At 38.9% G+C, this 144,179-nt stretch overlaps 2 protein-coding genes across 3 annotated transcripts; one reads left to right on the top strand and one right to left on the bottom strand.

Annotated features, from left to right (window-relative positions):
- The first annotated feature begins 17,156 nt into the window (after window positions 1–17,156).
- On the top strand, window positions 17,157–32,473 carry AGT (angiotensinogen). The gene is made up of 5 exons (XM_036758143.1): window positions 17,157–17,302; window positions 21,323–22,174; window positions 27,235–27,499; window positions 30,172–30,316; window positions 31,186–32,473. Exons 2-5 carry the CDS (start codon window positions 21,364–21,366, stop codon window positions 31,372–31,374), a joined length of 1,410 nt encoding a protein of 469 aa, XP_036614038.1. The 5' UTR covers window positions 17,157–17,302; window positions 21,323–21,363; the 3' UTR covers window positions 31,375–32,473.
- Window positions 32,474–40,415: 7,942 nt separating this feature from the next.
- Window positions 40,416–111,728, bottom strand: COG2 (component of oligomeric golgi complex 2). 2 transcript variants are annotated; one of them, XM_036756553.1, is made up of 18 exons: window positions 111,471–111,728; window positions 101,279–101,440; window positions 99,809–99,874; window positions 94,665–94,745; window positions 92,726–92,829; window positions 79,950–80,058; window positions 78,968–79,147; window positions 71,219–71,343; window positions 67,827–67,953; window positions 60,027–60,166; window positions 54,683–54,744; window positions 53,068–53,219; window positions 50,957–51,157; window positions 49,886–49,958; window positions 49,398–49,540; window positions 46,559–46,698; window positions 44,215–44,395; window positions 40,416–41,844 (listed from the first exon to the last, which is right to left on the bottom strand). In XM_036756553.1, exons 1-18 carry the CDS (start codon window positions 111,540–111,542, stop codon window positions 41,743–41,745), a joined length of 2,220 nt encoding a protein of 739 aa, XP_036612448.1. In that variant the 5' UTR covers window positions 111,543–111,728; the 3' UTR covers window positions 40,416–41,742. The 2 variants fall into 2 exon arrangements, with proteins under 2 accessions (XP_036612448.1, XP_036612449.1); XM_036756554.1 differs by having other exon boundaries at window positions 101,279–101,402; window positions 111,471–111,681.
- Between the last annotated feature and the right edge of the window lie 32,451 nt (window positions 111,729–144,179).

The raw sequence follows: 144,179 nt of genomic DNA, 5'->3' as shown, positions 1-144,179 counted from the left end.
AGAAGATTATTATCATAAAGTTGGCCACTGGGAGGGATCTATTGAGATGTGGGGGGTTTGCACTGGTACTAAGGGTGCCTACACTGATGAAATCACCAATATTTGTTTTTCTATTTCACAGAAACAGACACCACCAACAAAAGACACAGAACAGTTATCATTTACATCATTTACAAAACATGTCACAAGACTGAGCCAGTAAAAGGACTGGACTAGATGGTCCTTTAAAGTTCCTTCCAACTCAAACATTCTGTAGTTTTGATTCTAAACTATGGCATCCTTGCTTTCTAGTCCAATTCTTTCTCGGTGATGTAGTGAGGAAAATCCATCCAACCTCGGAGGACATTGTGAAGGATGGATGAGACCAAAGTGCTTCTAGTTTGGGGGAAAAAGCTTTGGAAAATCTGTAAAAATCTCTTTCCTAACTGCCCAAACTTGCCTGTTTTGTGCTCCAGCCTGTTAAGGAACTCATTTCTACTAGGTGACAGCTAACTAATCTGATCATCTAATCAATTTCTAAGTAATACTTGCCAACTTTAAAAGAGTCTTGCTGGAGAAAAATTACTTAATTCAAAAGAGCGACTGTAGGGTAGGATTTTCAGGTAACATGGAGGATTAGAGAAGGAAATGTTTTGAGTGGGTGGGGCTCTTATAGTACACCTCTAGTCCCATATACATGAGCAGATCTCTAGTCCCATCTTCAGGAAAAAGACAGCCTTGCTTCCCAGACATCCTTATTTTGAACTCTGGAGCATCTTCTTATTTCTATAATTATACTGGACTATCCTGAGACTCTTTAAAATGGGCAGGGCTTGGGAAAAAAACAGAGAAATGCAGTGCTGGTTCAGAAATCAGGTGTCTCCACTCAGTGTTCCTTAATTTTATGCTAATATCACATGCTTGAAACAATTTGTCATTGACCTCTACTCATTGTATTTACTTTGGCTCTTTTGAGTGGGAAAAGTCTACAAAGAGAGAGTGTGCTCACTATTTAATAAGCCCAGATAAGAGATAGCTGACTAAATGGAAAATTCTACCTTCCTTCTGTTCCCTAATCCCAATGGTTTCTGATTATTTAACTAGTGCCCTTGTTGGTTAGAGATGTCGCTCTCACTGTTCTCCTGATCCTCTATACACCTGGAGGATCTTTCCAACTTCCACAGGAAACATTGAAAGAAAAATGTTAGTCTAAGTATCCCCATTGGCCAGAGCCTCTTGTTTGTAAACAGTGGAGGAGAGAGAATCCTGAGTAGAACCAAATGGTCTTATTTGTTCTAAGACAAGTATGTGTGTGGAATACCAGTCACGTGTCCTGTCCCATAGAGGAAAACATCCATCCAAAAGGTTTGAGAGTGTGGTATCCAAATTAACCACCAGGTGGCACTCAGCTTGAGCTACCAGCACCAGACCCGGGCTTTCAGGCTCATTGGCCAATCCATATTAGACTATACGTTTCGTGAGGGCAACAATCTGAGTCACATCTGAATTTTCTATCTCTTAATTCCCCAGTAGATTTTTTTCCTATACACAATCAGTTTTCTAAATATTTATGTAGCTGAATTGAATTGAGTTGACAGTGAGCTTTCTCCAACCCTCTCTTCCCACTGGGGAAAGAGAAGGAAGAAATGAAAAAAGATGAGCTAGAGTTTTTCCCAGGCAGAGCTCCAGCAAAGTAGGGGGCATGTACTGCGGCTTGGACTCTGGTAATAGCTCTGCAAGCTTCTCTTCTTATTTTCCTGCGTGGTCTGTTATGTCACAAGGTCTCAGTCCCATTTTATTTGACTTCTGTGCTTTCTGTCAGAGAGCAGTGCCCAATCTTCTTGTTCTCTACTGACTATGTAGGAAAAACATAGGGGACCAGCCCAGCTCACAGTCTTCTCTCCCAAACATCTCTCTGATTATCTTTTCCGTTTTACCTACGTTACTTTTTATACAAGAGGCATTTCTTTCCAAAATCTAAAGGTCCAGAAACTTGGGGAACTCTGGGTAATGCCTCCACGTGCTGATATTCCCACTCCTCCAAACTCGCAATGTCCCTGTGAGAGGGGTTGCATTCATATACAGGCATACATCCAATTTAAGCATATGTGAATGTAGGGGGGAGAGAGATTATATGAGCTGTGTCTATCCCCAAACTTACATGTCATATGGAGTAGCTTCAAAAGAGGAAAAGGATAGCATCTAAGACACCTGAAAGGGATCCAGTTATAAAAACTCATAGCCTCAAGCGTCTATATACAAATTCCCGAAGTTTAAGCAATAAACAAGAGGAGCTAGAGGTCCTTTATATAAGGGATGGTGGCAAATTGACATGCTAGGTATCACTGAGGTTTGATGAGATAAAACCTAGGAACAAACTATGACTCTCAATAGGTATACTATATCATAAAGAAACAGGATAGGTAAGAGACAGTAGGTGGGTAGGTGGGGGTAGCATTCTATATTAGGAAACCTCAGAACCCAAGGGAGAAAGCGTGGCAGAGAATATTTTGGTAAAGATCAAAGAAGAGAGAAGTAGGAGTAATTTTATCACTAGAGTATATTATGACATGATATGATACAAACTCTAGTCAATATAATGATTATGATTCAAGAAGATCAATGAAAAATGCTACTTACTTCTTGACGTCTGATGGGCTGATGAATATGTAGAATGAAACACATTTTAAAACATGGCCAGTATGGGAATTTATTTCACTCGATTATTTTCAAATTTTGTAAAAATTTTCATCAGTAGCTGCTCAATGACTAAAATGATTGCTTTTGTAGTCCTACGCTTAAGGTTATCCAAAGAATAAGGTTTTGATGCACATATGACAGCTTTGACATGACCACACAAGAAGAAATTTAATGGAGCTAGATCAGGGCACCGAGGCGGCCAAGAAATAGGACCTCTTCCGCTGATCCATCAGTCTGAGAAAATGTCATCCAGAAACTCTTGCACATGTAATACACAATAACAGGGTGCCTAGTTTTGTTAAAATGAAAATTTGTTATTCAAAATTTACAAAACTAAATAAGTATAAAGAAATTTAAATAGTTAAACATTCAAATGGTGGGGTTTTTTTTGCTACAAATGTGTAGCATTTATAATTCTGAAGTTCTTAAAGCTTAAAACTGCACTAATATTTTTGGAGCATACTCTATTTCAAAAATCAAATCAAGGCCTGAGGAATGAACATTTATGCTAATCTGAGAGAGATTTAGTGCCTCAGACGCTTGACACACTTTACTAGCTGTGTGACCTTGGGCAAGTCACTTAATCCCAATTGCCCTGCCCCTCCCCCCCACAAATATCTTCTCTCCAATTATACAGATCAGAAGATCTGTATGTCCTCTTGAAAATGAAGACCACTGTTACTAGAAATGTAGTCTGAGGTTCCCCATATTATTTAATTTATAGGGCTAAACATCCCATTCCTCAACTATACATGCTTATATACATACATATATATACATATATATGTGTGTTGTTTGTTTAATGAGTGTCAAAATGACACCACAATATCAGGGTTTATGTTTATTGTGTGTGATCAGACCCAATATGAGCTCAGAAGGTGCCACCACAGGTTGGGCACAAATAGGCCCTGTGATTATTTGGGGCGAGATGTCTCTAAATTTGCACATCTCACATTTCTTTTGAGCTACCACAATTCTACTTTGCTCATAGAGCACAGCACCTTCTCTGACGTGGGCACACCATGCTGGATGATCCTGTGCCAGTGTCTCCTATGTCTCACAATCAATACCAAAGTTCATCAGAGAGACTTTGAGAATGTCCTTGTATTGCTTCTTCTGATCTGTGAGTCCTTGTCTTCTGTGAGTTCCCTGTAAAATAGTCATTTAGACAAACATGTTTGGCACTTGAACAACGTGGCCCGCCCATTGGAGTTGCACTCTCCATAGCAGAGTTTGAATGCTTGGCATTTCGGCTCAAGAAAGGACTTGTGTCCAGTATCTTATCCTTGCCAGGTGATCTTCGGAATCTTCCTGAGACAATTCAGACGGAAGTGATTCAGTATCCTGGCATGGTATGTATAGACTGTCCAGGTTTCACAGGCATATGACAATGAGGTCAGCACAATGGCTCTGTAGACTCAGCTTGGTAGGCAGCCTAATACCGCTTCTCTCCACACTTTCTTTCTGAGCCTCCCAAATGCTGAGCTAGCTTTGGCAGTGCATTTGTCAACTGCATCCTCTATGTGTACATCCTTGGAAAGCATATTGCCAAGGTAAGTGAACTTGTCCAAAGCATTCCAAATTTCTCTATTTGCTGTGTGTATGTACTATTTTTCATTTTGTCTTTGTATTCTTAGTGCCTAGAATAAAACTAGGATTAGATTGAATGGTATACGTTATGATGACTTAAAAAAAAACCAGAACTTAGTAAGACCTAGCATAATTTCAAAGTGGTACTACTTGACCTAGGCCTTAAAATATGGTTAGAATTTGGGTTGGACTGAGGGGAGGAGACTGAAATGAGCAAAGAAATAAGCATGTTGTGTTCTAGGAAGAATGAAAAGGTCAACTTATGTTACAGGCTCCCGAAGCCTCGCAACTATACTCGGGGTTCCCCCCAAGCCCCAGGCCTTTGCCTAAGCAAAGGACCTGATCTCGTGGACAATGAATGGGGCGGGAGCCGAAAAGATGGTGAAGGACTCTGTTTATTAGTTCAGCAAGCAGCATTTTATATCTTTAGTGATGTAGGTTAAATAACTTGCCTGAGCACATGGAACTTCCGGTTCTCTGCCTGGCTTGCCAGAGCACATGGAGTTTCCGGTTCTTTGCCTGGACTGCCTGACCGCAGGGAGCTTCGGGTTAGCATGGGAAGAGAAGGGGAGGAGAGTAGGTGGAGTCAGGGTGGTCCTAGTACCCAGGTGTATTGAATTTTACCTGTCCTTCACCCACGTAACCAAAGAATGTACCTAGTAGGAGCTTAAAGTTGCTATAGAATTGAATTGTCCCAATTTTACAGATGAGAAAACAGTCCCAGAAATATTCAATTACTTGCCCCCAATCACAGATCTAGTAAGTGACAGAAAGATGTGAAGCCACATCTTCTGACTCCAAACCTAGTGTAGGTGTAGCTTTAGGTGTATGTGTATATATACTAACATGACACATACAGTATACTATATATACCATATATGTAGTATATGTACACATATAGTATACTATATATACATGTATAGTATATATAATAACTATATTACAACATAGTTACTATATATTATATAATATAGTTAGTAACTATATAGTAACTATGCCATACATATAGTATAGTTTATTTATTATATAATATAGTTAGTAACTATGTATAGTAACTAAAATATACATCTTACTGTATAGTTACTATTTACTATAGTTACTATATATTATATAATATAGCTAGCAATTAAATATAGTAACTATACTATATACTTTATATTATATATTTATTTATATATAATATTTATTTCTATATTATATATGGTAACTATACTATGTATATAGAATAGTTACTATGTATGTATACTGTATAATACAGTTAGTGACTAAACTCTCCCGGGAGATTTGACTGGATAATCTGAGATGGAGGTTCCCTAACCAGTAGACCAAGAACGCGCCCTCATTCCCCAAGTCAATGCAGCCATATGCATACAAAGCTCTGTCATCTTTGCCTTTATTTAGCTCCAACAAAAAATGCAGTGTGACTCATTATAATAGATCAGCAAACATTCCTTCTGGAGGACAGCTGACAATTATGTGGTGATTTAAGGTTTGCAAGACAGTTTAACTACATTACCTATTCTACCCTTACAGCAGTCCTATGGAGGAGGTAATATAAATATTATCATTCCCATTTTGCAGAATAGAACACTCAGGGTTAGAGAGGTTAATTGACTTCTTCAGGGTCAGGCAGCTAGTTAGTGCTGGGAGGTTTGATTCTGTTCTGACTTCGAGCCCAGCGTTCATCCCAGGATGAATGCACATAAATGTGTATTGCCATCTCTCGAATGTATGCAGATGCTGTTGTGATGAATAGAATACAAAAGCTTTCATGAGAGCATAGTGGCTTTTTGTCTTCATTTCCTTTATCAGCCAGTGGATGTTAACAACGCATCTATCATGTAGGGGTCCTAAACTGTTTTTTCACATAAAAAGGTCTTCACATTTGTAAAGGTTTGAAGCCATTGTCCTAATTTCCCTTCCAACTCTACAAAAGGTCCTAATTTCCCAGTGAGGTTATAGAGAATAGTTCTACAAAGTGTGAAACGATAATAAATGTGGACAATAGCAACTTTTGGCTGAAAAAACTACGAGTCTGCTTCCCAGCTGGGATTAGGTTTGGGAACAAACTACATTTGAAAGAACTTGGAAAGAAAAGAAATAGGGCATTTGTTTACTTGGAAAGAGGCACCCTTGTAGCCACTTTGAAACATTCAGAGATTCTAGGAATCTGAACAGCAGGGACACCAAGTCACAAAGAAATGAGTGTGAGTGGACAGAATTTGCATTGAGGCCACTGATGGCTCTTCTTTTCTGAGAAAAGAGGCAGTGTTGGTTACTGATGTTGAGGGACAAGCCCAGAGACTGAGAGCATTTAAGACTGCATTCCTGTCAGTGCTTAATTCTGTAACCAGCTCCTGGATGAGGACAAGAAAAGCAGCTTTTTCTTGCAGTCAGAAGTGAGAAGTAAAGGGTGGGGCAGTACAGTGAGTGGTATACAGTGTGACCTGAGCTGGCTCTGGAGTGAGGACCCGTATTCAAATCCTCTCTGATATTTACTACTGTTGTGACTTTGGGTAAGTCATTTAGCCTCCTGGGGTCTTGGTTTCCTCATCTGTAAATTGAAGGGCTTGGACAAGATGGCCTCTGAGTTCCTTTCTACCTCATAATCTGGCTTTGGACTTTTGCCAAGGTTGATCTGAAAGGTGGCAGTAGGATGGGGAGAGATCTCAAGGGGTGGGTGGGATGGCAAATGGCCTGGATTTGGCTGTATTCATTTACAGAGTGGCCTTTCTCAGCAATTCCTCTTCCCCTTTTTGACTTGAAAATAGTTTGGGGTTTGTCATTTCCACTTCTTGTGCCATTTCCACTTGACTTGTGAAGTACAACTAGGTGCTTCACAGACTATTATCAGGAATGAAATTCTATGGATGTTATATGCTATTATAGCCTAGATTTCTACTTCTTCCATGGGCTTTAGTAGGTCCTAAAGGATTGATGTTCTCTGAGTCCCCCAGATAAAGAGCTCAGGTTCTGAGATGATGTATTTTGTTTCTTCCTAAAGGGTGTATAGCACTTACTGTTGTCATTAATTTATTTGTTTAAATTGATGTGGTTTGAAATGAATTTTGTTTTAAGAAGTTTGAAAGAGCTTTGTGACAGAAAGCTGAAGATACTAGCGATGTCACAAAACCAGGGTAGGTAACCCAGCTGCCACCCTCAGTTTCCACCCTTTCTTTCTTGTCATTCCATAGGATCATCGATTTAGAGCTAGCCCGGGATCTTAGAGGTCATCTCATCCAAGTAAGCAAGCTTTTATTAATTTGGCAGCAAGCATTAATTAAGTGCCAGGCACTGTGCTCATCAGTCTCCTTGTCTTCTGGATGATGAAGCCTAGGACCAGTGTGGTCCTGTAACTCTAGGTGATCTGATCTAGGTCACCTAGGTAGTAAGCAGAAAAGTTGGGGTATGAGCTCATGTCTCTATTCCTCTAAGCTCAGCATTCTTTTCACCGCACCACACCAAGTCCCTTTTATTTTTCATACTCAACACCTCAACTCCCTCAATTGCCTCTCTCCTCTCATTGGAGGGCTAGAGGATGGAGCAATAAACTCCTCTCAAAGCCTTCCTTTATAGAGGCTCAGATCATTTTCCAACAGTAGCTCTGCTTCTTTTCCACTTCATGGCATATCACCTCCCCAGTCCCCGTGGATCTCCCCACACCCTGCTTTTCACCCTTTGTGTGCTATCTGTCCCCATTAGATCACAAGATCCTTGAAGGTGGGGACTATTTTTTTTTCTTATTTGTATCCCCTGCCCTTAGCACTGTGCCTGGGATGTAGTAATATGGAATAAATGTTTATTGAAGTCATTTGGATTGGATTCAGTGAAAAATCATCAGTGATTGAGGAGGCCTCATCTCCCTACCACTCCCCTCCTTTCCCCAGCCCTTGTTATATTTCAAAGGAAGAGTTGCACAGTTGACTAGAAAGCTGGCTTCGGAGTCTGCATCATGAGGCTTACAGCCTCATGTTTGACACATACTGGCTCTGCAACCCTGGACAAGTCACACACCCTCTCAGTGTCCCCAGATAACTCTCTAAGACTATGCATTACAGGATAACCGAAGATCTCATCGGTAGAGGAGATTTCCTAACCGGAGAGCTCCTGTGTTACATCAGTGAAGTCACAGGTCTGGCCCCAAAATAATTGTATGTTACATCCTATGTAGCAGGCCTGTGTCACTCTATTTTGGTCTTCTATTGTCAGTGATCACAGCTCTGGGTAGGCCAGAGCTATGTATGGCTTTGTCTCTAGGATGATCTTTTATTGGCAGTGAGCACAGTTCTAGATAGGCCAGAGCTATGTATGGCCCTGTCTCTAAGAGCATAGGGTCTGAGGGTTTGGGAAAGTGCCTGATATTAAGCTCATTCTGTAGTTGTCTTTTTCTGAGCTTGCTATGGGTGTTACAATTAGTAGAAAAGTAGGTGTATTCCAGGGGTCTTATCTGTAGAATGAGCTGGAGAAGGAAATGGCAAACCACTCCAGTACTTTGCCAAGAAAACCCCAAATGGGGTCACAAAGAGTCAGACATGACTGAACAACAACAAGATGTCTTCCAAGAGTGTCTGCTAACCCAGGTTTTTGCCCTACTTAACCCTTCGGAGTAAGCAGCTGAATATTTTCATCATGTTCTTCTTAGGGACCTTCATTCAGTACCAAGCACCTAAAAGATAGGGATCAGGTCTTACCTGGCAGGGCACCTGTGGCTAATGTTGAGCAAGAGTTAATACCGGCCAACTATACAGTAACTTAATCTATTGTAAAACCATAGGTTTGTCAGGTTGGGCCAGTGATAACAAAACCACTCAAGATGCAGTGAAAGGTAGACACTTTCCTTTAGTATTTCCTGATTGGTTAACGAGGGGGAATGTAGGGTACAGAATAGAGCGCTGCACTTGGAGATTGGGAGACTTGGAAGTAGCTTCCCTCAAAACACTTTCTAGTTACGTGACCCTAGACAAGAGGGTTTATGTCTCGGGGACTATATAATAACTAGTAAATAGCTGTATAGCACTATAAAGTTTGCAAGACAATTTATAAATATTTCATCCTTTATTGTTATCTCCACTTTACAGATGGGGAAACTAAGGCCAATAGAGGTTAAATCACATGTGGAGAACCTGTGGCCTTCAGGCTACATGTGGCTTTTTAGATCCTTAAGTGCGGCCTTTTGACTAAATCCACAAAATTTTGATTCAGTCAAAAGGCTGCACTTGAGGATCTAGAAGGAAGGCTGCAGGTCCCTTCCACCCAGTTGAGCTATTTGCCAAGATTCATGCAGCTAGCAAGTATCTGAGGTCACACTTGAACTCAGGTCTTCTGACACCAGGACGTGTGACACCTAGCTGTCTAATAACAACATTTTACATTGCACATTAACATCTGCAAAGCACTTGACAAATATAATTTTATTTCATCTTCATAACAACTCTGAGAGGTAAGGGCTGTTTTTATCCCTATTTTACAGATGAGGAAACTAAGGCAGATAGAGTCTCAATGACTTTCCCAGGGTCACACAACTGGTAAGTGTCTGAGGTCACATTTGAACTCAGGTCTTGTCAACTCTAGGTCTAGTGCTCTATCTACTTCCCCATTCAAAGGGCTCTTCTTGCTGTAAATCTAATCGTGGTTATGAAATAATAAAAAGAGTGAGATTTAGAGTACTGCTGGATTACAGAAATTCTTACTGACAAAAGAATTTCAGGGACTGTATGCAGAGATTGGAGAGGGGTCTGGAACAACAGATATACATACTATCCCCTGGAGGCTTTGAGCCTTTCCCGTGTGAAGTCCTGACCCCTTGTTATACAGACATTTTGGCTGTATAAAGGGGTAGAAAAAGAACATTCCTGGGGGAAACACAAAATCAGCTTGAGAAGAAACACAGTCCATCAGATAAAAGCACTTCAGGAGAGACATGGTCTATACTGTGAGGACCAGCGAGAAAACACTTTCTCAGAGATGAAAATCCTTATTGCAAGCAATGATGGACAAATAACCTGAACTTCTTGGTACTCACAGTCCTATTCATAGGCTCACCAGAGTTAGTTAGAGTTGGATGGGATTTTAGAGACCATCTATTTCACCCCTACCCCTTCTCATTTTATAGAGAAATAGGAAAGCCCACCTTGCCCAGTGACTTGTCCAAGGTCACCCAGGTAGATGGTCATAGTAAAAGAAATAGCCTTCTTCCCTTCTCTTGACTTAAAATGGACGCCTGTGAATGGCCTCTATTCTTTGAGAAGATCTTATTTTTATCATTGTAATATTGTTTGTTTTTCATATTACTTTCATTTCTAAATATATCCCTCCCAACATCCTTACCCAATGAGCCATTTCTTGTAATAAAAATTTAAAAAGAAAGAGGGGAAAAGCAGTTCAGCCATATCAGTCAACACATCAGTCATGCTTGATGGCACATGCAATATTCCTCAATCATATCCTCCTGGCTCCCTCTGCAAAAGTTGTTGGATGGATTGTGGTACATTTCCTCAATTCTTCTTTAGGACAGCTGTCATTCAGTGTTGCCCACTTATCTCTAGCTGAATCTTCTGTTTTAGTTTCAGGGTAGTCTGATGATCAGGCCACAGCCTGAGAGGCTGAAGGGTTAGGAGACTGGGAATTTAGACCAACCCACAAAGTCCCCAGACCCTATAAGAAGGGCTCTTACCTTTCCATTCTAATAGTGGAGACACAGAAGCACAGATATTGATGAGTTTCATAAGTGGGAAAATACGAGTTTCAGTGATGGTAATCTTCTAGTTAGCCCAAACCAGCTTCCCTAAAAAAATATTCCCTACTCCAGCTGCTGTTAACTATCACCTCCCCTCTTTGCCCCTATCTCATTTATTCTAAGTTATATTCAGCTACCCCTTTCACATTGCGACTTTCCCATAGCGGGTTTTGATACATCGTGGGTCAGCATAAGATTGGGAATTTGGGGGAAGTTTTGCAGAAGCCACAGATGACACACAAGGGGCAGCAGACAACAGAAAAGTTTAGAACCTCAGATATGCATAAAATATTTGTATGATAATATAAATATCAATATATTTTGTTTTTTAATATTGTAAACACTCCATAAAGGAAAAAGAAAGAATTTAGACTTCTTCTCTGGTATAAAGGGAGAGCCAAAAATTTTTATGCAGATTTTTCAGAATGTGGGGGTGGGATGGGGGAGCGGTGCTATGCCCCTGACCCCCGTGACGTGGAAGGAATAACTGTATTACTGTCTGATTTCCCTCTGGAACAGAGATGAGCTCAGTCCAAGTCTGCTCTCTTTTTCAGAAGACAGCTTTCTCTGGACTCTACTGACAACCACAAACCTTACTAACTACGGCCTAGACTAGACATCAGAATCCGGTGTCACCAAAAGATGAACTCCCTCCCTCTCTTCCTATAAAATTAGAAATATCTGCAAGCCTATCTTTCTTGAAGTGGGTGATTTGTGGAAACAGGCTTCTATTTTAAACTTGGAATAATATAGACAGCTTTCCCAAGAGTCTGTTATGTTAGTCAAACTTGACGATTTTAATTGAAACTAAATATAACCTTATCTATAATCTATCACATAAGACTATCTGATTATCTATGAAACCAGTTATCTGTAGTCTAAATGGCACAATTGCAGTCATTGTATCCTATTCAATGCTTAGCATTTTTAAAGGCACTTATAGAACTACTTAATTAAGCAGGTAGCTAGGTAGTGCAATGGTTAGAGTGCTGTTCCTAGCATCAGGAAGATTTTTCTTTTTGTGTTCAAATCTGGCCTCAGACACTTATTAGCTGTGTGACCCTGGGCAAGTCACTTAACTCTGGCTCAATCTGTAAATGACCTGGAGAAGGAAATGGCAAACCACTCTAGTATCTTTGCCAAGCAAACCTTAAAATGGGGTCACAAAGAGTCAGGCACAATTGAAAAACCTATTGATTACTTTTTTAGGTTACACAAGAGGTAGCTTTGCTATTTATGTCTTCTGAACTTAGTTCAGGATCAGAATTAATATTTCCCAGCTACCTACTTCCAAAGTTTTAACACAGCAATATGAAAACTAGCTGCTAGAACCCAATGGTCATCTTTGCTCTTAATAAGAGTTTTTGCCTCTTAGAAAGAATTCTCTCTCCCTCCCTCCCTTCCTCCCCCTCTCTCTTCTCTCTCTCTCTCTCTCTCTCTCTCTCTCTCTCTCTCTCTCTCTCTCTCTCTCTCTCTCTCTCTCTCTCTCTCTCTCTCTCTCTCAATTTAGTCTATGTCTCTACCCAGGCACTTTCTATCTGATGGGCTGTGTTTCTTCTCAAGCTGATTTTGTGTTTTACATGGAAATGTTCTTTTTCTGTCTTTTTCCCCAATCAAAATGTCCACATAACAAAGGGTCAGGAACTTACATAGTAAAAGTTCAAAGTCTCCAGTGGACAGTAATACAAGAGAGCCTCAGTTTTTAAACTTTGCTCAGGGCACACAAACAACTTTTCGCAAGGACTCCTCCCCACCTTTTTTTTCTTTTTAATTATGATCTTAAGTGTTAGTCAACATGAATTTTTCAAAATGCAAAGAAAATAAAAGGATTATATATATATATATATATATATATTTATATAAAGCTAAACATATTTTGCATCCAGTTTTTCAAGAGTACATTTTACATTTTAACGTGATAGTAACAAAACTGACCTGCTCCTCTGTATCCCTTTCTGAACACCCTTCCTTTCATTTCTATGTATTTTAAGAAAATGCTTCATTGAGTGTGTTCCCATTAAATGTAATTTTAATAGTGTTTCTCTGTAAAATAATACAATTTGATTTGACTTTTTAGAATAAGTTTTTATTGGTTTTTTGTTTTTTATATCATCCTAGTTCTCCCCAGTATCCCTCTGCTTCCTCTTCCCAGAAAGTCATCTCATATAATAAATAATATTTTCTGAAGACAAAAGAAAAAGAGGGAAAAAACAGCACAACCAATCAATATGTTGAAAAAAGTCCAAAAACATGTGCTACAAGCAACCTCTGTGGACCTCTCACCTCCACAAAGAGGTAGGGTAAGAGCATTGTTAGCTCTCTCTCTTTGAGTCATGGTTGCTCTTTATAATTTTGCAAAATTCACTCTTGATTTTGTGTTTACATTTGGTTGTTCTTTCCATTTACATTGTTATAGTCATTGTGTATATTGTTTCTTGGCTCTACTTCTCTCTTCATTAGTTCACTTGGGTCTTTCCATACTTCTCTGTTTTCATCAGATTCATCATTTCTTACAGCACACTAATGTTTCATGACATTAATGTACTACAATTTATTTAGTCATTCTCTAATCAATGGACATCTACTTTGTTTCCAATTCTTTATTATAAAAAGTGTACCATGTATGTTTTGGTGTATATGGGAACTTTCTTTTTAGCAAGAGCCTCCTTGGAGTATAGACGCATCAATGGAATCTCTAGGTCAAAGAGAATGGACATTTTAGTCACTTTATTTGCATAATTGCAAATTGCTTTCCAAAATAGTTTCATCAATTTACAACTCCACTAACAATGGGTTATTGAGTTCCATTGTTTCTGATTCTCCATAGTCTGTTCAACTGTTCTACATTTATTTTTTAGTGGCTGCTGCTTTATAACATAGTTTATTCCCTTTTTGTTCCTAATTTTTTTTCATCATTTCCCTTGATATTCTATATCAGTGGTGTCAAGTTCAAATAGAAATAGGTCCCTATTGGTTCACATTTTGACTTAGAAAGCTACAAATTAACATTATCTGTGTTGTAATGTATTTAACAGTTTCCGATTACCTTTTAAATTGATTCAAGCCCATAAGGGAGTTTCGTGTGATGTAGGTTTGACCCCTCTGTTCTTTTATTTTTCCAAATTAATGTTATTACTATTTTAGCAATTTTTATAAAATATTCCTCTGATTGATTGGTGTAGTATGGAAAGTATAAATTAACTTTGGCAATATTGTCGTTTTTGTTATATGGGCAGGACCTAGCAATGAATACGGAATATTCCTACAATTATTTGTTGTTCTTTTGTGTACTTTGGAATATTAATAATTTTGCGATTATTTAGAGTGGAAGTTCCCTTTCTGCTATTGGCTCTTGAATTTTGTTTTTATTATATAGAAGTGCAGTTGATTTTTGAGGATTTATTTTGTAGTCTACTGCTTTGCTGAAGCTATTAATTACCTCAATGTATCTTTGCTGGTTCCCTAGGATTTTCTAAGCATACAATCATATCATAAACAAATAAAGACAGTTTAATCTCTCTACCTGTCTTTATGCCTTTAATTTCTTTCTCTTGGCTTACTGCTATTTCTAGCATTTCCAAAATTACCTTAAATAATAGTTTGAGAGTAAGCTTCCTTACTTTGCCCCCATATTTGCTGGAAAAGGCTCTAGTGTTTCCCAATTGCTTATGATGCTCACTTTTGGTTTTAGAAAGGTACTTTTTAAGATACTTAAAAAATGGTCCCTCTATATTGGTACTTTGTGGGTTTTTTTTCCACTCATTGCAGGGCTTTTAGCATAAAAAAGTGTTGTACTTTGTCAAAGGCTTTTTTTTGCATCTATAATAATCATATGGTTTTAGATGTTTTTGTTTTTAACATGAGTAATTATGTTGATTGTTTTCCTAATGCAGAACCAACAATCCTTCCATTCCTAGCATATATTCAACTTGATCAAAATGAATGATTTCTTGGATAGTAATTTAATCTTTAAAAAATAAATCATCAGTACAATATTATTTAAGATCAGAGCCACTTGTTCAGAGGAACTGGGATTATTGGAGAATAAGTGGAGGACATAGCTTCAAAAAGTGACTAATACTTTTTATTTTTAAAAAATGACAGTCATTTCCTGATATAATCACTACCCTTCACACTGAACCCTCCCTTGTAATCAAGATATTGTTAAAACCCACTGACTGACAGCATATGTAGCATTTCTCACCTATAGTTGCCCATCTCTCTAATGAGAGGAAATAAATATCACCTCATCTTAGGGACTAAGATTGGTTATTGAAATTAATATGAATTCAATTGCCTTTTAGTACAGTTTTCATTTGCATCGTGTTGGCCACTGTGTATATTGCTTCTCTAGTTTCGCACACTTTTGTCTGCGTTGTTTCATACAAGTCTTCCCAAGGACATAACTGACTGACTTACTAAATGAATGAAAAGGCATTTATTAAGTGCTTAATACGTGCAAGGCACTATGCAAAGTGTTGGGAATATAAATATAAGTATACAGAATATATAAATATAAATATGAATAATATAAAATATAAGTCTAATCTGCATTAACATTTTCTCCAACACTTTCTTGTCTAGACAATCAACAAAACAATATATCAAACTCTGGTTTTTAGTGTTTGCTGATTTCTGCTCAGTAAATGCCCACATTGAAAATTTAGCAAGAGTAAGCTGGCTCCAGCATACCCATACATAAAGGGGAGCTGCAGTTGGAAAATGGGGCATGGGCATGGGCTGAAGGTACTTGTGTAGCTGAAGCAGTCAAGGAGCTGTTGTGATAGCCTGGTTCCAGGAATGATAAGGTCAAAACTCACTTGTTAGAGCCCAGAGTTCCAGGGGTGGGAATATGAGTTCTGGAGAGAAGGAGAGTGCAGGCTGCATGGTTTGGAGATGACTATATGAGCACAGTCTTACAGTTTACTTTTGTTGTTGAGTCATTTCAGTCATGTCTGACTCTTCATGACTCCATTTGGGGTTTTCTTGGCAAAGATACTGGAGCGCTTCGCCATTTCTTTCTCCAGATCATTTTACAGATGAAGAAACTGAGGCAAACAGGGTTAAGAGACCTGCATGGAGTCACACAATTAGTAGGTATCTGAAGCCACATTTGAACTCAGTTCTTTTTGACTTCAGTACCTGCACTTTATTTACTGCGCCACCCAGATGTCCAGCGTAAGGATCCTCCATATGCGAAGTTGCCTCTTTCTTTTAGCTATGACCACGTTTTTACTATGGCTTCCCCTCTCCTCAGATGTAAAATCATAAGATTATAGCATGTGAAAGGATTATAGGGCAGCTAGGTGATACAGTGTAAAAACTACAGGACCTGGAGTCAGGAAGGCCTGGGTTCAAATCTGGTCTTAGACATTTAATAGCTGTGCGACCCTGGACAAGTCATTTAACCTCTGTTTACCTCAGTTTCCTTATCTGTAAAATAGGGATAATAAGAGCACCTACTTCCCAGGATGGTTATGAGGTTCAAATGAGATCACTGTAAAGTACTTAGCACATATAAATGTTAGCTCTTGTTTAGTTCAATTTCCTTATTTACAGGTAAAGAAATTTGAGTTGTAGAGAGCTAAAATGACTCTCCTAAGGTTGATTAACACAGAATGGTTCAGTGGATAGAGCCCTGGACCTAGATTCAGGAAGACCTTAGTTCAGATCTCACCTCAGACACTGACTTGCTGCATGACCCTCAACAATTTCCTGGCCTGTAAGATGTGGAGTTTGGACTTCATTGCCTTTAAGTTTCCTTTTTGCTCTTAAGTCTATGTATGAGGAGTCAGATCCCAGGGGCTTTCCCCTCAGACCGCTGTCCCTGTGAACTGATAGTCTTAGACCCCTGTAGTATGAATCTTTCAAAAGCATTGCCAGGAGAGGCTGGGAAAGGGGTCACACAGGAGAGCTGCTTTCAGTCACACATACATACACAGACGCTGTCATGTGTCAGTGAGTGGTTGGGGCCCTGGTTCTGGTCTACTTGAGTAAATACGTAACTTGAGCCTGTACCACGCCACAGAGTTCACTGGACTAAGTGCATTGATTTGGAAGCTTTTCTGATAAAAGACGCTTGTATCCACATGTTTGGCTTCGATCTAGTCAGCCCTGGCCCTCCTGGTCTGAGTGATGTCACCCCTCCTGCCAGTCAGAACACAGGGAGGCTTGGGAACGGCTCTCGTCCTTTGTCCTCCAGTATAAATATAGCTGGAATACCCTCAGGCTGGAGAAAGGTGTCCTAGGGCCTTTGGTGGAAGAGGCAGCCTGAGTCTCTGAGTTCTGGAGTAAGAGGTAAGCCTGGAGTGGCTGGGGACCCTTCCTCTCTTTTCCCTCTCAGCTTTCTGTAGGTGATCTTGGCAGCAGGCTGGGGCCAGAAAGATTAAGAGAGAGGGGGACAGAGCTGAAAAAGAACAAAAACTTTGAATGGTGGTAGAGGGCAGCTTGTCTGAGAAAAACCAAATTGGGAACACAATGAGCCAGGAACAAGCTGCTTTGTAGGGAACTTTTGCCAGCAGGAGGCTGCGGCAACAGAAAGGAACTATCCAACATGTCATTAATTCCCTTTGCCTGCACTTTTCCCACTCTGTCCCCAAAAGAGGTTTTTGTTTTTGTTTTGTTTTGTTTTTCTTTTTTTTTTTGTTTTGTTTTATAAAAAGTTCCTTCTTCCTCATAAAGTCACAAGAATGACACCATAATGGCTCCGTAATAAACTTGTCCTCTCTACTTCTGGACCCAAGACTCGAGATGGAGAGGAGGCAGGCTTGTGTTATGCAGCCAGGATGACCTTGAGTCAAAGAGGAGAAAGCAGCCAGTATTATGACTGATGGTAGGCAACAGCGTGGGCATGTGAGGAAGGAGACGTGGAGAACTAGCCAGATCCTCCATCTCCATAGCTGATGAGCCTTTTTGAGAAAGGACAAAGGAGCTTCAGTCTCCCTGGGAACTGAAGGTGGAACTCCACCAGAGAAGCTGAGTTCTCTATAATGGAGGAAGGAAAGGTTGTCAACATGGACAACATGGCTTGGCACCCTTCTTTCTCCTCCAAGATCATTTCTGTAAGCTCCCTCCAGGGAGCATTTTGAAGCCAATTTGTGTTTGCTTTATCCTGGCTGCAAGACCTTGGAGCCCCAAGCAGAAGAGGGTGAAAAAAAGGGAGAGAGGGGCAGCTGAAGAAGGAGGGTTAAAAAGGAGGGACAAAGAGCCAAATGGGAAAGAAGAGAAGGGGAAATATGAGGGAAGGACTGCGAGATCTGCAACAGATGGAACCATTTTTCATTTTCAAAACACCAGCTGCATCCTACCTAGAAACATAGGCTTGTTGGGGATGGGGTGAGAGTGGGGGAAGGGGAGCAAAGCTAAAGACTACAAGTGAAGGGGAAAGACAATCTCTAGCTTGAAAATGATCCGTGAAATTGCTTAGTCTGAGAGGGTGGCTATAAACTGCAGAAAGGGAGCCTGGGCTGAGACGGGGAGGAGGGAGTGCATTTCTGTCTTATCTGGATTGAGCAGACCACGTTGTATCCACAACACAGAGAACTTGTGGAGCAATTGATTCCCAAAGGTTTTAATGCTGACTCATTTAGATGAGAAATCATTTGGCAAATTAGGCTTTGCCTGGAGTGGTTCAGAGGATGTTTCCTATTTCCCTTCTTCATTATGTTTGTTTGTTTGTTTGAAATCTAAATCTATAATTTCATGGTGCAGAGAACTTCTGGTGTGGAAACCTTCTAATGATGGAGTTCTTTTTTTTTTTTTGGATGTGGTTCTTTAATATAAATTTAGAATATTGTCCTGGGCAGAGAGAGTAAGTGATTTTGCCTAGTGTCAGTGTTTATCAGAGGGAGTTCTTCACTTCATGACCAATCTCTCCATTAAGTCAGGATGCCTCCCCAGTTATGCCTCCCCAATCATTTATGCTTAGTAAAAATTGTATGTAAAATCAGAATGTATAAGCTGGGGCAGGGGTTGGGGGATGGTGAAGAAAAATCTTCAGGCTTTTGATTATGTCCAGATGAATAGGATCAAGATTTGAAGAGACTTTGGAAGTTGGAGACATGATCAGAAACAGGTAAAATTCTTCTCAATGACAAAGGTAGGTTGCTGTGTGCCTAGCACTGTGGTAGGCAAGACGAAGGAAAAGTAATACAGGACATTCAATTGTATAAATACAAGATAGGAATCACTGGCCATGTGCAAGGGCAGTAGAAAAAATAATCTAAGGATCACAGTGGACCACAAAATGATGTTGTAAGCAGTGGTGTAGTTAAAATTAAAGAATTTTAATTAAAGAATTTAAGCATATTGAAATCATACATGAGGCTGAAGCAGTCCACCCAACTTTATAGTATGGTAGTTTTTTTTAGATGATGGGCAGCTGTTAGCCTCCCTGAGGACAGAGTAAGGGGAGATGAATTTTTGATCAGCATTGTATAGTGCAAAGAGAACTGGACTTACAGCAGAAAGTGTTGCTTTTGGAATCAGAGGACCTCGGTTCAAATCCTGTCTCTGATGTTTATCTGCCTCTGTTGTATGACCTTGGACAAGTCCCTTAACCATCCTGGGTCTCCTTTTCTTCATTCATAAAATGAAAGGGTTGAACTAGATGGTATCTGAGGTTCTTTCCAGCTCTGGATAAGGATCCTGGGATCCTATGACCAATGGAGAGGATAGGGAGCTGGGCCTGGGGTCAGGAAGACCTGAATTCCAATGTGACTTCAGCCACTTAGTAGCTGTGTGATCTTGGACAAACCTCTTAACCTCTGTTTACCTCAGTTTCTTCAACTGTAAAACGGGGACAATGATAGCATTAACCACAGGGTTATTATAAGGCTCAGATGAGATAATTTGCAAAAAAAAAATTATGCACTTAGCACAGTGCCTGGCACATAGTATTACATAGTATTACTGGCTTTATATAAATGCTTATACCCCTCTGTTTTAATACTTACTAGTTGTTTGACCTTAAGCAAGTCACTTAATTTTTCTGATCCTGTTTCCTCAGGTGCAAAATGAAGATAATAAAGCTTGCATTGCCTACTGTGCCGGGCTCTTGAAAGTGCTTTGTAAAAGTTCTATATAAATGGGAATTGTTGCCATTTTATAGGCTGAGATGGTAGAAGGCATTTTTATACCATAAGCTTGGTTTGAAAATTGCTCCATCTCCTGCGGGTTACTGTCTGTTATAGGCTTCAAGCCACCACCCTAGTCAGTACAGATGATGATATCCCCAAATAAATACCAATGTGCTATAGACAGGGAAATTCTCTGAACATTAAGATGCTCACTTTTATTAAAACAAAAAGTGTGGTCCTTTTTGCTGACTTCCTCTTGGACATCTCCCTTCTCTTCTTTTTCTCCTTGTTCTCATCCCCACCCCCTGACATTTAATATTGTGCCCTAGGTAGGTACATCTACCTTTCCCACTCCTAATTCCAGATCTCGCTATCAACGTAAGCGTTTCTTCACCGGAAGGGTTGTTAAGTATTAGAAGCAGTTACCAGGTGGAGGGAATGGAATTTCCTCTCTGGCAATCCAAGATGGATAAATTCTCCTATCTGGGATGGTTCGGTATAGTTCTATCCATTCATGGGAAGGATGCAAAGATTTCTCAAAGTCCTTTTGATCCTACAGGGACCACCCTTGCTATGGTAACCCATCAGCATTTACATTCCATGCAGCAGTGTAGGGAGGCTCAACATGGATTGAGTCTTTACATCATTTGTGGGATTTGAGAAATGAGATCTAGACCCTCATCACAGAACTCCATAGCTGTCTTCTTTTCCAAGCAATCTTTTAGTGACTGTCTTCTCTACTTGGTTATAAGCGCTTGAAGACAGGGATTGGGTTTTCACATTCTTCCACTATATACTGGACATATAATAGTACTCAGTAAATATTGATCTCATAGATTGATACTTGGCTACTCTGTGAGGAAGCTCTCCAAGGTCTAGTCTTAGCTCTACCAATGACATGTGGTTCAATCTTGGGCTACCCACTTCCTTTTTTCTGTATTCCTGTAATATAGGACAATTATCCACAGAGGCAAGGGGTTAAACTATAGGATTTAGAGCTGCAAGGGATCTAGAAGTCTAGATTTATTTGCATATGGGGAAAGTGAGACCTCAAGAAATCAAATGGCTTGCCTGAGGCCACGTACATAGTAAATAGCACAGCCAGGATTTGAACGCAGTTCTTTTGACTCCTAATTCACTTTGTCCACTATGCTACACTGGGCAACTCTCAAAGGACCTGGTCTATTACAGACACATGATAATCAGTCTTCTTTATCCCTTTACAAAAATGTCATTTCAGGAAAAGCAGGAGTTCTACTTGTTAGTAGTACCTGCTCCAGGATGTTACTGAGAGTCATTGTCATCCTGTTGGGCTGGAATGCCCTGGTGGTCAGTGACCGGGTGTACGTGCACCCTTTCTACCTCATTAACTATAACCAAAGTAGCTGCAATGAGCTGAAGATAATGGAGGCAGAGACCACCAAGGAGCAGACCTTCACCCTTGTCCCAATTCAGGCCAAGACATCACCTTTGGATGAGGTGGCCCTGAAAGACCAGCTAGTATCTTCTGCCCAGAAACTAGATGCAGAGAACAAGAAGAGGTTAACTGGTGTGGGGACGCTGCTGAACATTGTGGGCTTCCAAATGTATAAGATGCTGAGGGAGACGGCAACCCCAGCCAATGGGGCAATTCTCTTATCCCCTCTTGGCCTCTTTGGGACTCTCACTTCATTCTTCTTGGGTTCTGTGGACCCCACAGCAACTAAACTCCAGACATTTCTGGGTGTCTCTGAAGAAGACCAGAACTGTCCCTCCCGATTAGATGGGCACAAGGTTCTCTCTGCCTTGAAGGATATCCAGGGCCTCCTTTTAGCCAAAGAAGAGAAGGGCAGCTCCAGTCTGCTCCTGACCACAGTGGTGGGCCTATTCACCTCCCCTAACCTACGTCTGAAGCAGGCATTTGAACAGGGCTTGGATTCCTTTGCCAGCATCACCTATCTCCGCTCCCTGGATTTGGCCACAAACCCAGACCTTGCTGCAGAGAAAATCAACAGGTTCGTTGGGGCTGTCACAGGATGGTCAAGGAAGATGCAGCTGACTGGAATCAGCCCAGATACCACACTGCTCTTCACTACTTACATGCACTTCCAAGGTAAGGACAGCTCCGTGATGACTGTTGTGCAGAAGCAATAGGTGATTTGAAGGCTTTTGCTTGTTTGTTTCCAATCGCTGCTTTAAACAAGCTGAATGGAATCAGGTCTAGAGACAACTGGAGGCCAAGCAAGGGTCAGCTTCAAAGATGGCAGTAAAGACTCTTTCCCACCCACTCCATTGCCTCCTTAACTCCGTGCTTGGCAGGGAGGAGTTTATATCACGCTAGAAAATCCATGCCAATTTCTCTTTTTCCTCCCTTGTCTGTGGATTGCTTTTTTTTTAAATTATTGATTCTTTTGTTTGTATGTCACCTTGATTTCCAGATATATCCTCCCCACTGCCACCCCTAGGATGCCAGGGCTCTGAACAAAGAATAAAAAATAAAGGAAATTCAGGAAATCTAAACATCAATCCTATCTGACAGTATGAGCAACAAAGAAAGGGTAGCACATTTTCTCATCTCTTCTCTGGGGCCAAGCTTGGTTATTCTAATTGTATACCACTGTTTCTTTTGTTTTGTTTTATTCTTTCCATTAACATTGCTACAGTCACTGTAAATATGGTTTTCCTGGTTTAGCTTACTTCCCTCTGGGTCAGTCATATAAATCTTCCCAGCCTTCTCTAAATTCATCATACTCATTATGCTCATCATTTCTTACAAAGCCCACCCATAACATTCCTTTACATTCATAAACTCAATTTGTTTAGCAATTCCAAAATCAATGGGCATCTACTTTGTTTCCAGTTCTTCACCATCACAAAAAAGCCATATCCCTGATCTTAATTACTGTAGATTCATTTGTCCTCCAGTTCCTCACTGAATTCCAAACTGGGTCATAAAGCAAGACGTATATCTGCTGGTTTACATAATTCTCTGGTTCAGAGGTGCTAAGAAAACCAAACAACAAAAACCCACTTAGATCATCCTATAATACTATAAATATTGTATAGTATTTATACAGCATATAGTATATAATATAGTAAATACTATATAGACCCAGACTGGTCAAATAGAAGATTGTTATTTTAATGACCATGGCAATGCCTGGATCTTATGAGAAAATAGCTCAGGAACTGGAGCTTTGGTACTGCCCTTTGGACATTGGTAAATAATCCCCAGGTATCATTCATTTCATGGCATTGGAAGGTAGGCTTCTAAATAACCAGAGCAGGGGACACCTCATATGCTCTTGGGGAAGCTGTCTACCATGTTAGGGGCAAGAGGATTCATGTGAAGAGTCTGTGAACACCTCCAGATCTATCTTATGGGCTCTGCCTGATGAGTCAAAGAATACATGATGATGCCTGAATGTAGGAACTTAATGGGAAAGTCAAGGCCTATTATAAGAGAGAGCCAGGACAGGAGATCATTCTCAGAACTAGGGTCCCGTTAAACCAGGACTCTTGTATGATCTAGATGGTTCATCTGAGAGAGAAAAAATAAAAATAAAATCCAACCACATGCAAACATCCCTTCAAAAGGATTGAAGGTTTCCAATCACCAGAGGCTTGAGTTTCAGGACCTGGTGAGATTCATCCTGCCCTTTGATCAGCTTTTCCAGCTAGTTCTGGGGCACAGGTTAATGACCACAGCAGTTTCCATGACATCAGTTGACTTAACCTTGTACGATTTACCCAACTTTGTTCCCTGGAACCGCAGTGGTCTTGATCCTAGTGGAGGGGGAGGGGAAGGATAGGTAAAGAAGTCAGAGAGGGTGACAGCCCTCCTGTCAGATGCCAGCATCTTTCTGAAAGCAGCTATTATCATCATCATTATTATTAGTGGGTACAGAGACAAGGAAGAGACTGAACAGAGTTGTGTTGTCAGGGCAAGAAATCTAGTTAATCAAAAACCCTTGAATGGTCATTGTCATACACTCTTTCCTCTCAGAGGTGAGTTGCTGTAAATTCATGCTGTTCTCTCTGGACATTCTATCTCCTACCTTCATGTCTTTGCACACGCAGGCTGCCATCCATAATGCCTGGAATGCACTCTTTTTTTACCTCCATCTCTTAGAATTCCTAGCTTCCTTCAAGAATCATTTCCTCTACCTTTCCTGATTGCCCCAGCTTCTGGTGGTTTCCATTCCCGAAATGGATCTTGGACTTCATATTCACATTGTATATGCTTAAATGTATATTTATATTCTCACTTTGGGCAAATCACAACATTTCAAGACCTCAGCTTCCCCGCCTGTAAGATGAAGAGGTGGGGAGGGTGGCTTAGCTGATCTCTAAGGGTTTCTTCCAGCTCTAAGTCTTATGATCCCGTGAATCAGCTTCGATCCACATTGGCCATCTAGGTTCACTAATGGTTCATGGCTACGTTCTCGTTTTTTTCTGAAGGATTTTCATTTTGAAGACTGAGGCCTCCATAACGGGTTAGGGCAGACTTAAAATCTTAGACAGGAGCTAGAAGGGACTTCCAAAGCCATCTAGTCAAATCCATCATTTTACAATGATGGAAACTGATATATAGGTATTAAACATCAGAGGCAGGATTTGAACCCTGGTCCTAGTCCTCTTCCTCTAAACCACACTACATCAAGATAATTGATCTAGAGCTGTAAGAAACCTCAAAACCACCTAGTCCAAGCCCGAGAAAACTGAGGCCTAAGGAAATTAAGTGATTTGCTCAAGGTCGTACACAGTATTATTCAAGGACAGAGTTAGGGTCTCAACTAGGTTCCTACAACTCTCAGTTTAGCAATCTTTGTATCATATAAAACCAGTTCTGTTCGTAGTCCTCAGCTCCCTCATCCCCAAATCCAGGTTGACTATTTCTCAGGCCTATCTTCCTTTCTTAGAAACTATCATGGAACTTCTCTCTCTGCTTCACTGCCAGGGATAGACATTGGAGATCAGAGATCAGGGAAGGCTTCCTGGAGGAGGCAGGTCTTGAGGTGGGCCTGGAAAGATAATATGGTAACCGGTTCTCCCAGCAATTAACCTATATGTAAAGGCCTCTTCCACCACCTTGCCTACTTCTTTAAGGTTCAGTTAGTCAGTCAATCAAGAAACACTTATTAAGCACTGACATAGTGGCAGGCAGGTTGGGGATACAAAGGCAAAAAACAGTTTTTGCCCTCAAGGAGCTTATACTCTTATGGTGGAAGATCCCACAAAATGAAGCTGAAAAGGTGGAAGGGGAGGAAGCTAACTGTCGCTGGGGCATGATGGAAAAGTTCAAAGACGGGCAGCCACCTGGGAAATGAAGAGAGAGCTAGCCTGGGTGCCCTCCTTCAATGGAGGTTTGGGGAGGGTCTCTTCCCTTCAACCACCAATCAAAGGGATCTGGAAGCAGAGGCTCACCATCTAAATGTTGATTAGCTAAAGCTTGAAGAATAGGAGGAGAAAAACAGAGAAAGAGGTTCTGGAATCCCCTTTCCCCCTTCCTACCCAAGATCATATTTCCTAAACCCTTCCTCCCTTTGACTATCTGATGAAGGACCAGGGTAAGGCTTCCTGTTCTTCAAAGAGCAATGAAGGCAGTTTTCCAATGAAATCAAAACACTTTATAGTCATATGAAAAAAATGTTCTAAATCATCATTGATTAGAAAAATGCAAAGTAAAACAACTTTAAGATATCATTTGACACCTATCAGATTGGCTAAAATGATTGAAAGGGAAAGTGACAAACGTAGGAGGGGATGTGAAAAAACTGGAACACTAATTGACTGTTGGTGGAACTGTGGACTGATCCAAACATTTGGGAGAGTGACTTGGAATTATGCCCAAAGAGTTATTAAACTGCCGATGCCCTTTGACCCAGTAATACCACTACTAGGTTTGCTTCCCAGAATGATCAGGGAAAAAGGAAAAGAACCTATATGTTCTAAAATATTTATAGTATCTCTCTTTGTGGTGGCAAAGAACTAGAAATTGTGGGGATGCTTGTCAATTAGGGAATGGCTGAACAAGTTGTAGTATATGATTGTGATGGATACTACTGTGCTATAAGAAATGATGAGCTCTATGACCTTAGAAAAACATGGAAAGACTTGCCTAAAATAATGAAGAGTGAAATGAGCAGTACCAAGAGAACATTATATACAGTAACAGCAAGATTGTTTTAAGAACAACTTTGAACAAATAAGTAATTTTGACTATTATAAATACCCAAATTAACTACAAAGGACCTATGAAAGAAGACACTGTGTGCATCCAGAGAAAGAACTGATAAACAGAAGTATGCATAGAATGAATTTACATACACACATGCACCACACACACACATACACACACACATATTTGTGTCTAATGGTAGCCATCTTTATGGTAGGGAGAGGGAAAAACAAGAAAATTAAATGATAACTTTATTACATATCCAAAAGGAATAGCAAGCTGTACATAATCATCTTTTTTTTCTATTCTACTATGTTATGGAAACTTAAGTTCAGAATAAAATCAGTAAATTAAAAAAATAAAAGAGTAATGAAAGGACTCCCACCCTTCCTGAATCAGGATTAGAGGACATTATTATAGATAGAATTTGCCACAAGCTAGATCTCTTGCTCTTTGGTAGTGAAGAGACTTTTCAAACTTGTAAAGAAATCTGAGTCTAGTGCTTTAAACATATAACTACCAAAAAACAACTTGGTCTCCAAAGGTAAGTGTGTCTTAGAACAAGGATTAAGAGGGGCAGGGAAAGCCTAGCACTTCAGAATGGGGAAAATGGAGCGTGTGATATTAGGAGAGATGGCTTGATGTTTTTGATGGTTGCCATTCTTCCCTGGCCACCACATCCCTATGTGGATTGTCTCCCTCTATTAGAAGTAAGGTTCTTGAGGACAGGATTGACTTAATTTTGTACTTTTATCTCTTCTTCCCTCCTCTCCTTGCCCCCATCCCCTCTTTCCTTACTCTCTTCTGCTCTCTCCCATCTTCTCTTTTTTCCTCCCTTTCCCCAGTTTTCTTCTATTGTCAACTCTTCCTTGACAGAAGTAGAATTGTCAGTGTTTGGGGTTTTTTTTTTTTTTTTTGCTGTATCCTTTCCAAGAGCTACTTCAGCCTATTGTTGACCCCTTTCTTCTCATTTACTCTTTGGATTTTTTCAGGAGCAATAAAGGGAATCTCTCAGCTGGCAGAGCCCCAGGTGTTCTGGATAAACAACACCACCAGGATATCTGTGCCAATGCTTTCAGGGACGGGCATCTTCCTATACTGTAATGACATCAAAAACAACTTCTCTGTGATTCAAGTGCCATTTAATGAAAATGCCTTCCTCCTTCTGATTAAGCCTCAAAATGATGACCTAGAGAAAATTGAGGATGTTGCTTTTGACTATGAATATTCCAGTTGGATGAAAAATCTGTCCCCTCGGTATGACCTGGGGCTGGGTCTTTGGTAATATCTTGTATGACTTACCATGAGCCTAGGCTCTCCATCTATCACATGAGGGTGGGAGGCAGCACCATAACCCTAGGATAGGGGTTTGTTAGGACAATGATGATGTTGTTGCATTGGACCAATTTCTGAATTCCCTGGAGGTAGGCATAGCAACTTCTCCCCACAGATTGAGGTGGAGAGGAATAGGAAATAGCAGTCCAGATCTTCATTCATATAGGTTTATTCTTCCAATTCTGCTACCCATTCCGGGGTGACCTATCATTGAAAGTGCTTCCTGCTTTGTATCTCTATTTTGAGGTGAGAAGGTGGGAAGCAATTCCTATTCCCTTTGTCCCTAGACCACAAGCCCTGCTCCTTTTTATCGTATGGCTCCAATGTCCATAGTGACGTGATGGGAGTCTTTCTGCCCACATTCTAGGATATTCATAGGGCCACCCCAAAGTTAGAGTCAGTTGCTCTGAGGAAGTACATGTTGGTAGGGTGTTTTCCAAAGGCAGTGGAGGTGGGAGTGTGAGTATAGTGTCTGCTTCCAGGCTAGGCCAGTTCCCAGTCTAAAAGACCATGAGAGAAATCAGGGTGGTGCAGGATCCCAGAAAACTTCACTTCACTCTAGGAGGAGAGGAGGTTTGGTGTAGGACTCCTCTGGAGCATTGTAGAATTCTCCAGAGCCCTGAATCAGAGAGTAGCTGACTTTTACCTAGACCACTGGATGGCTTTGCTTGTGTTTGGCCTTTTAGCTATTGTGATGATAATTCATTACCTTCTATTATGGTAGAAGGACATTAGTTCAGCCTCAGTAAGAACATATTGCTGGTTCATTCTGTCTTGGTTCCTGACTCAGCTTACCAGTCTGATTTGAGACAGCTTCACATCAGTTGATCTAACAATGGAGTTTTCGATAGTATATGAACAGCTCTAGTGGACAAAGGATATCAAGGGATGCGTGCACCCTGACTGTTTCACTACTCCCAGGGTCTAGATATTGGTTCTGGTTCTGAGAGACAAAGAAGCTCATGTTAGAATCCCCAGTCTTGTCCAGAGCTTTTCAGTGTGATTCTGAGTAGACTGGGGCAGATGGGGTCTATGGGGTTTTATCCTGAGATAGACAAATAAAGTTGCAGCCTTTACCTAGTGTGCCAATCTATGTAAAGCAGAGACCAGCCACCGCTGAATATGCCAGTCATGAGTAAATGAGGTCAGGGTGCGCACAGAGGTGGGCAGAATGCTGCAGGTGTCAGGAACTCATGTTTCCCTTCCTCCCTCTGGGAAGCAGGGGCTTACTATGATCAGACTCCATCCCTCTAACAAAGGCACTAAAAGGACATTTTAGCAGATGGACATGTTTGTCCTCCTTAAAGTCAAATTCACAGGTTAGAGGTATACACTGAACATCTTAGTTTCCATTAATAGAGCTATCAGCCATATCTTACAGGTTTTCTGTTTTTGTTTTTGGTATAGAGTCTTCATGTTCTTCTTCTTCTCTGCTCTCCTCCTTTTTAACATCATGGTTCTTTTTTAAGTCAACTTGTTTAGTTATTTATATATAATCAGTACATTTTACTTTTATCACCTACATAATCTCATTTTTACTCAACTTTCTTCATATACAATTTAAGTTTTAACTTGTATATGGGATGGCCTCATCTTACTATGTTTTTAAGTGAAAGTCTGAGATTTTGAGAGAGAATTTTTTAAAAAACCCTCATTTATTGTCAACTCTGGTGCTAATATCTCTCCATGCTGATGGTTAACATGAAAATCATGGTCCAAATACATCTATCCTTTCTATGAGAGGAATTTCTTATAAAAGAAGCAAACTCATCAGTCTGTCATCATTACAGTGGGCAGTGAAACTATCAGCAAGAAAAATACTGATGACCTTGAAAAATCATCAAGACATAAACAATAACCCTTACTTATGCTAATACTGATATGAAATGAGTATACTGGGTTCATCTTTTTCTTTGCACAAAACATTGATTTTTTTTCTAGTGATATTTAATTTTAATAAAGGTTTTAAGGGTTCTTTAACCTTTGGAGCACAGCTATTTTAAGACTGCCAACCAAAAGTATAACTAAGAGAATGTGTCTTAATTCCCAGTCTCCTGAGGGTTAACATGTGTAACATCCGATTTCCTCCTACTCCCCCCAACATAACTCCTGAAACAGACACAAATAAATCAACTCATCTGTCTAGCCTAAGAATGTATGCCTCATTTTGCACCTGTAAGTCACCACTTCTACTCATCATTAGTCCTCTAAGGACACATGTGGTCACTGTATTTATCAGAGTTCCCTTGCGGTGTTCTTTATGCCTCATTCCTTCCCCTCTCCCTTGTCTCTCAGACCAGCCTTTTGATACTATGGGACATGAGGATACAGTGAATGGGCAACTAGTAAAAACTTAATGATTTCATTTGCTTCTAAGATAGTGGAAGGGTAATGTAGATTATACTGGAATATATTCTGCTGCTCAGAAATAGAAAACTTCAACTGTCCTGAAGTGTTCTGTAGGTCCACGGGGGCTCACTAACCATCAGCTTCAGTGTCCTTGGGCTCTCTGGGTCCTTCTTCATGTCTTGAGCATTAGATTGATCTTGGAAGCAAGACTTTACAATTCCTTTATCTTTTTAATGTCCTTCTAGGAAGATCCACTTGACTATGCCAAAGCTGGTACAAGAGAGTACCTATGACGTACAGCACCTGCTTACCTACAACAAACTGCCTGAATTGCTTGGAAAGGAGGCAAAACTGAGCAAAATAAGTGATACAAACCTTAAAGTTGGAAAGGTATGGCATTTGAAAGTCTCTTCAGGCCACCCTCCTTGCCCATACTGCCCTTAGTCATCAGCAAATGGGCTCATGAAGATGTATAGTGAGAACGAAGTATGGAAACAGAGCAATGCCAAGGGGCCAAGGGAAAGAAAGGGGAGGGAAGAGAAGAGAAAAGAGGGTAAGGATGGGTGTGCGGAAGGGAAGAAAGTGATTAGCCCCTGCCTGGAGCATGGCACGGAAAGGGTAGTCAGGGTCAAACTATTCTATCTGCTACTCTGATTCCTGTTGCGGCTACTTCCCACTGCCCTGCCCAGCCTGCCTTAGCCTCTGTTGAGCCTTTCTGGACATACTATCTCCTACTCTGCATGTTTACAGACATTCACATCAACACAGAATTTGAGGGGTAGCAGAGAACTCAGCATTTAGTTAAACCCATACACAAAAGGAACTCTATTATATCCACTTTCAGAAAGATTCATGCACATGCATATGCACAAGCGCGCACACGCGCGCACACACACACACACCCCAACAAATAATCCATGTAAACACATTCTATGGGCAGCACTATACTGGAAGTGTAAAGAAAATGTGCCTCTGAGAAAACATGCCTTCTATACACAAGGTACTTAGTGCCTGAAACACTGAATGAATGACAAAGCATTTATTAAACACCTACTATGTGCCAGACACTGGGCTTATATTCTAATGGGGTAGGCAACACATGAGGCAGAGTGGTGATTAATTACATAAGTGTTTACATGTACCTCTACTTTCCAATTCTTCTGTTAATTGGGATGGGTTCTACCCCTAAGAACACAACCTAAAGTGGTAAATCTTCTTTATCTCTTGAGTAAAATGAAATGTATGTTGCTGTCTTATAGGTGATGAATACAGTTCTTTTTGAACTGAAAGAGAGTCAGAGACCTCAAGAAGATCTTTTGCAAAAGCACAGTCAAGCCGTTCCCCTGGAAATGAAACTGGACAGTCCGTTCCTGTTTGCTGTCTATGAGCAAGAAACAAAAGCCTTCTTTTTCTTAAGTCGTGTGACAAACCCACTGAGTGGTGTTTGAGACCCCAGGACCCCACGGTCCCCATGACAGAGAAGGGTAAATTAGAGAATAACCCTAAGCTTCTGTAAGATTTAAAACTGTTATTCCCCTGCCTTCTTCAGGGCTCTGTCAAGCTACTGCCAATAACTCAGAACAGAAGCAGATGGCACAAACACTAAATTGTCACCAATTTCCACTTTTTCTTCTAATTATTCAACTGTGAGATAGTGGGAAAACCTTTCTCCTTAGTAAATAGGATAATTAGTAGCATGAACTTGTGATGGCATAAATAAGCTTCAACGAGATTCCTTTTTAAAATCCAGCGAGTGCCATGGAGCTGTTGGTTTTAGTGAGAATTTGAGAATTGTGTTAGGAAACTGAAAAAAAAAAGATTCATTTTTAGTAGAGAAGAAAATTTTGGTCTTAGAATTAAAATAGAATTGCTTGCTGCCTGTATTCAGACCCATCTCATTTAACATTTGTGAAAGTTACTAATATGTGGTCTGAACAAAAGGCTCTTTATTTTAAAATAAAAGTTGGGATAGGTATTTGTGCTAGAAAATCAGGGGGAAATCCATGAATGCATGCATGCATGCAAACACAATGCCACTGGTGATTTTATTTTATGCTACTAATAAATAAGCTTTGCTTTATTCAAAATAAAAGCTTCACCTTTCACTTAATAGCAGCCCAGATAAACAATGGGCTAGCAGGGTGTCTTGTTACATATGTATGCATAAACAAAGGTGCTCTATAGACTATGAAACATATTTTGTATGGAATATCTGTGGATGGCCTGTCTCTGGTACCTAACCAGTCTCCAGGAACCATTTTCAGGATTGTATGACTTAATCCCCTTCCATGTTTAGACAGTAATGGCTGACATAAAGCTGAGTTTGTGTTTGTGGGAAGTATTTCGTTTCACATTGTACTGGAAAAACGAAAAAGGAATGAGATTTCAGGAGCCATGACGGAGCAAGGTCTATTTATTGGACAGTCAGGTGGTGGGAGCATTGACATTTAAAGACTGTTACCTGTATTTCATATGGGAGATGTTACTACCGATACATAGCACAAGATGGGAGGACAAAGCATTCACAAATAAATATTTACAAGATGCTTTCTAGATGTTCTGTCTCTGTTTAAGCTGTGGGGACAGGTGTGGCTGTTCTCTAAGCCCCGATCCAGCTTCAGGAGCCCAGCAGGTTCTAAGAATTATTGTAACTAAGCAAATGATGCATATACCATTGTTGGTACCAGAATTTTCTGGATCTTTTATAGCCACCCCTCGTAACCGACTGAGTTTGCAAATGGCCACGTTAGAGATCCTTGGACCTTATACCTTATACATTTTAAGAAGGAAAGGTGTGCATTCCCACTGTTGCCATCAGAGGACATATACGCTATAGATTCTGTTGCATCCATAGGACTGAAAATCTTGAAGCAACTTAAGTTCAGGATTTATAAAAAGAAATTAAATCATCCCCCTTTCACATGAAAATACATTTTTCTTCCTCTAGCCACCTATAAAAGTTTGCTTTTAAAATTCTGAACACACACTTTGCTAAGCTTTGAGATGAACATCAAAGAAGTCATGTAATTCCTTTCCCCTACGGAGCTGATGCAAAATACTGTCACACTCTCAATGTGTGCAATGAAATAACTTCCATTTCTATAAGATTTAAAAAGCTTTTTACTTAAATTATCTCATTTGATCCTTTCAACAACAGTGGGAGGCAGGTAATATACATTTTACAGATAAGAAATCTAAGGTTCAGAAAGGTTGTGACTCATTCATGGTCACACACCAATTCTAGTGTCCTTTCCACTCTACTCTGCTTGGAGAAATTCATTTTCCTTCACTGAGATAATAGAAACTATGACTTTAAATATCATCACCATCTATCTGACCTATGGGATGGGATGGGATCAGAAGTTCAATTGATAGAGGGAACTCCCAGTGAGGAAACACTTTATGAAAGCTGATCAATGCTTTCATGATAATTTATAGTTTTAGAGAGTTGACTGGGGAAACCAAGAGGTTAACTAATGTGCTGAAGGTCAGACAGCCAGCATGTGTCAGGGGCTGGACTTGACAATCTTCCTGACTATGAAACTGACTCCCTTTTCAATAGGCTGCAATACCTTTCTGACCTATGTTATTCAGTCATTTTTCAGTGGTATCCAACTCTTCATGACCCCATTTTGGGTTTTCTTGGCAAAGATACTGGACTGGTTTGAGATTTCCTTCTCCAGCTCATTTTACAGATGAGGAAACTGAGGCAAATAGGGTTAAGTGACTTGCCCAGGGTCACACAGCTTGTGTCTGAAGCCAGATTTGAGCTCGGGTCTTCCTGACTCCTGGCCATGCTCCACCTAGCTCCCCTTCACATCCTCCACTGTACCACCTAGCTGCCCCTTCTCTGAGTTGATATATTTTCATGGTTATCTTACATTTTAAAGGCTAATAATGCAATGGGATTGCTGCGTTCTTTTAATTCAGTGTTAGCAATGACACTTGAGAGGCCCCCCAGAGCCCTAGGAAATATCTCCTCCATCTCCAATTTTCTTCAGGAGATTAAGGCAGTGTGAATCCTGAGAGCCAATCACTGCTTGGTGGAGAATACAATAAAAATGACAATAGCTAACATTTATATCATCCTTTAGGGTTTGCAAAATGTAAGAGCAGGCCTCCCTCAGGCCAGGTCATTGTTAGTTCAAGTTCTATTTTGGGGACAAATGAGGCGCTTGTTGCTCATTCAACGGGGACTAAAACAAGGTTTACTTAAAACCGCAAAGGGCAGATATTTAACAAAGGTACTGCAGAACTTTGTTTAGGAAGACACTGGAAGTGAATCCCTCACCTCCATGTGGTCAACAAGGTAAAGTGTGGAAAGCCAGGCATACCTGCAAAGTTTGAAGGGCCCCCACTCCACACAAATGTATCTTTTAATGACTTTAGGTGACCAGAGATGAAGAGGTAGCTGTGTCAATCAGTTAAGGTAGGCAGGCTTGAGCCATGGGTTCCTGGGCCTGATAATCAATCTCCAGAGACATCTTGGATCACCTTTGAGGGGAAAACGAGTCTAACCTACGTTGTGGAGAAGTGGGGAACCCTGGTAAATAATGGTCCTTTTGCACAAAGCACCTTACGTTGAACTCATTTATCTTCATAGGAACCCTGTGAGATAGGTGCTATTATCACCTTCATTTTGCAGATGAGGAAACTGAGGCAGGCAGAGAGGTTAAATGACTTTCCCAGGGTCACATCATCAGTAAGTGTGTGAGCCAGTACTAGAACTCAGTTCCTAATGACTCCAAGTCTAATATCCTCACCCAATCACCTACCTGTCCCTAATTTTCAGGAGGAGAGAAAAGAACAGAGATTTTTTTTTTAAAGAAACAATCCCCATAGAACCATTCTGAGGCCTATAAGCATCTAGCAATGACTGCAAGGATAACCCATAAGGTGAAGAATTAAGAACCTCTCTCTTTTCCCGTTTCTATCCTCCCCACTTTCAAAGACCTGACTAGGGAGGGAGACAGGGAGGCAAAACAAAAACTAAGGTCATGAAACAGCACTGCAGCTTCTTGAGTCCTGGGGATTTTCCTGGAGATATCATTCTGATACTGGGCCTGCAGTGCAGACTAGTTTACTGAAAAACTCCCAAGGAAAAAGAAAAAAATTTCCTAGGCTTTCTTGTGAGGATCAAGACAATACTAGGTAATCATCCTCATGCGAGTTCCGGCAGCTAGGGAAAGGGTTGAGTGGTGAAGCTGGAGGGACAACATGATAGCCATGTAAAAGGATAAGGGTAGAGACAGGACAGGGAGGAACTTACCTTGGATTCAGGAAGGCCTTGGGATCCCATTTTTGAGGGACACCAGCCTTCTCCATCATCGTGCCGTGGGGGCTTTCCTGTGAATTGTTCATGATTGGGTATAGTCTTTCCGGAGGAAGAGGTGCTCTTCCCTGAGGGAGTCTAGTCTGTACCCCTTATTGCTCAGCCAATGTTTCTCCACTCCCAGCCCTATCTCTTCATACCTGTTTTCCCCCTTCTCCCTTAAGGGGACAGGGGTTGGAAGAGGTGTGGTAGTGATCTCCATTGCCTCTGAGATGCCTAGGACATGCAGGGCGGTAAGCTACCAGCCAGGGGAGAGGATCCTGCCTTGCCACTGGAGATGACTGGGTCTCATCAAGGAAGCAAGAGTCATTTGCTTTCTCGTTGGGGACCAGTGCTGCCATGGTGGGAAAGAGCCTCCAGTAGGTGAGAGGATGAGTTCCTTAGTTTGCGTGCCAAGTCCTCAGCTTCCCCTCCCTGTGCTCTGTACTCTGATTCCCTTTTCTCTGAGTTGCTATGGTACTGAGTTACTATGGTAAACCTCTCTTGCCAAGGTATCTTAAGGAGATGGACGATAAGGCTTTTGAGCTATTCAAAAGCTGAGACTTTTGAAGCTATTCTGGACATCCTCCCCTCTGCTGGCTTTGGATGTTCAGAGCTGGGTGGCCAAAAGGAATTTTTTTGGTTTTGTTTTGTTCTTTTGAGTAGACATCTGTGCCTTGTCTAAGGTTTCTGGAAGCCAAGGCAAAGAGTACATTATAGTGAAAATGGGTTTTACAACTTAAGATGGTTCCCCTTTTTGTAACTGTTCTTTTGCAAAAATGTCAAGGTGAATAGGGCTGTAAATGCTGAAGAAGAATCTTTATGGAAGCTATCTTTAATACAGACACCAACTGCTGTACTTTTTGAAAGGCGTTGTATCCAAAAAGCTTTGTTGTCAGATTTGTGTAAATAGGAATACCTTTTGAAAATGGAAATGCTTTGCTTGAACAGGTGAGTAGGGTGCCAGGCAATTCTCTGGCATGAGGTGGTTGTGAGCAAAAAATTCTTTAAGATGCCAGTTAGTGGTATGGGATGAGATGTAGAGTGACAGGCTCTATTCCAAGCAGTAAAAAGCAATCCAATTCAATTAAACTTAATTCAACAAAGGTTAACCACCCTGGATACAAACCCAGCCGAAGCCTATGCAAACACACAAAAAACAAAACAGAACATTAACAGCAAATAGAAATAGGGCAAGGTAAATTGATGATTGAGGAGGCATTAACTGAGGGAATCAAGGAAGACTTTGTAGAGCAGGAGACATCTGAGGTGAGACTACAAAGATCCTGAGAAGAAAACAGAAGGGAGTGAGTGTATTCCAGGCATGGGGAACTTACTACTTAAACACAAGTAGGTTTAGATTTGTTGTGTTTGTCCTTCATTTTCAAAGAGGACAATGACATCAGGGAGATGATGGTATGACTTACAGTTGACTTTGATTTGAATGAGGGAGGGCTGTGTAAGGTCACCAGCCTCACTTTCTCCTCAGAGCCATCTGGGTCCAGTGGCCAGATGTTCACCAGGATGACTGGAGATGGCCCAGGATGCATTGGGAGATCCTGGTGCTTTCAGGCTAAGACCTTTTCAGGTTCTCACTGAGTGAGGTAACGCCCATTCAGTGAATAGGCCTCTTTAAGATGTTGTATTAGCAATTTTGATTTGAAGATTTTTCTCACCCATTAATAGGCCATGTGACCTGCTTACATCACAGGAAGCCTAAGACATGTGGTGGGAGGAGCTTCCTGACAGGAAAAGGAAGTTATGTCACAGAAATGCTGAGAGAGAGAGAGATGTTACGGCTGTTAATGGCCACCCTCGTGATTGTTAGAACTGAACAGGCTGACTTGGCTGTACTGTGTGTCTTTGGGGAGACCCCAGCAGGGGGTCAGAGAGGTTTTGGGGTGGCCAGGCTCCATATTGTGATATTCTATATTGAATGTTTTGGGTTCCTTGCTGTTATTGATGAAGTGGACTGACCAGGTAGATGGCTCATGGGATATGGTTCTCTGGTGTCTGATTAAACGGTTTACTTCTATCTTCTATGTGGAGAGTCTGGTATACTTTGTGACACAGAACTACATAGGCATTTTGACAATGATCATCTACATTGCTATTACTGCCTTACTGTTTCAGATGTTGACGAATCAAGGGATGGCCCCTTTAAACAAAACTCTCTGTCTCTGTCTCCCTCTCCCTCCCTCTGCCTCTGCCCAAAGAAAGGTACATTTTGAAGGCTGAAGGCTGCCTCCTTAACTTCGGGTTTATTGGAGGGATTTCTTTCTCAAAAACCAAGGCTTAAACCCAATGCACTCTGGAGCTCATAGATTGGACAGCAAGTCCCTGCCCTCCTAGCAGAGAGTGAACATCAAGACTAAATAGTAACTGTTTCTCTTTTGGCCAGGAGCCCTGAGGGTCTCCCCCTCCCAGTGCGAGGTTTAGATGCAGCAGTCAGAGGGAATGACTTACCCACTTTGGAAGTCAGCATTTGGAAAAACGGGTGATCAAACAAGCCAAGGAGCATTAATTAAGTGTCTACAATGTGCTGGACATTGTGCTAAGTTCTACCCTCGAAGAGCTCACAGTCTAAGGGAGACAACATGCAATTAACTGTGTGTAATCAATATATTCACTGGGAAATAATTTCAATTGAGAAAGGTTTCTTGTAGAAGATGGTATTTCCACTGAGAGTTAAAGAAAGCCAGGGAAGCCAGGAGGAGGAGAGGAGGAAAGAGAGAATTCTAGGCATGGAGAACAGACAGTGAAAACGGAGAGTTGGGAGATAAGAATAAATTGTCTGAAGAAAAGTTAAGGTGGCCAGTGTCACAGAATTATGGTGAAAGGAATAGGCAGTTATATAGTACCTGCAAAGTGCCAGGCACTGTGCTAAGCATTTTTAATAAGTCTATCATTTGATTCTCACCACAACTCTGCAAGGTAGGTGCATCCTCATTATTCCCATTTTACAGTTGAAGAAACTGAGGTAAACAGAGATTTGTGTAGAATTAATACATTCAATATCAATGGACAGGGTAAAAAGAAAGTATCTTCCTGTGAAAAGTGGGTAAATAAGGAACTAGCACTCAGGAGGGTGGCCAGTAACTCAAAGTCTTCCAGAGGAAGCAAATTTCCTGTAAGAATAAGAGGGAGAATGAAAAGAAATAGAGAATAATGAGAAATTTATTAAGGACCAAATGGGATTTCTCATGGGACACAATGCAAAAGGAGGGAACAGAGGAATGGGGGGGTGGTATGATTGGGCTGAAGAGTATGCAGAGAGGGGATTTCACACTAGGAGATGCCGACTCTGAATCACGGGGATTAAGGGAGAAGCGTATCTGCTAGCCTAAGTAACATTTGGTTGGAACCTCTGCTTTCCTACAACGATGGAGTGGTATTCCTTCTCTAAACACTGGGGATCTGGGGGATGGTAGTGGTGGGAGGGAATGCAGGCCAAAGGTCTGGGCATTATGGACTATACTGAAATCACATATGGTAGTCATATTCTAAGATGGTAGGGGATGAGGAATACCAATGACATACTCCATGTGGAGCTCATACTTATGTCAAGTCTGATCACTGGGACTTTGGTCAGGGTAGGACTAAACCTTTGAGAAACCTACGCATTCGAGCTCCAGTATTGCCCCTACAACTCTAAGTGTATCATTTTTCGCTGGTGCAGTGGCAAAGGTCTCTTGATCATCCTTCATCCACACCTAAACATCTTTGTCTTAAAATATAAAGGATGACACTAATACATAGACTGTCCAAAACTGACTTTGATAAAGGAAATAGTATTGTGGCATTTTTAAAAACGGTAAAATATGACCTGGGGATACTGTGCTTACCAATATTCACTTTTATCTAGCAGACTCGGCACCTGGCAAGAGTTTAGGCCCATGATGCTGCAAACATATAGATGTACTCAATTTATTCCTCATTTTAGAAAAAAAAAGAATATGAATATTTTTCATAGCTTGGAGATTAAAGTCTATTTAAGAATGGCCTCTAACAAAACCCACTCTTCAGGTTTTCTTTGTTTAACATTTATTAAGCAGCTACTCTGTATAAGGCTCTGTGTTAGAAGGCAATATGGTATAGAGACAAGAACAGTGGACCTAGGACTTAAGTAGCTCAATTGCTAGTCATCACTCTGCCTCTGTGTGGCTGTACGATCAGCTGGAAAAGTCACTTAACCTGTCTGGGCCTCAGTTTCCTCATTTGTAAAACAAGAGATTTGTATTAAGTTGGGTGTTCTTAACCTGGGGTTTGTAAACTTGCTTTTTTGAAATTTTGGTAACTGTACATAACTGATATAATTGGTTTCCTTAGAAATCCCTCATATTTTATTTTATGCCTTTAAAAACATTATTCTGGGAAGGGGTCCATAAGCTTTACTTTACCTCACTGTCAAAAGACTCCATGATGCACACAAAAAAGGTTATGCACCCATGGTCTAAATCTAAACTTTGGTCCCTTCAATGTGTAAGATACAACAGTGTAGAATACAATTCCTGACTTTGCAGATCTTATCTAACTGTCTGTTAAAAAGACTGAAGAATTAAGTTACTTTACTTTCCTCCATCTTGATAGTGATCTTGCTTCCTGGACTAGAGACCATGCCCTGGAAGATTTCTTCTTTTCAGATCTGAAACTCATCTTTTGGGGCCTGAGGTCCTGACTGGTAAGAGATTCCTGTGTGTCCTTCCACAGCAGGCTGGCTGCTCTAACTCATGGTTCACTTGACCTGGCCACTAATTTCTTACCAGCTGTTTTGCTGTCTCAGATGCACATTCTATACCTCCCCTCTAATAACTTCTTCTACTTCTGGAATTATATTCAAATCAGTAATATTATAACTATGGGAAAATGTGTGTCAATCTACTCTTCTATGGTTTCATTCACCATTCCTGTAATATTGTAGCCCAAAATACCTCCCTCCCTGAGCACTATTCCCCTATTATGTGTTTTCCCCCCTCATTAGAATGTAATCTTCTTGAGGACAGGGATTGTCTCCACTTATGTTTTTATGTCACTAGTGCATGGCTTATAGTAAGACTTAATAAACGTTTATTAATCCAATCATTCATTCAAAAGACATTAATTACTAAAGTTACTACTATGTGCCAACCACTGGCTAAATGCTGTGGAAAATATAAAGCTTAAATAAGACACAGTTACTATTTACACAGTGCTTTTAATCCAATTTCACATCTACCATCAACTCAATTATCTGTACTGATGGAAAAATAGAAGAATAGACTGACACATTCATTCTACTCTCCTTCATGATCCAGCCACACTGGCTCATGCACTATTCCTTGCACATCTCCTTTCTGCATATCTTTGTAGTAGGGAAATTATCTACAGAAGGGATAAGCAATTCTGCACTAAAAATGAGTGTTATCGTATCACAGCTATCCCTGTAGACTTGGGAAGGGGGTTAAGTACAACAAAGATTTGAAAGTATGAGAGTAGGGCCATCAAGAATGGTAGGCATATAAAAAAAAAGAATGGTAGGTATATAGTTGCTGTGGCACACCCTCTCCCACCCCCCACATTGTTACCCTTCTCTTCTTTTAGGATAAGACTGTTACTGAAATGAAGAAAGTTCGTTAACTCTGGGAGGGTCAGCAGCTCAGCTCCAATGTGCTGCACCTTCACCATCCCTTCTGCCCTGTTACCATTCTCCCCTTCTTTTTCTCTCAAAATTAGGATGGCCCGCTTTTGTTGCCTTTCTACAACATTCTGCCAAAATATATCTTGGTTATTTTGATTCCTCATATTCTTGATACTCAAGCTTTTTCATGTATTGAGGAAAACAAGAGCAGTAGTGATGTACAGTGAACAGAGAACGGGCTTTGGAGTTCTTTAGGAAATAAAAATAAGTTCACATCCACTGGTACTGACTCCTAACTGATGTCAGAATAATGTGCAGCCCCATCAGAAGCACAGCTCATAAATAATGAGTGTATATAATGAGAACCACCACTTTAATGTTTGTTCTTTTAAAGTCACAATAATTTATAGTCATTTAATTTCATGGGAAGTGGAGAAAGGAACTCTCCATGCCATCAACTGTGACATCTTCACTGCAACATCCTTTTTCTTCTAACTGTAGAGTCAGGAAGACAACTTTTTGTATACATACATATGGATATGTAGATATATTTGCTTTAATCATATTTTAGAAATCAGTCCTTCCACACTAAGACTTACAATAAAAATAATTTGCTTTATAACCCAGAGTAGAAAGTTTCAAACAAACAACTTCTCCGCCCCACCTCCCCCCACAACAGTCTTCCATACAATGGAAGAAAAACTTCTGTGATTATTTTGCTTGTGAAATAAGCCCCCACCATGCAGACAGGAGATGCACTGACTTGTTGCTGGAGAAGCATTCAGAAGCACTTCATTGCTCCAAAGGGATCAGTAAGGGAGCAGTGCCACTTTTCCGGTTTAAGAGGCCCGACAATCTGTTTCCCTTTGCAAGGGTATTCCAATGTGTTTATGGCTGTTCTGCTATTGCCTGGTCCTTGGCAGCTACAACAAGCTCTATAAGAGCTGTAAAGCTTTTTATGCTGCTTGTTTGCAGGCCCATCTTTTGCATCTGAAAATGTTAAAAAAAAAAACAACCTGATTATGTTCTCATTCTTTATGTTAACAGAGGAAAAGAGAGACCTCTAATGTTCTTGTAAATCTGAAAATATAGCTCCCTCAAGCCCTGGATAACAACTCTCTCTTCCACCCTCACTACCTTCAGAGCAAATAACATCTATATGGAAACATTTTATTTACTTGATGAGTAAAATACTTAATATTCTAAGCAGTCACACCAACTGGTACTCAGTATTTAGGTACAGCTCACCATCAATGAAGCCAGTCACTTGGGAGAATAAGTCCCTTTCCGCATCTTTTATGTGAGGAGCATTTTCATGCCAAGGGAAACATGGAAATAAAAAATTCTAAAGTGAAAGACTTTAAAAACAGTCCTTAGGATGCACTAAACTTTTTAATTTCTTGCCAACCTGAGAATTTACCTAAAAACAACTGGGCATAGTAACCATCATTTCATAAGCTGATGTGTTGAATTGAATTAAAAGTGGCATAGGAAATTTAAGGTTTTAGGAGAAAATGTTTTTGAATCTGCTTTGATGTATTTTTAAACTAAAAGCCTCTTTTTAGACAGTGTTCGATTGTGTAAAGGCTACCTTTATGTTCTATGTGAGGCGTCTATTTCCTCAGTCAGATGCAGCACCAAATATCAAGATGAAAATCCATTCACCTTTAGTTTGGAGTGAAAGCTTTGCATCAGTATGTGTGACTTATTTTCGAGGACTCACAAATAGATAAATGCACATCCCTATAAATCATACATAAACACTTTTCTTTCTAACTTATGTTAGAGATGTGGTCAATACTTATGATTAAGAACTTTTATAGTACCGTATATAGCAAAAGCTCAGCTATCGGGAACCCTGAGCTGTTCTGGAAATTTTCTAGGTACCTGGAGGTTAAGCTGAAGCACTAAAACTTTATATTTTAACTTTATGGACAGTAATTTGTCAAATATAGAACTCATTATCTTTCCCCTTAAACTTAGCCCTCCTTGTCCTCCACTCCTCACTTACCTCTCTCTGTCAAAGGTTCCATCCTAGTTACTCTCAGGGTAGCAACCCTGGAATAGTTTTCGACTCTTCATTTTACTTAATCTCTCTTATCAGATCTATTTCTAGATCTTGTTAATGCTCTCTCCCCTTCTCTACACTCCCAAGGCCACCACCCTAGTGGCTCTAATCCCTGGGACTATGAAAAGAGTCTCCTAAATGATCTGCTTGCTTCCCACCTATATCTTCAACCTCCACACAGATGCTAACCTGATATTCCTAAAGCACAGAACTGACAATATCACTGCCCGCATCGAAAACCTTCAGTAGCTCCCTACTGCTTCTAGGAAGGGTAATAGGGAATAAGCACTTATTTGGCACCTATTACGTGCCAGACACTGTGTTAGGCCCTTTAAAATATTATCTTACCTGATCCTTACAATAACCTTGCAAAGTAAGTGCTGTTATTGTCTTCATTTTACAGATGAGGGAACTGAGGCAAACAGGGTTAAGTGACTTGCCCAGGGTCACACAGCTAATAAGTGTCTGAGGCTGGATTTGAACTAGTCTCTTTCTAACTATATGCACAGTGCTGTCTGTTGTGCCACGCTGATGTCCCTAGGCATAAAATACAAACTGCTCTGGCATTTAAAGCCTTTCATAATATGGTTACAGACTGATTCCATAAGACATCTCCTCAGCCATTCTAACCAAAGTGGCACACTTGCTATTTCTCATATATGGTATTCTATCTCCCACCTCGAATCCTTTTCCCAGTTTGTCACCCTCACCTCTGGCTCCTAGCTCCTTCATCTTTCCTGACTGTCCCAGTTGTCAGAATCCCTCCTCTCTCCCCAGTGATACTATTGTACATAATCTGTATTTACTCATCTGTGTATGTGCTGCTCCCTGAATAAAACGAAAAGTTCTGTTGATTTTTGTCTTAACACAGTGCCTGGGACTTAATACTTGTTGAACTGAAATGCTTTCCCGACCCCAGCCTTCTGCTACATGCCCCTCTCCGTCCCCACTCCCAGCATGCTTTGTCTCCGCTGTCAGTAGCTGCATTTCTCTGCTTATAATTTACTGCACTACCATCTCTTCTCTATCCCTTTTCAGTCTCCCCACGTTTCTTGGCTATCCCATTTAAAAGACACCCTAAGCCAACTTCGTTCCATGTAGCATACTCATCACCTCAGCCCAGCATTTAGGTTATAATTCTCAAGTCATCAGGTCTTAGGGGCTGACTGTGCTGATTTGCTGCCACATGTTCAAAGTGCTGTGTTTTGGCCCCTATGAATGACAATGACTCTTTTAAGACCTCCTGGCTCAGTTTAAGAAACACAGGAATTGGTAGCAGTTTATCACCATACCTGTTCTCCTAAAGACTCGACATCCAAGGCCAGCTGGAGCCTAATCTTGTTGTCATCACTCATGCCGCCATTAGCACCAACGGGGTTGGATGTGGCAGTTTTTCTGGCTTGCTTTAGTCTTTTCAAACTCTCTTCCATCTTCTTCACAGAACTCAGAACATCAGATACAGTTTCATAATACCTAAATGAAATGAGAAATGTACTGGAGGATGAGAAAGAAGTCTAAGGTGCATGAGGCAAACACAACATTGTGACATGCAAAACAAGGTTTAGGGGAAAACATCGGAGACAGAATAACTAATCTTCCAATGAAATGTGCATCCTTGGTAGATATTTAATGTATGTTAAAGCTGAGAGAGGAAGATGGTCTCAAATATGGGAAGCTACCTTAAGGCTCCCCTTCGAAGTCAGAGAATACAAGAATGGATTACAGCATTTGCTTGGACTCTCAACATTAACATTAACAACCATTCACTTTTATATAGAGTCTTTAAAGATTTGCAAACCACTATGTTCACAATGATCCTGTGAGGTAAGCAGTCTAAGTATTATTGTTATTTCCATTTCACAAGTGAGAAAACTAAGGCTCTGAGAGGTTACGGGGTTTGCCAGTTATTGAGAACGAGGAATGGTACTGGAGCATGCTCAGATGCAAGTCTCATGATTCCAAGTACAGCTCTCACCCATGAGGCCACTTGGGGTCTGACCAAGTCAGATAATTAAGATCCAGATGGGATGGAAAAAAATTAATCACACTCAGATATACATGATTAAAATTCATTTTACTAAATAGTATTTTCAATAAAACTTATTCATATCCCAATCATTCAGCTCTAAGTACAGGCACTTGCCAGCTTCTAAATAGGCTGTTTCCAAAGGTGATCTGTAAGGAGGCTGTTTGGAACTTGGAATACTATATATAAATGGAGGTCTGGTACTCAAGCTGAGACTGTAGACTGGCAATAAAAAGTAAGTGAACCCTAAAAACCTTCAATAGTAGTAATGAAACAGTAAACCTGAACAAGGATAATTTTTTATTTTATGAATTGTGATGCTTTTAAAAAATAAACAGAAGGATGAAGATAGACGGACAGCATAAACTGTGTAGAAAACTTTCTGGGTCTTTTTAAGAGCCTTGGAAACTAATGGTACTGTTTCTTTATTATGTTTAACTTAAATATTTCCTTGGTATAGAAGAGATACTTAATAAATGCTTGTGGATCAACTGGTACCTATGCGTCACTGTTACTATTTTCATGCTTATATGTCAGATTGGGTCATATTTTGACTCAAATAGAATGGAAAAGGTAAAGAAAGTAGAGGACAAGAAAAGGGATAGAAAGGAAAGATGGAAGATGGGACAAGAAGAGAGAAAGAAAGGTGAGGGAGGGAAAAAAAGAAGGGAGAGGAAGAAAAAAGATCATGGAAGAGAAGAGGAAGGATAAGTCAGCTAGTCAGTCAACAAGTATTTTTATTCAGTTCTTACTATGTGCCAGGTACTGTGCTAAGCAGTAGGGATACAAAGAAAGATGATAAACACAATCCCTACCTTCAAGGAACTTACATTTTAATGTAAGAGACATCATGTACAAGAGATATACAGTGTAAATGGAAAGCAATCTCAAAGAGAAAGTACTATAGCAGTGGGAGAGATAGGAAAGGCCTCATCTAAAGAGTGAGATTTGAGTTGAGTCGTGAAGGAAGCCAGGAGGCAGAGGTCAAAAGAAAACCAAGAGCATTCTAAGCACCGGGAACAGGCAATGAAAAGGCAAGGAGTCAGGAAATGCGCATGCTGTGTAAGGAACAACAAAACCAATGTCACATGACTGGTGAGCATGTGAAAGGAGGTGAAAAGTACAAAGACTGGAAAGGTAGGAAAGGGTCAAATTGTGAAGGACTTTTGAGAGCTTAAAAGAGAAGTGAAGAGATTTTTCTGAGGATCTTAGTCAACAGTTAGAAAAGACGAAGCAAGCGGGCTTAAGAGCCTGCCTTAGATAGAACTGAGTTGTGAGCAGTGGAAAAATGGAGGGGAGTGCAGCCTCTGCGCAATCCAAAAGGAAAGAAGAGGTTTGGGGGGTGGGTGGGTACAGAAATGTTTGGAAAGTTGTTTTTTATAGGGGTTCCAGAAACTTGGCTGTCATCCAAAAATATGAGAGCTGAAAGATTTGAGGTGATGGGGAGGAATGGAGTCTGTGTTCCATACTTTGAAATATCAAAAGAAATGCTCTGACCTTTTCAGCTATTTTACCTTTATATGATCCTGATTTTCTAACGTGTCTCTGGCTTGGGACTTTTTTTTTTGAAACAGAGTATTTCATATATTTCTACTGCCAATATTACTTACTTGTGAGTACTTTCTGAAAGAGCACCTTCTAACCACTGATGAACTATGGACTGCTTGAGTTTATCCTTGTGCTCACTCTGAAGCTGGTAGAATGGCTTCAGAGCACTGTCCACGTAGGGCGAAGCTTTGGTCGGGGCCTCCTGTAATTTTGTTGGCACAGGGGTGGGGATGGGAAAATTGGGGTAGGAAGAAAAATGGAAGAGAATCACAACTCATTCAAAAATCTTAATGTCAAATTCATGCTGCAGGTAGACCTTCATTTGGAGAAAGGCACGGAGCGTTTTAAAGTAAGACACGTAGCTATATAATAAGCTGCCGAATGGCAAGGAAACAATTGTGCTATGAAAGTTACGAAAAATGGAAAGCAATCATTCCAAAAAATAGCTCCCCCCCCTTCCCCAATCTCCAAATGGTTACCACAAATGAGAACAGAAGAGGCAAAATGCAGCGTTCTGAATGATAAAACTGAGCACTTTAGGAAAGTGTTCACAGTGTTTCTTTGTATCTGAGATGTAAGAAATAAAAAGATGAAATATAGGCACTGGCTAAACCTCTAACCAGAGGAGCCGAGAGCCTTTCTACTTGTACTCTGTAACAATGGTAATAGAAAGAAGGAAATTGTAGAATTCTTGTGTCCTTACAAAGCTGACCAAATAACGGACTTGCTAAATAAGAAATTGATTTTTATAACAACTCCAAAGAGATTTAGAATAAGTATACTTAGCATTTCCTATCTGTTAACAGCAAATGAAGTGAAAATTAACTATACCAAAGGGAAAAAGAATTGAGAGGGAAAAAAAATAGATTTCTTGGATACTCTAGAAGAAGAATAGGTTGAGGAGAAAATAATAGGTCAAACAGGTATTAACAGTGACAATAAATTCTCTAAATCAAGTTTGCATAGAATGTAAAAGTAGGATTGCCCTTTTCTTTTTTTTTTAATTGTTTTTGAGGGGGAAAATAGGGCATTTGGGGTTAAGTGACTTGCCCCAGGTCACACAACTAGTAAGTGTGTCAAGTGTTTGAGGCTGGATTTGAACTCCGATCCTCCTGACTCCAAGGCCAGTGCACCACTCACTGCACCACCTAGCTGCCCCACAATTGCCCTTTTCAAACAAATGTGAAGGAAAAAGGGAATCTTGTGCAGTTTTTCAACTTTTAAAACCTTGTAATATTCCTTGAAAAGAAGGTAAGGTTATTCATCTTTTCTGGTTCTTAACTCACTAAATAACTGTAGTAGTTTACATGATACCGTTTAGAAAGTACTTTCCTCATAACCATCTTGTAAAACAGGTAATGCAAGTATTAGCATCCCATTTTAAATAAGGGAAAACTAAGGATCAGGAAGTTTAATAACTTGTTTAATCAGTCACTGACTATTAAGAGACACATATAGACTGTCTCATTTTTTTAAAAATTTCAAATGCAGGTTTCTATTGCCTCTAATGGGGTCACACCAGAGCAGATGCCCTGTCAGGAAAAAAAGCCAACAGTATTCAAGAATCTGTGATTTTAAATTACCGAGAAAGACTTCAATCCATTGTCCTATCTCTCCTTCACTGCCAAACTCCTAGAAAGGTATTCTACACTTGCTGTCTCCACTTACTTATAACTTCTTCAACTCACTTCTCAATGTGGTTTCTATCCCCACAACTCTACTGAAAATATTCTTTTCAAGGTCACCAATGACTTTATTACTAAATTTGTTTTTTCTCTCCTTAGCCTTCTTCACACCTCTGTGGTATCTGATGCTTCTGGTCACCTTCTTGATACCCTCTCCTTTGGCTTCTGGAACTCTTCTACTTAACTCTGACCACTCCATTTTGGTCTCCTTTGCTGGTTCATCATGCTCCTTCCTTTTTAAGTGTAGGTGGCCCTCAAGTCTATGTTTGTTTCTTTCTTCTCTCTCATGGCAACCTCATCCTCTTCCATGACTTCATTTACTGCTTCAGTCATATCTCCTCATCATCAATAATTATCCTCGTGGATAACTCGTAAATCTAGATGTCTACCTCTAATCTCTCATCAGAGCTTTAGTCTTGTATTTCCAGCTATCTGTTGGGCATAATTACCAGCATTTCAAACTCTGCATGACTAAAGGTGAACTCATAATCTTAACTTCCAAGCCTATTCCTCACCTTAGCTTCTCTATTTCTATTCATGGTAGCACCATTTATCCTGTCACTCAGAAAGAAAAACCCTGGATCGTCTCTGACTTCTCTCACCACTTTTACCCCGTTAGTTGCCATGTACTATATTACTTTTACCTCTCTAACAGATTTCTGATATATCTTTTTTTTTCTTGCTTCCACTGCAACAATCACAGTGAGACTTGGAGTCAGATGACCTGAGTCTTAGTCTTAGCTCTACTATCCCCTCTGTGACCCTGGACGAGGTCATTCTTTCTGAGCTGCAGTTTAGTCATCTATGCAAAGATGCATTTGGACAAGTTCATCTTTAAAGGGGCTTCCAGCTCTCATGTTTATAATTTTAGTAAACCAAGCAATACCCTAATTAATTATCTTGCCTCTAGTGTATCCTTTTCTAACCAACCTATCACATTCTCTCATGAGCAATCTTCCTAATGCACATCTCTGATCATATAGCTAGACTCAAAAACTATCAGTGGGTCCCAACTGTCTACTGAATAAACCTACAGGGTCCAGGCATTTAAGACCCTCAACAATCTGGTGACAACCTACTTTCTCAGTCTCATTTCACATTATTCACCACTCACATACTCTGTTCCAATCAAACTGGACTACTCTGGGGCTCTGTGTTATATTACTCAACTGCTATATCTTTGGAAAAGAAATAGTTTTTGTTCAATCGGACTGACCTTATTGGTTCTTCGGTAAAGTCTGGGAACTTCCAGGGCACTTTTCAGATAACTGAAGCAGGACTCACTCAAGTCTTGGATGATCCTGTTACTCAGGGAAGGCATGCAGGAAGATAAAGAAATTCGAGAATCCTCAAGGGCTGCTGTTGAGGTATAAATATTCAAATTTAAACCCCTCTCCATGATAAAAATACAAGTTTTATTTTAAATACAATATACTCTGTTATAATATCACATGAGCTGAAGTCTCTAAATCAAGAGTTAACACAAGAATTCTGACTAAAATAATTAAATGGGATATTAAAATAAACAAAGTATTGCATTTGAGAAGACTTATTGAGAGGACTTATTGAGAGGACTTATTTCAAGAGATCAAAAGATTTCAAAAGAGAAAAATAAAAATGTTCATATATTATTAAGTTTTCAAAAATTCATTTTAAATTATTTATTGGTTAAAGAATGTTAAGAGGTAGCAGACTCATTTTTACCTGAGATAGAGGAAAAGTTCTTGAAACCAATTACTTCAAGTTTGGGCTTGATTATTTCCAAGAGTTCTGGAAGCTGAAACAAACAAATAATGTATTCCACAGCTTTTTAAAAATATGTGCATCTTTAGCTCCACAATGATTACACTATTATCAACATTATAAACCTATAACTGGCATGTCTAATAATCTTCATCAGAGGAAAGTAACACTCTTAATGCTTTCCTAATAAATGTATTTAATAGTAAACGTAGTAAAAAAATCTAATTAGTGGTTGTTATATGGGAATTTGAAAAGCAGAAACAATATTTTCTATTCTGTGATCCTCTTATAAAAAAGCCTGTGGAAATCAATGCTGAAAACTAAAAAATATTAAATAATAAAACATAGAATTAAAAAAAAAGATATAAAAAAGCCTACAAAAACATATACTGACCAAATAAGACAATCTTATTCATTTATATACCACAAAATATTATGTTTCAGGTGGGGGGGAGGCAGAGAACAAAACTGTATATCAGAAGGCTTTATGAACATGCACACCACATACACTCTTTTAACAATGAAAGCAAAACTGTGGCAGTTACATGCATGCCGCAAAGAAAAAAAACTGTTAAGATCTGAACAGTTAATAAAGCTTAGCTGCAGACTAAATGTTACAGCAAATATTTCCTTAGGTAACCAAAATAAAAATTCACCACACACAAAGATTATGCTCATAGAAGTTATGTCAGGCTGCTATGATAAAGTAAGCATGAAAAAGCAATGGGAGTCTAGTAAATATATATTTAAAAACTTCACTTCATATATTTTCAAAAACAAATACATAGAAAGAGGCATAATTTTTGGCACTATTCAAAAAACATGAGTTACTCAAGAAGAGGACAGACTACTATCTGTCCTGCATAGTTTGACTTTCATCCAGACAGGTTAGGAAAAAAAATCTCTCCAAGCCCCTGCTACCTCTATATTATAAGCCCCATCATGCCCAGTTGTGCAAAACTTAACAGTGATAATTATAATGCAAATTGATTAATATTGACATTTATAAACAACACTGGAATGTATGCCTACTTGTTCCTGAAGTTTGTCAAGGTCTGCAACCACATGTATAAGCTGCGTATTGGAAATGCAAACTACAGCTTGTGTTTCAGAAACACCATTTCCTTGGTCCTCACTGGTTCCTTGAGTAATGGAGGAAGACTCCTTGTTACTAGTTATGGAGGATTTTTTACTATCCTTGGCACTTTCGTTGGAGATAGGCCTGAGTAATAACTGAAAAATAATTTAATGATTAAAATTCCATTCAGGACAAATACTCTGCCATAAAAAGACTTGTTGAACATGTTAAATTATACTTAACTTTACGCAAGGATTCATAAAGGGTACTCAGTAAACATATACTGATAGGCTGGTAAGTAATTGCTCACCAGCAGCAAGCATCATATGGTGACAAGTAGCCCCTGTAACTTATTTTTTTCACTTTTGTAACCAATCTTAGATTAGCAAGAAAGAAACATCTTTATATTTTCCTGTTCACCACCTTGATGAATCTTAGATGAGTCTCAAATCATATAATAAACTACAGAGGTCCCTTCTCCACCTCAACACTCAAGCATGTAACTTTTGGCCCACAATGTAGTTCTATCAAATAAAGTGCAGAACTAATTAAAAAAAAAAACAACAAAAATAAACCTCAAATTGTGTTTTGAAACAAACAGAAACAAGAACAAAGCATTCTTTGCACAGCTACAGTTATATAAAAAAGAGATCTGTTAACAGCATAATGGCAAAAAGACAAGAAAGTGTCATCTGCTTTTCAGATCAAGGGGATGGACTAAGAGGAAGAGCAGCACAGGAGGACTCCAGGCAGTAAGAATCTGTGTAATTTATCAGGCACAACATCCTTTTGAATGTATCTCATTATTCTTCTGTCCCTGATGTGATGTAGGAAGTCTCAAACACTTCTTTGTGGCTTTGAGCAGAGGAGAGGGTTAGACAAGAGCAAGTAATGAGTAGGAGCATTAAGGTAGAAGCCAAAAGATTCAGGTTTTGTTTTTGGCTCTGCTACTGATGATCAATGTGACCTGGGCAATTCACTTGACATTTCTGGGCCTCAGCTTCCTTGCCTGAGATGATGGGATGACAGTATTAGGCCCCTTTTAGCTCTAACATTCCAGGGTCAATGAGGATAAGAGAAACTAGACTAAATTCTGTGGCACTAAAGACCTCTATATCGAGGGGCATAGAAAGAATAAAGGTTAAAACTGCATTAAGACTTTTGAGACACCCTGTAACAAGTTCCTGGGTTTTCATAGAAGGTGACCACCCTAGACTCTACAGGATCCTCCCCTAGTCCAGCTGGTTTCCAGGTTCTTCACTTATTTAATCTCTTCCCTTCTTCCCAGTATTCTTCTCAACCATTAGAGGGGTGGGCAAAGGGGAAAAAATAATATAGATATAGTCTCCTATGTTTTCTTTTCTTTCATTTTTCTTTCTTTTGAATTTAAGTTCTGCCTGGGCTGAGGATCTGACTCTATGGTACACATTTCAGGCTCCATTAAGTCAAGAACTGCACCTCTCTCATCCTTCTACCCTCCACAGTACCTAGTATAGAGTAAGAATACACTAGTATTTGATAAATGAATACTTAACAGAGCCTAATGGACCATTACAGAACATGTGACTACTTAATAAAGATATAATTTTTTGAAATGGGAATGAATTTAGTAAAGTTTACAAAAACTGGAAAGGAAACCAACTATTTTTATTTATTTTCATCTCAAATAGTTTTAATAATGAGCATCTTGTTCTAATTCAAGGATAATATTAAGAAAGTATCAGAAGACAATATATCATACTATGTAATTATGAAATTACAAATGAAAAAAGAACTTTTCAGTAGATGATGTTTTCAAGAAACATGAAACAGTGAAGATGTGCCAGCGAATGAATCTTAAATAATACTTAAAGAGAAAACCAAGAGCTTGATATATAGCCTTGAACAAGTGGTAGCCCACTACAGTTTTTAAAAAATAGTTACTTTTCATAATAGAAATCTGCCCTCTTGAACTTTCTGAAGAACAGTTTTAAGACAGGCTTAAATCTCATCACAGTATTTAACTTATATTTATCTTTGTCTTTTATTAGCATTGATGATTAACACTGAAACACCCAGCCCTTACCTCGTTAACAAACATGGAGTACCGTGCTAAAATCTGTAAAGTGAGTTTCCACAGACGGTGTGCTAGCAATGGTAAATACATCTGATCTGACCAACACTTCATAAGACTGACCCATGCCATATGAGAGGCCAAAAGGCAAAATGAGCTCCCAGCTAGGGGGGAAAAAACATACATTTAAGGGATCCCAATCACCTTAAGTCAATTATGATCTATAAATCTTCTGTAAGTCTTACGTAACAGTCTAATCTTTTCATTCCATACTATTTAAGAACCAAAAAAGTGATATTTTAAACCATTTGATTGCTGTGAAGAAACTCGGTTTATTCCCAAGTTATATGGATAGCTATATAGTCTGCCAGCACTATTAAGATGTCCCCTAAGCTAATAATGCATACAATTCTTTTATCAGAGATGTCTTTTCTCTACCGACTAAATGAAACAACCATAATGAAAATAAATACCTTATATTCAGACAATTTATTAAATTTATTAAATCAAAATCTTTGCTAGTTTGTTGATGACCAAATGTTCTTCCTGTACCCCTTCTTTAAATGTTACCTACTGAATATTTGGACAGCCACCAAAATCACTTAGAGCATTGAAAAATGAATTTTTTTGGGGTGGGGAGGGTGGAGGATAATGATGAAAGAAGGTATGCACCAAATCAACCAAATAAAGTTTAAGGACTTCTGTTTCCTCTTTGCCATTATTTCTTTCGCTTTTACCTTAATATACTCTATACTCATACTATGGAAATTAAAAGCTACCTGACTAGGTGTTCTCTGAGGTTCCTTCCACCTCTAGGTGTACAGCCTATGCTAAATAACACCTTATTTCTGGCCTGGGCAATAGCTAGCCACTAATTTTTCTCCTTAACTCTAAAATTGTTACTGTGCTTAAAGAGAAACTGGTATTGTTAAAAAGAAATGGAATGCATGGTTTCTTGTTTTGTTTGTTTTCTCACAAAGAAACCCTATAGAAATATTCAAAGAATAAATAATATGGTGGTTCCTAGGTAGAATCAAAATATCCTCACTAAGTGATTATAATATACAGAAATAAGAAGTGATAGGGTTTAATGGATATATGTCGGCTATGGGACATTCAGCAGAGCAACTGCAGTCCGGTCAATTTCTGAGGGAAGAAAATGTCTATTCTGACCCTAAACCTTCTATATTAGTCCCATTTTTAGAATACTAGCCAAGGGCTCTTACTGTATTAGAAAACAGAGACCAACACAGAGGATCAATTGACATTCATGTCTAGTTGTGATGGTCCAATAACTTTTTCCTATGAAAAATGGACATTTACACACTCTTTGAGATGCCACATTTTTATGTGGGAAATTCAGGACACAAATTCTGTTAGACTTAAAGATGATATTTGTTTCAATATTCCTATATTAGCAAGCAGCAATGAAATGGATCCTCCTGGCTTCTATATTGCTAGGTTGATTTTTTTTAAGTATTAAAGTTTAAAAAAAAAAACAACCTGAGTGTCTTAAGAATCTAGTTCTTAAAAGGATAAGGATATTAAGGTCTACATGACTTGTTTACCTTAACCAACATTTAACATTCAGCAACATTCTGTTAATTACACATTATAAACAAGTTACCTGGAGCTTCTTCCAGCCCATCTATAAGTGCTGCTTCTAAAGATCCTGCTATTTCTCTAAATCTGATATGAAGAACAAGAATAAGATTGTCATAATATGCATTTAAAACATATTAATCTTTAAATTACATATAATGTACCTATATGGTAATATAGCTCCATGAAGATGAAAAACAAGCTTCATCTGGGACTACCAATTATTCCATTCAAATCTGTAGGTTTTATTCTTTCAATTCCCTAAATGTATAGATCATAGTGACAAAAACAGTCCAATTCCTCTTGTCTTCACTGACTCTAGGATGATAGAACTGAAAGGGGCCTCATAGACACAATTTCATCCCATCGTCTTACAGGTAAGCTCAGGAACATGAAGTGACCTACTCAGGCCACATTATCAGTAGTAGAGCCAGAAACAGAAACCTGACTTAGCTTAATACAATTTGCAGTTGGCCATCTGAAAACTAATGTAGAGGAGGAGCAGGACCTCCCTACTGGAAGGCTATTCAACATTCTGAGCCAGGGACTACTTGGGGGGAAAGTTACAGAACGGAGGACTGACATAACCTGAGGGATTAGTACTTAATAATAGTTTAGAAAGACATCAAAATGAGTTTAAAATGAATATATCAAAAGTCTCACAAAGTGCTAAAAATAGTTTCTTGGAACACACTAGTATTTAAAATAACTCTTTTATTGTGGTCTTTGGATTATATTCCTTTTGTTATTAGTTATACTGCCATAGTTGCTAAAGCTTGTTTTGCACACATTTATGTGTATTTTATCTACTTCAAAGGAATGTAAACTCCTTGAAGGCAAGCAATGAACTATTAACTTGTACTTTAAGACCTTAAGAAATTTAATTGATTACTTTGAAAAAAACAGGTGCTCTAAAGTACTAGCTTAAGGAAAAGGGATGAAGTTATCTTATTTTCTCCTAAAATGGAAGCTTAAGGTCCTAGAATTTAATGTGAGTGAAGGCAACCAGAATCATAAAATTTTAAAGCTGGAATGGACTTTGGCAGCCATCTGAGTCCAGTTCATAATTGAGAGAATCACTACTAAAACATCTCTGTTATGCAGTCATCTAGCCTCTGTCAAAAGACATCTCAGGGGGAGGGAGTAGAGAAATTTCCTCCCCTTTCAAGGTAGCCTATTACAATTTTGGACAGCTCTAATTGTTAGGAAGTTTTCCAGAAGCCAAAGATGATCTGCCTCCAAATGATGGGCCTTCAAATACTTGAAGATAATTAGCATATTCTCTGGAGTCTTCTCTTCTTGAGGTTCAACATTCCCAATTCCTTCGACCAATTCTAATGACACAGACTCAAGGTCCTGAACCATGCCGTTGGCCTCCTCTGGATAATCTTTAGCTTTATCAATGTCAGTCTTAAATTGTGGTGCTCAGAACTGACTACAATAATCTGGGGTATGACAAGTGTAAAGAGGGACCACCACCTTCCTATTCATAAAAGTATGTTCACTCTCATGCTCTACTTCCCTTCCCTCCTTCCCTTTCTCTTTCTCTCTACATACACACACCTCTCAATGACACTCCAAATTGTATCAGCTTTTTTGGCTACCTTATCAGACTGCTGGCTCATACTTCCAGGTGGAAAGGAGAAATTAAATTTTAATTCAAGTAACCCTAAGAGGAAAAGGACACCATGCAAAGATAGTATACACCTATAATTTAACTGCAAAGAACATTTAAGGCAGAGAAAAAAAACACAAAACGTGCCATACTGGCATCAATATTTCCACACAAAAAAAATTCAACAAAATGCCTTCAATCTCAATCTTAGGTTTACTTTAAATCACCTTAAAGTACATCACATGGCACAGTGACTACGATCTGAACCACGTTTGCAGGCCTTTTTGTCGCACTTCATTAATAAACAAGCCAATGTCTGATAAAAATCAATAGCAATGTGCCACAATGTCCTATTTGAAATTTATTTTAAATGGATAAACCACTCTATTGAAAAATGTAACAAAAATAAAAATCTTTGTGAACTTTGAATAGTGTTAAGTGGAAAAATCAATCAACTATTTCTAGCTGTGCAGGTAATGTTTAATTAAACCAGGGATTTGGGGAAAGCAAAAGCCTTTTGGGTGAAAGTGTTGTTGTACAACTACAATTCAGGGTTTCAATAACAGCTCTGAGAGAAGTCAGGACATCACAATGAGATCGACCCAGTCTGGCACACATCATCGGTATTCTAGGGTTGAGAAAAGCCTACTAGCCTAAAATAGGTAAATCTCAGGAAGGTTATCAGCAGAAGAAAGAGCTTTGAAGAAATAGTTTATGAAGGAACAATTTAGATTTGAGGCTGTGCAGGGAATGGAAAGGAGAATGAACACAAGAGAAACAGAAATGACAGAGAATGCATTTAGTCTGATTAGCTGCTGTGACTATGATGAGCGAATAACTAGCTGTTCTTCTTTTACAACACTAAAATATTACAGAATATTCCTTTAATATATTTAAAAATTTGCCCATGAAATAAAAGGACAATTTGCCCTAAATTCACCTCATACAATTTTCATATGACACAACTGTTTCCAATTCAATACATTAATTTTTAAAACAAATGAATAACTCCTTGACCTCTCACTGAAAGACAAACGTATGTTCTGGGCCAACTTAATGGGGAAGACATACTTCTGTGTCTGATAAGACACATTTCACCTTAATAAATGGGATTCAATTATTAAGAATAAAATTACATTTGCAATCATGACAGGCAATTATAATGCAAGTTTCCCCACAGCTAACATATTCCTCTTTCTGTGATTTTTTTTCTTCTCTACCTGGCAGAAGGATACTAACAAAGACATCAAAGCCCTCTTAAAAAGATAAAATTCTCAGAGTATTTCTACTAAAATGTTAGCTAAACTTTACCATGTGATAAAAACTATAATTATCTAATTAGTTTTCTAAGTGTATCTTAATTACTATTATTACTACCTAATTGTATTTATAATTTTTCTAATGGCACTTATATAGTCTTTTTATCCCAAATTTCTCCCTTTTATTTAATTAGTCAAGACAGTGTCATCATATTGGTAAAGTGGCTCAGTGCCATTGGTTTGTAGGAGAAATAGATGAAAAGGGAAAGCAAGATATGTTCAAAATTAATAGTAGGGATTTAAAATGTTGGCCAACTGGACAATAAAGAGCATTATCTAGAATGACATTCAACTTAGGAAAAAGTGCTAAAGATTCAAAACAGGGCTTTTTTATGTTTGGAACAAGAATAGCAATAAGGAAGAAACGGGATTATTATCATGAATAGGAGATTAGACTAGATGACCTCTAAGATCTATTTCAATTCTAAGATTCTGATTCTAAACTCAAGTAAATGCTTCCCTAATACCTATTTATTCAATATTATGAATAAGATTTCACCTAATTTTCCAGATTTCAAACATCCTTAGAACTTGTTTATAACACCAGCTACTCTACAAATATCTCATTGACCCATGCATTGGTTTATTTTCTAGGCCTGTTAGAAAAACAGGCAGAAGAACAGAATAAGACTTTAAAATTTCTCAAAATTAGTTTTTATTTGTGTTGAAATAATAGGCTACAGTATCAGATCAAATTGGGTAAAAGTAAGTAGCTTGAATCTTTTACTGGATTTTTTTGTTGAGTTGTTTTTCAGTCATGTCGGACTCTTCATGACTCCATTTGGGGTTTTCTGGGCAAAGACACTAGAGTGGATTGTCATTTCCTTTTTCAGTTCATTTTACAGATGAGGAAACTGAGGCAAGCAGTTAAGTGACCTGTCCAGGGTCACAAAGTTAGTGAGTGTATGAGACTTGCATTTGCAATCACAGAGATGAGTCTTCCTGACTCCAGGCCTGATGCCCTAACCACTGTGCCACCTAGTTGCTCCCCTTTACTGGATATCTTATATTTAAAATAGAAACTGAAAATATAAATGAAATATGTGGTTTTAAATGTCTGGTAGCACTTTGCATGTTCTACAATATTTATCTTTTCGTTATCCCTATAAGGTAGGAAGGAAACGGCTATCTTAGCATTGCATAATGAACAGGGCACTGAACTTGGGAGTCAAAAAGACCTAGGTTCAAATCCTTCCTCAGACAATTACTATGTGACCTTGGGAATGTCACTCAGCCTCCTTCTGTGTCTGTTTCTTCATTTGTAAAATGAGGGCAGGGGAACAGAAGACAGAATCTATGGCCTCTAATGTCCCTTCAGGCTCTAAATCAATAATTCTATGATCTTCACCTATGATAGAGTGAAAATTGAGACAAAATAGCAGCTCAAAATTTATTATCTTCCCCTCTAAACTTACTGCTCCTCCTAACTTTCCTATTTCTGTTGAGAGTATCTCTAATCTTTCAGTCAACTATGTTCACTACCTCAGATTCATCTTCAGCATTTCGCTTTTCTTCATCTCCCAAACCAATCAAATGCCAGGCTTGGTGAATAATAACATCTCTTGCATCTGGCTCAGGCCTTCATAACCTCTTCTTGCTGGGAATACTGCATGAGCTTCCTAGTTGGTTTTCTTGCATCTGGTTCTCACTCTGCTCTAACCCATCTCCCACACAGCTATCAAACTGATATTCCTAAAAGCACAGGTCTGACCACATCACTCCCCTGCCTGGTGAAAATTCACTGGAATCTGATTGCCTCAAGGATGAAATACACATTTCTGTTTAGTAGTAAGCATTCTTTGAAATTTCCAGACTAATACCACTTTACTCCTTCTCAGCCCCAAAACAATCTAGCTAAACTGACCTGTAAGATGCTTTTCCTATATGAAATTCCATCTCTTGCACAGGTATCTTTGCACAGGATGTGCCTGAAATGTTCTCCCTTCTCCTTTCTGCCTCTTGGAATCCTTATCTAATTTCAAAGTTCAGTTCAAGTGAAACCTTCTCTAAAAGGTCTTCCTTTCTTGAATACTCCAGTTGCACATGTGAATACTCCAGTTCTCTCCTGAAATTGCTTTGTATTTATTTTACATATATTTGTAGTTACAGTTATCTTTCCTCCCTGGTAGAATGTAATAAGCTCCTTGAGGGCAGGCCCTGTTTCATTTTTATACTTGTTCTTTAATCCCTAACAAAGTACCTGATATTCCTATGCATGCTGTGTTTGTCTGATAGGATAAATGTTCATTAACTCATGTGATTTTGGCATTGGTGATATTGTTTACAGACTTTAAACTATCACTAAAAGGAGAAAGCTGATAACCACAACTAAAAGCAGCTCTGATTAAAGACAAGATTCCTGACTGACATTCAAATTCAAAATAAATAAGAAAGGTGGGGGTGGGTGGGTGGGGGAATAGAATTTAACTACTGACCGTATTTGAAAATAAACAGGTAAGTTCCACTTGTTATTGAAACTGTGGTAGGCAGGATGTGATCTTAATCTTTTTACACTGGCTTGTGATCCACATTGTCGCTCAAATCTTCTGACAAAATCCATACTTATGGTGTACTTCTGTAATAAAAACAAAAAAAGCAATCTTTTAAATTGAGTTTCAATCCCTGACCAACATGCAGTTAGTAACATATACTCATAAAAGCAATAATCCAGACCTGACATGGGTGAATACAATTTATTCTCCAGCAAAAAAGACTGTACTTAAGTCAGCTGTTCATAATGTGTGCCACTGGCCATAAATGAAATTGAAGGAGACTAGATTAAGGTAACTTCATTAAAACTACCAGAAAAATAAGGCTGAAGCACACGGATAGTAGCATCATCTACACATGTGAAGGAGAGCACTTTATTCTACCCAAGGAACAAGAAAGCAGTAGTGAATGTTATTCCAGTTTTCCACTACTGTGGTCCTCATACAGGACCTGATTACAATCCATCTTTCGTTGTTGTTCAGTCCTTTTTCAGTTGTGTCTGACTCTCTGTGACCCCATATGGGGTTTTCTTGGCAAAGATACTGGAATGGTTTTCTATGTTCTTCTCCAGCTGAATTTGTAGATGAGGAAACTAAGGCAAACAAGATTAAATGACTTGCCCAGGGTCACAGAGTTAGTAAGTGTCTGAAATCGGATTTGAATTCAGGAAGATAAGTCTTCCTGCTCCCAGCCTAGTACTCCATCTACTATGCCAACTAGTTGCTCCTACAATCTATCTAGACTATTGCAATATCCTCCCCAAGTGGTTTTTCCTCCTTTATTCTCTCCTACTTCAGGATCTGATCTTCTTGGTTCAACAAGAGTTTCCCAACTGCCTCTCAAATAGCTTTCTATTGTTTGGCACCTTGCTGCCTTTCCAGTTTACATCTGAGTCACTCCTTTCTCTGTGCAACACTTACACACCCTGGTCTCTATTTACAATGCTTGTTAGCCTGAAATGCCCTCTCTCATCTACTGAAACGCTACCTATCCTCTACAGTTGAGTTTGAATGTCAGTTTTTTTTTTTTTACAAATGGTTTCATCACCCTTCCCCCTGATAGGGAGTTGTTTTGTACCTCTCTCAGGTGCTTATCAAGAACAGTAGTATGATGGAGTAAAAGAGTACTGGTCTTGGGCCTGGCCCTGACACATTACCTCTATAAACTTCAATTCCCTCATATGTAAGATATTTATACCACCTATCTCTGAGCTGAGAATTAAATACTCTGTAAATTGTAAAGTAAAATATGATCGATAATTAAAAGGCACAATTCTGTATTATAATTGTGTGTAAACCATATCGCCCTACTAGCCTTGAAGGCAGGAATAGTGCATTATCATTCTCAGTAATTCTCAGAACTAAGCATAACACTCTAGAAGCAGTGGGTGCCTCATAAACATTGGCCGAAGTTCAAAGAGGTGGACTGGTGCAGAGGCAAGAGGACATTCTAGGAGAGGGAAAAGAACAGATGGACTGAGCTCATGGGTAGCTTCCAATGACACAATTTTAGAGCCACACTACAGTCTGCAGCATCCCAGTAAAACAAACTATAACTACCTGCTTTTTGCTGCTTTCTTGTAGTCACTGCTCTCATCCTAGGTTCTTAGACACATCTTACATATCCTGGATACGTGTGTCATTGTGGGATACATTTTTGCTACCTGCTCTGACTAAAGGTAGATGTTTTATGTGTCCTTAAATTCCCTTTTAGGGAATCTGTATTACTCAATGGAAGAGCATTGTTTGTACCACAGAGATGTCAGACTGCCAAAAGGCAAGCAGCCTAGCGATCATCCCATAAACTTCAGTACTGAGGTGAGCTAACAAGGAAGGACGGGGGAAGACGTTTTGCATAGGAAAAGAATACTGAAGAAATATTTTTAAAGAGTTAATTGCCATCCATAGAGAGCTGTTTTTGCTCAGATGGCCAGGACTAGAAATTTGACTCCCTTAGGTGGGAGGCTACATAGTTCCTTATTGGAAAAATGCAGCAACAACAGGTACACAGACTGAGTTGGTCTCCTTCCTGGAGAAGTTGTTTATTACGCTGTCATGCTAAAGTTGGTCCTATATTGGTTACAACGTGTCTAGTAATGACTTAGAAGTCCAGCATGACAAAATTCATTCAATTAAAGAGGGCATCAGGTAGAATGGGGCCAAAATCCCATGGAAGTTAAGAAAGGCAATTATTTGTCCCACCCTTTGCTTCAAAGAAGCCAAAAGAGATGCTCATCCCAAAGTGACTCCTTAAGAGTCACCTGTCCCAACATGGGCAGGTGACTGATAAGATTACTTGATAGTATGGGCAATACAAAATACCCACATTCACTTGTAGCTCCTTCCCTGGGGGTTTGTAATCTAGTTAGCTTGGAGTAGAAGAAAAGGCTAAGTTTGAGAAGCAAAGCCTTAAGGTTTGTTCTTTCTTCATCCTACTTTCCAGGTATCACTTGTGTGGAGAAAACTGGGTGGAAAGGCATGGACCAGCAAGGCTCTTATGGTGGGGAGTGGTGTTGCTTCCTCCTGCTGGCAGCTTATGCTCGGAGAACAGCATGTTGGGGTGGATAGGAATGGGAGAAACAAATCCTGGAGCAGTTAACTTGTGATTGATCTATAACAGGAAATTATTATACTGAGATTTCTTCATATTCCATTTTTCTCCCTTAGAGAGAAATATAATTCTGTATTTTAAACGGAGGTTAGGGGAATATGAAAAAGGCACTGTGATGTCAAACTGGGGAGCTCATTATGGATTACTGTGGTCAAAAATATCTTTCACAAGCTGGTCAACCTTCTGAGCACAGAATCTTCATACTTGGTGAGACCAGGCCTTGGAGAGTAGGCACAGTCCACCATCAGACTGCTACCCACTGGCAAAGCCTCAAAAACACAAGGTCATTTCTGAGCCACAATAAGGGGTTATTGTAGGTCATTTGAGGGAGAACTAGTTGCTAAAGGAGCTAAACCCTCAGATAATTACTCCATAAATATAATGTAGAATCCACATCACCCAAAACTTGCATGGTCTCTTAAATGGCCACTGTCATATAGCAATAAAACAAAGCAATTTCACCTATGTACTTTAAGATAATTCTGAGTTTTAATTCAAGTACTGTGGAAACACAATCAGGATAACACAAGATTTAGCAGCTTCTACATCAAGGGATTGGAAGGCCTGGAACATGACACTCTGGAGGTCAAAGGAGCTAGGATTAAAACCAAGAACCATCTACCCAGCAAAACTGAGTATAATACTTCAGGGGAAAAAATGGATATGCAATGAAATAGAGGACTTTCAAGCATTCCTGATGAAAAGATCAGAGCTGAGTAGAAAATCTGACTTTCAAATACAAGATTCAAAAGAAGCATGAAAAGGTAAACAGGAAAGAAAAATCATAAGGGATTTATTAAAGTTGAACTGTTTACATTCCTACATGGAAAGATGATACTTATAACTCAAGAGACCTTTCTCAGTAGTAGGGTAGTTGGAGGGAATATACATATATACAGACAGAGGGCACAGGGTGAGTTGAATATGAAATGATATCTAAAAAATAAAATTAAAGGGTAAGAGAAGAATGTACCAGGAGGAGGAGAAAGGGAGAAGTAGAATGGGGTAAATTATCTCACATAAAAGAGGAAAGAGAAAGCTTTTACCATGGAGGGGAAGAAGGGGGATGTGAGAGGGAATGAGTGAAGCTTACTCTCATCAGATTTGGCTTAAGGAGGGAATAACATAAACATTCAATTGGGCATGAAAATCTATCTTACCCTACAGGAAAGTAGGGGGGAAGGGGATAAGTAGCGGGGGGGGGGGGGGATGATAGAAGGGAGGGCAAATGGGAGGAGGTAGTAATCAGAAGCAAACACTTTTGAGGAGGGACAGGGTCAAAGGAGAGAATAGAATAAACGGCGGGGGCAGGGCAGGATAGGAAGGAGGGAAATATAGTTAGTCTTTCACAACATGATTGTTATGGAAGTGTTTTGTATAACTACACATGCATAACCTATATCGAATTGTTTTCCTTCTCAACGAGGGTGGGCGAGGACGGAGGAAGGGAGAGAATGAGGAACCCACAGTTTTAAAAACAAATTTAAAAACTGTTTTTACATGCAACTGGGAAATAAGATATACAGGCAATGGGGTTTAGAAATCTATCTTTCCCTACAGGAAAATAGAAAAGAAAGGGATAAGATAAGGGGGGTAGGAGGATAGAAGGGAGGGCAGATTGGGAGAAGGGGTAATCAGAATGCATACCATCTTGGGGTGGGGGGAGGAGAGAGATGGGGAGAAAATCTGGAACTCAAAATCTTGTGGCAGTGAATGCTGAAAACTAAAAATAAATTTTTAGTTAAAAAAAAAAGATATTCTCAGTTTCAGGGGATAAAGTACTATATAATAGAAAGGGCATCAGATTTGAAATTAAGAGAGACCTAGGACTGAGTCCCAGCTATGACAATTTCTGGTTATGTTACCTACAGAAAGTTACTTAATCCCTCTGAGCCTCAACTTGCTTATCTGTAAAATGAAGAAAATAATTTTATGGCCTATTTTCTACAAGTTTGTTTTAAGGAAAGTGTTTTGTGTACCTTAAAAGTTTTTGTGCCTCTCTCTCTTCCCTTTCTTGGCACCAATTAATATGAATTTCATCATTCAAAAGTTGGAGGAAACAAAAAAGGGAATGTCTATTCCGGGCCTGATTCTCAATAAAAGGAAGATTAGGTTGAAGGAGGAAGAAATAATGGGAACCTTGGAGGAAAGTAATGATTCCAATTTGGAATTAATGAAAAAGGAAAGAAAATCTGTGCAAAATCTGGTATATGCCCTAGATTTGGGAACACACACTTTAAGGGGTTCAAAAAAAGAATAGGCAGGATCCTAATGAAAGTAGTCCAGTAGGGATCACAGAATCACGAATTTGGAACTGGAAGCAATGGGAGCTGGAAGTGATATAAAAAGTTTTCTGGTTCAAACCTCTCCTTTTACAGAGGTCCAACAAAGTCAACTGACTTGACAAAAGACACCAAGGTGAATGCACATGGAGATTAAAAAAAAAATCCAAGTTAATCAGTAAAGATATGGAAAGAAGATAGAAATAAGAACAAGGTAACAAAGGATGAATACGAAAGCATAGCTAAATCTGAGAAAAATCTGAGGCTGGCAAGGGAAACTAAGGAAAAGAAAAAGAGCTTTTAAAAACTATAATGAGTAAAAGAAGAGAATCAAAGAGGGAAAGGATCACTGCTCAGGGTGGATGCCATGATGACGAATAAATTGTAACTGAAAGGGAGCTGTTCACCTTTTATTTTGTTCTTCTTTTCTATGCAAAGACAATAATTTCCGGACTGAAAAGGACCAGGACAGAAATGGCTAGGGAGTTGAAACCTAAATAAGTAACTCTTTATAGTTTCAATTCTGCAGGCCCAGATGAACTAAGGGTACTAACAGACCTAGTGTATATGATTGATGAGCCACTGCCAATGATCTCTGAAACATCATTAAGAAGGGAAGAGATGCCCTAGGACTGGAGAAGGGCAATTTGTAATTTTCAAACAGGGGAAAAGGATGGGTTCTAAAAACTATGCTAATGAGCTTGACTTTAATAACTGGCAAAATTCTAAAGCATATCATTAAAGGTTAGTGAAAAGGAACTGGGAATCACAAAGGGCCACATGGCTAATCAAGAATAAGACACACCAAACTAACCTCATGTCATTTTTTGACAGTAGTACTAGAAAGTGAAACCAGAGGAGTGTTTAACTTTGGTATATTTTTAGCAAAGCATTTGACAAAGTCTTTGGTGCTTTTCTTGTAGAAAATATGGAGAGCTGGAAGTTACAGTCAGGTGGATTTGAAGCTGTTTGAATGGCTGAACTCAAAAAGCTATCATTAATGGTTTCGTCAGCTTAGGAAGTGACTAGTAATAGTGCCCTAGTGATTTGATGTTGGCCCAATGTCATTTAACACTTTTAGCAATGACTTGGATAAAGGAAGAGATGGTGTGCTTATCACATTTGCAGATGACACAGAACTAAGAGGAATAGTTAACACTAGGAGAGAGTTAAGATCCAAAATGTAATCAGATAAAATTTAAAAGGGATAAAGGTAAAGTGTCCACAACAAAAACCTTTACTAGTATAAGATGGGAAAAGTATTCCTGGCCAATAATTCATCTTTGAAAAAGGTAGGCTGGCTTTAGCAGACTGCAAGCTTAATGAGTCAACTAGTGATACAGCATTCAAAAAGAGCTACTGTTATGTTAGACTGTGTTAAGAGAAGCATGATGTCCGGGAGGGGGATAATGAAAGCCTTACTGAATTCTGCACTGATTATACAACATCTGGAGTACTGAGTGTAATTCTAAATGACATTTTAAGAAGAACACTGATAAGCTAGACAGTGTCCAAGAGAGGGCCATGAGGATGTTGAATGACCTTGATAATCTGTCATATGAAGACTGGCTGAAAGAACTAGAGGTGTTTAAGTGGATGAGACTTAGAGGGAGACCTAATAGCTGCTTTCAAGTATTTGAAGGGCTTTCATCTGGAAGAGGGATTAGGTTTCTTCTACTTGACCCCAAAAGGCAAAATTAGAAGCAGGTAGATACCATAGTTAGGATTCAGCTTGATGAAAGGCAAAACAAAACAAAACTTCTTAACAAGTGGAGCTATCCAAAGGTGGAATGGAATGGAAGTCAAGCAATGTTTTAATGACTATTTGTTGTAGTGGGCAGCTAGGAGTTTCAGTGGATAGAGACTGGACCTGAAGACAAGATAGACTTAAGTTAAAAATCTAGCCTCAGACACTTACTAGCTGCATGCCCCTGCATGCCACTTAATTTCTGTCTACTACAATTTCTTCATTTGTAAAATCGGAATACTAATAACAAAAGCACCCACCCCCCACATTTGTTGTGAGGATAAAATGAGATATTTGTAAAGTACTTTGCAAGTCCTAAGTTCTAGAGAAATTTCAGTTATTATTATTATCATTATTAGAGGGGATTCCTGTTCAGGTATGGATTGTACTGGAAATCCTGACATTCCTTCCAACTCAGATACTAAACTTCTATGATCTAAGTCAGCAAATACCTCTTCATTTTTAAAGATACTATTATGTTACTAAAATTGTAATACAAAGCAACTGATCCAGGCCTTTTATCATTTTAGTCTTAATGCCTTTTGAGGAATTCCTAGTACCAGCTTGGACTACCATTCTTGATAATGACTCACATTTAGGTAACAAAGCAACATTTTTCTTTTTAAAATAATATATAATTTACCTTTTCGATTTAATCTCATAACATTTCACAAAATTCCAAATCTGAAAATCAATCCTAAAAGGTATTGGCTTTTGAAAGCCCTTTAAATACATTAAAATGAAATGTTTCCACTAGAAATTCAAAACACTCAAGGAAATAATGGAGTTCTTTTAAAAAATTTAAGGAGCTTCATTTATATTTACACATATGTGATTTTTGTGTTATCTGATTTATACTACAAATGGTTGAATTAAAATTGTTCCTACTCCTTCAAAGTATCAGACATCTAAATCTGGATAAAAATTTTTGCACAATTGCACATTTTACAGTAGATGTATGATTGTATGATAACAAGATTTTTTTCTTTTTCTAATGAGCCAGAGCATTCAGAAAATCGAACAGAGGACGTGGTAACTTTTAAATCCTTAACCCTCAAAACGGAACTGTGAGAAGCATCAAAACACTTAATTTTTTTTAAAATTACCTCATGGAATGAATCTGGATTCCCAGGATTAAATAATGAAGGTAGTTTTTCTTCTAAACCACGCACTATTTCTGGCCACACAGAATTCACCAGAAAATCATATCCAGGAACAGTATTACCTTTTTCACTGTGAGATAGAGGCAAAATTCCAGTTTAGTGCATTCCAATTTAGAATGTCTCTTCTTCATACAAAAAGCAAATGTTACAGTGATGCTTCTATTAAATGTCCTTCACTCTAAAACTCAGTTTACCTCTTCCTTTCTAACCTCTCATTACAAGTACTTTTGCCCCACCTCCCCTAATCTCAGTTTGGCTCTTCAGTCACAACATTATTCTCAAATGTGACAGTTTTTAATCTGTCCCCTAACCCTCCTTTTATTACTTTACAACCTCAGACTCAAGAGTCCTAACAACTTAATCCATACTGTGCTGCAAGCCAGTGACTGATGTAGGGCAGAAACTTCAAAACCGTTCAGGAATATTGCTACCACTCCATACCCTAAAAAATTCCATTGTGGTTACGTTTTCATAGAAAATATGCAGCCCCACCACAAAAAAAAATATTTTTTTTGTTCAAACTGCCATTGATTCATAGTACTATAGGATATAAGGTGGAAGAAACCATAGGGCTCAATCATCTCATCCGACCTTCTCATTTTACAATTGAGGAAACTGAGGTCTAGAAAGACCAGCATAACTGGAATTCAAAATCCAGATGCATCTTCACATCCAGTGTTTTGGCCACTACACCATGGCTATCTGCTATGTCTTTCCTCCAAATTAACAAGTATGCTGCAGGTTATCCAGCTTCAAAAGCCAATGAACCAGTAAGTACTTCAAGCGAAATTCTGACAGATATTGTCCTTAAAGAAATGAGGAAGAACAGATTCAAATTTCTTTCACACAGTGTTTCTAATTAGCAAGTTCTCTAAATAAAGAGCAAGGCAGAGTTTTTTTTTCTGAAACTATATTATCTCTATATAAACAGCAACAATCACAATCTGGCCACTGAGTTGTTGTCTAATGATTTTTTTGTTCTAGTCTGGTATTTTCTAAGCAACAAATGGAAAATTGGACTTATTTTAGCAAATTGGAAAATAAATGTCTTATAGTTAAACTGTTTTCCTAAAATAGGGCCTTTTAACATTTTGACAACGGTGCTAAAGTATTGTGCCAAAATCCCATTTTTTTCTTCATAGTATTCTAGCTTAGCAAAAATGGTAGCTCTTTCTATAGGTACTAATAATACAAAAAGCTGGGGAAAAGGGGCAGGGGGAGAAGGAGTAGCAATTTTCCAAGTATTACGTTTTAATTGCAAATAGATGAATCTTAAATTAAGAAATTTGGGAGGTAAAGAGAAAAGGAGATTTTGCTATTCTGGCTTTGGATATCGCAATAATTAAAAATGAAAAGAAGAAATTAAAATTTATTGAAAGAGTAACAAATGAAACACTAAAAATAAATTAAAAGCATATAACACCTGCAAGTAGATAACCAATTAAGTCAATCTATAGTCTTCAGAGAACAAAGCTTAAGCCACGCTAGCTTTAGAAACATTTTATATCACTGTCATTATTACTACTTATTAATAGTTAATTGCAAATGACAGCCTATTAATATAAATAAAATTTTATTTTATAAATGATAATCTAAGCTTAGCTTCAATGTCATGTGACATTAGGTAAAAATCACTTAACCTCTACAGGTCTCAATTTTCTCATCTGTAAAATTATGGGGTTGGATTAGATATTCACTACAATCCTTTCCAGTTTTAAATTATATGATCTCATAAAATATCCTCTAAGAATTTAAACATTCAACGCTTGGATCATTCTTTGTGTATAGAAAAGACAAAAATGAAACAAGATTATGTGACACTACAATGATAATAACAGTTACACATTCCCCATGTGCCAGGCACTGTGCTTTACAATTATCATCATTTGAGCCTCACAACAACCCTGGGAGGTAAGTGCTATTATTACCCCCATTTTACAGATGCGGAAAATGAAGCAAAGAGAGGTTAAGGGATATGCCCAGGGTCACTCAGCCAGCTAGTGTTTAAGGCTGGATTTCAACTCAGATCTTAATGTCTGGTCAGGGGTCCAAGCCCAAGAACAAATTGGCATTTACATTAAGTACATAGTTAAGTGTTTTTGCCTTGGAGCAGAGGAAGATAATTTCATATTTATTCATGGAAGATTTCATGAAGTAAATACAATTTTAAAAAATTCTTGGAGAAGGTGAAAGAGAGGGACTTATGGAACGTATACCATTCATTCATAGAAAAATACATTGAAGAATACTCGGGAAACACCTGCCCCTGCTCCAATGTGGAGGTGGGAGGTCTTCAAATGTTGTACACTACACATATTTTTAAACTTTTAGGATTTATGATGATTTTTTCCTCTTCCTTTTTTTGTGTTTAAAATACATTATTTGTTATATGGGATAGCTCTCTGGGAGAGGAAGGTGAAGGAATGTTGGGGGTAATTAGGATATTAAAGAAAAAGAAAATCATTCATAAAGACTTATTTTGTTAAAAAATAAAAAGAATACTTAGGAGTAGAAGTACTGGAAAAAGAGAAATGCAAGCAAGTATCTCGAGGGCAGAAGCTGTCATTCTTTTTGCTTGTATTTCCAGTACCTGGAAGACACTAAGTACTTAATAAATGATTGCTGACTGAATGACAAGTACACTCAAGCAAAGGACCTGGTTAAGGTAATGTAACACATATGATGAAATTCTGGAGCATTTTGATAGGTCTTATAACCAAAAGATCTGATAAATGACACTACTACTTTGATGCCTCAGATTTCATAAACTGCTATAGTTACTAAAATTACAATGAGAAGACAGCAGAAAAGACAATGTAAAACATTCAGTCTTGATATTTTAGGACTAATAATGGGCTTGTCAAGCCTAGAGGTTGAAGGAGAATTGTCCTGTCATTATACCATGCTGTTTAATGGGTCAAATAATTTTATAAGATGATTTCTAGCAAATTCTCATCCCAAACTCAGCAAATTGCTGCTGCTATTTTGTATAAAGGTAATTTAAAAAAACGGGTCTCAGTTCAAGTCTTTTATCAGAAATAACAAGTAACAATCCAAAGGCCAATAAACATATTTACTACCTCAGATTTTTAAATAGCAAAAATCTAAGTATGTAAATAGTATGTAGAAGTTTTACATTTGCATTTAATTTAGACATACTCTCAAGGAATTAGTAATATACAAATACAGATCTTAGAATTTAGAAAAAAGGAAAGTCAGCAACTTTAATGATAAATGACAGAACTGCAAGTTGTTAGGAGTACTGCAAAGCTTGAAACCATCTAATCCAAGCATGACAATGAAACTGTCGGGGCAAGCTAAAAAAGTTACAGTACCTTGAGATGGCCCCTCCGGTGACTTCTCTAAGAAGGCGGCAATGGTGAGGAACAAACTCCAACAACTTATTATACATGGTTTGAAGGCCTTTTGGATGAGACTGAACAAACTGTTCTACAATCACCTGTCAGCAAAAGTAACAATATAAAGCATCTAAATAGATGGAGATGTATTAAGATACAAAAAAATGGTGAAAATCTCAAAAAAAAAATCTAACCTTTCAATCCCAAATCAATGAATATTACAGTTAGCACATAATGTTTCTTAGAATAGTTATAAAAATAACATTATCCCATCAAGTGGCCAACTTTGACCCTACAGAAATACACATCAGGCACAGGAGTCCTGAAGTTAACAGATCAGCACTTTTCAGCTGCTTCTCTTTAACATTATACCTCTTGGTGATTCTGACAGGAAAACAATGAGCTAGGTACTGATCCAGGGAATCATTCCATTGCAAATTTTCTACTTGGGGAATGATTCTGTGATTATCTCACCCTATTTCTTCCACCTCCATTCAGAAAAAAAAGTTTATTGGATCATAGACAGACAAGGAGATGGAAAAAAGAAATTATGGAGTGAGAATAGAAAGAGAAAAAAGTTCTTATTTTTTAAAGGTAATATGGTTGACAACAGGTTCCAATTAAGTATCTTACTAAAGATATTCCCAACCTAAAATATTCCTTTAATTTCAATTGCAATCTTTTTTTACTGTTAACCAAAACAATATCACAAGTCCATGAGACATGGATTTATTAAAAGAGAAAGGCACATGCATGTGGGAACTCCTTATACCAAGGAGCTCAGTGGTTCTGGGAAAGCTTTGGGTATTTAAGTTTATAGAAAAAGGCAATGGCAAAAGCGCTACTCTTTTCCCCTGTGAACTGCTAGACCATGAAGATAGGATGGTCTGCTTATGTACAAGGGTTCCAGCTACACAAAACATTTTCTCAGTGTGGCACAGACTGACTGGCACCTGTCTTGACTCACAAGGACCTACATGGAGTCCAGCTTGGGATGCAAACAACAAATTATGTCAGTTTAAGGCAGGGTTTCATCCTTAACATGTTCAGGGCCTCCTGCTTACTCTGGGGTCCAGTGTGTCTGGAAGATATGGCAGCTCAAGTTCAGGGAGTCCCTTAACAATATATATTACAGAAAAAGTCATATGCTTGCTTTGCCTCCATTTCCTTTCCTTATTTCTAACTCTTTTCATTTTGTCTTCTGATCTCATTATTCAACTGAAACTACTCTCAGTCAGGTTACCAATGACTCCCTAATTGCTAAATCTGATGTCCTTTTCTAAGTCCTCAATCTTCCTGACCTGCTTCTAGTCACCCAGGTTTGCAAGCTTAGATTGTTCCTTGACTCTTCCCTTTTTGTCATTCCCTATATCCAATCAGTTGTCAAATCTTGTTGATTTTGCCTCAACAACTAATTCACAATTTCATCACATCTACCTAGACTAGGTAGTAGCCTCCTAAATAGTTTGCCTGCCTCTGACTTCTCTCCTCCTACAATCCATCACCTACCAAACTATCTAAAATACAGGGTGATCATAACTCCTTATCCCACATTCTTCCCAGAAGCACAGAAGAAAGTAAGCTTGAGGACAGAAATGACTTTTATTTTTTCATTTGTGCCCATAGTATCTAGAAGAAGGCCTGGAATAGTACCTAGCACAAAAGAGGTGCTTAACTGAATGCTCCTCATTACCACACAATCATTTATTTAGAAGCCAATAGCCCTGGAATAAAATGAAAACTCTCTTCTCCAGGTGGGTGTTTGAAGTTTTTCACAAAAGGGCCCCAATCTACTTTGTAGAAAGATTGACAGGAGATAGGCAGATAATTTAATTAAGTGCCTAACAGGTGGTAGGAATTGTGCTAATTAAACCTTGGGAATACACATATAATAAAGTAAGATAGTCCTTGCCCTCAAGAAGGTTACATTTTAGTTGATACTTTTAGCACAGGACGATCTCCATGTCTGTTGCCCATGCCTGGAACGAGCCTCCTCCTCCTCCTCACACAATACTTAGCTGCCTTCAAGGCTCAGTTCAAGAGCCAATTGCTCTAAGGGGTCTTTTAGACCTTCTCAGTTTTTAGTACTCTCCCCCACAAAATTCCTTTTTTAAATATTATATTCTTTTATTTTTTGTGTCGTATTAAGAGGCAACATGGAGCTACTACCGATGGAAAACTGGCCTCTGAATCAGGTAGACTAGCTGTGTGAACACAGACAAATCTCTTACTCTCTCTATTAGGCAGGTACTGAGTGATGAACAAGTTGCTGATCTACACTGATGGGAGGAATTTCCACAATAAAAGTTCCCTATGCCTATGAAATCAAAGGCCACCTCCACATCCTACCCTGCTATGTTCTTATCTATGTTCATGCTATTTCTTCTCAGTAGAAGCTATCTGAGGATGAGGATTATTTTGTTTTGGTCTTTGCAGTCAATGCTTTTTGAATACTATATTTTCAGTTCTATAATACAATGAATAACTGGCACAAAATCTAGAGACTGTATGATATGATACAGTGGGAAGAGCCCTGGCCTTGGGGTCAGTAATCTGGGTTCCAATTTTCCCTCTGCCACTCACTACCTGTGACCTATGTGTCCTTGGGTAAATGACTTCATCTCTCTGGTTTTCTCAACTGTAAAGAGAAGGAGTTGTCCAGGTAGCATCTAAGGTTTCTTCAAGCTCTAAATCTATGATCCTAGGAAATAAGATCCTTCAGAATTACTGATAAAGAAATTGCTTGAAATCAACCACAATTTCTCTCCCAATAAGTTATGAAAGAGAATGCTATAACACTAATGTTACTAGGAGCTGCTGTGGAGGTGTAAGGCCAATAACACCAGCCCACAGGAGGGCTGCTAGCACAGGTTCTTTGATCTGCAAAATCCCCACTTTGTTTGCTGTTACAAATATAAGAGGAAACAAGCAGAACAAGAGAAAATCTCACTCGTTTCTGCTAATGTGATACCTGATTTTATTTCAAATGGTTCCTAAAATGCTATTTTCATCACTTAGACCCAAAGAACTGCTATGGAAGCATTTGACCGTTCACTTAGTTTTAAATGATGGTTAACCAGTCATAAAGAATTGAGAATTAAACCATGTTGGAGAATGGGATGCTCTAATAAAGGCAGCTGATGAGGGACTGAAGACAACTTTAGCTTGATGTTGGCAGGGAGACAGAGAGAATATAGAATGTTAGCATGAAGAATTTAGGTTTCTGTGAGAAAAGAGCTCTCTTAGTAATGAGAAAATGCTAGATAAATGAGCCATTACTATTGAGTAACCCTTAGTTCAACCTCTACCTAAAAGAGAACCCACTCTACCATATCTTCAAATAGCCACCCAACCTGTGCTGGAAGTTTAAGTACTAGGGAGAATTTTGTAGTTTCAAAAATGATGAAATCTTGATATGAGTGTTATGGATACATACACACACACACACACACACACACACACACACGATTATTTAAAAAAAAAAATATATATATATATTCCTATGATTATTTTATAGGTTCAATACAGATTCAGCCTAACCAACATTTTTTGTATCATATAATAACTGATATTTATATTGGTAATTTGAGATTATAAGATGTTGAAGTACTTCCTGAGTTTAAAAAAAAAAGATTAGGGGCAGCCAGGTGGTGCAGTGAGGAGAGTACCAGCCCTGGAGTCAGGAGGACCTGAGTTCAAAACTGATCTCAGACACTTGACACACTTACTAGCTGTGTGACCTTGGGCAAGTCACTTAACCCCAATTGCTCTGCCTCCCCCCCTCAAAAAAAGATTAAATTATATGTAGCTTAGTCTTAAATACTTTTATTGCATTTTTAGTTATCAGAAAATCTGGAGGGCAGCTAGGTGGTGCTGTGGATAGAGCACTGGCCCTGGAGTCAGGAGGACCTGAGTTCCAATCTGACCTCAGATACTTAACAATTACTAGCTCTGTGACCCTGGGCAAGTCACTTAACCCTGATTACTGGGCCAAAAAAAAAAAAAGAAAAAAGAAAATTTGTAATAAATGCAGTTAATTGGCATAAAACAATAATGCAATTACTTCAATGATACAGAAATGTGTCACACTTTTATATATCCCTTTAAAGTTTCATAAACATCTCTTTTGAGCATCACATATTATGAGACCTATATTATAATAGACCTATATTCTGAAGAAATTAAATCTCAATTTTAGGTTAAGTTGCCACAGTTAGTAGGTGGCAAAAGTGGAATCAACTAGGACAGGTGAATTCAAGTACATACCTTTCCCCACTACACTATACTACTCTTATGGAAATACCTGATTAGGGGTAGAGCCAAGATGGAGGCCGGAAAGCAGGGACTTGCTTAAGGTGGCCCCCAGGTCCCTCCAAACACCTATAAAAAAATGGCTCTGAACAAATTCTAGAGCTACAAAACCCATGAAATAGTAAAGGGAAGCAGGGAATTGGAAAAGCAAGTTAGAGAGGTAGAGGAAAAACTGGGAAGAGAAATGAGTGTGATGAGTGAGAAAACCATGAAAAACAAGTCAATGACTTGCTAAAGGAGACCCCCCCCCCCAGAAAATAGTGAAGAAAATAACACCTTAAAAAATAGACTAACTCAAATGGCAAAAGAGCTCCAAAAAGCCAATGAGGAGAAGAATGTCTTCAAAGGCAGAATTAGCCAAATGGAAAAGGAGGTCCAAAAGACCACTGAAGAAAATATTACCTTAAAAATTAGACTGGAGCAAGTGGAAGCTAGTGACTTTATGAGAAATAGAGATCTTATAAAACAGAACCAAAGGAATGAAAAAATGGAAGACAATGTGAAATATCTCATTGGAAAAACCATTGGAAAAATAGATCCAGGAGAGATAATTTAAAAATTACTGGACTACCTGAAAGCCATGATCAAAAAAAGAGCCTAGATATCATCTTTCAAGAAATTATCAAGGAGAACTGCCCTGATATTCTAGAGCCAGAGGGTAAAATAGAAATCGAAAGAATCCACTGATTGCCTCCTCAAAAAGATCCCAAAAAGAAAACTCCTAGGAATATTGTAGCCAAATTCCAGAGCTCTCAGATCAAGGAGAAAATACTGCAAGCAGCCAAAAAGAAACAATTTGAGTACTGTGGAAACACAATCAGGATAACACAATATCTAGCAGCTTCTACATCAAGGGATCAAAGGGCTTAGAATATGATATTCTGGAGGTCGATGGAGCTAGGATTAAAACCAAGAATCACCTACCCAGCAAAACTGAGTATCATGCTCCAAGGCAAAATATGGATTTTCAATAAAATAGAGGACTTTCAAGCTTTCTCAGTGAAAAGACCAGAGCTGAATAGAAAATCTGACTTTCAAACACAAGAATCAAGAGAAGCATGAAAAGGTAAACAAGAAAGAGAAACCATAAAGGACTTACTAAAGTTGAACTGTTTTGTTTACATTCCTACATGGAAAGATGATGTGTATAATTCATGGGACCTCAGTATTAGGGTAGCTGAAGGGAATATACATACATATATACATATACATATATATAGACAGAAGGCACAGGGTGAGTTGAATATGAAGGGATGATATCTAAAAAAATAAAATCAAATTAAGGGATGAGAAAGGAATATAGTGAGAGAGGGAGAAAGGGAGAGATAGAATGGGGTAAATTATCTTGCATAAAAGTGGCAAGAAAAAGCTGTTCTGTTGGAAGGGAAGAGGGGGCAGGTGAAGGGGAATGAGTGAATCTTGCTCTCATCAGATTTAACTTGAGGAGGGAATAACATACACACTCAATTGAGTATCTTACCCCACAGGAAAGAAAGAGGAAGGGGATAAAAAAGGGGGGATGATAGAAGGGAGGGCAGATGGGGGAGGGGGTAATCAAAAGCAAACACTTTTGAAAAGGGACAGGGTCAAGGGAGAAAATTGAATAAAGGGGGACTGGATAGAAGGGAGCAAAATATAGTTAGTCTTTCACAACATGAGTATTGTGGAAGGGTTTTACATAATGACACACATGTGACCTATGTTGAATGGCTTGCCTTTTTAGGGAGGGTGTGTGGGGAGGGAAGAGGGGAGATAATTTGGAACTCAAAGTTTTAAAAGCAGATGTTCAAAAATAAAAGTTGTTTTTTCATGCAACTGGGAAATAAGATATACAGGCAATGAGGCATAAAAATCTATCTTGCCCTACAGGAAAGTAAGGGAAAAGGGGATGGGGGGGAGTGGGGTGACAGAAGGGAGGGCTGACTGGGGAACGGGGCAATCAGAATATATGCCATATTGGAGTGGGCGGGGAGGGTACAAGTGGGGAGAAAATTTGTAATTCAAAATCTTGTGGAGATCAATGCTGAAAACTAAAATTATTAAATAAACAATAATAAAAAAATTATAGAGGGAAATACCTGATTAATAAGAGCACCTTGTTTATCCAATTAACTATTAATTTTAGTTTTAGTGCAAAATTGTATTTTAGACAGGTTCATGGTATAAAGATTTACAATTAGTTGAAAAAAAATCTGTGAGAAGTGTTGGCTCAGGTCCACAATGATAGAAAACTTCAGCTCTCCAAAACTTTTATGAAATGAGTCATTAAGAGATAGCTGAGTTTTCTGACAAGTTGAGGCTTTACCAAATAAGCACCTAAACTTTTATTTTAACCATTTCCAGCAGAAATCTCTCCAAAATGTATTAAGTTGATTATACCAAACATAATATGGCCTTAAGTGGAGAAGATTGGTTGGGTTTTCTTTTCTCAGTTATCAACATGAATATAAATTGTTTAGCAGGCAATGATACTCACTGGACCTACTGAGGCAGGTTAAGCTACTTGTGCCTGCATTAAGACCACTCACTCTTCTGAATTCTTGCATTTGTTTTTAATAGTTTTTCTTCAGCTTACCTTGCTATGAATTGTTATTTCTCAATGTAGGTATGTCTGTAATAAGAAGTCCTTTCTAATGCGTGCTATTTCTAATCTTCTGTAGTTTAGAAATTATAACTGTTAGGATTGTAACAAAAATAAGGAGAAAGGCACCCCTGAGTGAGGCCCTAGGAAAATATAAATTAAGTGAATGAATCTAAAGCACAAATTTTGTGATATCATTTTGGTTGATTAAGACATCTCTTTTTAACTGTCATCGATTGTTAGCTGTATTTTGAATGTGAGCTGTCATAACTCTCCTTTTTCTAGACAGTCATCTCTCAACATCCGTGGTTTTGGTTATTCACAAGTTGGCCATCAATAATTAAATGGAAATTTTTGAAGATTTTTAGAATACTGCAGAAAATCACAGATGACATGCATATGTACAGAAAGCTAAAAAAAATTTAGTAAGTCATAAATGCATAAATACTTTATATATTAATCTAATTTATTATTTACTTTCATAAGTATACACATATAAATTTATTATAAACAGTTAAATTTCATTTATTTTTATTATAATTAGTTTTTATTATTAAAGTTTCACTGCTAAACAATTATGGGCTACGGACTTTCTTTGGGAACACCTCCTTTTTGTCTCTCTACCATCCAGACTCAGTCACCTGATTTTCTCACAGTAATCATTATATCTTGCTCTTTTTGTAGAAGGAAATCTGCGAAGCAACTGCTGCAGCTATATCAGCTGCTTCGAAGACTGCACAGTGTATGAGAAACTAATCTCTCTCATATAGAAACTGACTTTTTTATGGGTACAATGTGCTGTTATGGGTACAAAGATCTTGTAGTACACATACCTCATCAATGTATGGTTTCACTAGTACTTGTCCAACTAATGCCTCTGCATCGCGTGTCTTGTCAATTGTTGCATAAGTCCTCAAGCAATGACGTATTATGTCAACATTAGAAGTCTGAAGACCTTCTAACAGTAGTCCTTCCAGTGACTGTTGCAACATGGCTGTGATACCTGCTATACGCTATAAGATAGAGAAAAAGAGTGAAATATAAACCCTCAAACCTCTAGATCACAACAATGATTTTTTTTACAAAGTTTCTTGCCCCAAGACAAACCACAATATAGTCAAAGTCAACAATGCTATTCAAATTCCTGGAAAAATAAACAAAATAGAGGAAATAGTAAAAAAATTTTTTAAAAAAAGAAACTTATAATCATTTCAGATTGAAAGATTCTGTCAAGAACCTTGGAAAACTAAAGTTGGCTACTTCTTAGATCATGTGTAACTGTTACATAAAACTTACTCTTCATATATTTGTATAGTACATTATAATTGTTTAAAAAATTTCATATACACCGTATCATTTAATCCTAACAACAGCCCCTTGGGGTTCAGGAGGACAAGTAGAATCCTCATTTTTTTTTCAGAAGCTCCAAGAGGCAAGTAATAACTGATAAAATTTACAATCTTTAAGATTTGCAAAGATGAGGATATTGAGGCTAAAATAAAGTTAAGTGACTTGCCCAGGATCACATAGACAGTTAATGTTTGAGGCAAGATTTGAATGCAGATCTTCCTGACTCCCTGTCTAACACATTGTGCCATATAGTTAAATCACCTGCTAAAGATCCAAAGTCCAATAAGTAATGTGACTAAAATTAGGACCCAGGTCTTCTAAACCTAAATATACTGCTCTTTATTTACACACCCCTTCCTCTCCAGATGCATCATTAGGAAAAACAAAAAACTTAACTAAGCACATTTCTAAATATATTAACGTCCTAAATTCCCTAAAACCCATGAAAACCGAAATGACACTTACTGGTCTCACTTTATCCAAAAGAGGCATTCCTTTGCTTTGAACAGCATGAAATTGTAACTGGTTAAACTCTGTGGCAATTCTCTCTAAAATCTGCCCAGTCAAAAGTGGGCTAAAAAGAAAACAATTAAAGGAAAATTCTATAATACATAAAATATAATTAATTCATTGTGTTCTCATATTTGTTATTTTTAAAATATCTATATTGTTACTTTAGTTAATTTAGTTTAAAAAAATTATTCCAAACTTAGTTACTATCAATAAAGATATCTGAATACACAAAAATGATCACACATAAGACTGCAAAAACAATTATTTACAATTTGTATTTTAAAATGTAGATGTTAACATTGAAAAACTACTCCTAGGTCCTCTTCCGGACTATTAAAAATATTATTATATAATTTGCCTTGCACAGTTGTAGTCAATATATATATTGCTACTTTTCTTTTCCCATATCCAATGATCTTTTTCTATATCCATCTATTTAAAAGGCTAAACTTGAAAATTATTTCCCTTTCTCTGAATCTTTTCCAACTTACTGAGAATCAAGTATATGCAGAGCATTGTTAGATCCTATGGGAAATGGCAAAGGAATAGACAATAGTTTTTACCCACTGACATCCTGGATTGAATTGTAGAAGAATAACCGAAGAGAGATTAAGACTAGAACTAGGACTTAAGTGAACTCCTTTTTGATTTTTACATGTTTCTGCCATTCTCTATTTTTCTATTTGCCATTTCCTCCTTAGCTCCCAAACATTCTCTTTACTTGCCATACTGTTTGTAGCTAGCATTTATTTAGTGCTTTAATGTTTGAAAACATGTATCATCTTATTTGTATCATACATGTATCATCTTATCTGATCCTCACAAATTCGTAAGGTGGATTCTATTACTATTCTGTCAGATAGTCAATAAACATTTATTCAGCACCTCTTATGTGCCAGGCACTGTGCTACGTGTTGGGGATACAAAAAGAGGCAAAAGACAGTGCCTGTTCTCAAGGAGATTAGAATCTAAAAGGGAAGATACTAGAATTAAGACGGGCTGGGAAAGGCCTCCTGTACATGGGATTTTAGCTGGGAAAAAGCCAGAGAAGCCAGGAGACACAGATAAGAAAGGAGAATATTATAGGCATGGGAGGCAACCAAAGAAAATGCTGGGAACTGAGAGATGGAATGCTTGTTAGTGGAACAGCCAGGAGGACAGTGTCACAGGATCAGATTATAGGGTGGGTATAAAAGGGTACGAAGATGAGAAAGGTAGGGGAATGCTGAGTTAGCAGGCTTTGAATGCTCCTGGAGGCAACAGAAAGCCACTTGAGTTTGAATAGAGGAGTGACATGGTCAGACTCGTGTCTTAGGAAAATCACTTTAGTGGCTGAATGGAGAATGGATTAGGAGAGACTTGTGGCAAGCAGACCCAATGATTGCAAATAATCCAGGTGTGAGGTAATGAGGGCCTGTACCAGAGTGGCAGCAATGTCTGAGAATTGAGAAATGCTGCAAAGGTGAAATCGACAGGCCTTGACAATAGCTTGGATATGAAGGGTGAGAGACAGATAGAAATCCAGGATGTCACTTAGGTGTTGAGCCTGAGGGACTGGGGAGGATGGTGTTGCCCTCTACGGTAATAGGGAAGCTATGAGGGGGCAGTGAGGAAACTATTGTTTAGAGAGTTAAATGGCTTATCCAAATTTACATAGTGTCTGAGGCAGGATCCAAACTTAGGTCTTCCTGTTCAAGCCCAACACTGTGTCACTAACGTAAAAACTCCCTTTACTACATTTTATTCTTCTTTCTCCTGAGAAGGGTCTACCCTTTTATAATTTGTTACTTTAAGAAAATAAAAATGGCTCCCCAAATAGTAAACTAAAAATTTGTTTTGTGTATATGCTTACTTCTAATTTTTTATGAGGGCAGGGTGCAAATCTCACAACCTCATGAATAAAGATGTTAATGAATACAAAACATAAAACTTACAAATTAGAATCAAGTAGAAGTAATTAAATGTATGGTATAATCTCATCTAAACAATAAAGGAGTTAAGCACAATTTAGATGTAATACAATTCAAGAACCTCTAATAATAGAGAATTCACTAGCAACTGAGGTAACCCAATACGTTTTTTGAGAACTTTTATTCTAATTAGGGTGAAACCAATTTTTCTGCAACTTTTATCCACTGGTCCTAGACCAAGCAAAACAAATTAAATCTCTTTTTCACAGGTGATAGCTATTTCACCCTAAGCTTTCTCTTCTCCAGGCTAAGTACCTCAATTGTCTTCAACTGATACTTTATGCCATGGTTTTAAGTTCCCATACCACCCCAGTTGTTGCTTTCTTCCTGATGCTTTCCAGTGTGATACGATCCTTGCAAATGTTCTGGCACCCAAAACCGAACAAAGAATCTCAGATTTGGTCTGACCAGGTTACAACCTTTTTCATTCAAAGAATCATAGCTCTAGAGTTGGAAGGGTCATCTAGTCCAACTCTGGACACTATACTTCTGTAAACACAGCCTAAGATTGCATTAGCCTTTTCAGTGGCTACATAATACTGATGACTTATTTTTGCCTAAGTCCTATTTCCCTATTGCTATATTTTTGCAATTGATTTCTTGAGTCCAAGTATAGTAGTTTATGCATTAAGATGAATTTCACTAGATTTGGCTAAACCAACAGCAGTCATGGAGTTGGAATGTCTTGGGTTTGTCTTGTATCTGACACATACTGGGGCTGGGTAACGGTAACCCTGGGCAAGTCATTCAACCTCTCAGTGTCTCCACATAACTCTCTAAGACACTAAATTGGAGAAAAGTTGCCAGTATGCACTGGTGGAGGAAGTTTCCTCTCCAGGAAAATAATAGGTCCAACTAAAAAAGCAAAAACTGACAATGATAACATGACATGTTCTTTCCTTGCCTGGTTTCTAAGACTATTTTGCTAAGTAGCCATTTAAAAAGCTCTGAAGATTTTCCTGGTTGTAACCAGTGTTTCACCTATGTTTTTTTCCCGTCCCTATCTTCTCATTCTTAACTTCAACTTGTGCAAAATCTTTTCCATTTAAGACCATTACCCCTTTAAGTTATAACAACAATAATGATAATAAATAATTCCAATTCATTGGAATGATGGTGTAGAAAGGGAAAAGATATGCCAACTGGATTGTTCAGTATAAGCATAAGAAGTTATAAACATATTGACACACTATGGGTAGTTATTGTATTGTGCAAAAAGCAATGGAATTAGAAGACAAGGTTCATGTTCCACCTCTGTTACTGAGTGGCACATCACAATCCAAGCCCCAGTTTCCTTGTGTATAAAATGAGGAACAGTGCCACTTGACTCACATAGTTGCTGCACAGATCAGCTACGACAATGTAAGCAAAGCACTAATGTGTTTTATTTTGTTTTTCTATAGGAATATTATTCCTATGTAATTCCTATAGAAGTCTGCAGGAATATTGCACTAAACATGGATAAGCACCACCTCTTCCTCCCTAAGTTTCTGTCTTTGGCCTTTTCTCTCTATAAACTCTCTCTCCCTTGGCAATCTTATCCAATCAATGGTTAGATCATCAACTCTGTTCAGATGATACCCACACTTTTATTTTCAATCCCTTGACCAGAGCCCTGGTTAATATCTAATTATGTGCTGAACATTTCCACCTAGATTTCTCAACAGCATCTCAAATTCAACATATCTAAAACTGAACTGACCATCTCTTTCCCTAAACCTGCCCTTCCTCCAAACTTCCTTATATCTGATGGAATGATCATCTTCCCAGTCAATTAGTTTATAAAGAAGTCATCTTTGACTCTGCCCTTTCCCTTTCCCACATCCAGTTAGTTGCTAAGGCCTGTAAATTACACCTCTCTTACATCTGTCCCCTCCTTCCCATTCCCACTACTACTACCCTAAGCAAGGCTTTTGTTTCTTCTCACATGGATGACTGTGACAGACTTCTGAATTGTCTCCTTACCTCCAGCTTTCTCCCCAACCCAATCTATCCTGAATTTGACTTCCTGTGTTGGTAATCAAAATGGGCTCCTTAGCACTTGGTTCAACAAGTGCCCTTGAAGAGTTTGGCCTTTGTTTCCTTTGATTAATTCAGTGTCTTTGATTGAGACTTACTAGGTGCTAAGCCCCAGGCCCAAACCCCTATTAGGTGTAAAACCTTAGTGGGTGTGGATTGGCAACTAAGGTTGGGCCCAAGGTGGGGCTAACTCCAGGAAGGGCCTAGTTTACATGTCTGGGAGAGCAGAGGCTTTTAGACCACGTGGGTTTAAGTCCGCCTCTTTGTGACAATTCTAGGTCACGTGGGTGAGTCGCATGTGTGACTCACCCCTGATGCTGAAAAAGATATAAAAACCAGGGGTTGGCTGTCTGTTCTTTGGAGCTCTTTGCTGCAGCAGTGGAGGTGCGTGACTCTGGGCCAGCCCTTGTTCTGAGCTCCCGGGCTGAACCTAGATGTTGGTAACTATGAATCAGTATTGGGTCTGTCTGTTGATGTTTGTAATTCGTTTGTATTTTGTTCTGAAGTTCAGGGTGCTGGCTTTTCCCCCTGAACTAAATGACTGGTATTTGTATTCTGAATTAAAGTGAGCTTGTCAACCCCTTTAACCTTGCTTTCCTTAGTTAAGCAGATCAAAAGAACCTGTGCTTTCCCAGTGTGCCGGCAGTTCTCTGGGTGCTGGCTGTGGGTGGATCTTACACCCCCACAGAAGCTGCTAGCCGGATTGTTGAAACACTTCCAGAGTCATGTTCCCAATTCACTCCAACCATATGATTAAAGCTCAAAAACTTTTCAGTAAGTCTTCGTTTATAAACAGAATTAAATACAAACTTCATAGCTGTTCCAACAATCTGGCTAGCAGCTGTTGTGGGGGTGAAAGACCAACACAAGCCCAACAACAAGCATGCTACCAGCACGCTGCAAAAGCCCAGGTTCTTTTGATCTGCTTTACTAAGGAAAGCAACGTTAAGGGTTAACAAGCTTACTTTAATTCAGCATACAAATACCATTCACTTAGTTCAGGGGAAAAAGCCAGCACCCTGAACTTCAGAGCAAATACAAACAAATTACAAACACTGACATACAAACCAGATACAATTCATAGTTACCAACATCTAGGTTCGGCCCAGGAGCTCATAACAAGGGCTGGCCCAGAGTCACGTGCACCGCCATGGCTGTGGGTCAGAGCTCCGAAAAAGACAAAGCCAACCCCTGGTTTTATATCTTTTTCAGGTTTAAGGGTGAGTCACACATGTGACTCACCCATGTGACCTAAAATCATCACAAAGAGGCAACTTAAACCCACGTGGTCTAAAAGCCTCCAATGTCCCAAACATGTCACTCAAACTCATGTGTAAACTAGCCCCCCCCCCCCCCCCAGGAAAGGAGGTCACTAAAGACTCTCAATCTATTCAAGGAAACAAAGGCCAAACTCTTCAAGGGCACTTGGTTGAACTGAGTGCTAAGAGCCCATTTTGATTGCCAACACAATAGCACTGAAGGTTTTCCATAATTTGGCTCCAACTCTATTTCCAGACTTATTATATACTACTTCCTTTTCACCTACTTTTATATTCTAGTAAAGATAGTCTATTCCTCATTCCTAAATCAATCATCTTGCCCCTTTCCACCTTTGTGACTACTCTCCCAAGCCTGAAATGGACTCCTAATACATCTTTGCCTACTGAAATCCTCCTCTTCCTTCAAGACTCATCTCAGGCATTATCTCCTAAAGGAAGCTGTTGGCATAAATGGAGGCAAGCCATTGACCCACTGACTGACAGACAGCATACCCCTTTTAATAAATGCTATCTCACTCCGAGAAATGTGCCTCAGTTACTTTTTTGTTAAATTTCACCTACAACATTACTATCCAGATTTTTTCTATGCTTATCTAACTTGCATGTAATAATTTATAAATGTCTTACTGCCCTATAAGTCTGAAAAAGATACTTGAGGGTGAAGACCAAGTTAAATATCAGTTTTGTATTCCTAATACCTACCATGATACCTTACCCACGGTAATAAGTGCTCAATAAGAGACGCCATTTCCAAATTAGGGGTTGGAAAAGAAGACGACAACCAAGTGGACTCAAGCAAAAGGGGTAAAAAGGTAGAAGAGGAAGTAGGTCACTATAATTAGAATGACTATTTTATTTGATATTCTATGAATCCCATCAAAGGAAGTTTAATGCATAGTACATTTCCAGCAGAATTATTATAAGCAAGATAAAATGACAATTTGCCACAAGAACACCACGAGGCCACTCACTCCATCAGCACTTGTGGTTGTTACTATAATTGCCTGCAATAAGCAATTAAGTCCTAAAATAGCAATCACTTAAAAATAGAAAGACAGGATTTTTCCTATACCTCTAGGGTAGAGGAGACATAGTGGTTTGACAAAGGCTTTGCTTTCCCAATATCCTGTAGTTTGAAAATGTTTTCCATTTCCAAAACTTCTCCCTTTGGAAAATAGGAAATAATGTGTATTTTCTCATAGGTATTTTTCTCATAGGTTTTCATAGCCAAATAACTCATCACTTAGAAGCCAGACTAGGAGGTGATAAACCTCTCTGTACTTATTCAGACAATCCTCAGACAACTGACACCATCTGGGGATACAGAAACGAAATCTAACAATCAAAGGGAAGGAAGTCACTGCCAGCCCCCATTACCAAACTCCCAACCTATCATGCTGTTCCCTGCACCTCAGCTCTGTAACCAATAATGCTGCCCTCAACCCTACCATGTCACGTACCTGTTCTTTGTTCTATGCTCCCCAAAACTTATAAAAGGGGGGCTGTTGGTCTGCTTGGGGTCTGGCATAAATGGAGGCAATCCATTAACTCATTTATTGACAGGCAGCATGCCCCTGTTAATAAATATTATCTTGCACTTACAATTCCAAGTACTAATTCATGAGATGATCTACTTTATCTAAAGCTGTTTTGTCTTTAACAACTTAGTTCTACTGACTACATCTTTTATGTAATTCTTTTGTTTACAGACTGGAAGGTTAGGAAGATTTGTGGATAGTTATTAATCCACCATCTTTCAGGTCGACAGAAATGAAATTGAATTATAACCAAGACCTTTAGGTACAGTTGTAAATTAATGAAGGTGCTACCATCACCTTAGTCACTCAAGCTCAGTCCTGACTCCTCAATCTCTGTTACGACATAAATCCAATCTACTGTCAATCTGTACATCTCTTATACATCCATTCCCTTCTCTCCCCTTACATAGCTGCCACAACGGCATATCACCTAATGCCTGGACTACAGTAATTATCTTCTGGTTGATTTCCCTGCTTCAAGTCTTCTGCATTCCAACCTATGCTGACTTCTAGGGCTCAAAATTTCTCTAAATGTACACACTGGCCAGAGGTGCCAATGACCACTCATTAGACTGGCAAAAGTGACAAAAAAGGGAAAATGCCAAATGTTGGAGGGGTTATGAGAAAACAGATACAAAAACGAATTGCTGGTGGAGCTCTGAACTTGTTCAACCATTCCAGAAAGCAATTTGGAACTACGCCTATAAGGCTATTAAACTGTTCATACCCTTTGACTAAGTGATATGGCTACTAGGTTTATGCCCTAAAGAGATCAAAGACAAAGGAAAAGGACTCATATGTACAAAATTATTTATAGTAATTCTTTAATGATGGCAAAAAAATGGAAAATGAGGGAGTACCCATCAATTATGGAATGGCTGAACTAGTTATGGTATATGAATGTGATGAAATATTACTGTGCTATAAGAAATGATGAATGAAGAAATGTTTCAAAGAAACCTGGGAAGACTTGTATGAACTCATACAAAATAAAATGTGCAGAACAAGGAGAACAATTTACAGAATAACAGCAATATTAAAAAGAGAAACATCTTTGAAGTAGTTAGGAATTCTTTTTTTTTTTTTTTTTTTTTTAAGTTACTTTCTTTTTTTTTTTTTTTAAATGCAATTTATTTATTTAACAAATTTGGTTTTCAGCATTGATTTTCACAACAGTTTGAATTACAAATTTTCTCCCCATTTCTGCCCTCCCCCCCCACTCCTAGATGGCGTATATTCTGGTTGCCCTGTTCCCCAGTCAGCCCTCCCCTCTATCACCCCCCTCCCCTCTTATCCCCTTTTCCCTTCCTTTCTTGTAGGGCAAGATAAATTTCTACACCCCACTGCCTGTGTATCTTATTTTTTAGTTGCATACAAAAAGTTTTTTTGTTTTTGAACATCTGATTTTAAAACTTTGAGTTCCAAATTCCCTTCCCTCTTCCCTTCCCACCCACCCTCCCTAAGAAGTTGAGCAATTCAACCTAGACCACACATGTATTATTATGTATAACCCTTCCACAATATTCATGTTGTGAAAGGCTAAAGTAGTTAGGAATTCTAATCAACAAAATAAATAACTACAATTCTTTAGAGGACTCATGATCAAACATGCTACCTATCTCAAGACAGAGACATGATGAACTCAGTGCAGACTGAAGATTTTTTTTTAATGTGTCTAACGCAGGAATTCTTCTGTTTGACTACATATATTTGTAATAGGTTTTGTTTTTCTTGCTTTCTAACGGGTAGGGGAGGGAGAAGCGAGAGGAAAAGAATCCAGAAACTTAAAAAAATAAAACTGAATTTTTAAAAATGCACACAGTTGGATATTACACCAAGCTCAACAATCTTTAGCACTTGCTTCTAAAAAAATGCCCATCCCTAATTTTCTAGTATCTCTCATATTTGTCATGATTCCTCAAAGATCATTGACTGCACTTCAATGATTGATTCTGTAAGATCTTTTCAGCATCCTGCATATAATTCATCTAAGCTGGAAAAGAACTTTTTTTTTTTAAGTTGCTAGATTCTGTTTTATTATCCCTCACATATCTTATCCTTCAATTCCCTCTTGCATCTTTTTGGACACAAAATCATAGTCTGACAAATATAGAAACAAAAAAATTTTGAGTAAGCTGCTTTGTCTCAGCTATCAAGCAATTTCCTCCTCTATGTCAAATGGTAATACTGTTCCTTGACCAGACAGACCTCTTTTGTTTTTTGCTTTCCCTCTTACCCTGAATACACTTAAATTGTCCATTTTGGTTTTTTTCTGAAAAATTTTCTCAGATCCCAGCTCAATCTTGTCTTTATCTTTCCTGACAATTGTTACAGCTCCCCTGTAGTCTTTTGTACCATTCTGTAGCTATGTGCTCCTGTTTTCCATCTCTTGTACCTGACCTCTTTGAATATGACCTTCAAGATCTGTTAACTACATTAGTCTCCCCTTTGATAAACACTGGCTTATATGACCCTAGGAAATTCACTTAATCTCTCAGTGTTTGAAGGTAAGTCTCTAATAAGATTAAAAACAGCAGAATAGTTGCTTATCAGCATTGGTAAAGAAGTTTCCTCTGTACAAGTTCCCTATTCCAATGAAAATCACTGATCTGGCCCCAAAGCGCAACAGTCAAGCATTACATTTAGCAAAATCTGAAAACAGCTAAAACCACACAGGATAAGACAGCACTGATGGGTTGTCAACCGCACCTTTGGAAAGACCACTAACACTGATGAAATCATGGATCCACTGGAGTATGTCATTATTATTATTATTCCTTGTCAGAATTATTCCCAATTTTATCATCAGAATTTCCCAGTTGTATAAAAATTTCATTCTTAAAATTTTTTATCCCTCAAATTACCTTTACTTTTAAACTCTTTCCCACAGAATCATAACCATCTTTTCTCTGGGCTCTGAAAGTATGGGAAAACTTATGCTTATTTTGGTACAATCTATGAAGAGTTAAAATATTCAAACACCTAAAAAGAACCCTTTCCTGCAAGTCCTTTGGTTAACTACATTTATCAAATACCCACTAAGTGAAATAGTCATGTCCCTAAATACTGTAAGAGGATACTATAGATGAAATTGAAGGCACTTTATTCACTGCTTTTGAGAAGTTTATAACACAATAGGAGAACCATGACTAATACTTCTAAAAAAGACTGAAATCAAGGGCAAGGCTTAGGAAGTAGCAGTTAAAGTATGTTTTCCAAAGATCCTACATGTTTTAAAGATTTGGTCCAGGAGATCCAGCAAGAGAACATCTGGCAAGAATACAAGGAATGATGAGCATGCCAGCATATGTATCATATAATAATCTCTGATTTTTTATATCATCTTTTATATATAGGTCCCATATCCATTTGGAGTTTATTGCAGTATATGATGTAATAACAGTATTCTTAATGAACAGTGGGCTACTGAATTCAAGTGCTACTGATTCAGTTGTAATGATTAACTTTTCTATTTTTTAACCAATAACAGATCATTTTGTGGAAGCAGATAAACCAGCCCCCATTCCCTCTTCTGGAAATATTATCTAAAGCGTATTGACTAATCTGGATGAGAAACTTTATCAGATACTTTTAACTATCCAATTTCAAAACAACATCCTTCTCTCTCTCCAGATCAGCTTAGGAAAAGACTCAATACTGAACTAATTAATAAGAGCAAGAACCCTTTGAATGATCCACCCTGACTGGGTTAAGATACTGGTCCCACCTAAGAGAAGGAAGAAGTTACTTTGATAATTTCAGTTAGTGGAAATTAGGATGGTATGGACCAGTTGGAAATGAGACTCCCTGAACTGACTGGTCAATGAGGGATGGCTTTAGGAAAACAATTCTCCAAAGATGTGGCAGAAAATTAAGTGACCATTGTTCTATTTGATGAAGCAAACTGTTAATTGAATTGTTACCTAATCTTTGGACCTTTGATTAATCTTGACTATGAAATATTCCTTGTACAAGAATCCTATTAAATTAGGCCTTCAAAATGACTTGCCAGAAAGACATCCAATGGTATGAAAGAATTCTATCAGTTTGGACATTTCTTGCTTTCAACAGATAAATACTTAGATTTGGAATAATCTAAAAATAATAAAAATTGTCTCTTGTTGGCTTGTTTCTGTAGTGCAGACAGTTCTGATGATTACTGTCTTGTAATACAGTTTGAATTCTGTTGTCATTTTGTCTCTATGTCTTTGGTAATAAAGTCATAGGGTAGGACTAAAGTATAAATCAACTGAGGTGGTATTTTCATCTTTATTATATTGCCTCTGCCCAACCATGAAGAATGTCTGTCAATTTTCAAATGTTCCTTTATTTCCATGTTTTGTAATTGTATTTATGTCTTGAATATCTTGCTAGACTTCTTTATATTTTACATATTTTGTAGTTGTTTTGAATGAGATTTCTCCATAATTTCTTTCTGGTTGATATTAATGCTATAAGGAAATACTGATGAGGAGAGGGAGGATTTTGTATCCTCCTGCTTTCCTGAATCTTAATCTTGCCCTTCTTCCCTCCTCTTCATCTCATATCACCATGCGATTATCCTATCATCTCAATTCTCTCACTTATCTTCAATCTCTCCCTGTTTATGGCTGTTTCCTACTGGCTTACAAACATGCACATGTCTCTTCCAGTCTCAAAAAACTTTCATTTGATCCCTCTCAACTAGTTATCAACCCGAATCTTTCCTCTCTTTTAACTCCTTGGGAAGAGCGCCTCCATTTAGTTTTCTCCCACTCTCCTAATTCTCTACAATCTGACTTCTGACCTCTTCAACTGAAAACAATCTCTCTGAAGTTACCAGTAATTTCTTGATTGCCAAATTTAATGGTCCTTTCTCAGTTGTCATCTTTCTTGACCACTCTGTGGGCTTTGATCACCACCTTCTCCTTGATACTCTCTTCTCTCCAGGTTTTTGGGTCACTACTTAAAACTGGTTCTACTGGTTCTCCTATCTTACCTGACTGCTCTTTCATTGTTGATCTTCACCCAGATTATACCCACTAAGCATGGGTATCCCGCAGGGTTTTCTATGCTGGGTGCTCTTCTCCTTCTACACTATTTCACTTGGGGGTTGAAAATGAGAGCATGAGAACCTACGGGGACAGAATTGCTTTAAAGAAGATTAAGCAAAAAAAAAAAAATGAAGAGACAAAGTACTATTTTTATAAAGAAAGAGAGGAAAAAAATCCTAATTCAGAAAAAAAGAATATTAGAGACAAATGGAGAAAAATATAAACCTAACTCTCAAGACTTTGTGAAAGCAATGAACAATCCAATAAACAAAAAAAGAGTGACAGAGGGGATTAAAAAATTAAAATTTAAAAAAAAAAAACAACTCAATCTATTGTTTTCAAGAAACTCACCTAGAATAAAAAAAGATATATGAAAAAAGTGTATCCCTCTCAAAGGGGAAGGTAAGGGAAACATAAGCACCTCTATAAGATCTTTGGTTTCTCACTTAAAAGAATAAGCCAAAGCCATTCTCCTGGTACCAACCAGATACTGATATGTATGCCATGTAAAGTTACCCTAGCTTTTGGTTTCACCCCTGAAATCAGCCAAGAAGGTCCCTCATTCTTCTCTCATTAACTTCATAGATAAGAGTCCATCTCAGGCTAGATGGCTCCAGAGCAACTGACATCATAGATAAGAAGATAAGAAAGTATGAATAGATGTTACATAATTCAAGTAAGTATGTTTTAAAACACTGAGAATTTCACCTAAATGTCACAAACGTAGACTTTTAATATTATGCATTTTTAAAAGTTCATGTAGGTCCATTTTGTTCTTTTTTAAGTAAGCCACAACTTTTAAAATTGTGATAAGCTAATTATGATTGATATTATAGTTAAAAATTTCATGGGTACATTTTGAAAAAATTGACTATCTTACATATTTACCTGCTTGCTTCTAACGAAGATGTCTCCTTAGAATTTTGGGAATTTAATATTTTTTCAATTTTCTCAACTGAGCGAATAACTTGAATAAGTCTCAACACACACATCTGTAAAGAATAAAGCAAAAAAAGTAAGAAAGAAATCTTTTCATGATAGTTTATCTTTGCCACCTTATTTCCTGGGTCTAAACTCAGGACAAGACTTAAAAGGTAATGTCTGTTCAGTCAAAACTTTCAAGTTATGAAGAGTTTTCTATGTCTTAAAATTTGTCACTGAAAACATGAAGAAATATTAAGATTGACTTTCTAGAACAAATACAATGTCTTGCTTTATTAAAGCATAATATAGGAGGCTTATTGTAACAAATGCTGACCTTCCTTATTACTCAAATTTTCTATCCTTGCTCCTTTCCCCCACTCCATTTTCTAACCATGATTTTTTCCTCTGCCTTACTTTTTCTGAGCTCCCTAAATTTTAATTTTGCTTATTTTCTTGTTAGATCTTTCACTTTATGCATATATGCACTAAGTATATACCAAGAAGCCTGAACATAACCACCACATTTACATGTACGTGTGGGAGTAAAAAGATATAATTTTATAGTTAAGCACTTTCAAAATAGCTAAAACAGGGTAAAGATAAGCAGAGAAGAATACTTTGAAGGGATGGGTAAAAACAGTCACTTCTTTACAAAAGATTTTTGTATCACAGGTAAGAGCTAATAAGAACATAACGATCAGAAATAAGTAGATAGATAAGTCCATCAAGGAGGTCTGTTTTCTTCTCAGCTTCAGGAAAGTTTATGAGTGTGTGTGTGTGTGTGTGTGTGTGTTCCTTTTTTTTCTTTCATGGGGGAGTGGTGGTTGGGGAGGGTCCAGACCTGTTCTGTTATTTCACTGATATAAGGAACTTCCCATGAGAAAAAAAGTCCCTTTACCAGTGAAGTTTGGCAATCATTCTGCAGTTATTTACCCACTATGTCACACTTTTTAGACCTACAACATCTATAATTCCCAGGTACTTTCAAATCAGGTCCTAACCAGGCCTGAATCCTCCTATCCTTCTATGATAAGATGACATTATGTGCATTCAGATGGTAGGGCTATAGACATTATATTGATACAAAAGTTTTTTGTGGAAGATTACTCATAGTGTGGTCTTTGGAAAGATCACTAGATTGGGATGGCAGACTTGAGTTCTATTCCTAGCTCTGCACTTGTGTAACTTTAGATGACTCACTTATCTCTTATCCCATTTCTTCATCCATAAAATTAAGAAGTCAGCATAGTCCTGACTCCTTGGGTATGTTATTTAATCTCTGTGTCAGTTTTCTTATCCGAAAATTGGATATTATCTGCCATACTTAGCTCACAGGGTTGCTCAGCATTTTGCAAAACTCAAAGCCCTGTACAACTGTTGGCTATTATCATTAATACCAGAAAGAGCATTAGCTTGAGAGGGGGCCTGGGTTCTATTTTAGCCCCAGATTTGCATTAACTGGTTTTGTGAACTTATCTCTGAGTCTGGACATTTTTAAATATAAAATTGACATCTGGACTAGATGATTTCTAAAAATTCTCTAATTTTATGATTTGACCTATTTACTTCAAAAAGTTTGTGGATTTCCAAAAATTCTCTAATTTTATGATCTGACCTCTTGAAAAGGTTGGTGGAACTGTAAGATTAAACCTATGAAGGTTTTTTTAAAAAGCGTGACAGAAATAATATATGGGGGAAAGATCCTGAAAATATAAGCTTAGTGAGCATTAGAAGCCAGAGACTGCTATATTTAAAAAAATTAAAACCAAGATGTATAAGTTAACGAACAAAATAACATGCCAACAGCCAAAATATTTCCTTGCTATTTTTCCTTTGATTATACTCCACCATCATTCTTCTTAAAAAGACTTTTTATATTGGTGGTTTATATATTTACCCATACCTTTTTTCTTCTGATATCCTCTTGTTTAGACATTCGCTCATCAACTGCCCGAATTCCCTCACTGACAGTTGACTTAAGGCTCTTAAAAAAGAGAAAGCAAGATAAGTTAAAAACAAATAAAGTCATGGCTGGAACAAATGAGGTATAATATTAGAAGCTTTTTGCTTATTCAGTTGCACAAGTACATGCTGAGAGCCTGTCAGGACTGTACCAAGTACTATGAGAACACGCAGTATAAACTTTATAAAACTGAATATTTATATGATAGGCAATAGTAGGGTAATTTAAGTTATAGGACAGGGATGCTCTTTGATGACAATGATAGTTTAGGAAAATTAGTACTATAGGGGTGATAAGTGGAATAGACTGGGGAGGAAAGGAATTAGGAGATTATTTTGATGATCCTGGTGGGAAGTAATTATGGTCTAAACTAGAATGAATAATGAAAGAAAGAATCAAAAGGACTTCATTGCTGCACTTGAAGAAAACAAAAAGTTTGTTTATTCAACAAATGTTAATCACATAAAGCTCTAAAAATATATGACAAGGGGAGAAAAAAGATAAATAGACATTCTAATAGAGGAAAGTAGGACAGATACAAAGAAAATAAAATACAAAATAAAATCTAAGTACATAAGAAAATAAAGTCAGATTAGATAAAGGAGAGATCATTTAATTTGGGGGTGTGAGTGAAGCATTAGTGGAAAAGGTGATATTTAATTTGGAGGGTAAAATGAAAAGATTAAGATTTGGTGAATAGGACATTCTAAGATTATGCATAAACACAAACAAAAAGAGACAGGAAAGGCAAGGACGTGTTCAGGGAATAGCACATAGAGAATACATGAGAAGTGGTATGAGATAAAGCAAACACGGTTAGTTGGATTAGTATTATGGATGGTTTTGTCAAATCATCAGAGAAAGCAACAATGCCTTTATCCTCCACACCATCATGAGCAGGAAGTCTGGCAGGGACTACCATTGACATCCGTAACTGTACTAATTCCGTGATCCTCAACTATGAAATTCCCTTTTCTGATCATAACTTCCACTCTCTTCAAAATCTCTCCTTTCTACTGCCTCCTTCCCTGCTACCTATAAACATGTCCACGTTTTCCTCATGTCTTCACTTGATCCTGGCATGCCTCAAGTTACAACGCTCTTTCACAGCTAAACTAGAAAAACACTACTTAATTTGTTGCCTCTATCCCCACTACTCTCTTCTCAACATTCTAAAATATGACATTTGACCCTATAATTCAGGTGAAGGATGAAAGCTGGATATATAAATCTGGGAGTATGCCATACAGAGGTGATAGTTAAAGTCATGGGAGAATGGGCCAATCCTCTAACCATGAGAGATTTCAAAAAACATTCATATTTTCCCATCTAAAAAGAAGGTAGATTTACTGGCTACTTTCACATCTTTATTTTTCATTAGATTAGGAGGGCCTAAAATCTTCTAGAACATTAGTCAGGTCAAAGAGAATTGTGAGAGATTCCTGTTTTTCTTCAAGACATTGTGCTGCCTTCATCATGCTCCAATATACTACAAAATTCTAGAAGAGATCTGTAATCATTCAAAGAAGTTTGGCTTGTCTATTCACACAAGGAAGATCACATAGACATTCTATTTCCCAGATTTCAAACAGAGCTTGTCCAACAGAATGTATATCTGAGACAGCACAGATGAATAACGAACTGGGATCAGAGCTGGACAGCAGGAAGGAGGAGAAGGGAAGGGAACAAGCATTTATTAAGCTCCTGATGTGTTCAAGGCCTTCTGCTAAGCAATTTAAAAATATTATTGCACTATCATCTTCAGGTCTTGAAAGAACTGGCAGATATGACTGCTAAGTTTATCAATGACAGCTTTAAAGGCCACTGGAAAAAGAAGGTATCACAAGAATGAAGAAGGCAAATGTCCCAACTTTCAAAAAGGAAAGAGACCAAACTCTACAAACTATTAGCCAATGAGCTTGACTTTGATTCCTGGGGACATTTTTTTTTAATAGCTTATTAAAGAGATGCTTGGTAAACACCTAGAAAAGGAAGCAGTGATTAAAAAGAATCAGAATGGATTCATCAAGGACAAGTCATGCCAGACTAACTTCATTCCCTTTTTTGACAGGATTCCTAAGTAAATGAAGTAGATGATAAGGATTTAGTTTAATTAGATTTTAGTTGAGCCTTTGATAAATTATCTCACAATACTCTTGTGGAAAATGTGAAGAGACATGAGTTGAACAATAATACGATCAGATGGATTCAGAGCTAGACTCAAAGAATCATTGTTAATGTGTTTAATAGCAACATGGTGAGGGGTCTCCAGCAGAGCTTTCCAAGGATCTATCCTTGGTCCTGTGCTGCTTCATCAATAACTTAAATGTATAGATAGTATGTAAATAAAGTCAGTACATGACAAATTTTTGGAAGGATGATACAGTGGATGACAAAGTCAGGATTCAAAAAGATCTTGACAGGCTTAGAGCACTAAATCTCAGAAAATGAAATTTAACAGGGATAAATGTAAAATCCTGTACTTGGGTACAAAAAAATTAACTTCAAAAGTATAGGATAGGAGGGGCATAGAGAGACAGGTAGAAGAGTATATCCAGGAAGACAGGTCAAAAAAGATAAGGACTTAAAAAGGGGCAGCAGATGTGTCACCAAGTAAACAAGCATTTATTGAGTGCCTACTATGAACCAGGCACAGTGCAAAAAGAGCTGGGGATACAATGAAAGGCCATCACTTCCCCCTCAACCTCCCCTCCCAAATGAGTCCCTGCCTTCCAGGAGTTCATAGTCTAATGGTGGAGACAATAAGCAAATAATTATGTAGAAACAAATTATCTACAGGATAAATTGAAGATAATCAACAGAGGAAAGGCATCAACACTATGGGGGATTGGGAAAGGCCTTTAGCTGAAGGTTCTATTTTAGCTCTTAGCTGGCACTTGCATGAAGTCAGGGACACCGAAAATTATAGGCATGAGAGAAAGCCAGGGAAAATGCCTAGAATCAAGAGATAGAATGTTTTGTTTAAGGAACAGCAAAGAAGCCTGTGTCACTACACTGGATCACAGAATACACAGAGGGGAGGGAAAGGTGATGTAGAGTATAAGAAAATTAGAAAAGTAGGAAAGGGACAAGCTTTAAAAGTCAAACAGAGGATTTTATATTTGACCATGGAGGTGATAGGGCACTACTGAAATTTACTGGGAGTGGGGCTGGGGGATGACATGGTCAAACCTGCACTTTAAGAAGATACTTATGGCAAACGAGTGGAGTATAGACTGAAATGGGGAGACACTTGCAGCAGGGAGACCAACTGTCAGGCTATTGCGATAATCCAGGTTATCAGGAGGACAGCTTGCACCAGGGTGGTCACAGTGTTAGAGCAAAGAAACGGACATACATGACAGATGTTAAGAAGGTAAAATCAACAGTCCTTGGCAACAGATTGTATGTGGGTGGTGAGAGAGAGTGAGAAATTAAGGATGACAACTAGGTTGCAAGCCTGCGAAAGTGGGAAGATGGTGCTAACCTTGACAATAACAGATTAGGAAGAGGAAAAGGCTTGGGGGGAAAGGTAATGAACTCAATGTCAATTCTGGACACGCTGAGTTTAAGATGTGTATGGAACATCAAGTCTGAAACACAAGACTGGAGGTCTAGAGATGGGGTGGCGTTGGATATAAGTAGATCTGAGAATCAGATCACATGTTAATTGAAGGGGAAGATGATGAGGTCACCAAGGAAAATAGCACGGAGGAAGAGGAAAATAGGCCCAAGCAAGACAAAGCCTTTGGTGATACCTGCCCTTAGGAGGCATCATCTGATGAAGATCTGGTGATGGAGAAGGAGCAGTAAGATAGGTTAGAGAACAAGGAGAGACTAGTATCATGAAAACCTAAGGAGATGAGACTATCAAGGAGAAGATATGGCAATTAAGAGATAACTGGTAACCCTGAAGAAAACCATCTCAGCTGAATGATGAGATTGGAAGCCAAATTAAAAAGGGCTGAAAAATGTATGAGGAGAAGAAGAAGAGACAAGTGTAGACAATTTTTTTCCTAGCAGTTTAGCTGTGAAAGGGAAGAGAGAAAAAGAGTGACAGTTTGAGAGGATGAGTGAGGGTCTTTTTATAAAGAACGGGGAAGACTTTGTCACGAAACTTAGTTTGCAGTCAAGATTAAAATGGCACACACTTTAATTATATTTAAGAACTTAACTACACAGACCAAAAATCTGGCCTGAAAAAAAAAAAAAGGTTTTGACACATTTGATATTAACACAAACCAATTCAACAGCAACATATAAGCAAGACAAAACTAAGTAAAAATGATAAATTTAAGCATTTTCGGAAACGAAATCTTCTTTCACAGAATCTTCTTTCAGGATTGGTATTGTTCTAATAATGACATGTTTTTATACTGCCATGAGTTTTAGGATCCTTAGGTGTCTTCAATATGCCACTCCCTTTTGATATTAGAATGCTTTGGCAGATTCTCAGGGGGAGGGAAGAATTTTGGATATCAGTATGTCCAATCGTTCCATCAGTAGCTTCAACAATCATAAGACTTTTAGAAAAGCAAAATTCACTACTCAGGGAAAAGATGACGACTACCAATTTAAGTAAATCTGATTATATGATGTCTTCATACCTACTAAAGGACCTAATGATTTTAAAAAGTAGATTCCCATTTCAAACAACCTATAACACAAAGGGCTCTATACGATCAAATTAACCCCAAAATACCCCCCACAAATCTAAGAAGGAAAAAAAGCACGATAAGGAAAGTCTTCTACCCCTTACTGATTCAACATACCTTAATGCTCAGTGGCCTATATGAAATGAATTAGTAACAAAATATATGGACAATTATTTGTATATACTTCACCTATGAAACAATTAGAAAGGGTTTTTTTAGGCTCCTTCACTTTCGTTCACAAAATCTGTTGCTTTCATCTTTTTCGTAAAATCAAAAATTTAAAAAATTTGTGAAATCATTTCATATGTAAAACAATACATCATTTCATTTCTGGTTGAAGCTATAGTAATTCAACCAATTATTTTCTCTACAAATAATAAGCATTCCATGTTTTAAAATATAGTACATGACTCATTATTTTGTACCCACCATAACCTCTTCTCGTAACTGCCCCAAAGGCACAGAGAGCTGGTTGAGGGCTTTGTCCATGCCAACCTAAAAGGGAAATTTTGTTAATAAATACACATTATCAGGAGTGACAGTTATGATGAACATCAACAAGAAAATAACACTAGATTTATATTCAGTTATGCTGACATCTATATTCAATTGTCAATTGTCAATTCATCCTTTTCTACTACTATATAATGCTGCAACAAGCAATCAAACTAACAGAAATTTAATTTTCTAACTATTGTCTCTGAATATGTCTTCCATCATAAACTATATAGGAATATAATAAAAATTGTTTTTGTATGAAGCTTCAAAAATCAGAGAGCTAAAAAGAGAGACAGAGACAGAGCACCCAATAGAGAGAGAGAAGTGAAGACAGATGAAAACTGAGTGGGGGAAAAGGGAACAGGGGGAGGAAAAGACAGGAATGAAAGGAAATGAAATTAACTTGAAGAGCAATTGGAAAGAAATGTACGTCTATTATTTACTTACGATAATCAATAACCAAAACATATTCTTATCATATTCCTTGAACATTCAAGAAAACTCTAAGCAACCTGGAGAAACTTATCAATTTACTAAGTACTTATTATATACCGAGGCTTGTATAAGCTCTGGGGAGACAAAAAGAAAAAAAGCACCACAAGGTACTTGGAAATAGAATACAGTAGAAAAATCACTTGAAGAGTTCAGCTCAACCTATTGGTACTTTAAGATGTAAATTTCCAACAACCAAAGAGAGTAATTACTAATTTGAATTATCTCTAGAATTCCAAAAAAGCTAAGCTGGTTTATACTTTTGCATTATCAATAAAGGAAGAGCTTACAAAGCAAATTAAAATTCTAAAAAGAAAGGAGAACTATTCAAATATTATATCCTCAAGCTTTTGAACCTTTCCATTTACATACTATAGCTTCCTGAGGCTAATTATATAAATTATTTAGAGCAAGTCTCCTAAGGATATTTAATGGTAAATATTGCCTTAGCCTAATTCCAATTTAGCATTTATACTTGCAAAGAAATTAAACCATGGCAAATTTCTTTTAAAATAACCTATATTTTCACTTTTTACTATTTCAGACTGGTCTTTTAATTTGACTGAGTCACTAAAGTTTTTACTTTAATAAATGGAAAATTTCCCCCAAATAGTCACAAGCATTATATTATTGCCATTTAATAAAGTGCTAACTTCTATTTAGAGCTAACTGAAAAAGATAGACCAATATAGGAACCAACTTAAAGAAAAATGTGTTTTAAATGCCTAAGTTAAAAAAAAAGAAAGAAAAGAAATTAAAATGTTTAACAAACTTTAGCTTCTCTGTTAATTAGCTGCTTCAAACTTCTAAAATCCATCAAGGATAAAAGCTAGAATGGAAATTTTCAAATGTAAAATCACTTGGATAAGAACATTAAAAACTATATAAATACCCAGCTTGAATGCTTACTAAGTTTGTTGAAAGGTTGACAAAGTCTGCATAATCCTTATTAATGAGTTCTACCATGGCTGTTTTGAGAAGTTTATAATAGAGTTCCAGATCATCTCTAAGCTCTTCCAACTGGACCCGTTTCCTACAGTCAGACACAAAATGATCAACATCAAAGTCATCCTGAAAAACAAAAAAAAAAACCCAAGATACAATATTTACAATAATTTCTAACATTCAAAAAAGAAAATATTAACATAAACAACACAGAAGAAAATACCTATTTTTGTGGCAAGTTATATAGCTCTAGGGAAAAATCAATTAACAGGACTATCAACAATATAAATGGCAGAGACATTAACTTTCTGCAGAATTCAAGATGAGGCTGCATTAAACAAGAGCACCCTCTATTGTTGCTTAAATTCTGCAAATGTCTTTATTACTAAAATAAATATGCCTTCACATGGGAAAGAATTACACTGTGCTCTCTGGTAGAAACTTGAAAGACATCTTATTTTCACTCATCCATAGGGAGTGCTATTGTCAACCGGCTATAATGCTTCATAATTAAGTAAAAAGAACAATAACCTAAGAAATCAGAAGGAAAGGTTTCTACTCTCAGCTCCACCGTTAGTCAGTTACCTTCTCTGTGACTCAGTTTCCTTATCAGTAAGATAAGGAGACAGGGCAAAATTACCACAGTTCTAGGATTTCAATATAAATTTCAAATACCATAAATAGTAGTACACTAATGGTTATTATCTGGTGAACACAATTTCCAAGTATTTAACTGATTTTTAGTTAACACTATATGGCTCATAACTGGCATGCCCCAAGACCTAAGTCATTATATTTAGAACATTGACCTGGGATCACTTTGCAAAACAGGAACAGTAAAAACAGGAGGAAATAAAATGTTCACAGCTATAATAAAAATTCTAAGTTAGGTAAATAAACTTCTTAGAAGCAGTTTTTAAAGTAATTTTTTGGGCTAGAGTGTAAAAAACTCAAAAGAGCTTGGTCCACATAGGAGCTCCATCTGTAAAGGAGGAGTTAAATAGATTAGTATAAAGATTTTGGACAGAGAACACAAATAAACAACAATTTGGGCCTAGAATTAAATAGAAGGAAAGTGGGCTAGACTGCCTTTGGTAAATTACAAAGCTCATTTACTGACTCCTTTAATAAGCTACAGTGGGCTAAGCCAATCAGGCTTCCACACTACGTTTCACATCAATATGGCAAACTCACAATACCAAGGGCCACTATATTGCTTAAGGAGTAATGAACTGGCCAGGTCTGGAAACAGCGGATCAAGGCTCCCCTGCAAATAAGTAATGGGATTTAGGCCCCTGTACTTCAAGCCTAGGCAAGATGTGGAGACTCAACTATAATAATATTAGTAATAACAATGATGATGATGATGATGATGATCCACTGTCCTTACTTTCTAGGCCTTTATATAAACACTCTATCCTTACATACATAGTTAACATATGTGTATGTAGACACAGTAAATGTGTAAATATACAGCACAGATATATATTATGTTGTTGTTTAGTTGTTTCAGTTATGCCTAACTATTTGTGACCCCATTTGGAGTTTTCTTGGCAAAGATACTATAGTTTGCTATTTCCTTCTCCAGCTGTTTTTTTTAAACAGATGAAGAAACTGAGGCCAACAGGGTTAAGTGACCTGCCCAGGGTCACACAGCTAGTATGTGTCTGAGGCCAGATTTGAACTCAGGAAGTTGAGTCTTCCTGACTCCACGTCCAACACTTTATCTGCTCTACCACCTAGCTGCCTGAAATATGTTATATACTCATATATAAAGATAATAAAAGATTACAAAATGCATAAAATTAATGACAGATAAATACAATAAGTTCGGATAGTTTCAGGTAAGTTCAGAGGAGGACTAGGGAAGTTAGGAAAGTCTTCATAATGAAGATAGAGTCTGAGTTAGGCCTTAATGGACAGATAGGATTTAGAAGGAAGACAAAAGAGGAAGACCTTTCAGCTGGAATTGGAGCAAAGCCTTACATATGGTCAGAACTTGGTACACTAGGCCAAAATCTAATGGAACTTTGACCTCCCTTACAATTTTCATGTAAAGCATTTTTTATCTCCTCTGAAGAAAGGTGCTGATAAAATCAATAAACCAACAAGAACTTATTATGGATGTCCACAATTAAGAAAAGTAAAATTTCCACATAATATAAAAATGTATGAAAATGATTTGCTACATACTTTAGTGTTCTAAGGTACTTTCACAAATACTATTTTATTTTCAAAACTGTGAGGTTGGTAGCAAAATTCCCCAAGGGGAAACTGAGGCATAGAGTCATCCTTTGTATCCTAAAAATGCTTTCTGAAAGGTTATGAGGAATTTAAATAGAGGACTAGTTAGCTTCTAAGTCAAATATCTAAGCCCTTTCAAAGGACTTACAGAAGTCATTTCTCAAAGCCTGGAAGCCATAGGTTAAAATGAACTACATAGAGACAAGCAATAATTAACAACAATTCATAACTGGTACTTTTATTGCTCTTTCCCCCTCTTCTATCTGTTCTCTTTTAGGTCCCAAGACATCATTTCTTCTCATTCTACTTCTGTGTTTTTCAACATTTTTTACCAACAACTTGAAGTACATATTCTCTTTTTTGGTGATCTCATATACTTAAAAGAGTTCAGTCTATCATCTCTAGGCACACATGTATGTGTGTACATTTATGTGCACAAAGATAGATGTGAATCTATGTATGTATATAGGTAGGAATTATGTTCATTCAGCCTTAATTTTGCCCAAGTTCCAGTCACACATCTGCACTAAGATGTCCAGAAGTGCCTCAAACTCAAAGGAACTTGTCTTCTTTAAAACACTTCTTCCCTCTAAATTCCCCATTTCCATTCATATTATCGCTATGCTCCCAATCACCCAGACTCAAAATTTTATAGCACTTTTGATTCTTCTATCTCCTTCATTCCTAACATTCAAGCTGCCTCCAAGTCTGCTAATTCTATGTCTACAATATTACTCTCCACACAAAATGCCACTACACAACTTCAAGCCCTCAATCACCTCTCACTATTTTATCAGTGTCCTCTCTGGCTTCACTGCCTCTGGTCTCTCCCCCTCTGTGATCCATATTTCACGCAGATGCTAAAACAATATTTTTAAGACACAGAAGCTTCATGCTCAAAAATCTGTGCTGATTCCCCATAAGATAAAATATAAACTCCTCTGGCTAGCATTTAAGGTCCTCAACAATCTGGCTCTAAGCTTCCTTTTCAAAATTATTGTCCAATTATTGTCCTTCTGGCCCTGCTTTCAAGCTGTCTCCCATGCCTGGAACTAATCTGAACCTATCTCCTTGTTCTTATATGCACTACCTGTAGAAATAACTTTCCTTTAAAGAGTTGCCTGAATGCCACCCCTTGCATGAGGCCTCCTCAGATTCCCCCAGCTAAAAATGATCTATCCCTCATATTTTCCTAGAATATTTTATCTGGATCTCACCCTGATCTCATCACAACCTACCAAGTAACTACTATCTTATGTATGTATTCTATGCCTCCCATTAAATTACAAGTTCCTTGATGGCAGACCATGTTGTTTTAATTTTGCTATCCTCAGAGACTACACAGCATAGGACACTGTGATGGCAAGCATATCAGCATACCCAAGGATGGTTGCTAGTGCAGGTTCTTTTATCTGCTTTACTAGGAAAGATAGCTGTATCAGGGGTCAACAATCTTCTTTACTTACATAAAATACAAACAGAAAATACAGAGCAGAGAAATAAAGACCAACAGACAGGGCGCTTAACTGCCTGAATCAAAGCAATATTACTATATACTTTAGATACACCACTGGATGGAGACAGCCTTTACCTCTGAGCAGTCGGGGAGCTCTGAACATATGGCCACTCAGTCTTGACCAGGGAATCACAAGATCCTTCTTGTTAGCAAGACCCCAAGGCAAAAGCTCACCTCTCAGAATATATACTCTTTCAGCTAATAGGCTCAGAGCCAGAAGGCATCACAATCCTCCTGACTGAGTGTCTAATTAGAAATTAGCAAAAGGTGTGTAAGCCTTCCTACAAGCAAGCAAGCTTCCCTTAATGGGCTTCACATGAGGCTTATGGATGGGTAGGGAAGATCTTATTCCTATTAACCTTACAGACACATAGTAGATATCCATTAACTGTTTGCTGAGTTGAATTTGAAGAGTTTTCAAAACAAACAGCATATTCAGGCACAGAAATATGTATTTTTAAAATCTCTTTTAGGTAATTTATTTGGTACACTAGAAAAAGCACTGATGATGCAATCTCTCTAAACCTTACAACGTTCACAAGGAGACCTACCATGTGTACTACCATGTCAGAGTTCTGCAAGAAGCCCTTCCCAGTCTTCATTAATCTTACTGTCTTCTCTCTGGGAATACTTCCATTTTATCTGGTATAAATCTTGTTTACATATAATTGTTTGCATGTTGTGTCCCCTACTAGGCTGCAAGCTCCTTATGGGCAGGGATTGTCTTTTTTGGCATATAGTAGTTGCTTAACAAATGCTTAATGGCAAAGGTTGGATGACTCTGTCAGGTATGTTGTAGAGAGGACTCTTCTTCCAGGATATTTGGAATTGCAACTCCTAGATTTTGGGATAGTAGCTTTTATTTAATAAGTCAATGCTCCTTTTTTATGTTACTCATCAGTGCTTTTTCTAAACTAAGACTTCAAGGGAAATACAAGTACAATAGAAAGAAAGAAGCCTTACTCCCAAAGAGTTTATATTGTAGTGAGGAATACAGTAAGCAAATATAAGCATAGACATAATAAATATAAAGAGATTAAATATTAAAAAATACAAAATATTTAAATATGAAGTGGTTTGAGACAGAAAGCATTAGCATTTGCAGACACAGAGTAAAGCCTCATATAGAAGGTATTACTTCATCTGTATCTTAAAAAGAAGAAAGGATTCTATGAGGTAGAGGTGAGGAGCAAGTGTTTGTCATGAGGGAGAGGGAGAAGTCTGACTCTTAGGAATTTATATCAAGCATGAAATTACCTCTTCAACTAACATTGCTTCTGGTCCTGCTGCCTGGGGCCAAGCAGAAGACACCCAATATCTCTTCTATGTGGCAGCCCCTCAAATACATGAAGACAATAGTTTTGCTTAGGGGAAATGTCTTGTCTTTTCAATTTAAACATTTCAAATTCCTTCAATTGCTTTTTTCCTATGATATCAACTGAAATCTTACATCATGGTTGTCCTCAATTCACACTATAACAAGTATCATATGGATACTCTCTAATTTATCAATGTCCTTCCTAAAATACACCTTGCAGAACAGAACATAATACTCCAAATGCAGTATGACCAGGACAGAAGACAGTAGGAGTATCATTTCTCTAGTCCTAAATGTTATTTTTCACTTACTGCCATCAAACTCTGCTTTAGCTTTTTTTTCAAGATAGGACTATTGATTAAACTATGCTGCCTTCAAAAAGACAACCATTACTTAATACAATAGCACAGTAGTATAAAAGCCAGATCAGAACTGGCAGTATAGTGTAGTGTAATGAGCACTGGATTTAGAGAGACCTTGGGTAGGTCATTCAATTTCTCATTTGTAAAATGAAGGGAGCTGGGAGGTGGAGAGATATGCCAGATTTGCTCTCAAGACTAAACAATGTTCTCATAATTAGCCCCTTCCTATAACTGCTGTAGAACTTTTTTTTTAACAGTCAGACAATGAATACATATGCCTCCTTTCACTTTGAGAGTATAAGATGCACTGATTTTCATTTTCTAGATAAAAACAAACAAAAAATAAAACAAAACAAAAATTATGTTCCGTAACTTGGGCAGTCTTCACAAATGAAAAACTCAAAGCTTCCAAAACCCACTGCAAGACCAGATTATTCTATTATCAAATAGTTTAAAAACATGATTTGAAAAGACCTTAACAGATAAAAAATAAAGGACAGTTACATTTATAAATAATCTATATTTCCTGAGTTTGGTACAATTTTATATTACTATCATTAAAAATCCAAGAAGGCATTTATTAGAAAAATAGTTATGTTATTCAGTCAACAAACTGAGTGCCTACCATGTTGCAAGGTATCGGGTGCTCATTTGAGTTTCTCAATTTAGCTTTAGAGATAAAACATTATTAGGAACTCTTTCACAGTGTTCCAACTCTGGCAGAATAACCTAGCTGACATAATACCTTATTCATATAGTTATTTGTTCCTTAATTTAAGATCTGGTATTTTTGTAGGATTAGTAGTTTACTTTTTATTTGAGAGTTTTAGGAAAATAAGTTATGCTACAAGGCCAGTTAATTAAAATATTTAAAATTTATATTTTGCAATCTAATTTCACTTTAAAAGTGAGGACTTCACAAGAATAAAGTAACGTCACACTTAATTATCAACACTTTGGCTCTTTCTTGGTCAGACCCCAGGAGAGCATTTCATTTTCCCTCTCCCTGACTTCACCCAAACTGTGCCCAGGCCTGGAATGCATTTCTGACTCACTTTTCCACTTTAGAATCTTCCTTTTCCTTCAAGACTCAAATCAGAGGCCACCTCCTCTGTGATTCTCACATTATTACTCATTGGTCTGATCCTCTTAGAATTTTACCTTGCATTCACATGTATGTGTTCTCTCAGTAAAAGTATTTCACTGTTGCTTTTCTATCTGTAGCACCTAGAATGCTACTTGAGTTAGTAGGTTCCTAATAAATGTTTGAATTGAACTGATCCTGAAAAAGGTATAATTTATTCTGTATGACCCAAAGGAACAGAAATATTACCAATCAATCAATAAGAATTTATTGAGCACCTGCTACGTGTGCCAGGAGCTGTGCTTGGTGCTGGGGGATACAAAGAAAAAAATAAAACAATTCCTCCTCTCAAAGAAGTTTACATGCTACAGAGGGAGACAGAATATACATATATAACATATACAGAATAACTAAGAATAAATACCAGGTAGTTAAGGAAGAAGGTGAATAACAGTTGGCAGTGGAGGGGAGGGAAAGGGAGAAGAACAGGAAAAGTTTCAGAGTGGTGCTGCTTGAGCTGCATACTGAAGGAAGTGAGGGATTCTATGAGGCACCTGTGAGGAAGAAGTGCAAACCAAGTAGGGGTGATGGCCACTACAAAGATGGGAGAAACAGAGAGGCAGTTTGGCTATACAATAGATTGAAAGAAGGAAAGTGCTGTTTACACAAACAAATTTGGAAAGATACATTGTACCTACATCATAAAGGGCTTTAAAAACAAAACAGAAGAGTTACATATTTTAGTCTAAAGACAAATGGAAGTCCCTGGAGTTTACTGAGTAGGAGAGTGACAAGGCTGAACGGGTGCTTTAGGAAAGTCACTTGGGTTGCTCCGTAAAGGACCGGGATTGGAGAAGGGAAAGCAGGCTAATTAATTGGGCACTGCAGTAGTTCAGGCAAGAGGGAATGAGGGCCTCAGCTAAGGCAGTGGCTGAGTAGAAAGAAGGCATCAGATGGGAGAAAAGTTTGGGAAGTAGAAATAGAATAATTTGGCAAATGGATGTGTAGGGTGAGGGAGGGTGAGGAATCAAGGATAACAGAGAGGTTATAAATCGCAGACTAAAAGAAAAAATTTCGTTTCTTGAGAGAAACTGAATTTGGGTGTATTGGAGGGTTTGAGGGTGATTTTTGTTTTAGAGATGTTGAGTTTTAAGAAGTATATTCGACATTCAATTTCATATGTCCAATAGGATGTTGGTGATAACGAGGCTGAAGCTCAGGAGAGAGACAAACTGCATATACAGAAAATAATGATAGTAATAACAGCAGTTTTATAAGACCTAATGTGCCAGGAACTATGTATAGTTCTTTACAAATATCAGATTTGATTCTCACAAAAACCCTGAGATTCAGGTCCTATTATGATCCCCATTTTAAGGTTGAGGAAATGAGGCAGACAGACATTAAGTGACTTGCCCTGTGTCACACAGCTAGGGTCTGAGGCCAGATTTGAATTCAGGTCTCCCTAAGACCAGGCCCAGCACTCTATCCATTGTACCACCTAGATCTGGAAATCATGTGTAGAGAGAGCAGCTATAGGAGCTGAGACTGTAGTGAGAAAAGAGGGCCCGGGACAGAATCAGGGGATACAACTACTGTTAATAGGATCACAATATAGATAATGAATCCAGAAAGTGCAGTCAGAGAACCAAGGGAGAGCAACATCAAAAAACTCCAAAGAAGAGATGGTGGTTAACAGTGTCAAGTGCTATAGAAAGGTCAAGAAGGATGAGGACTGAGAAAAGGTCATTAGATTGGACATTTGGGAACTTTGCAGGAATTAATTTCAATTGAGTGATGAGATTCAAGGTCAGAATGTAAAAGTTCAGAAAAGCGTGAGAGTAGAGGAAGTAGAGGCATTAAAATACAGATTAAAATAATATATTAAATATTTGGAAAATATGTTCCTCTATTAGACTGTAAAAATATGACAGAGACAATGTTAATTTGCAGTTTTCTAAGTCACTATGCAGTCAACAGTGATCCATTTCTATTCAAGTCTGATGCCACCGGCCTAGGACACTGAGACTGTAAGCAACTTGGCCAGGGTCACAAAGCCAGTATGTGTCAAAGCCAGGATATGAACCTAGGTCTTCCCATCTTTGGGGCCAGAATTCTATCCACAACAAAACACTGCCACTTCAAGGATGTCACAAAGGAAATTCATACCACTAGCAAGAGAATGGACTAGATTATAATAAAATCTCAGAGGAAGATGGGACCTCAGAGACAACCTACTCCAAGGGTTCTGGGAAACACAGATTTCAGAGGACCCATGAATTTGAATGGGAAAAATAATACATCTTTATTTCAATATATGTTCCTTTTTAATGCTACACACACACACACACACACATATGTGTATATATATATATATATATATATATATATATATATATATATATATATATACACACATACACACACCTTCCCAGTCCCCCAGGCTTGCAACCCAAGTATCATTCTCAACTCCTCCTTCTCTCTCACCACCCATATCCAACCTCTTGTCAAAGCCAGTCAATTTTACTTTAGTACCATCTCTTACATATTGTCCTCTCATACTGTCACCACCCAGGTGCGGTCCCTCATTGCTTCAAAACTGGATTGATTCAACAGCCTGAAGTTTGGTATCCTTGCCACAAATCTCTTCCCCACTTCTGTCCATCTCACTTCAGTCCCACTCAGATGCTAAAATGATCTTCCTAAAGTGCAGGTCTGACCACTTCACGTCCCAAATTGAATTCCAGGGGCTCCCATTACCTCCAGGATTCAATATAAAATCCTGTTTGGCGTTCAAAGCTCTTTATAAACTGTCCCCTAATCTCCACCCTTTACAGTCTCCTTGCCCGAAGTGTACCATACGATCCAGTGACACTAGCTTCCTTGCTGTTCCTTGAACAAGACACTCCATGTCCCGATTCCAGGCATTTTCACCGACCATCCCACCTGCTTGGATTTCTCTTCCTCCTCCTCTCCGCCTTTTTGTTTCCTTCAAATTTCGGCTAAAACCCCACCTTCTGCAAGAAGCCATTCTAGGTCCCCTTAAATTTTGTGCTTTTCTTCTGTCTGTATAAATTATAATTGTTTGCATACAACTGCTGTTATTGACCTCTGTATCACAAGCACTTAGAACAGAGCCTGGCACACAGTGTTTACTGACAGGCTATTTCATTTAATGCATTTAAAGACATCACTCTGAAAAGGTATCTATAGACTTCCCCAGATTGCCGAAGGGGTCCACGAGCCAAGCAAGGCGAGGAAGCCCTGGTCTGCTCTAACCCCAACCTGACCAGGACTCCACTCCGAGCTAACTGTAGCTCTAACTCATCCCACATGGAATGATCCAACCTGAGTGAGGAGAGCCCTGAAGGCTAGGGTAACAAGCCCGAGTCCTCGGTGGTTCCACCGACTTTTAGAAGTTTTGGTCTATTGCCCCGCCCCCAGTCCACATAAACAGGTGGGTCGCGCTCGGACCCGGGCTGGGGGTGGCAGACACAGCAGCAGCCTCGGCAGAGCCGCTCCGTAACAGTGCCCGACCCGGCGGGACCGGAGTCCAGGGCCCGGGGCCCCGTGGAGGGGAGGGGTAGTTGGGCCCGGGGAGAAGCGGCGCCCCCAGCCCGGCGCGCCCGCACCTTCATGAACTCGTCCTTGTCGAAGCACAGCGTATCCGGCCCCTTGGGCAGGTTCATCCTCCTCTTCTCCATCCCGCCCTGCGCAGCCCCGCTTCGGCCGAACCCCAGCAGCCGGGGTCAAGGCAGGTAAGAGCTTGGTGAAGGGCCGGAGACAGGAGACAAGAGGCAGGGCCACCACTTCCGCCAACGCGGCAACGCCTGCGCCGCGGCCAACGATTGGACCCGCGGGCCAGAGGGTAGGTCTGCTTCCGCTCGCCGCCCGGAGGGACACGAATGACTCTGATGTCATCTTCCAGAGGTGAAGTGCTGCCCCCTGGAGGGAGGAGGGCCGCCCTGCAGCCCGGAGGCTGAGCTGGAAACCAGTCCCTTCCTTAACCTAAACCCAAAGGAGGGGGAGGAAAGAAGACCCGGGGAGGAAAGAAGACCCCGGGAGGACATAGGTCTAGGAGTCGTCACACTTCCCTATCACATTACCTTCTCCATTGATTTCAAGAAAGAAGTTGGATGTTTAAACGTAGGTACTGGAAGCCAGACATCATCTACCCCAGCATCATACACAATTGTCATTCTTATTTGCAATGTACATGTATCTTTGTGTGTATTGTTGTTTAGTCTGTTAGTCATGTCCCCATTTTGTAACCCCATTTGGGGTTTTCTTGGCAAAGATACCGAAATGCTTTGCCATTTCCTTCTCTGGCTTAGTTTACAGATAAGGAAACTGAGGTAAACAAAGTTAAGGTAAACAGAGTTAAGTGACTCGCCCAGGGTCACCCAGCTAGTAAGTGTCTGAGGCCAGATTTGAACTCAGGACCTGACTCCACTCTAGGCACTCTATTCACCATGCCACTTAGCACTTGCCTATAAATTGGGGAAGCTAAGGAGGCCACAAGTGGCCTTTCAGGTCCTAAAGGCCCCACCTAAGGACCTGGAAGGCCATTTGAGGTCACCAGGCCACAGGCTCCCCACCTGTTTTACACAATTGTTTGCAATATTGTTATCTTTGTATATGTCTAGCCTTAGAGACTTTCCTGGAAATTATAACACACATACTGATCCACATTGGTAGAGGGTATTTGATCCTTAGTTGCCCAGCCCAAGGAAATCACAGGTCAAGACTGCACCACCCCCTCCACCTCTCCCAAGAAGTCTAGTCACTTCCACTAGATGGTAAGATCCTTGAGGACAGGGATCCTCTTACCCTTCTATTTGTATTCCCATCCCCATCCCAGCATATTACATATTCTATTTTAATTCAGGTCTTTAACACCTCCCACTGTAGTAGCAATTTAGATTTGAAGATCTTTCCTACCCATTAATAGGCCATGTGACCTGCTTACATCACAGGAAGCCTAAGTTACATGTGGTGGGAGGAGCTTCCTGACAGGAAGAGGAAGTTATGTCACAGAAAACGCTGTGTGAGAGAAAGAGAAAGAGAGAGAGAGAGCGCATTAATGGCTGCTAATGGCCAACCTGGTGATTGTTAGAACTGAACAGGCTGACTTTAGCTGTACTGTGAGTTTGTTTTGGGGAAGACCCCAGCAGGAGGTCAGAGAGGTTTTGGGATGGTGAGGCTTCACATTGTAATATTGTGTGTGGAATGTTTTAACAGTATCTGAAACAGCAGCATACAAGGGAGGAGTCACTTTATTCAGTTGTCTGTAGTCCACTGTCATTCTCCACATTCCATCTGACTTTTGTACTGGCCATACAGGATTATTCCACTGAGTGGTTGTAGGGACTAACACTTCTGCTTCAACATTTTCCTTTATAGTATTGTCAAGTTCATCTTGCCACCTGGCACATGATACTGCTTCAAAGTAATTACTTTAGAAGGTTCAGGTAAAGTAATTGGGTCCATCTTTACTTTTCTGACCAAAATTGTATTAATTCCTATCTTCCTTAATGCAAATTGATATCTCCCTCAGGCGAATTCAGAGTCATGACTTTCAATACATTTATTCCAATGATGTATTCAGGAATGGATACAATGACCACAGTATAGTCTTTCTTAGGCAATTGTCCAGTTTTCTACATCAGTTTCACTTGTTTGGCTGATATTTCAGCCCCTCCTAGTCCTGTGCTGATAATAGGAGTTCCATGCTTAAATTTGTCAGAGTTTTGATGAATCAAGTTGGCTTCTGCCTTAGTGTCTATCAATGCCCTAGTTACAGTATTTGATCGATTTTTCCAATATATTGTCAAATTAATATGGAGTCTGTAATCCCGTCTGTGTGTTTCTTTAATATGTGCTGGGACTTGGCCTATTCCCTATTCTCCTTGAAGGTGTGAGTCACTTGGATACAATGGTTCAAGATCTGTAGGATTTATAAGGGCAGTTCTTACTTCTCTATTCCATTTGCTATTAAGTCCCTTATCTTGGTACATTTTGTATAGTTCATTAGTTGGAATACCATCTATTCTTCTAAAATCTACCCCTGCTTTCAATAGAGCAGTAAACATCTTGTTCTTTGTCATTCTATTCCGACTTTGAATCTATTGACTATCTACCCTTCTTTCCTGAGGAAATTTATCTCTTCCCTAGTCTCCTAAGTCATTTAACTGTGAAATCTTATCCAGCACCTCTGAAAAAGGATTCCCTACTTCTGCAATCAGCATAGTCAGAATCACATGTTTCTAAGTGTGGGGTGCCATCTTAACTATCAAATTCCTATGAGAGACTCCCGAGGGAGTTTCATAATAAACTTCAGCATTCCCCAACATAATAGCAGTCTTCATTACCTCCTCCTTTAACTTTCTTGTACAGTCCCTAATTGAATACCAGGGTCTATCTGCAGTAGGCCACATAGTATCAGCAGGATATTCCTCTTTACAGCCTACTGCAGCCAAAGCCAACAAATTGGTTGCTTGGTTAGTTCTTTGTGAATGACAATCCCTAAAAGCTTGCTGTACAAAAGAATTCTGACTAATACTTATGAATCTCATACAATCCACAGAATCTACGGATACTCCCACCGCCCCTTCATCACTGATTCTCACCATCCAAGATATTAATGATTCATACATTCTCTGGGTGAACCTACTCAAGATACCTGATTTCCTGCTGTGTAAAATCTTCCAAAATCTCCCTAAACTGAGTATGATGATCTTGTGTTTTCTGTCTGCTTCGCTGTGTGGCGCGCATTTCTGTTTGAGAGTGTAACAATGTCTCACTCTCTCTGTGAGAATTACCATGCGACAAAGTATCACCTGATAACTGAGATTCTGACATTGTATCCTCCTGTTTAGATTCTCTGCCTCTGTTACCATGGTAACCAGACTGACTGCTAGATTTGACCTCAGCTGAACTGAGGTGCACTCTTGACCTCCTTGTCTCCCTCTGTCTTCCAGCTGAATTTACAAGGCTGTTAGTTTCCTGCTTCTCTATCACCTGAGTTTCTCCATCTTGCTGTGGTATAGAAGAAGCATTCTCAGATGTTTCAGTAACTGAGCCTGAGCTCTCTCTCCTAACAGTCTGTCTCTGTGTTCACATACAATATGATAGGCTGTGAATAAAATCCAGCCTCATCTAGAGATCGCTCTTGGGATCCCCATTCCTGGCTCAACAATAACCTCTCTGAGACATTGCTCCAAATCTCTAGGTCCTCCACTCTGTAACTTCTGCTTCCAGTCCTCAAAGAGCCCAGTGCTTTTAGACCATTCCCTTGCTAGGGAGCAATAAGTTGCATCTCCCATCCTGGAATAACCATTTCTTCTTCTAAAGTCCTTCTACCTCTAAATGGAGATCTTGTACCTTGTGATCCTGTTCATGATGCCACATAATGTACCAGTAAGGCAATAATAACAATGTAGATGATAATTATCAAAATGCCTATGTACTTCTGTATCACAAAATATATGAGACTTTCCACATAGTAAGTAGAAGTAAACCATTTATTCAGACACCAGAGAACCATATCCCACAAGCCATTTATCCAGTCTATCACAGTAGTAAAACATTCCATACACAATATTACAAACTGGAGCCTCACCATCCCAAAACCTCTCTGACTCCCTGCTGGGGTCTTCCCCAAAACAAACTCACAGTACAGCTAAAGTCAGCCTGATCAGTTCTAACAATCATGAGGGTGGCCATTAGAAGCCATAACTGCTCACTCTCTCTCTCCCTCTCTCTCTCTCTCTCTCTCTCTCTCTCTCTCTCTCTCTCTCTCCCTCCGCATTTTCTGTGACATAACTTCCTTTTCCTGTCAGGAAGTTCCTCCCATGACATGTAACTTAGGCTTCCTGTGATGTAAGCAGGTCGCATGGCCTATTAATGGGTGGGAAAGATCTTCAAATCCAAGTGGCTACAGCACCCACCTGGACAATTTTAATAACCTCCTAGATGATCATCTGGCTCCAGCCTCTACCTTTTCCAATCCATTCTTCACAACTGTCAAAATAATCTTCCTAAAGCAAAGGTCTGATCATGTCATTCCTTTGCTCAAAAAAACCCTTCATGGCTCTCTGTTTCCTTCAGAAAGAAATATAATTTCTTCAGCCTGGTATTTAAGACCTTCTATAATTTGTCTCTAACTTACCTTTGAGCCTTTTCTTCACATTACATTCATGATATCACATTCAGTCATGCTACTTTCTGCCAAATTGGAATACTAATTCTTCCATAAAATAGTTCTCCAATTCCCTTGGACTTGAATGTTCTTGCTTTTTTTCTCTGTCTGTGGAAATCCTTCTTTCCCTATGTAGCACACCCTTTGGGACCACTTCCTCACCTGGAAACTCACATTGACAGGTTGAGTTCTTAGAGGGGTGTATACTACTACTAAAGGCAACCCTTAGGGGACATATTTCTAACATTGTTGTTTCTGAGCCCCCACCAATGTTCTTCTCATCAACGATCAACAAATTGACTCTATTAGCTTTTAGAAAAGGGCTTTAATAAGAAAGTATAACAAGAACCAGTCATATAAACTGACATTCCCCAAAAAGCCTAGACTTATTCTATCATAAATCTATATAGTGAGTGGGTGTTCACTGACAGTAAAGACAATGATAGTGAGGCACATGTAGATCATGCCCTATTTTTAGAAATCTCTTTTCCCTTTGTAGAGCCCTCATAAAGTTAAAGGATGGACAAGTCATTCCACTGCTCAACTGGGCAGCCTTCTTCTAAGATATGATATGTTTACTGGTTGGGCTGACCTGCCACTGCACTGGACTGATCTGTTTCAGGGCTAAGATATTCCACTAATGCAAAACTGGGCTGTTCCTCTGCTAATATGATCTCCTTCTCTGCTAGGTCAGGAGGCTCAGCTGATGATAATCCTCATTCTTCTCTACTTCTCCAGTGCTGCAGAAGAGAAGTCTCTGGATATTACCATGCAATTCTCTAGACTTTACAATGTTCACAAGGTAGTGCATGTGCACTACCATGTCAAACTTGGTGCTCAGTCACCTTCAGACTCCTGTGGCTACTACTCTTGACCATGGTAAATAACTGTAATTGATACCACTTATCTCTAACAAATGATGGGATCTCCCAAACTCACAAGGTCACCTGGATACTCCCATCTCAGAATATTCATTTGCAAAAGATCAGGTAAGAATAAATACAAAGAATGAGAGGCAGCCATTTGCTTACAGCTGGATAAGAGACTGAGCTGCTGCCCTTTCCCCAATCACTCTCAGGAGCAGTTCAAAGTATTCCTCCCCAACTGAAGCCCCACAAAGAAAGAGAGATGAAGGGTAAGCCATCCCTTTTGTTTATCCACTAAGTTCTGGCTCAGCAACCCTTGAGTCATCAGTTCTTTTGTCTTAGCAGCCAATTAGAAGACTTTTTTGTAATCATTTAATACCCGCCTCAGTCATATGTGGCCAGAAACCAGTTCCCCTTAAGTTTCCAAATGATTGCTTCTAACCCAACTGCATTTAGAGGCTCAGCAAAGTGCCCTATATACATTTAAACATCACTATCCCTCCTCCCAACTAAGAATATTCTCTTTCTCCATCTTCAAATTTTTCTATAGTACTCTTCATGTCTCTCTCTTTTGTCCCTATCATGCTCCATTTTACATTTATTTGCATGTATATTAATATATAACAGACTATAAGCTCCTTGAGGGCAGGGACATATCATTTTTGAACTTTGCATGCCTGCTACCTACATAGTGCCAGTACATATTTGGTGAACTGAATTGAATGTAAGAGGCACTTAAAATATTTCTGTCAAGTGAATGAATTAGGTAATGAATTTCCCATCATTCTTTCTTCCTCTTGAAGAAACTTTTATTTCCTTGATTTGTCCAAGGCTGGTATATCAACTTCCTCACAAAGCATTTTGACAAGATCACCTTTCTTGTCTCATGACATACCCATTGAATTGGAGACCTTTTTGTTTTACCCTCCCCCACACATGCATTCTTCATTCCCTGCTCATCTCTTGCTATATCCAGAACCTAGGTGAAATCATCATTTCCCAGAAGCTCAGTTATCACCCATGTGAAGAACAAAAAGAATGTTCTTTGTATTTCTCTTTTTATTCTCTTCTTCCTAGCCCCCATGAAATATATTATTCATATATTCCCCTTTTTTCTTCTTTTCTTCCTCTCTTCTTTTGTCCTTTCCCCTTAAGTTGTGATTGCCACTGACAAACCTTAGATTGTGATTCATTTATGCCTGCTCTTCCCCCATATTTTGAACACCCAACTCATCCATCTCACTCAGCACTTTTCGTCTTATAACAACACTTGTACAGAGCCAAATGAGGCCATCTTTCCTGTGGCCTGATTTATGTAAGCTTGGCCTGGATTGTTCCCCGAAATGCTATATGCAATGATAAGCTCCCAAAGAGCATTATACAAATGTTCCCCTTCAGAATGGGAGGCAGGGAGAGCAGGAAAATCCCTCAAAATGTCTTGCTGCTGTGACCAAAGAAGGCTTAAACAGGAAATTCTTGATATTTTCTAAGAATGGAAACAAAATTAGCCCCTGGACTTGATATGTGTAAAGCCAGACTGGAAGAATTGTCCTCCCCATAACAAGAAGGGAGAATAATAAGAACTATATTTTCTCTCCTGGAAATCAGTCCAGAGTGTCAAAGCAGAAGGCTACACCTAAGCTAGCTTTCCCTGAAGCTTAGCACATCCTTCTTCTTGTGTCTTCTTAAAAAACAAAAAGGGAAATTTCCAGACTTTTATATCACAGATGTTATCAAAACTCCACCCCCTGCTTCTTCCTCTCTGACTCGAATTGATTTCATGTGCTGGTTTCTTTAAAGCAGGAACAAGAATTACCTTTCTTTTCTTTTTCTTTTTTTAAAAACTATATTCACTATATGGAGTAGTACTTTTGCATAAATTATCTTGATTATTCTGTTTTCTTCTGTGCCTGGTGCCTGAAAATTCTTATGAAGAAGCAATGTGTCAATTTTCTCCATTTTGAAAATAAAGTTGAATCATTTTCTTCCCTCCTCAAGCCTTGCCCACCTCACCTTATCCCCTCTCTTGCCTTTTACTTTCCTTAGAAAATTGAGGTCATTCAACCTGAGCTCCCTTTTCTCAGATTCCCTTCATCTCAGAACCCCACGAAAGCACAGCCTATGCTGCCCTCTTTTCCATCATCCTCTAACAAAGAAGGTGGTGAAGTAGATGGAGGTCTGGACTTGGAGCCAGGAAGACATGGGTTCCTATCCTATCTCAGATACTTACTAGCCTCTGACTTTGGGTTAGTCACTAACCTCCCTCAATCTCAGTTTCCTCATCTGTAAGATGAGGGGGTTGGACTCATAGGTTCCTTCTCAATATATGAACCTAGGTGGACCATCTTCTTGCCAAGGCCAACCTTTCTGCATGTATACTTGATCCAATCTTCTCTGACAGGTTGTATCTTCCTACCCGTCTGATCATTCCTTCTCAATCCCCTTTGGAGCATCATCTATATTTACCTCTAACCATTGTTGTGTTTGTCCTTTGTTCTTGAGGAGGGCCATGACATCAGGGAAATGATGACATGACTTGCAGTTGACTTTTGAGTGAGGGAGGGCTGTGCAAGGTCACCAGCCTCACTTTCTCCTCCAGAGCCATCCGGGTCCAATGGCCTGATATTCACCAGGATGACTGAGATGGCCCAGCATGTATTGGGAGACCCTGGCCCTTTTAGGCTAAGGTCTTTTCAGGTTCTCACTTTGAATGAGGTAACACCCGTTCAGTGAACAGGCCTCTTTAAGAAGTTAATCAAGTTATGGCCCCTTTAATCAAAACTCAAAAAAAAAAAAAAATCAAACTGGAAGGGGAAGACCTTCAGGGTTCCTGGACAAAGGGAAACAATTACTATTTGGTATTTACATTCACTCTGTGTCAGGAGGGCAGGGACCTATTGTCCAATCTATGAGCTCCAGAGTGAACTGGGTTTAAGGCTTGGTTTTTGAGAAAGAAATGTAGCCAGTAAACTCAAAGTTAAGGAGATAGCCTTCAGCCATCAAAATGGAGCACAGAGGGAAGGGAGAGGGAGACAGGGAGGGGGTAGCAGAAGGGAAAGGAAGGAGGAGGAGGGAAGGGGGAGCAGGAGAGGGAGAGGGAGAGACTACTCACAGGTCGTGTTTGTCCTTAGTTCTTGAAGAGGATCATGACATCAGGGAAATGACCAAAGGGTTCACCATAGGTCTTCTGCTCTTCTCCCTCTACATTCTCTCTCACTTGGTAACTTCATAGGCTCCCAAGTATTCCACTACACACAGATAACTCCCAAATCTACATATCCAACCCTAGTCTCTCCCCTGAGCTTCAGTTCCACATTACTAATTGCCTATTGGACATTTTAAACTTAATATCCAGGAGACATCTCAGACTTAACATGTTTAAAACTGAATTCATTTTTTTTTATCCCAAACCTTCTCCTCTTCCAAACTTGTCTATAAGGAACCACCGTTCTCTTGTCTACCAGGTTTATAACCTTGCCATTATCCTCCACTTTTCACTCTCTCTCACTTCACATATCCAGAGTTGCTAGTTCTTGCCTTTTCCACCTCCAGTACACCTCTCCTATCTAGCCCCTCCTCTACTCACACCATTACTACCTAGTTAAGGCCCTCTTCACCTCTGTTAATGAAAAACAATATCACAAATCCATGAGACATGTGTTGCAACTGAATTTATTACAAGAGCAAGGCTCATGCATGTGGGAAATGGAGCCCAGCAATGCAGGGAAAGCCTTGGATATTTAAGTTACAGGGAAAAGGGGAAGTCATAGGGCAGGGGAAAAGGACCAATACCCTCCTGAAAGGGAGGAGAAATCATGAATAAATAAAATGGCAAAAGCAGCATTCTTTTCCCTTGGGAACTGCTAAACCGCGAAAATGGGTTGGTCTACTTACATACGAGGATCCCAGCTGCACAAAACAGTTTCTCAGATTGGTGCAGACTGACTGGCACCTGTCTTGACTCACAAGGACACACAAGGAGTCCAGCTTGGGGTACAAATAACAAAGCATGTCAGCTCAGGGCAGGTGGCTTCATCCTTGACATGTTCAGGGCTTCCTGCGTACTCTAGGTTCAGTATTTTTGGAAAATATGGCAACTGAAAGAGACAAGTTTAGGGGACCTCTTAACACCTCTCAACTAGATTATTGCAGAAGCTTCCAGATTAATCTCCCTATCTCAAGTGTCTCATTGCTCCAATCCACTGCTAAAGTGATTTTACTTAAATGCAGATCTGATATGTCACTCCTCTATTCAATCAACTCCAAGGGGTTCTTATTGTCCCTAGAATTAGATGCAAACACCTGTTTAACTTTTAAAACCCTCTTACTCTGCCCCCTTCAACTATTTTTTTCAAGCCTCATTGGACATTACTCTCTCATCTACATCCTGCAATTTGACCAAACTGGCCTTCTTTCTCTTTTTCACATATGAGGCTCCATCTCCTATTTCTGTGCCTTTTTATAGGTTTTACTACATGCCCAGAATAGACAGCTAGGTGGCACAGGGGATAGAGTGCCAGCCCTGCAGTCAGGTTCACCTGAGTTCAAATGTGACCTCAGACACTTCCTAGCTGTGTGACCTGAGCAAATCACTTAACCCTCTTTGCCTCGGTTTCCTCATCTGTACAATGAGCTAGAGAAGGAAATGACAAACTACTCCAAGTATCTTTGCCAAGAAAGCCCCAGATGAAGTCACAAAGACTCAAACACAACTAAACACAAACCACATCCACATCCACAGGATATACTCCCTCTTTACTTTGCCCTATAGGGTTCCTTTCTTCCTTTAAATTGCAGCTCAGGTACCTTTTACTGCAAGAAGCCTTTCCTGACCTTACCAACTATTAGTGATCTACCTCTCAGACCATCTTGTATTTAACTACTTGGTTTTTATTTGTATTTACTCAGCTTATATTTTTGCTGTATGTACTTATTTTGGATAGATTTTTGTTAATATCTTTTGTTTTTTATATCACTTACATATCCCTTTGTATCCTTCTCCATACCCTCTACTCCCTTCTAAAGACCCAGCTCCTATAACAAAGAAATGTTTAAAAGAGGAAGATGAGAGGGAAAAATCATCAGAATCAATCAATATATTAAAAAAATCTGACTTTTTTATTGCAATATTTCACATCTTTGGAAACCCATCTCTTCAAAGGACTGCCGCGGGATGTTAGTCAGCCTATAAGCATTTCTTCAGTATGGTATGGTATCTTCTAATACATCTTCTTTTGAGCCAAGCTTTATAATTTTACAATTCAGCTTTGATTACTTTGGCCATTGTTCTTTACATTTACATTATTGTTGTCATTGTGTCTATTTTTTTCCTGGCTCTGCTTTGTTAGTTTATGTAAGACTTTCCATACTTGTCTGTATTCATAATCTTTGTTGTTTCATATAGAACAGTAATATTCCATTACATTTCTGTACCACAATCTGTTTAGCCATCCCCTCCAATCAAAGTATATGGACATTTTAATTATTTTATTCACATTATTCCAAACTGCTTTCCATGGTGTTTGTATCAATTCACAACTTCACCAACAATGCATTAGTGTGCCAAGCTTTCAACAACCCATCCAATGAGAGAAGAGTGGATGTGATGAGGTAAGGCAAATTGAAGGTACTATGAGGATCCCAGGAGAAAAGATGTGCCATGCCTAAGGGAACTTTGTGAATAGCCTATAGAGAAGAGGAAAGAACCAACCAAAACTAGGAGCTGTGAATTATCACTTTACCATATGCATTCTATAAATTTGAGTCCTCTTTCCCCAGTAGGAGAATGCATCGTAGACTTTGGGGTATGTGTATGATGGTTTTTTTTATGTGTATGATGTTTTGTACCACCATTTATTTACACTTACATTTGGCTGACTGGTTGATATTGATGGATAATCAATGAGAGAAGCATACTGAGTTATAGTCCTAGAAAGGTACCCCCAACTGGAACAGTAGCCAACCTTCCAAGGCCAATGGGAGTAGCTGCAGAGTATGTGCCAAATATACTTGTCTTCCCCATTTAAAACGTGTGGTCCTCATGAGAAGGAATCAGTTCTCTGTACTTAAATCCCTTGAACCTAATATAGTTCCTAACACATAATCAGTGCTTAATAAATGCTTATTGGTTGATTAGAAAGCTATTAGGCCATATCTAACATCTTGTACACTGCCCAGAAAGATATAAAAAATGGACATTTAAATAACATAGCAGATGATCAAGAAAATGACCTATGCCTCCATCTGTCTGATTCAAGTACCAACTCATTTTCTTCAAGGATCCTAAAACTGTTTCTAGTGAGAACTAAATAAATGGCAATTTTATATTCATGTCTCAATTGTTCCCAATCCTCCTTTTAATTTAATTTCCTCTTCAAAGCACATGCACCCACATAACTTATTAGGCAACCAGTAGTTTTCTTAAGAAAGCAGGTTTAATTTGTTAGAAAGAATTGGGTTGCAAAAGGAACACTGGATTTGGAATCAGAGGACTTGAGTTTGAATCTCGGCTGTTATTTTTCTACCTGTATTGCCTTGAATACATCACTTAATCTTAAAAATCCTTATCTCTAAAATGAAAGGCTTCAACCAAATAATCTCTGAGATTCCTTCCAGTAATAACTCCTGTAAAACTGCAGGCCATTGATAGAGAGCTTGAAGGGACCACAGAGGCCATTTAGGGCAATCCTCATTTTATAAGAAGAAGCTAAGGTTAAGTGATTTCCCCAAGGTCACACTGGCAGGAAGCTTCAGAGGTGCACTTTGAATGCAAGTCCTTTGAATCCAGAACCTGCTCTTTCCTGTGTTCCTACCAGATTTTTCCATCTTTTTCAAAGTTTTCTCCTTTTCTGTCTCCCAGTTCCATCCCACTACCTTTCCTTTGCCGATAGCATATGCCACCCTGCCCTTTACTCATAACTAAACATTTACCCATCTTATTCTGCCTCTCCAGAAAACTTAGTTCCACATTTTAGTTGTTTTGAGATGGACCCCCATTTCTCTTCCCACACCTCCCTATTTATAGTTTTCACATGTTGGCAAGTTTGCTGTAGATCTCTCAAAAACTAGAGGGAGAAATATCTAACCACAAAAACAGAAGTTCATGCAGTAACCATGACTGCAATCATATCAGGTTGTTGAATCTTAAAGCAGCAACTAGATAGCTACTTCCTATGTTCTTGTATGATGGAAGGCTTTCATTTAAGATTAAATCACATGCTGATGGTGAAAGAAAATACAGTTTGGGAAGACTAAGTTTTGGTGAGATGAGGTGCAGGAATGATTGTTGTGGTTTCAAATTTGACTTGGAAAGTCCTTAAAAAGGAAGAGAAGGGGCCATTTGAAAGTCCCCCTTTTGTTGTTGTTGACTTGGTATTTCAATATTTACACACATATTGGAAGACAACCTGATAAAAAAGCATCTACCCATAACCTTGACTTATTTATCTAGTTGTTGCTTAAATATTAACATAACTCCCAAATATTTTACTACACATAGTCTGGAAAGAACTCAGATTTTTGGAGCTTCTCTGAGATCCATAAGACTCTTTGGAAACAGGCTGTCTACTTTAGACATCCTCCCCCCACTCCACCTGCCCTTCCCTGAACACACATCTTCCTCCTATCTGGTACGACTCTCCTCTAATCACCACAATTCCCTTCTCTGACACCTTCAAAACTGTTTTTACTTTGTTCTGGAAGAGGACCATGACATCAGGGAGGTGATGGCATGACATGTGTCAACCATTACTAAGTTCATTCTTAGAAAGACAAAATTAGGCTTCACGTGAGTGTTTATTTCTCTCAAAGCTTGCAGAACATGCATATAGAGATATGCATGGAAGTTCATTGTAGACAATGAACTCAAAGATTGAGAGGCAAAAGAAACTATATATCTTCAGAGCAATTCCCTCTCACACTTCTCTTCCTTCCTGGCTCAGGATGCCTATGTCAGCTAAAACTATAGTCTTCACATGTGTTAACCATAATACGAAAAAGGAATTTTCTTAATTGAATAGGTTGTACATACAATAAGATAGGAGAAGTGTTAAAGTGTCACTTGAAACTATAGATCCAGGATATCTGTGTTTCTTCTATCATTAACATGATGTAACATAACATAACATAGCATTTGTCCATAAAATACCAAGATAAGAAAAGCCCCATTATTCAAGATAGTGTCTAATTCAAGGCAGGTTGTCCTTGGCAGTCATAAACAGAAGAATGCTCCTGGTCAGCTTCATTTGTCCTTGTAGTTGCTGACACAGGAAGGGGCATTTTGGGTTCACTCAGATAGTAAAGCATATCTGTTATGCCAGAGCATGCAAAGCATTATGGTAGGTTAAGCTCAGAGTGGACTAAAATGTCTCTCCTGATTGACCAATCCATATTTTAGGCTTTTCTCAGGTCTTGGGGGTTCAAAATGGTTTGGGGAGGGGTCTATACATGCAAATGAGTTGGATTTAAGTGAGGGAGGGTTGTACAAAATCTCCAGCCTCACTTTCTCCACTGGATACATCTTCAAAAACTTACATGCTGAACATGGGGCAAGGAATAGGGGAGGGGGGACAATCACTGGCCAATTCCTGATATTCCCTGGTTGTGATAAGTAAAGTTGGAAATCAGCAGGCTGAGTAAGAATGATTTGCTCCCTAAAACACCATGGCATTCCCTCTGGGATTACCCTCCCAACTCACATTGTTACTGCTTCTCCTCTAGGGGTTCCAGGAGTAACCCTCTGGGTGGACATCTTATCACTGTAGCTCATGAGCTCCTCCTGGAAACAACTAACTTACTCAATTAAGTTTTTAGAAAAGGTACTTACAGAAATGACACAGTAGTAGCTAACCAAGAATTTGCTCCCCGCCCCCCCCCCAACCTGGGCTGCTGTCTATCATCAATATAGTCCATTAGGGGAAGAGTAGTCACAAATTTAAAGTGCAATGAATGAATGAATGAAGGATTTATTAAGTGATTACTTTGTGCAAGGCACCGTACTGAGTGCTGGAGACACCAGCAGAAAAGCAAGATATTCCTTGTTTTCAAGGAGCTCACATTCTAATGGGAGAGAAAACACACATGGAAGATTTCAGATGCAAATCAGAGGGGAATATCCCATAGAAACCAGCTATTAACGCTTCTTTAATATCATTTCCACTGAAAAAAATCATATCACTTTCTGATATTGAACTATTTGACAGTGCTGAGGACTTCAGTGGCAAGAACTTTCCTTTCTGGTCTTCAGTAGCTGTGGCTGAAGCACCTGCAGGAGCAGGTGTCAGACTGCATCTCCACAGGGGCTGCCTCCCAAGATAATGGCTGAGGGCACTGGGCTGGAAGCAATGCTGTTATGAAGGCTCTTGGGTTCAGGGTCTCGGGCTGTTTCCATCTGGGTCTGGTGGAGAGATGGTGGTCAAGGCAGTGGTGGTGGTTTGACTCGCCTGGATTATGCTGCTTCTTCCTGTCTCATGCTTTAGCTCAGCTGGCTTGTCTGCTCTGTGTGTAGCAGTTGGTTGGCAGTTGATGGGGATGGTTGGACCTTTCTCCACAGGGGTTGCTTCTGTGGATGATGGCTCTGAGGGCTGGGCTGGAAGTCTGGGGGATGCTGCCACTCCCAGGCCTCCTCTGCCTATCTGCCTGTTGGGGGCTGGTGGTCAGCAGTTGTTACTGGTGGGGATAAGGAAGGTGAGCACCCTCTCCACAATCATTTTTCCCCCTCAATAATGGCTGTGGGGGCTGGGCTAGAAGCAGGTCTGGTGGTTTGTGTATGTGTTATCCCTCCAGAAGGATTAATAATCAGATGGATCAATAATGATAGTTAGCATTCGTATACCACCTACTATGTGCCACACACTTAATAGTATCTCATTTGACCCTCATACCAACGCTGGACAATAGGTGCTATTATTATCTCTATTTTATAAATGAAGAAATCAAGGCAAACAGAGGTTAGGTGATTTACCCAAGGTCAAACAGCTAGTACAGGTCTGAGGCTAGATTTGAATTCAGATCCTTTCTGACTTCAGCTTAGTATGTTATGCACTGTGCTATGTAGCCTGTAGGACAAAGATTTATTATTTTTGTTTTTATATCCCCTGTACCTAGCACTCAAAAAAATGTTTTTATATCCCCTGATTTGTATACGTGGCATATAAATAGGTGTTTTAATATATACGTGTTGATTGAATATAGTAGATGCTTACAAATATTTGTTGAATTTAATTGAACTAGCATATCACCATGTCAGAAGCTACAATGGTTTGACAAAAATTTACCAGGATGGTAAATTTTAATTCCTTTGTGTTTTGGGTTTTTTTTCTTGCTTATTAAGGAAGCTACCCTGATGTTTAACATCTCTTATCTAAAGCTAACTGATTGTCACTGTTGGAGTCTATAATAAAATAATACCTCAGATTTGTATAGTCATTTACAGTTTATAAACCAAGTTCACACCCTTTATCTTACTTAGTAGCTCCTTCAAAGCAAGAGGATGAGACCACCACCAGTATTGTTCAAGGCTGCCTAAGGGACCTGCAAATTGCACAGAATCAATCATTCTGCATTCAGAGCTTCTCTAAGGAGACCTGGGTATTAAATGACCTTTGCTCACTCATCTTGTGTCATGTCTCTTGTGGGAGACAGCCAGCCTATGGAAAAGGATTTTTGTTAAATTGCTGAATTTATTACTTGTTAAATTCTATATCTCATTTGAATCGCCTTTCATAACTCCATGCTGGAGGGTGTCGGCATAATTGTCTTCATTCATTTGTTAAATGTAATTGTTTTTCTCCCTCTTCTCTCTTCATCTTCTTGTTCTGCAGCTGGGCTCCCAACAGATGCGATTTGTGTTCCCTGTGGCATGGCCTAGGAAGGAACCCCCGCATCATTAAGCTTAGGATGTGTCTCAATTTCATAGTGCAGGTTCTCGAGGAACATTCTATTTGAGAACTAGGGTCTAGTTTAAAGGATCATTCTTTTAGAGTTTTATCTTCTCTCATTCTGCCTGTCACCATGCTGAAACAGCCAGAGAATAAAGAGGATGGTGTTGCTCACAGAACCAGGGGTGGCACTTTTTGCTAAATTGCCAGCAGTCCCAAAGAAATTCATTTCAAGTGTTTAAAGACAGTTCCATCACCAGCTGGAAAGAAGAGAAATCCTTTGTAGAAATAAAATTGTGATGTAGCCTTGAAAAATAAAACTGTCATATTGATCTCTTATGATTCTTGGACACCATTTTTTTTTTCAGTGATCTCAAAATTCCTTATTTTTTTCTTTCTTTCTTTTTCTATCTTTCTTTTCTTTTCTAGAGACTGGTTCTCTCTATATTCCCTTGGAAGTAAGTGCAGCATCCACTCACAAGCTAATCCCACTATCGATCTACATAGGAGTTTTGACCTTCTCCATTTCTAATCTAGGCCACTTTGCCTCTCCTTAGGCAGCCTGGTTTCTCCCGACTTGTGGGGGCTTACCGTATTGGTGCCAAACTTAGTGTAGACACCCAATCAACTTAGCCCACTGAAGCTCAGAACCCCTGAGCTCAAGCTATCCACTAACCTCAGCCTTTTTAGTACCAGGGATCATAGGCTTGTGTAACATACCCAGCTCAAAGTGCCTTTCAGACATAATCTCATATCCTCCCCATATCTTCTGATGGTACTTATTCCTGCAACCAGAAGGAAACTGAGACACATTAAAGTTGTGTGTTCTTTTTGGAGCTCTTTTAACTTCCAAGTGGACGAGTGATAAAATATGCATACAATTAAAGATCTGTCCAGCTCCTTCTTAAAAATTTATAGCATTTCACAGCAGGTGTATGCCAAGAATTGTGTTCCTGTACAATGCTGCTACATAGTAGCATCAAGCAGGGGCATAGGAATGAATAACATTCTTTCTTTTGCCAGTACTCCCATAAAACTGCTCTGTGGGTTTACTTGAGTCTGATTCGGTTGTTGTATCACACTTTCGTTATTAATTCAGTCTTTCTAGAGTTTGTGGCTAAATGCTATGGATCAGCAAAAGCTATTATATCATGTCCGTTAGAGGCGTGGAGTTTGCAAGAACTTGGGAAAAGAGATTCATGGTCTTTTATACAGTTTCAGATTCACTTCAGGTCCTTGAAAGGAAAATAAGTAGTGAACATGTAGAGCAGCCGGTACATGAATCATGTCCCTATTCCCACTTTACTACACTGGGTGAGATCTGGGACTCTCTTGATTGAGCTGAGACATCTTACTCCCAATCAGTTTCTCTGATTTCTGTTTCCTCTCAGTTTGGGAAATAGGTTTGTTTGCTATTCACACTACATGTGTTCTTTGTGGAATTGGCATTTGGTAGGAAGGGAATCAAGCCTTGGATATGTAGCTAAGGGCACCCCTTCCTGCTAAGGGATGGTGATCAGGAGCTCACATTGAACCTAAAAATGACTTCCTTTGGACTAACAATTTTAGGTGGACCAGATAAATATAATTCTCTCCTGGTACCCCCTCTTACTGAGGAAAATGGGGTGGCTAGACTCTAGCCCTAACCTCCTGCTTCCCCTCCTGGCAGGAATCAAAGTCTCCCTTTGTAAAGTATGGGCAGAAAAGATTCTACAGAAAACTATCTATTTAGGAGGCAGCTAGGTGGCATAGTTGATAAAACATAGACCCTGGAGTCAGGAGGACCTGAGTTAAAACTTGACACTTACTAGCTGTATGACCCTGGGCAAATCACTTAACCCTAATTGCCTCATCAAACAAACAAACAAAAAACCCCTATCTATTCACTTCTCCCTTTGAGCCATATCTAGATAGAACCATGTGGAAAAACATAATCTACATGGGCGATACATACCACCCCTTTTATCATATAGGAGGGCTAATACATTAGCTAACAATCCAATTCTGGATTCAAGGAAGAAGGATTATTTAGTTCATACTCACAATGAACATGCCTAGTTATAATTTATTGTTATTAAGTAGGCCTGCACAACCTGTGGCCCTCAGGGTATGCCAAAGGATTTCGATTGTTTTCCTCTACATTTTTCATGGGCCACCCAAAATCCTTCAGTGGGCCACAGATTGTGCAGGCCTCTTTTAAGAAAAGAGATTAAACAGGGTCAGATCTCTGACATAATCAGTTTCTCCATTTTCCTAATTCAGGCCATGCCACAGTAGACTACCCAGTCAAGCCACAGAAATCTTCACATACTGAAGTCCTGACAGAAACAACTGAATGGAAAATAAATCTAAGAGAGATAATTTAAGAATTATTAGACTGTTTAAAAGCCATGATAAAAAAAAGCCTAGACATCATATTTCAAGAAATTATAAAGGAAAAATACCTTCACATTCTAGAATTAGAGGGTAAAATAGAAATTGAAAGAATCCACCAATCACCTCCTAAAAGAAACCTCAAAATGAAAACTCCCAGGAATATTATAGACAAATTCTAGAGTTCCTGGGTCAAAGAAAAAATTGCAAGCAGCCAAAAGAAACAATTCAGATACCATGGAGCCACAGTCAGGACAACACAAGATTTAGCAGCTTCTACATAAAAGCATTGGAAGGCTTATAATACGATATTCCACGAGGCAAAGGAGCCAGGATTGCAACCAAGAATAACCTACCCAGAAAAACTGACTATAATCCTTCTGGGGAAAAATAGATATATAATGAACTAGAGAATTCTCAAGCATTCTTACTGAAAAGACTAGAGCTGAATAAAAATTTTGGCTTTCAAATATAAGACCCAAGAGGAACCTAAAAAGGTAAACAGGAAAGAGGAACCAATGATACTATCCATCTCATCCTCTGCCATTCTTTTTTCCTTTTTTTCCTTCAATCTTTTCCAACAGCAGGGTCTTTTCCTGTGAGTCCTGTCTTCTCATTATGTTGCCAAAATAGTTACACTTCAGCTTCAGTATTTGACCTTCCAGTGAATAGCCTGAATCAATTTCTTTAATTATTGACTGATTTGATCGCCTTGTTGTCCAAGGGACTCTCAAAAGTCTTCTTCAGCACCACAATTCAAAAGCATCAGTTCTTCAGTGCTCAGCTTTCCTTATAGTCCAACTCTCACAGCTGTATGTTACTACTGGAAAAACCAAGCTTTGACTATATGGACCTTGATTGGCAAGGTGATATCTGTGCTTTTTAGTATGCTATCCAGATTTTCCATAGCTTTCCTTTTAAGGAGCAAGCATTTTTTGATTTCATGGCTATGGTCTCCACCTGCAGTTATCTTTGAACCCAAGAATGAAAATCTGGCACTGCTTCCATTCCTTTTCCCTCTCTTTGCCAGGAAGTGATGAGATTAATTGCCAAAAATCTTAGTTTTTTTGATGTTAAGCTTCAAGCCAGCTTTTATTCTTTCTTCTTTCACTCTTCTCAAGAGACTTCTTAATTCTTCTTCACTTTGTGCCATCAGAGTGGTAATTCTGCAAGCTAGGCTTCAGTAGTATGTGAACCAAGAATTACCAGAAGACCAGGCTGGTTTTCAAAAGAACACAGAAACTAGAGACCAAATTGCCAACATTCTCTAGATTATGGAGTTCCAGAAAAAAAATCTACTTCTGCTTCATTTACTACACTAAAGTCTTTGGCTATGTGGACCTCAACAAAGATGGTAAATCATCAAAGAGATCATCTTACTTGTCTCCTGAGGAACCCATATATGGGCCAAGAAGCAACAGTTAGAATGGAACATGGAACTGCTGATTGGTTTAAAATTAGAAAAAGAGTACCACAAGGCTATATACCACCATCTTATTTGTTTAACTTATAAGAAGAATACATCATACAAAATGCCAGGCTGGACAAATCAAAAGCCAGAACTAAGGTTGCTGGGAGAAATATCAGCCATCTCAGATATGCAGATGATACTACTCTGATGGCAGAAAGTAAAGCAGAATTAAGAAATACACCAACATTTATACACATACATACATATGTATATATCAAGCAACAATACTAGTGACAAAGTGTCTTATTGAGTCAGATCTTGGAAGCTAAGTCAAGAATGTGCCAGATTGGTTGTACCATGCCTGTCACAGGATAAGGACTCTAAGAAGATTGTATATATTCTGACAGAGCCCCAACTAGCCATTTTGGGGCCTGAAACAAGAGAGTAGCTTGGCATGGGTCATGTCTGGTTATCATGGGAAATTAAATATTCCAGGTCTTTTGCTTCCTACCTTATAGGGTTGTTGTAAAGAAAGGATTGTAAAAATGTGAGTTATTATTCAATTTGTGCAAGTATCCTATTAGCTATTAAGCTCTTAATTCATTGATTATATTAGTTGAGCTTACTTCCTGAGAATCTAGCATAGGCAAAAAACATTTTTAGAGGCATTTGTTGAAGAGGAGAAAGCACTAGACTAGAAGACAGGAGTTGTCTGAGCTCTGTGGTCTTCAGCAACTCTATATACCAATCTGGGCTGCAGTGTCCTCATCTGTAAAAGGAGGGGGTTAGTCTGGTGATACATAACATTCTATGATTCTGTGACAAGATAATCTTTTTGAAGTGGAACCCATTTAACTTTACTTTAGCTTGCCAGGAAACCTGGGCTTAAGTACTGCCTCTGATATATACTGGTTGTATACCCTAAGCAAATCACTTAATCTCTCAGTGCTCTGAGACTATCTAAGACTAATTTATAGAGAAGGTTCTGACCTATACTGGTAGAGGAAGATAACTCATTTGGGAATTTCCTATGCAAAAAAAATCCCAGACCCAGTCCTTATCCTGAATTCCTTAGCAAGTCTACCCACAAATATTCATTCTAGTTTGCTTTAAAATTTAGGTCAATGTGGGGGTGGAGCCAAGATGGTGGCTGGTAAGCAGGGAATAGCTTGAACTCCATACCGAGTCCCTCCAAAAACTTATAAAAAATGGCTCTGAACCAATTCTAGAATGGCAGAACCCACAAAACAGCAGAGGGAAGCAGGGCTCCAGCCCAGGACAGCCTGGATGGTCTCTGGGTGAGGTCTATTCCACACGGAGCTGGGAGCTGGGAGCTGGGAACAGAGTGGAGCAGAGCCCAGCCTGAGCGGCGTGGACCATCCAGACCAGAAGCCGGGCGGAGGGGGCCCTAGCGCCCTGAATCAGTGAGCTGCGGCAATTACAAGACTTCTCAACCCACAAACACCAAAGACTGCTGAGAAGGTTAGTGGGAAAAGCTGCGGGAGTGGAAGGAGTTCTCAGTTCGGCTTCCAGCCCCAGGGGCAGCAGAGGTGGGGCAGCCAAGGCTGTTGCTGCTTCCGGCTCCAGGCCCACCTGGTGGGAGGAATTAAGTGGCGGATCAGAGCAGGGGTGCACAGCCTGCTGAAGATCTAAGCCCAGTTCGGGTTGGGGGTTCCTGGGGAAGGAGCAGTGCAGGTGTGGCAGAGCTGGCACCTCCCCCCCAAACATGGAACATAGAACTCTGTAGTCTGCAAGCTGTCATACCCCACTGAAAAACTCAAAGGTCAAGTTAGTTGGCTGGGAATATGGTCAGGCAGTGAAAATGCACCGAGATTCAGTCTCAGACTTTGCATTCTTTCTTTGCTGACAAAGAAGACCAAAACATACAGACAGAAGAAATTAATAAAAGTCAAAGAGCCTACAACAGAAACCTCCAAGAAAAACATGAACTGGTCCCAGGCCATGGAAGAGCTCAAAAAGGAGTTGGAAAAGCAAGTTAGAGAAGTAGAGGAAAAATTGGGAAGAGAAATGAGAAGGATGCAAGAAAACCATGAAAAACAAGTCAATGACTTGCTAAAGGGGACCCAAAAAATACTGAAAAATACACTGAAGAAAACAACACCTTAAAAAACAGACTAACTCAAATGGCAAAAGAGCTTCAAAAAGCCAATGAGGAGAAGAATGCCTTGAAAGGCAGAATTAGCCAAATGGAGAAGGAGGTCCAAAAGACCACTGAAGAAAATAGTACCTTAAAAATTAGATTGGAGCAAGTGGAAGCTAGTGACTTTATGAGAAATCAAGATATTATAAAACAGAACCAAAGGAATGAAAAAATGGAAGACAATGTGAAATATCTCCTTGGAAAAACCACTGACCTGGAAAATAGATCCAGGAGAGATAATTTAAAAATTATTGGACTACCTGAAAGCCATGCTCAAAAAAAGAGCCTAGATATCATCTTTCAAGAAATTATCAAGGAGAACTGCCCTGATATTCTAGAGCCACAGGGCAAAATAGAAATTGAAAGAATCCATCGATCGCCTCCTCAAATAGATCCCAAAAAGAAATCTCCCAGGAATATTGTCGCCAAATTCCAGAACTCCCAGATCAAGGAGAAAATACTACAAGCAGCCAGAAAGAAACAATTTGAGTATTGTGGAAACCCAATCAGAATAATCCAAGATCTGGCAGCTTCTACATTAAGAGATCGAAGGGCTTAGAATATAATATTCCGGAGGTCAATGGAGCTAGGATTAAAACCTAGAATCACCTACCCAGCAAAACTGAGTATCATGCTCCAAGGCAAAATATGGATTTTCAATAAAATAGAGGATTTTCAAGCTTTCTCAGTGAAAAGACCAGAACTGAATAGAAAATTTGACTTTCAAACACAAGAATCAAGAGAAGCATGAAAAGGTAATCAAGAAAAAGAACAAGAAAAAGAAATTGCAAGGAACTTACTAAAGGTGAACTGTTTTGTTGACATTCCTACATGGAAAGATGACGAGTATGATTCATGAGACCTCAGTATTAGGGTAGGTGAAGGGAATATGCATACATATATGTTTATGTATATATATGGGTGAATGTGTATGTCTGTATATATCTATGTGTATATATATATATATAAATATATATATATACATATACATATATATATATATTTATATATATATACATACATAGAGAGAGAGAGAGAGAGGACACAGGGTGAGTTGAAGATGAAGGGAAGATATCTAAAAGAAATAAAATCAAATTAAGGGATGAGAGAGGAACATACTGAGAGACGGAGATAAGGAGAGATAGAATGGGGTGGATTATCTCGCATAAAGGAGGCAAGAGCAAGCAGTTCTGTGGGAGGAGGGGAGAGGGTGGATGAGGGGGGAATGAGTGAACATTGCTCTCATCAGATTTGGCCCAAGGAGGGAATACCATACATACCCAATTGGGAATCTTACCCCACAGGAAAGAAGAGGGAAGAAGATAAAAATTAATGGGGGGGATGATGGAGGGGAGGGCTGATGGGGGTGGAGGTAGTCAAAAACAAACACTTTCAAAAGGGGACAGGGTCAAGGGAGAAAATTCAATAAAGGGGGATGGGTTGGGAAGGAGCAAAATTTAGTTAGTCTTTCACAACATGAGTATTGTGGAAGGGTTATCCATAATGATACACATGTGGCCTATGTTGAATTGCTTGACTTCTTAGGGAGGGTGGGTGGGAAGGGAAGAGGGGAGAGAATTTGGAACTCAAAGTTTTAAAAACAGACGTTCAAAAACAAACAAAAATGTCTTTGCATGCAACTAGAAAATAAGATACACAGACAATGGGGCGTAGAAATTTATCTTGCCCTACAAGAAAGGAAGGGAAAAGGGGATGGGAGAGGAGTGGGGTGACAGAGGGGAGTGCTGACTGGGGAACAGGGCAACCAGAATATATGCCATCTTGGAGTGGGTGGGAGGGTAGAAATGGGGAGAAAATTTGTAATTCAAACTCTTGTGAAAATCAGTGCTGAAAACTAAATATGTTAAATAAATTACAAAAAAAAATTTAGGTCAATGTTTAGGATTGTGATAATTTGCATTTTAACCAGTCAAGCTATTTTTCAAAGCCACTTCCAGGTTGTGGATGATTCCATTCCACCCCCACATAATACAAAAGAACCTTCTTTCTTTACCTTGGGCACATTACAGCTTTCCAGACAGTCACTGCCAATAACCAAACAGAACTTCTCTACTGCTGATCCCTGAGTGAATCAAAGAGTGAATTACCCAGGGATACTGCTTTTATTCCAAAAAGGGGAAAGGGTCAGATCTAAAGACATGTAAGAGAGAGCTTTCCTTAGTCTTCTTAATATTAAGCAGCGAATTTCTGATCAGTCCATAGCACATGTATGTAACCTTTTGGGTATTGTTTCCAAAGGACAAAATCCACTTGTTTTAAAAGGGCCTGAAGAAAAGGAGCTAACAGTCACAAAGAGATGAGCCACTTAGTCAAGAGCCTCATTAAACAATGACCTTTCATTCCTCATTTTGTCTTCAAGTCAAAGACAAGAGGATCCTTTTTTTTGTCTGCTGAAGTAGGTCAGGTACTCTTTCTTCACACTCTGTGGTTACAAAGAAACACATACTACCTCCCTTCAAAGGGACAGGGAAATAGCTTAAATCTCACAAAGAACAATCCTGCCTGGTTCTGAAGTGGCCAACCTGAGGCAAGCAGAAGCTCTTGCAGGGCCTTTGAGAGCTTGACATCTAACATTTTTTTTTTAAATTAGATTTTTTATTTTTAGTTTACAACACTTAGTTCTACATGTTCTTGAGTTTTGAATTTTCTTCCCTTCTATCTACTCCTTCCTCCCCCCACAACCCAAGACGGCATGCAGTCTGATATAGATTCCTCACAAACCATCACATTAAATTTCCAACGAGATATTTGACGTTGTCTTCCACTTTTTTCATTCCTTTTGTTCTGTTTTATAATGTCTTGATTTCTCATAAAGTCGCGAGCTTCCCACTTGCTTCAGTGGTCTTTTGGACCTCCTTTTCCATTTGGGTAATTCTGCCTTTTAAGACATTCTTCTCCTCATTGGCTTTTTGGAGCTCTTTTGCCATTTGAGTTAGTCAATTTTTTAATGTGTTATTTTCTTTAGTATTTTTTTGGGTCTCCTTTAGCAAGTCATTGGCTTGTTTTTCATGGTCTTCTCACATCATTCTCATTTCTTTTCCCAATTTTTCCTCTACTTCTCTAACTTGCTTGTCCAAATCCTTTCTGAGCTCTTCCATGGCTTGAGCCCAATTCATATGTTTCTTGGAGGCTTTTGATGTAGGCTCTTTGACTTTGTCGACTTCTTCTGGCTGTATGTTTTGGTCTTCTTTGTCACCAAAAAAGGAATCTAGAGTTTGAGTCTGAGTTCGTTTTCACTGCCTGTTCATGTTCCCAACCAACTACTTGACCCTTGAGCTTTTTGTCAGGATATGACTGCTTGTAGAGTAAAGAGTACTTTGTCCCAAGCCTTAGGGGCCTTGTGCTATTGTTTTCAGAGCCACTTCTACACAGGAAGCTCTGTGACACCAGTGCTCTTCCTCCCCCAAGAACCTCCAACCCAGACTGCAACTCAGATCTAAGCAGGCTCTGCACTCCTTCTCTGATCCGCTGCTTAATTCCTCCTACCAGGTGAGCCTGGGGCCAGAAGCAACTGCAGCTGTATTTCTGGAAGCAGCCTCAGAGATGCACCACCTCCGCCACCCCCGGGGCGGGGGGTGGTGGCCGACTGCGAACTGCTTTCCCTCTGTCCCCGCAGTTTTTCCCACTAACCTTCTCTGTTGTCTTTGGTGTTTGTGGATTGAGAAGTCTGGTAACTGCTCACTGATTCAGGGTGCTAGGGCCTGTCCCACCCAGCTCCCAGTCTGGTTGGTCCGGGCATGGCCCATGCTGGGCTCTCCTCCGTTCCACTCCCAGCACAGTGTGATAGACCTCACCCCGTGACCATCCAGGGTGTCCTGGGCTGGAACCCTGCTTCCCTCTGCTATTTCGTGGGTTCTGCAGCTCTAGAATTTGTTCACAGCCATTTTTTATAGGTGTTTGGAGGGTCCTGGGGGAGAGCTTTAGTCAAGTCCCTGTTTTCCAGCCACCATCTTGGCTCTGCCCCTAAACCTGTAATTTCATTTGGGTAGGGGACTCTGGTGAAGCAACAAAGTCAGTCAGCAAACATTTATGAAACATTAATTTCATAATGCTTCATAAGTGGGCCAGGCACTGTTCTAAATTCTGGGTGTACAAAAAAAGGCAAAACCATTGTTCCTGTTCTCAAAGAGCTCACATTCAAATGAGGAAGAGAATATGCAAAAGGTAGACAACATAAATACAATCTAATCTCAACCTCCCTTCTCCCAATGCAGATTGGCAGCTGTTCTGTAAAACATAGGCTTAGAGAGTTACATGGAGGCCTGAGAAGTTAAATAGCTTTCTTGAAGTTTTACAGCCAGTAAGCTTTAGAGGCAGGGCTTGAACCCAGGTCTTCTGGATTTGGAGGCTAGTTTGCTATCCACTATACCATACTGCCTCTTAACAAACTAACTACTTCAATAAACACTTTCTGTGTGCAAGGCTTAGTGGAGGGCCCTAAAGATACAAAGGTTGTTAAGAATAACAGTTCCTTCACCCAAAGGGCTTCTAATAGAAAACATGCACATAGACAAGTATGATATAAGGTAGGGAGAGACAGGAGCAAAGAAGAGACCCAGACAGAGTATTTGCTCTCATCTAGGGAAAATTTAAGGACAGAAAGAATACTTTAGTCTGAGGGTTTCAGTGAATGCTTCTTGAAGGGGATGACCCCCAGAGGTGCACTTTGAAGGAAAATAAAGATTCTGAAAGGCAGAAATGAGGATGCATGTATCAGTCATGGCTGATGGTCACTGTGAATGCAGGAGACCGTATTTCAGGATCAGGATATGAGGCAGTTAGTAGTACAGTTTGGTTGGAACACAAGGTACGTGAAGGGGAGGAATGTGAATTAAGGATGAAAATATAGGTTGGAGATAAATTCTTGACGTATTTAAAGCCTTGTCTTTTAATTCTAGAAGTGATAGGGAGCCACTGAAGATATTTGAACAGGGAAGTGGCATGGTCAGATCTAAGCCTTAAGATTACTTTGACAATTGTTGTTGTCAAGGTGTAAAGGGTATGTAAAGAATGTAAAGGAGCATAAAGGTATGTAAAGGATGAATTTGAGGAGGGAGAGCATCAGGAAGACAAGTTAGGGGGCATTTACAGTAGTCCAGGTAAGATAGTATGGAGACATGAACTAGGGTGGTGGCCTTGTAAGTGGAGAGAAATAACCAAATGTGAGAGGAAAGGAAGTAGGACTGTAAGCCTTGTAATTAAATGGATTTGGGAATTGGGGACGAGGGAAAGGGATGTTGAGAAATATAAGAGTTTTTAAACCTGAGTGACTGGAAAGATCATAATACGCTCAACAGCAATGGGGGAGTTTGTATGCAGGTGGATTAATGACTTCTGTTTTGAATTTGTTGCATTTGAAATACCTACAGGCAGAGGTATGCTAGTAAATGCTTAACAACTGAGTCTCTGAAAAAAAATTAAATATGTAGGAAACACTTTTAAGTTTAATTTGCCCTAGTAACATTTTTTTGTTGTTGTTGTCTGGATAATAAAGCAATGAACCAAGCTCTGATCTGAAGCACTTGTTGATTTCTGAGGTGTCAATGATCACACTGAAAGTGTAATGTTGACCTGAAAGTTTGGTTAAAGAAGGCAAACAGTCTAGGTGATATATAAATTCATATAGTTTATTCCCTTGAAGCTAGCAGATACATGATCATGGAATCAGAAGCAAACTTCTGATTGACTAAAAGAAGAAAGACAAGGGGGGCGGAGCCAAGATGGCGGCTGGTAAGCACGGACTAGAGTGAGCTCCGTACCCGAGTCCCTCCAAAAACCTATAAAAATGGCTCTGAACCAATTCTAGAACGGCAGAACCCACAGAACAGCAGAGGGAAGCAGGGCTCCAGCCCAGGACAGCCTGGATGGTCTCTGGGTGAGGTCTATTCCACACGGAGCTGGGAGCTGGGAACGGAGTGGAGCAGAGCCCAGCCTGAGCGGCGTGGACGATCCAGACCAGAACCCGGGTGGAGGGGGCCCTAGCGCCCTGAATATGTGAGCTGCGGCGGTTACCAGACCCCTCGACCCACAAACACCAAAGACTGCGGAGAAGGTTAGTGGGAAAAGCTGCCGGAGTGGAAGGAGTTCGCCGTTTGGCTTCCAGCCCCGGGGGCAGCGGAGGTGGGGCAGCTACAGCTGTTGTTACTTCCGGCTCCAGGCCCACCTGGTGGGAGGAATTAAGTGGCGGATCAGAGCAGGAGTGCGACAGCCTGCGGAAGATCTAAGCCCAGTCTGGACTGGGGGTCCTTGGAGAAGGAGGAGTGCGGCTCTAGAACTCGTAAGTCTACAAGCAGTCATACCCCACTGAAAAACTCAAGGGTCAAGTTAGTTGGTTGGGAATATGGCCAGGCAGCGAAAACGCACCCAGATTCAGTCTCAGACTTTGCATTCTTTCTTTGCTGACAAAGAAGACCAAAACATACAGCCTAAAGAAGACAACAAAGTCATAGAGCCTACAACAAAAGCCTCCAAGAAAAACATGAACTGGCCCCAGGCCATAGAAGAACTCAAAAAGGATTTGGAAAAGCAAGCTAGAGAAGTAGAGGAAAAATTGGGAAGAGAAATGAGAAGGATGCGAGAAAACCATGAAAAACAAGTCAATGACTTGCTAAAGGAGACCCAAAAAATACTGAAAAATACACTGAAGAAAACAACACCTTAAAAAACAGACTAACTCAAATGGCAAAAGAGCTCCAAAAAGCCAATGAGGAGAAGAATGCCTTGAAAGGCAGAATTAGCCAAATGGAAAAGGAGGTCCAAAAGACCACTGAAGAAAATACTACTTTAAAAATTAGATTGGAGCAAGTGGAAGCTAGTGACTTTATGAGAAATCAGGATATTATAAAACAGAACCAAAGGAATGAAAAAATGGAAGACAATGTGAAATATCTCCTTGGAAAAACCACTGACCTGGAAAATAGATCCAGGAGAGATAATTTAAAAATTATTGGACTACCTGAAAGCCATGCTCAAAAAAAGAGCCTAGATATCATCTTTCAAGAAATTATCAAGGAGAACTGCCCTGATATTCTAGAGCCACAGGGCAAAATAGAAATTGAAAGAATCCATCGATCGCCTCCTCAAATAGATCCCAAAAAGAAATCTCCTAGGAATATTGTTGCCAAATTCCAGAACTCCCAGATCAAGGAGAAAATACTACAAGCAGCCAGAAAGAAACAATTTGAGTATTGTGGAAACCCAATCAGAATAACCCAAGATCTGGCAGCTTCTACATTAAGAGATCGAAGGGCTTGAAATGCGATATTCTGGAGGTCAATGGAGCTAGGATTAAAACCTAGAATCACCTACCCAGCAAAACTGAGTATCATGTTCCAAGGCAAAATATGGAGTTTCAATAAAATAGAGGACTTTCAAGCTTTCTCAGTGAAAAGACCAGAACTGAATAGAAAATTTGACTTTCAAACACAAGAATCAAGAGAAGCATGAAAAGGTAATCAAGAAACGGAAATTGCAAGGGACTTACTAAAGTTGAACTGTTTTGTTTACATTCCTACATGGAGAGATGATGAGTATGATTCATGAGACCTCAGTATTAGGGTAGTTGAAGGGAATATGCATATATATATATATGTATGTATATATGTATATATGTTTATGTATATATATAAGTGAATGTGTATGTATGTATATATCTATGTGTATATGTATGTATGTGTATGTATGTGTATATATATATGTGTGTTTATATATATGTATATATATATATATGTAAAAGAGAGAGAGCAGACACAGGGTGAGTTGAAGATGAAGGGAAGATATCTAAAAGAAATAAAATGAAATTAAGGGATGAGAGAGTAACATACTGAGAGAGGGAGATAGGGAGAGATAGAATGGGGTGGATTATCTCGCATAAAGGTGGCAAGAGGAAGCAGTTCTATGGGAGGAGGGGAGAGGGCAGGTGAGGGGGGAATGAGTGAACCTTGCTCTCATCAGATTTGGCCTGAGGGGGAATACCATACATACTCAGTTGGGTATCTTACCCCACAGGAAAGAAGAGGGAGGAAGATAAAAAAAAATAAAAAATAAAAGGCGGGGGGATGATGGAGGGGAGGGCAGATGGGGGTGGAGGTAATCAAAACAAACACTTTGGAAAGGGGACAGGGTCAAGGGAGAAAATTCAATAAAGTGGGATGGGTTGGGAAGGAGCAAAATGTAGTTAGCCTTTCACAACATGAGTATTGTGGAAGGGTTATACATAATAATACATGTGTGGCCTATGTTGAATTGCTTGACTTCTTAGGGAGGGTGGGTGGGAAGGGAAGAGGGGAGAGAATTTGGAACTCAAAGTTTTAAAATCAGATGTTCAAAAACAAAAAAATTTTTATATGCAACTAAAAAATAAGATACACAGGCAATGGGGTGTAGAAATTTATCTTGCCCTACAAGAAAGGAAGGGAAAAGGGGATGAGAGGGGAGGGGGGTGATAGAGGGGAGGGCTGACTGGGGAACAGGGCAACCAGAATATAAGCCATCTTGGAGTGGGGGGGAGGGTAGAAATGGGGAGAAAATTTGTAATTCAAAATGTTGTGAAAATCAATGCTGAAAACCAAATATGTTAAATAAATAAATTGCATTTAAAAACAAACAAAAAAAAAAGAAGAAAGACAAGGTTTAAGTAACAATTCTAACTCCAGTTTATGATCTCCATATGAAAGAAAAGATGTTCTTAAGTAAAAAAGACTATTGACAAGGTAGGGTCACTTAGAGATTATGATCACAAGATGCAAATGTCTCTAGAATATCAAGATAAGAGAAATCCCACTGTTCTGGCTGCAGACATTCTGTCACTAAAAGGAATGATACCCCTTATCTGGTCTTTGAAGTTGCTAACACAGAAAGGGGCATTTTTAGAATAGAGCAAAAGCAGTTTGGATGCTTTGGATATTATTGGGGTTTAAATAATCTGAAAGGATTGACATTTCCTCCTTTTGGTCAAAGGTGAGCGAAAGTGACACCTATAGACCAAGAAAGCTATGACTCTTCTTCAAGGAACGGGAAAGGAAGCTCTAAAAAAATTCTTCCTTTGCTGACCAGGGAGATGAGCTAATCTCTGTGTCTGGAGTGGGCCCCTCAAACAGAGGGAAAACAACCATGGATAGCATTATTTTGTTCACTAAGATGGTGGAACATTTGTGGGCCAAAGTCAGCCCTAGTTGGACCCCTAGTAATAGGAGAAAACAATAATGCAATTGTCCCTTTAAGATTCAAAAGTCTCTTCCCATACAGCTGTCTGGCAGGGGACATCATCAGTGAAGTCTTCTGGTTCTTGGTCTTTGTTCCAGCAATCTCCAGCATAGCATCTTAGCATCTTCTTCTTATTGTCTTCTTGTAGGAACCAGCTTTCTTTCCATTTTCCTACAAAGTTACCTTAACACAATTTTAAGTTACCAATTCTAATCCTAATACCCTGATCATTTTTACAGATTCAAAATTAGAACCTTGACCAATTGTCATGTTTAAGAAATTCACCTCAGAACCAAGTTTCTTATACTTTACATTAACCCATTATTAATTTCCCCACCAGAAGGATGAGATTTTACTAAGGAAGTAATAACAGGCTCCAGTACATACATAAATACATTAAATACCCAATTTTTAACACAGTACATATACAGTCTTAACCTTTAGTCATGCCATGTTTCTTTGATGGCATTTACAAAATAAACCACAAACCATTGTTCTTTTAACATTACTAATTGTAACAAAGCTTTAGACAGGCATGATATTAACAAAATAATATTGTTACAAGTCCTTGACCTAATTGTCTCCATACCATTACCAAGAATTAAAGGACCCTAACTTATACATGACCCTATACAAGGCCCTTATAAACTACCCTAACTTATACAGGAATACTAGTTCCAGTCCTATGGTAATCTAAAATGTTCCATAATCAATTATTTTAATAGATTTGTTACTTACAAAACCTTCTGATTATAGAAATTAGCCACTAAGAGATTAGGGACTTAGAGTAAGGGGACAATATTTTCCCAGCTTCCTGTCAACTCCAGGCAAGAGTTATGTCAAACTGCAAGCTGCATTGAGCCAGGCTTAAAGTCAGGTTTCAGTTAAGGAAGTCAAGAGAGTCCCACCTCAATATATGCAGAAGTTGCTCTCTCAACCCTCCCATGAAATCATACCTGCAGTTCATGCCTGCCCACCACCCCCCCGCCACAGGGCTGCTGGCATCTTGGGTCAGCCTTCCGTGATATTCACACCTGGAGTTAGACTCAGAAAAACAGTCAGCTAACAGTCCCATTAAGTCTTTGGATAGCAAGTTCCAATACTCAGTTTAAGATAAGACTATAATCTCACATTGCTTAAGGAACATCCTTAAAGTGAGCCTTAAGTAGCTTGCATGCATTTCCTCCCTTATTCATAGAATCTTCACATTACGATCATAAGTTATTGC

This window comes from Trichosurus vulpecula, chromosome 4, assembly GCF_011100635.1.
Source record: "Trichosurus vulpecula isolate mTriVul1 chromosome 4, mTriVul1.pri, whole genome shotgun sequence".
In the NCBI taxonomy this organism is placed as follows: domain Eukaryota; kingdom Metazoa; phylum Chordata; class Mammalia; order Diprotodontia; family Phalangeridae; genus Trichosurus; species Trichosurus vulpecula.
Note: the sequence above shows the minus strand (reverse complement) of the source record. Positions and strands in the feature narration are given on the sequence as shown.

Excerpts from the sequence above, each read along its gene's own strand:
- AGT (XM_036758143.1), top strand. The coding sequence starts at position 21,364 with ATGTTACTGAGAGTCATTGTCATCCTGTTGGGCTGGAATGCCCTGGTG. Across the intron at positions 22,175-27,234 it reads TACTTACATGCACTTCCAAG|GAGCAATAAAGGGAATCTCT; the intron begins GTAAGGACAGCT and ends GGATTTTTTCAG. Across the intron at positions 27,500-30,171 it reads ATGAAAAATCTGTCCCCTCG|GAAGATCCACTTGACTATGC; the intron begins GTATGACCTGGG and ends ATGTCCTTCTAG.
- COG2 (XM_036756553.1), bottom strand. The coding sequence starts at position 111,542 with ATGGAGAAGAGGAGGATGAACCTGCCCAAGGGGCCGGATACGCTGTGC. Across the intron at positions 99,875-101,278 it reads TCAACCTTTCAACAAACTTA|GTTGGCATGGACAAAGCCCT; the intron begins GTAAGCATTCAA and ends TTTCCCTTTTAG. Across the intron at positions 41,845-44,214 it reads TCGAGTCTTTAGGAGAACAG|ATGCAAAAGATGGGCCTGCA; the intron begins GTATGGTGATAA and ends TAACATTTTCAG.